The sequence below is a fragment of the Strongylocentrotus purpuratus genome, unplaced genomic scaffold (assembly GCF_000002235.5).
Source record: "Strongylocentrotus purpuratus isolate Spur 01 unplaced genomic scaffold, Spur_5.0 spur5_scaffold_8, whole genome shotgun sequence".
Classification (NCBI taxonomy): domain Eukaryota; kingdom Metazoa; phylum Echinodermata; class Echinoidea; order Camarodonta; family Strongylocentrotidae; genus Strongylocentrotus; species Strongylocentrotus purpuratus.
The window spans coordinates 12,370,605-12,489,914 of NW_022145614.1; the positions used below are offsets into that span (position 1 = coordinate 12,370,605).

At 38.1% G+C, this 119,310-nt stretch overlaps 2 protein-coding genes and 1 non-coding gene across 3 annotated transcripts; all 3 read left to right on the forward strand.

Annotated features, from left to right (window-relative positions):
- Nucleotides 1-11,955: 11,955 nt before the first annotated feature.
- On the forward strand, nt 11,956-24,754 carry LOC577028 (TBC1 domain family member 20). The gene is made up of 9 exons (XM_003726965.3): nt 11,956-12,169; nt 12,987-13,172; nt 14,030-14,107; nt 14,629-14,723; nt 15,271-15,362; nt 16,615-16,716; nt 17,173-17,314; nt 23,191-23,375; nt 24,399-24,754. The coding sequence occupies exons 1-9, from the start codon at nt 12,061-12,063 to the stop codon at nt 24,613-24,615; spliced, it is 1,206 nt and encodes a 401-aa protein (XP_003727013.1). The 5' UTR covers nt 11,956-12,060; the 3' UTR covers nt 24,616-24,754.
- A 7,650-nt stretch (nt 24,755-32,404) lies between these two features.
- Nucleotides 32,405-84,426, forward strand: LOC753746 (kelch-like protein diablo). The gene is made up of 3 exons (XM_030975343.1): nt 32,405-34,465; nt 56,645-56,670; nt 83,172-84,426. Exon 1 carries the CDS (start codon nt 32,456-32,458, stop codon nt 34,427-34,429), a length of 1,974 nt encoding a protein of 657 aa, XP_030831203.1. The 5' UTR covers nt 32,405-32,455; the 3' UTR covers nt 34,430-34,465; nt 56,645-56,670; nt 83,172-84,426.
- A 12,840-nt stretch (nt 84,427-97,266) lies between these two features.
- TRNAQ-CUG lies at nt 97,267-97,338 on the forward strand. The gene has a single exon. It is a non-coding gene; the product is annotated as a tRNA-Gln (tRNA).
- The last annotated feature ends 21,972 nt before the right edge of the window (nt 97,339-119,310 follow it).

Sequence of the window (119,310 nt, forward strand, 5' to 3'; positions counted from 1 at the left end):
TCGAGAGTTGGGATGAATTTAAAGAAAATTGAAATTCTTTTAATGTAGAATACTTGCATTTTTGCAGATTCCAACAAGTCCACACTGAATGTTGAGAACTACACACAGTACATTTCAGTCAGACAATATTTAACGATGTAAAGATAGAAAGAAGAGACATACAAATGAGGACCCATGAATTACCTAGTCCCAAATGTGCAAATCTACGTTGGGACTTTTCATTATCGGTATACAATTTTTCAGTTAGTTTTCATTATTTTTTCTAGTCTCAACAACTAAGTTACTGCTCTATTAATACATGTATTATCAATTTAGGCACTTTTTTCTCTCTCAAAATGCATTATCAGGACGAAAACTGAAGATTATCCTTAAAGATGAAGTCGAGTTCTGGTCATGCGATTGCATTGTGAAAGAAACGGTGTGGAACCGACCAGAAAAGGTTGATCATCTAGCATATAAGAATTTGTGTGTATTGCAAGGTTCTGGAATCATCAAAATGATAAGAAATTTGGCCAAGTCTTGGTAAAGTTACAAACACTTGCACAGAAAGATGTATATGGGACTACACGAACATGTGGCATAAAAAGCCGCCCCCCCCCCCCCACCCTGATTTTTACGATGTTACATGCATATTTAGAATATGAAGGCATTTGAAGAGCCATGCTTTTCAGGGAACATGTCTTAATAACTGATGTTCTTCCACACTTGCATAATAAGAATGAGTATTAATGGCTCACAAATTATTTTTCACCTCTTCCCAGAACTCAACCTTCTCTTTAAGCAGTTGACATCGTTTAATCAGGGTACACCTCCCTGGTTTAGTGGTGAAGTATTGTCTGGTTACTAACTGTGGAGGCTTGTCATGTGAAAAGGGTTCCTAGGGCAACAGTGAAAAATGATATGGGCGCCACTTAGCCATGTGCAAACATACTTTGTCATGACAATATGACACTGTGTCTGTTTGACAAGGGGCCTATAATTGACACCCCGTCTTTTGGGGGGTGGGGGAATGGTTTGACTGCTATAAGAGGTCTTGTCCGAGACTTATCTGAATCACTTCAATTTCTTTCAACCTCTCCAAAGGTGTGTTTCAAGCCTATTTTCACCTTTATAAAGCAATGGGAAATAGTCATTTTCTATTCGTGAACATGTGAGAAAATAATAAAAAGAAAAAGTACAAATTTCAAGTGCATCATAACATGTAGCATTTTATAATAATTAAATGATAACTAAGTTTATATTAACAAAGTACATGTATATATTTATTAATCATTTTATAATAATGAAATGATAACGAAGTAAATAATAACAAAGCCTACTTTACTTGAACAACAAAAAAAGATGATGAGAAGCAATTAAAAATTCAAAGCAAATTTACATTTGATATATGTTATAAACCTAGAGCACCAATTCAATTTTAATTACATTGCAATACATAACAAAAAAGTGTGAAATTTACCCTGCCTTGGGGAGGTTGCTAACAGTCTGAGGGACTTTTGATTAAATTATGATTCTCATTCATCAAAGCGGTAAATGTTTTAATTTGCTCAATTTATTCACATGCCTATACCCTTTTAATTCATGAATTACAATACAGGAACATTGATATAAATCAAAGAATTATAAGTAATATGTATCTTGCTCACAGTAACAAAACAAAAAAATTCCAATAGATTTGTTGGTCTAGGAATAGAGCTCAGTTCACAACTTGCTTTATTATAACTTATAGCCATTTAACATCAAGCCCAGCTTTCTATACGGCTGATATTCTCTGACCTGGCTTTAAGAATCTTGATGAAAGAGGGGGCTATTCAAATAGAGTGGAACCTCGTTATAAAGAACACTGTCTTAACAACAACCCACTCATTACAACAAGGTCATTTGTGGTCCCAGCTCTTGTGTTTCTATTGTTTGTTATTTTTTCTTTCTTGGGGAAGGGGGGGCGGGGTAATTCTGTCCTAATATAACAAGATTTTGAATCTACAATGTAACTTCCTTGGTCCAAGACAGTTTGTTACAGTGAATGTCCACTGTACCATGAATTGCAAACAAAAAAGTATCAGTACATACATGTAATCAAATGTTAATATACAGTGTATAAACATCTATATCTTATGTCACCAAAACATGAAAGTTTATTATGCAATGCTTACAAGGGCATTAATACTGTATTAGGGCTTGAACCCAACGCCTTCACCTCTCCAGTCAATTAAGAGTTTAATTTAGTTGCCTTGATATGATATCTCTGTTCCCTGTACAACTAGAAATACCACATGTCAGTCACTATGACTGTATGACATGTCTCTGGTACAACTAAGGCAACAAGCTAGCTGGTTTTAGGGAACAACACAGATTTACTGCATTTTAAATGCTGCATATATATTTTTTTTAATGTTAACATTCCGGCTGCTTTCTTTGCCCCACTGCACAGCCGCTTGTTTACCACACATGCATTAATACCTTGTGTAACACAAAACGTTTTACAAAATTTCCCATTCTATTATTGATTTGTTCCATGACAACCCATCTAATACAGGTATACATTAATCTTAAACCGGTAACAGTTAACTAATTCTTGAAGCCTTTTGTATAGATCTACCCCCTGATAGATACAATGTGGCACAGGGAGATTATTTGTACAACATATAAAGGGTCAAGTAATATCAAGCTTTTCATATAATTTGAAAAAACAATTGTCAACAGGAATATTATCAAAAATACAAATACAGGCCGCTTTGCTTTGCTTCATACATGTATGTGCTTTATCCTGACTGATATGGTTGAGTATGTTATACATTGTAAATATGCACACTGTGGCAAACAAGTACTATCAACAACAATGTCTTTTAAGCCAACAAGAGCACAACAATACACAAAGCTTTGCATATTTGCAATGTGAAAATTACAAAACAGTACTCGAGCTTAAAATCCTGATGCAACTATCCATTAGGAAATTTGTGGACTTTAACTTTAACTTATTAACTTCTAAATATACAATTCAAAAGAACTACATGTACATGTGTAATAGGATTAATAGCATTATGCACCGTAAGGATTAATGTCAAAGATTAATATTTCTATCTTTGTGAAATACGGTTTTAACTAGTAATTTTACAATGCATTGAACTCATGAAGTAAAATTCCTTGTGAGCAGACTTTTATTAGTTTATTAGACTATTCCATATATTCCAAATAATGGATGTATATAACAACTAACAGGTGGATACTCATTTCAAAGAGGTAGCTCATATGTACTGTTGTGATGAATTACATAATAGCTGTGTAGTAACTGGCAATACATACATGTAGTAACAAATGCATACCGTACAAAGTAATAGCACATTTATCCAACTGAGGATGCTGAAAACCCTCAAACAAGTCAGATAATAACTATATTTCTTAATATATCATCATTTTATTTTGGTTTTCAGTTTACTGCTGACCCTTTTTTGAAATACATGTAGATGTAAACATTGTTGTATCATAACAAAATTCAAATTTACTGTTCTACTCCAGGTTCATCAATCTTTGAATTGCATAACAATGACCACTTTTAAACAAAACACCAAAAGCTTATCAACAAGGATTTTTTTTCCATATTCAACTACATGTATATATTCACAATATATCAAGATTATCAATAGCCTAAGTACAGTGTAGATCTTCCAATTTCAACAATATAAATTCATGTAATATAGATTTGTCATTAATATTTACATTATGATTTGTCCATTTCATTCTTCCATTTCAGTTTTTAATACACGCTCCTTCCTTTCATGGCTGTCTCAATAAAGTCCTCAATCTCCCTTACTGTAATTTATCAATATATTCATTGTAATTCTGCATACTGCACTCCCATCTGGACCCATACGTCATGCAATACATGGCTCATGGCATAAGGAGCAAATGTAAGTCATTTTGTTAGGGCAACAAAAAACAGAGATGGCAAATGTCTGTCTGTCTGTCACCCAATTCATCTTCAAAATATATCCTGTGAATGTTTTGTGAGGCGAATGTCACTGTTTTGCATGTATTCATCTCGCTTAATATGTTATCTGATTTTGTCCTTCAGTTGATATTTCACATGCACCTGTGAGTGTGACCTTTTCTTTGTGTCCTTTTCTGACTTTACGGCAGCATCATCGTTTTTCCCAAGAAGTTCTCGCATCAACTTGAAGCGGGAGAGGAATGCCACCCACACAATGTACCACCCTGTAAAACAAACAGTTATTTAGAGCCTGCCATTATTTGTGTTTATATGTTAAAATGTTCAAATAAATATCTGTTCATGTGATAAAAAATATGATTCACTGAAAACAAACGTGAGCATGGAAAAAGAAAACAATATTAAAACCCCAGAATTCTAAAATATTTTTACAAACATTATTCAAAATAATGGAGATGTAGATACAGAAGCACAATACAATTACAAACCGTCCCGACGGTCAGGTGCGGGCGCGCGTGTTAAATTAGCAGCTGCAATCTTAGTTTACAGTCTCTAACTGAACACACACGCGCCGGCACCCCTCCGCCGCTACGGTATGCAATTGCAGTTTGCCGTGAATCCCGTGAGAAAATGCACATTTATTATAAGTCTTCGTTATAGGAAAAATACTCTGAAAAAAGATAAGAAAAGTGACACAGGTAACAAATAGGCCTGAGTCATTACAGTTTTTGTGCTAAACGTTTAACCGTTAAATGTATACGGGCAGTTTCGTTTAACCGTTTTGAAAATACACATTTTTTTACATGTGTGTAAGTTCTCAAGTATTCAGTCATTTCAATGCAGACATAATGTTTTAGATCTCCGTACGGGCAATGAGGTCTTGCCGATAATTATTGTTTTTAGATCTCAGTAGGGGCAACAAAGTCTTGCCGATAATTATCTAAAAGATCTAAAAACGATAATTATCGGCAAGACTTTGTTGCCCCTACGGAGATCGAAAAACAATAATAATCGGCAAGACTTTGTTGCCGCTACGGAGATCTATAAACAATGATTATTGGCAAGACTTAGTTCCCCGTATCGGCAATGAAGTCTTGTCAATAATTATTGATTTAGGAGTTTCATATCGGCAATGAAGTCTCTCAAAAACAAAACACATGTAACAAACTGCACAAAAATAACGGTTAAACGGGGCCAGAAATGCTAAACGGTTTTGATGAATGCGGTCGTTTAACCGTCTGTTAAACGTTTTGACTCAAGCTTAGTAAAAAACATATCGACTTTTAAATCATGACCTATATTAGGACATTTGATGAATATTTACTTCATTTTTGGTAAGTTTTAGTAGGGCATCTCCACGCCGGAGTTACGGATCAAAGTTTGGATAGACTTCTGAACTAGCGCCATAGAATCCACAAACAATTTTTTCAAGTGGTGGGACTGATGTTTACAGAACGGTCGTCACAATATATCTACATCCAAATCTTTTGTTTTCGCTTACCAAACATTATGAAAAGTATCACAACGGCCATAGCAGCGACAACCGAAACCAAAGCAAGTAGAAAGTCCTTCATATTGCTGTAGATCTAATCCTGTATTCTCGTCTACATCATGAGAAAATAAAGTTTGTAGATTTGTTTTCACAGCCGTCCTCTGAATTTGCCGAACACTAGTTAGTCGAGCAGAATAGAGTGTGTCGCTAAATAGAAAAATCAAAATATTAAAAAGGGAAAATTAAACCCGTGTATATTTTGGCCCAAAACTATAATTATCTGTTCAATGAATTAAAGATTGAAGTCTTTCATTCAAAAGGGTGATTGATACACCAAATTATATAGCCCAACTTGAGATTTACAAATCAAGGGTCGAAGGGTAAACAATCAAATTTGCATATATTTTCCGAAAGGCTACCGTGTACCCGAATTCAAGCAACGAATTTACAAATTAGGCATAGGAATTTTAGGAAACCTGCTAAAGGATTATGACCATTAAACTTTCAGTGATTTCTATCAATTTACCGATTATGCTATGGGTCTGGTTTATATAAGTGAGCGTTTGTTTAGCAAATGAACCAACTAAAATGGCACAAACATTACCTAAGTTACTTTTTAAAACTAAAGCCTTATTTATAACTATGATTGAAAAAAATGCTTAATCAAATAATGAAAAGTAATAAAGAGGGGAAATATGTGTTATTAACTCATATCGTCGTTTTTCAAATGGAAGAGGTTGTACAGCTATGAAAATGCACAGCGTTACAAACACAATTTTGTTTAACCCCACACTCTTTGCCTTTTAAAGATTGATCTCGTGCATGGATAGAAATACTCCCCTTTTAAAAAAAAAATTAATAAATCGTTTTAATGTAGTGTATCTCTTTATCAAATTATTATGAAACCCTCTTATCACTCTTTAAGCCCATTCACATTTATTGATTACAAATACAAACGAATCGAGTCACATATCAAACACAAAACCGTACATCTGTTCAAGGCTAACTTTGTTATTGAAAATCAAAATAAATCTGCACAGTTCAGTGAACATTCTATATAACTATGATCGAATATCTTTGATAGAGAAGTGATACAGCCCCCCCCCCCCCGGGGGGGGGGGGGATACTCAGATTTGGCTTGGACGGACAGGGGTGTGCCGCTCAACCCTCGAAACCCCTATCCATTATTAGGGGGCTTTTTTTCTCGAAAAAAAGACTTGTTTTTTCACAATACGTGAACATTTTGAAAAAACAGACCCATTTTTAATGGTATTTTTTTTTAAAGTGGGACCCCTGTTTAGGGATTTTTTGTGAAAAAGTGAACCATTAGAGCGGCACACCCCTGTATGTCCTAATATGTGAGTACCCCCAGAGGCGGTGCTCCCGGGAGGGGGGGGGGCAGGAGGGCACAGTTGCCCCCCCCCCCCACTTTTTCAAGAACCCAAAAAGTGCCCCTTTTTACATATGAAAAGTACCCTTTAGCTTTGTAAGAAGTGCCCCCTTTTACATACTAAGTGCCCCTTTTACTTTTACAAGTGCCCCTATTAATTTTTAAAAGTGCCCCTTCCCCTTTCCACCTCTGATAAGTGCCCCTTTTATTTTGACACATACCCCTTTTCCTTCGACAAGTTCCCATTTTTCTTTGCAGTAAGTGTCCATTTTCCATTCTCATAAGTGCCCTTTTTAATCTCTAGTAAGTGCCCCTTTTCATGTACGAGAAGCGCCCATTTTCACTTTTGATAAGCGCCCCCTTCACCTCTGATAATTGCCCCTTTTAATAACTACCCCTTTTTAACTCGGATAAGCCACCTTATATTTTCACATGTGCTCCCTTCCTCTCTAATAAGTGCCCCTTTTCCTTATGAAAGGTGCCTCCATTTAAAAAAGAGCCCTTTCCCCTTCTCAAATTTTTTCCCTTTTCATCTATGCAAATAGTCCCTTTTCATTCTCATAAGTGCCGCTTTTCTTCTCTGGTAAATGCCTCTATTCAAAATCTGTAGTTGCCCCTTTTCTTTCAACAAATGCACATTTCCCATTATTATTAATGCTCCTTTTTCATTTTTATAAGTGTCTTTTTCATCCCTGCAGAAGAAGTGCCCCATTTTCACTTTTTTTTTCCGCGCTCGCAAATGAATTTTCAGACCATCACACGCTTACCAATGTCTAAAAAATTGTATATTTTCGCTTTGAGATTTCCCTTTGGAGGTGCCCCTTTTTTTCAGAAAGTGCCCTTTTATGTTGGTGCCCCCCCCCCCCCCACTTTGAAAGTTGCTCCGCCGCCTCTGAGTACCCCCCCCCCCCCTCCCCCGGGGATACAGCGATCAGAGTCTTTTGTTTGATAAATACATTCGGACTGAAAGGCGCTTGTTTCAGGACAGATAAAATTGGTGGTAAAGGTGCTTGACTTTGAAGTTTGAATATTCCAAAGTCAAAGCTAAAAAAACTGAGAAATAATACCATGCACTTTAAGTAATCATTGGTTGAATCTACATTGTATAAGCTATCCCTCTTGAATGAATGTTGCGCCTTTTCAGAAGCCAAGTTGTTTTTCTCGTTAGACACGCTTATACCCGGCTCAAAGTCTCAAAATTTTATGTCAGTTGCGGATCCAGGGGGGGGGGGGGAGCACAGGGAACACGTACCCCCCCCCCGGCCAAAAAAAAGTTTTTAAAAAATGTGCTCTTACCCCCCCCCCCCCCCAGCTTATTCAGCGGTTGGCTGAGTCATTGTGATTTTTTTTGGACCAACATTTTTTTGTTTTAAATGTGCTCTTACCCCCCCCCCCCCCCGTGTGCCCCCCCCCCCGGGAAGAAATTCCTGGGTCCGCCCCTGTATGTAAATTGAAATTTGTGTCTATGACGTGTATGCAGAGCTCTTTCAGTAAAATGACCGTCATAATTCGAATACAAATGGAAAATGTCTATTTCGGGAAATCTGATTACGACGGGGGCAACCACTGTCTTGAGATCAACCTTCTGCTCAAGTAAAGTTGTGCAGCTTTTAAATCTTCAAGTCTTTCCCAAAGTGCCACCAAAATTAAAATATCAGAATTCTTTTCAAAACCATTTTTTAAGGGTATTTTCTTACCAAGTATATTATGGTGCCATCCACTTCAAATATATTTTTCTTCTTTTTTATTCCGTGCTTTTGCGGACACCTCTTACACTTATCGAATAGCGCTTTTGATCGTCTACATTCAGCCTTGATTCGCAGCAGATTTCGTAAGTAACAGAATTGCTTGTTTTCCATAACTTCTAATTTCGAACAACGTTATCAATAGGACACAGATGGTATTGTAATTATTTTCTTAGAATAAACTACAATATGAAATTTAGTACGGATCGTTAACCTAACTTTTGAGAAGTCTGAATGTTGAGGTTTCTATTGCACAGTGCAGTCCCGACTGTTAAATTTAATGTGGTGCGGCAAAACCCGGTGCCCAACTTTCCAACCATGACTCGTGAGCTTTTTCTTCTTCCTGTTCTGTACAGTTCACCTTGGGTGTATAGTCGTACTCTGTAGGCAGTATCTTACTGTTAGTGTTAGATGTATTCAAATTTAGAACCTTAGTGTAACTGATTGTAAACTATTGATCAGGTGGTTGAAAATGATGAGGAATATTTACTTAGGCCTAGGCCTACTTTACTTTAATCCATCGATGCTTGTAGGGCAATGCCTATTCATCGATCATCGGGTTAAAATCATTTCCATATCTCTTCGGGCATAAGTCTTATCAAGTGAACATTTGTCCTTCATACATACATGTTTAAACTGGATAGTGATGTTGTGCATGTAGCAGAATCAGTTCTCAATTTGAATATTTCTCTCCTTCGGGGTCAAAGACGGTAGGTAGATTCTTCCAGTGTTTGTCTAGTCTGTTTTTGAAGGAGTTAACTGAAGGAGCTGAAACTACCTCTTCTGGTAGATCATTCCACGAGTCAACCACTCTGTGAGAGAAGAAGAATTTTCTCACATCCAGGCGTGTGAATGATTTTTCAAGCTTTAGTGAATGACCTCTTGTTCTTTCTCCTCTGTGAAGATGTAGGAATTCTGCACCAGCATTGTATAAGTCATGCAAATACTTATAGACTTCGATCATGTCTCCTCTCCTTCTGCGATGGACAAGGGATGGCAACTTCAGTTTTCTCAGTCGTTGTGGGTAAGACAAGTTCTTCAGGCTTGGTACCATCTTAGTGGCTCTTCTCTGTATGCCTACTGTTTCAAGTCGTCTCTGATCTCCTAGCCGAGATTGACTGTATTCCAGGATTGGTCTAATAAGTCCTTTGAAGAGAAGTTTAAGGGTTTCCTCATCAATAATTACAAAAGATCTGCGAATCAGACACAGTATCTTATTAGCTTTGGAGACAACATTAGAGATCTGGGGGCCGTTTCTCGAAACCGTCATAACTACAAGATCAACGACATCTCGCCACTGTCACGCAACTTGTCAGCTAAGTGTTTCACAAAGCCGTCTTTGCCAAGATGAGCGACAACTTCCGCGACAAGCGAGTTGTCACTGCTCCGAACCTGTCATATTTTTTTAATTGCTGTAAAGCGCCATCACAAGTCAGTTTGTTGCCATTCCATGGGCCGCGAAATTGACGATTAGTTTCACTATCATTTTGAGAAAAATATAGACGAGTTCGGTACGTTATTCTCTGGGATGCGAAATGCAAATGTACAAAAGTGAGAATACAAATTATTAAAGCTGAATATAAACATTAAATCACAAATCATGAAACTATAACATATAAATAAGAGAGGTAAGAATGTTACACACCGTTTTCCATAGTCGATCCATAGTCTTTTCTTAGGATACCGTCATACCTTTGGGGCCTATGTGCATTATTATTCCCTCTCTAATTACTTCTTCCAAATTATATTTTCAATATCAAATCAATTATATAACGAGTATTTATGAGACTCTAGGATAAAAACTGGCTGAGAAAAGACATTTTGCCTAAAATTCCTCGTCACAATAAACAAAAAAAGTATGTATTGATAAACTATCACATTACGGTATCCTTCAACTAACTTTTGATTTTGAATGTCAAAAAAAAAACACTCACCAGTTTTTCTTCAATTTAAGAATCTTTACAGAAATATGCAAATCGTTTGATGATGTAAATATGATAATGACACTATTTATTATTTATTTTAGGAGAATTTATATGTATATATTTCTTTTTGAACAATTTTAGCCCCAAAACTTGTTTTGGGTTATTCTTGATAAATCAAATGGATCGTGACAAAGACTATGTTCTTGAGCTGCTAGTATCGCGATATATCGATATCATGTCTGTCATGGCTTTGTGAAACGGTTTATTCGCTTCATGACATCTCCGTAGGTCGCCGACAAAGATATGACTGTCATGGAGTTGGTTTCGAGAAAAGGCCCCCTGGTCCTTGAAGGAGAGTTTTGCATCCAGTAATACTCCAAGATCCCTTTCTACATCCACTTGTTTGAAGAAGTCCCTTACATTGTTGTTTTCCATGTAGTAGCCGTGGCTTGATGGGAACTTGCCAATCTTAAACACAATGCATTTGTCAGGGTGGAATTTGAGCTGCCATTTCTTTGCCCATTCCTGCAATTTATCTAGGTCATTTTGCAGATTTTGAGCTTCAACCATGGAGTCGCATCTAGCATAGAGTTTAGTGTCATCTGCAAAAAGCTAATTTAAAATTATAAAGAATCTGTGCAGAAATTTTTATTTGTAAATGTGCACTTTTTGCACTCTCTCAATACAAAAAACTTTACGCATTGAGCGCTGTACAGTGAGTTTACGCGCTGTCATTGGCCGATCCGCTTGAGTGGCTTCGGATTTAAGTGAGAGAGGGCCTACTTAACTTCAGCGCAACTTAAGTTAATCAATCAATGGCAAAGTCAATAACGTAATAGTACGTCACACCACAGAGATTTTGACACGTCCTGCTTTAAACAGGTGACGCATTTTACACATAACTAACACACACACAGCATTGCAAACACATAAAATAGAAAAATCAACAAACATCTCAGAATAAATTTTCAGTTTGAACCTTAAATACATATGACGAAAATGAGAACTGTTCAAACTTTAAAAATAGTTTAGTAAAACTTAAACTTAAGTGAAATACTTAAGTGACAAAATCATAACAAAAAGAGGGTTTGACTGAAATATTATAATTTGGGTATAAAAAAAATAGAAAATTGCAAGCTTGCTCCTCGCACAAATATCTTATAGCATTGAGTGAATGGAGAACAGCAATAGCCAATCTGACGGGCCCATGTCGGCTAGGCTAGGCGCCAACTTACGAAAATGAGGCTGAGATCGGATGAACGATTTGCGCATGCGCTAATTGTAAGCTAAAGTTTTATGTGCTCAATGCTCTTGTATGTGTGTGTTAGAATTCTACAACATTATAACATGCCCTTATCTGCTCCCTTTTTCTAGGTGCAAAATCCTTGGAAACATCTTGAGGATACATACATGAAGCCTTGTTACAGTCTCTAGTCTTGGAAAGAGAAATTCTAGTACAAGCTACAATTTAGTACAAAGCTGTTGAGTGTTGTGTTGACGTCCATAGAGGGTCCATTGGAATTCCTGTTTCTTCATGTCTAGTATTCAGAGGATCAGTCTGCATGAGCGCTAAACGTCGCCAGCGAACACCAAACGGCAAGAAGACACCTGTCACCACAGACCTCAATGCCACTTACACTCCCCCACCTACTGCTGCTAAATCACCACAAGGTATTATGTGGGGTTGTGTGTCCAGAGTCCAGGGCAGCGTCTCACGAAACCGTCATATTTACAAGTTCACTGACATCCCACTGAAATACGTGTATTAAGTTTAACACAAGTTTCAATTGGATGTCGTAGAACTTGTACTTATGACGGTTTCATGAAACGCTGCCCAGACGCTTAACAAAACTAAATCTGTCACTTCTGCTGTTCTATTTTTAAAAAAGTGTTCATCAAATAGCACAAAGAATCATAAATATCTTTTCCTTTATACTATTGTCAAATGTATGTCTTAAAAGATTGATGAAATATTGGATGTTTGTTTGAAATTGACTGTATGGATATTAAACCAACCTGTCTGGACACACACCGTGTATGTATACATCTACCATATAAACTTCTACCTCTTCATTGTCTATTATTGTCCCACCCCCCCCCCCCCCCCATCATAATCAACATTGATTTTCAATGCTGATTTTAAAAAAAAATCTAAACTCAGTCCTTTAAATTTTGCAAGTTTGTTTGCAAGCTTTGAAGTAGTAAGTCTGTTTCACAAAGCTTAGAAAATAATACATGAATTCAAACAAATTTTTAGTCCTGTAAACTTCTGTTTATTGAAAGGGGATTTCATAAATTATTTCACAAATATGTTTTGGACAAGAAGGAAAACAAACATATTTCAAAATATATTATATGTATTGTACGTCATTGATACAGTAATAATATAATACTTTTCTATAGTGCTATTCAACCCAAAATCTTTGCTCCACATGCTTTTACTCTACAGTGTTTATGACCCTCCATCTATCATTTTCATTCTGTTTAGGACCCGAATCAGCCAAAAAGGCTAAACTGACAGCTATTTATGCTGCCTTGAACTCTGACCCGGTCGATGTTGCAGCGCTCCGCAAATTGGCCATCTCCCGAGGTGGCCTACTTACAGATGAGATCAGAAGGAAAGCCTGGCCCAAACTTCTCAATGTCAATGTCTTTGATCCACCACCAAAGCTCAGTAAGTCAGTTTGTTTTTTCCTTCTTTTTATTATATTTCCATCTCTCTAGTTGTCTTCTTGGGGCACCACACAATGACCCCTATCTTTTTTTCTAACAGCAGCAGCAGATCAATCTGCATTTATTGGAAGAAAAAACATTCTTAAACAAATTAATCATAACAGCTTAATTGCTCAGGCAACCAGAGGTATTACGTAAGTGAACATTTGGCTCAGCTGCTTTAATCTATTGGTGTGATCCTTCAAAACTTTTTTAGAATTAGAGGGTTGTAATGGGAAAGGGGGGGGGGGGGAGCGTTATTATCGGATGACTACCCCATATTTCTTCTGTACAAATAGGTCGAGAGTCAACAGACGGATCTCAAAGCTATTTACCTTTTCTCCTGCCCTTTTTATTTCTAGTTTGGATGTCCCCCTTTCTCCCAACCCAATGTTAATACACTTGTTATAAATTGATCATGTGACACCTTTTATACTTTCATCATTCACTGTATCTTATATGAGGTGATACTATTTGATCATCTCTTTTTTTACTTTATCTTGATATTGAATCACTGATATATCATATAATCCATTACACAATTTCATAAACCAATTTATTAATACCATCAAAAACAACTAAATATGCTTGAACATTTTAACTAGGCGTTGTGGCGTGCGCCTGTAATCCAGCTAACAACGGAAGTTACAAACTGATTCAGCCGAGGACTCAGGATCAAAACTGAGTCACGTCTTTCGGATGGTGACGTTTAAAGGTCGGTCCCCAGACGTAAATAATCATATCTGATTGATACACGTCTGTAACAACCCAATACACACACACAACACTTTTGATGATTTTATATTTTCTATTTTCCAGAAATGCCAATTGAAGAGCACAGGGACTACAATCAGGTAGTATTAGACGTCAACCGCTCCCTCAAGAGGTTTCCTCCAGGTAAGTTGCAATATCTAATTTGGTTTATAAAGTTTGAACAGAGTTTATGTGGATTGTGGACCACAAACTATAATCTGCAATGTTCCTCTCCTAACTTCAATAAGATCCTATAAATGATTAAGTGATAAAACTTAATATTAAACTGTATTATTTTTTTTGTTATTCAGTGTGAGAAATAGTATATACTGTCCTAGATGACCTGGACATACCTGACTCATTCTTACACCATTGACTTAAAGACTACCAGTATTGGTTTGCTGAAAGATGTATGTATTATGTATAAGTTTTGTAGAATGGGATTTTATAAGCTGAACGTACATAGCAATGTATGTGCCCCTACGAACATGTATTTGTCATTCTGTACTCTGCATAGTTTCATTTGGAAATTTATGTGGAAAAGATCGATAGTTGAAAATTTGATGTCAAGTATCAATTTACAAGTTTCCACCTATTTCTGTGTTTGACAGTGGTATTGTCTTAAAATAATTACATTGTGATCCTGTTTTATGTTGTTTATTTAGGGATGCAGGATGAACAACGCGAGGTACTACAGGACCAGTTAGTAGATGTTATAGTTAGAGTACTCATCAACAATGATCAATTACACTATTATCAGGTAAGTTTTGATTTGTGGCATTATTTATTTCATGGTTACATTCTATTTTGCTTTTTGTGTTCAATATTTTCTTTTGACTCCTCTTTATTTTATTCTTTCTCCATTCTGCTTAGTACCCCCCCCCTTTTCTTTATCTCTCTCTCTCTCTCTCATTATCTCTCTCTCTCTCTCTCTCTCCTTCTCTCTCTCTCTCTCTCTCTGTCTCTCCTCCTTCATCTCTTTAAAAATGTATGATTAAAGAGATCTATAATTTGTTACAACAATAGAAGTAAACATTTCATATGCAAATGAATCATCTTGTAGATTTTCACATTTCAATATATACTTTCTTGGATTCATAATATAATTACAGAATCTTAATCATGCAGTTGTAACAGTCAGTTTTCCTCCAATTTCATATTTGCTTGTCAGGAGGATCAAATTCTTATCATGATTTCATTCCTTTATCCTTCTCTCTCTCTCTCTCTCTCTCTCTCTCTCTCTCTATGTCTCTCTCTCTCTCTCTCTCTCTCTCTCTCTCTCTCTCTCTCTCCCTCTCTCTTTGTAGGGGTATCATGACATAGTGGTGACCTTCCTCCTGGTGGTAGGCAAAGAGAAGTCTTTCTCTCTCGTAGACAAATTATCAACTCATCACCTTAGGTAAGAGTACTTGTGGCATGCTGATCAGCATTTAGGTCAAAAATCGAAGACGCTAGGCCAAAGGCTGCCGACCGATTTTAAACTCGCCGCCCAGTGACCGACTGATCTCCCAGCGGCGACCGGGCGACGACTGCTTGGCAGCCTTTGATGTAGCGACTTCGATTTTTGACCTAAATCGCTCGCTGGCGAACGCTCGATTAGGTTGGTGCCCGGCCGCAGAGCAGACTACTTTTAGGTGTCGTAACCATAGCTTAAGTATGGACTTTTGTCATGATAATTCAATCATCATATTCACAACCATCAGTACTTTAATAATTTGATATTTTTTCCATTTCCTTCCATTATACTTCATTTTCTACCGGGAAAGAGTGACCATTACTCTTTCTCTTCTTAAATTATAATTACAGTGTGTATGATGTGATTGGTTATTGAAATGCTTACTGGACTGATTGCAAATATATGCCAGTGTACTTCTGAACAGGCATTAGATCTCTTTATTGATAGGGGCAGGGCTTGACATGAAAAGTGACCTGAGGACAATGTGACTATATAAACTCAGGAAGACATTCAATTAACGATTGTTCAACTTAGAGACGTAAAAATGAGCCACATGTTGACAATTTGCATTATGGCCCAATCAGTTTAGATAACTAGTCTATGCATATTTGTGTCACTGCTTTAAACCATATAAGATTTTCCACAAGTTTTCAAAATTTGCTCATATTCAACTTGTTCAATCAACAAATGTACTCAAAAACATACAATTTATAGCTTTATGATGACAGTTACTCTTTTTCTTTCTTTTTTTTCTTTTTTTGTATTTATGTTTTTATTGATAACCCAAAACAGAAACATAAAACTCAAAGATAACAAACAAATATAAATTATGACAGTCACTTTTGCTCTACAGTGTCATTACAAGAAATCATTGTGGAACCCTGTTTAATACAGAGAGAGGATCAAAACAAGCATACGGCAAGATTATCTTATTTTCAAGTTCAAGTTCAAAGTTTTATTTCCACATCTGATTTTTAAAAACACAAGTACAATTTATATGCCTATATACAATAATAAACATTAGAATGAAACATCCTCAATTGACATCATAATGTGGTGGGAAAAACAGAGGCTAATGTCCTATCAAGGTTATTCCCAAAGATAATACAATTTACATAAAAAGTTTCTTAAATATACTAAAAACGAGATAAAAATACAACGATTAAAATTTTGGTTTATCTATTTGATTTGACAGGGACTTCATGGATAGGACCATGGACCGTACCAAGCACATGCTCAACTACCTCTTGCCAATCATCAGAAAAGCAAATCCAAAATTGCATGATTTCATGGAAAGGTGAGTTGGAAAGACATCGTTTCTTATCTTATTCAAATTTTTCTTTGAAGTAGGAGAAATTGGTGTTGGTTTTCTATGAATAGAATAGCCTGGCATTTTCGCCATTTTGCAAGAAGGAATTGATGGGAGAAGAAAGAGGGGCGGACCAACTAGGACAGGGAAAGATAACATCAAGCAGAGGACAGGAATGTCATTTGAGCGGCTAATTAGCACAGCTAAAGACAGGAAGTTACAGAGAATCTGTGTCTCAAGGTCCATTTCATTGTCGCCCCAATGGCCTCCCAAGCTATGGGATTTCAAGATAGATAGATAGATTTTCTATAAGAAACTTTTACTCGTTAAGAAATGTTGTCATTAATTTTAGCAACTTGATTCTTTCAATCTTTGTTTACAATTTGTGAAACATCATCCCAGACCAATCCTTTCATCTCACTTCTCTCCAATATCTTTGAGCAGATCCGAAGTGGGTTACGTGTTTGCTCTTGCCTGGCTGATCACATGGTATGGTCATGTGCTCAATGACTTCCATAGTATCCTGAGGCTCTATGACTTCTTCCTAGCGTGCCATCCTCTCATGCCAGTCTATCTTGCTGCTGCTGTAAGTATTGCTGCTCTTACTATTAACATTATGTGTAGTCATTTACAGGTACAGTCAAACCTGCTTTAGTGACCACCTGTCTACAAAGACCACTTGTCTAAACACACCAAATTTTTGTTCCCCTTGAAAATGGTTTCTCATTGAAACGTACTAAAGGAACCTGTCTACAACGACCACTTTTTTTGTCTCCCTTGGTGATCTTTATAGACAGGTTTCACTGTATTGCTTATTAAGTAATTGCATAGTCCTCTGGGCCCGTATTCAATAAACTTCTAAGACATTTTTCTTAAGTCTAAGAAAATGTCTAAGAAAATGTCTAAGAATTTGTCTAGGTTAAGAAAGTTGCCTTAGCCGTATTCTAAACACGTAAAGCAGTTTGTCTTAGTTAAGACGAAAGATAAGACAAATTCTTAGACCCGATGACGTCATGTGGGAAAGTTGATGTGGTCGACTCGAGCGAATTAATTGCAACTCGATTTGCCTATGTAATTTGCGTGTTAAAATAAAAATCGCACCGCACGAAAATTATACACTAACATGTATGGGAGAGCGTAAGGGAGGAACGATGCTCACATAATTATTTCGGGATTGACCAACTGACACTAAAACAGTCTAGTCAAGACCACCTGAGGCTAGATCTAACATCCACTGTAGGCTTTTTATACTTTTCTGTCAGTCCGAGGAGCCCAACCGGGCTTACTTATTATGTCGCAGCCGCAGGGTCTGTGAGTATGAAGGGAGCGCCGTCGCTAGCCGGCCGACCAGCGCTAGCATTGGATTTGGAGCTACCCTTTCATTGTTTTACATCGTCTACTGTTATGATGGCCTAAAATTAATCAAATGGCTAGATGTAACTTTTATCAGACTCATACTATAACAAATTTTGTCTCACCTAATATTATGCCGATTGCACATTATTCCCTGTTTCCATACTTTAGCGCCAAAGACTAATAAAGTAAGAGACAGTTTCTTTATATACGACAGCCATGTCATGATTTAGTGTTATGGATGTATGCTACTACTCGTTTAGTTGTGTACAAACAAACATACAAGTACAAGTACACAGAGCCTATGGCGCTCCTGCGCGCTGCGCCGTCGCTGTATACGCGAAGCTTACGTTGTTATATAGGTCAACTGATAACCTGCGCTCGCGCTGCATGCATTGTTTTTATTCCATTTGATCGAAACCCGAAGCGGTTGCTTGCAGCATCACTGAGCTGCCGGTGCCAAAGCCCCATTTAAGCATCCTCGTAGTTACTTGTAGAGATAATCCCGATGGCAGCTATCATACAGCTAAACTGGGATGTCCGTGCAACGTGCTGGCATAGTGACAGTGCATGAAGTAATTCAAAACAGTGAATGATGTCTATTATTTACAATAAAACGGTGGACGTGCAAGTAAAAACCGAGACGTGGAGTCTACAGTAGCTTGGACCCAACAGGAGGAGGCAACGCTCTGATGATAGGTAGAGCAGCCTCCTGGAAGATGGTCACTGTTGGAGATGTTACTGCAGCAGCTGATAGGTGGTTCCACGTCCAGATGGTGCGAGGATAGAAGGAGTACTTAAAGCTATCAATGGAAGCTGGGGGTACTGCATACTTCAGAGGGTGATCATTTCTGCCCAGATATGTAGCTGGGATAATGTGAGTGGGAAAAGGCATGTTGAGTTGATGATGGTGCATCTTGTAAAACAAAGTGGACTGTGCAAGAAGCCTGCGGTTGTGAAGGGTATCCCATCCCAGTTTGTTGACAAGTGCTGTGACTGATGTTATTCTCCGGTAGTCTTGGTATACAAAACGGGCGGCAGCTCGCTGTACTTTCTCAAGACTTTGTATTGATGTCAGAGTCCGAGGGTTCCAAGCTTCACTGCCATACTCAAGTTGAGGACGAACAAGCATTGTGTAGGCTTTGGATTTGATGTTCTTGGTGCACGGTGATAGAGTTCTGCGTAGGAGGCCAAGGGTTCTATTGCCTTTCTGGGTGGCGAGTTTACATTGGGTGTTCCATTTAAGGTCATGGGTAATCGTGACACCAAGATACTTGTATTGTTTTACTCGAGGAATTGACTCATTTAGTAGGGTGTAGTCCACTGTGACGGGGTGCTTCTTGTTTGTGATTGACAATGTAGCACACTTCTTGATGTTGAATCCCATCAGCCATTTAGTGGACCAGTCTGCAAGAACATGGAGATCTTCTTGCAGTATATGAGTGTCAGAGGGAGAGTCGATACGCCGATAGATGACACTGTCATCTGCAAATAGACGCATTGTGGACTTGATGTTGTGTTTGATGTCGTTGATGTACAGCAGGAAAAGTACGGGGCCGATGACAGAACCCTGCGGTACTCCTGAAGTAACAGGCATCCATGCTGAGCGAGCACCATTGACGACGACAGCTTGATGTCTATTCGCTAGGAGTGACATAGTCCAGCGGAGAAAGTCTCCCCTGATTCCGTAGTAATGTAGTTTGGATCTAAGGTGTGGATGTGGTACGCGATCAAACGCTTTTTGGAAGTCGAGAAAGATGGTATCAGTTTGGCCTCTAGATTGAAGAGAGGATGACCAATCATCGGTAGCTGTGACAAGTTGTGTTGTTGTCGAAAGATTCTGTCTGAAACCATGCTGTTCATCAATGAGTATGTTGTTAGCTGCAAGATGTTTAGAAATGTGGCTAAGCATAATATGTTCCATCACCTTACTGCAGATACACGTCAGCGATATAGGTCTGTAGTTACCTGGGCAACATTTATCTCCTGCCTTATAAATAGGGGCTACAAGTGCACGTTTCCAGTCTAAAGGCACTTCTCCGGTATTGTAACTCTGTTGAAACAGAAATGACAACGCAGGGGCTATTTCGTGTGCTAGCATCTTCAGAATTCTTGGATGTATCTCATCTGGGCCACTGGCTTTGGATGGATTCAGTTGAAGCAGTTGCTTAACTACACCAGACCGGTGGATGTGGAGATGCCCTATGTCATTGTATAGGGAGGGCCGGTTTATGCAAACTTGATCCACGTTGCTCTTGGTGAAGGTAGAATGAAAGTAATTATTCAAACATTCAGCCTTGTCCTTGTTTGTGATATGGAGCTTGTTATCATTTCTCAAGGGTGGTATACCAAAGTTTTCAGATCTACGCTGTTTTACATATGACCAGAAAGCCTTGGGGTTCGCATATAGGCTCTCACCTATTATGTTGCAGACGTAATTGTGATGAGCTTGGCGGACACGTTTGGTCAGTTCGTTTCGAAGCTGCCTGTAGGCCTTCCAATTGGATGCACTAGGCTGACTTCGTGCCTTCTTGAACAAACGATCCCGCTTCCTCATTTGCCTTTTGAGGGAAATGGTGATCCATGGCAAGTTGCATCTGGCTCTTGACATCTTGGATGGGATGAATTAATCCTTGCACTTGTTGATGAGTGATGTGATACAGGTCCAGTTTTCATCAACTGACTTCAGCTCTGGTGAAGATGATAGAAAATCCATTGAGAATTTCGCAACAGCCTTGCGGAGTTTCTGAAGATCAGCTTTGTGGAATTGGTAGATTTTTCTTGGCAGAATGCGGCAAGTTCTTGGATTCCCCGAGATCGAAAAAGCAACGATGTTATGGTCCGATATTCCTGGATGGACACAGACATCGGACACCAGTGTTGGATTTGACGCAAGAAGAAGATCAAGTGTCTTCTCAGATACAGGGCGGGTAACTTCATTAACAAACTGGAGAAGAGAGTTCTCTAGCAGGATATCAAGGAGGAGTTGGTGGATGCTAGTGCGATTGCTGTTTTTAACAATGCATTCCTTCCAATCGATATCTGGTAGGTTAAAGTCCCCGCCGACAATAATATTTGGATGATTGCGTCGGTGTCTAGACATCAATGTGGCAATTGAGTTGCGTAGTTCTTCGAGTCCTTGTTCTCGGCCAGAAGGAGGGCGGTAATAGCTTGCAATGAAGAGAGGCTTGGCATTTGTGAATTGAAGGTGACACCATACTAGCTCGCAGTCTGTGTCAAACTCTGGACAATTTGACACGATGAGGGAGTTGTGAACAGCTACAAAAACTCCTCCGCCATGTTCATTTCTGTCCTTTCGAAAAACATTGTAAGAGCTAGGAAAGACGCTATATGTCGGGCAGGTGCCGTCTAGCTTCGATTCACAACCAAGTATGATATCAGGTCTGTGGTGATCGATCAGAGCCTGAAATTGGGACTGTTTCGTAAAACTCTTGAGGCCATTGCAGTTAATTATGACTGCTTTCAATGCCTTCCTTCTATTTTTCCTTGGTGAAGAGAACTGTAGGGGTGGTGCCTTGTCAGTGGGAGTGGAGGCTTGAGGACCACTTGCAACATCAACATCAACCTCGCTTGCATCGTCATGGAGAGCTGAGTAGCGGTTAGGACTAGTGAAATCAGCATCCAGAAGGGAAGATGATAATTCTGCATTGATGCTGTTACACTTACAGCATATCCACGAAAAACTGCTAAGACGGGTGAGAACACTGTACGAAGAAGCCGAGATGCCTACACATGAGATGTGACACCAGGCATCACAATTGTCACACAATATTGCTTTATCATTGACAGAGACATCCGACTTGCAAATAGCGCATGTAGGAGTGTCTGGACCTGGGTTGGGCTCAACTTGCCCACTGAGAAGTAGTAAGATGGCCAGGTGGCTGGTGGAACGAATGTTGAGGACACATGAAGAGTTACTGCGCTTCTGCTGGAATCTGAGAAAAAGGCAGAGGCTGCGTACACCTGCATGACTAAAATCACGAGAGCTGAAGTTAGGCAATATCAAAAGATGTTCCTGCTGATCTAGAAATCGTGTAGCACTTTCTTCAATGACGTATGTCTTCACAAGCACGTGCATAGAAGACATAAGGACAAGTAAGCTGATGAAGAGGTGATGTTCCTGCATGATGTAGGAAGGAAGCTAGGTTTCAGAGACAAATTGAATTGAGTTGAATTTGTGAGTGTAGCTTTTACAAAGTCCAGCAAAAATAACTGGAAAATAACTGGAAATAAAATAACTGGATTGGTCTTACTTTATCTTGGATGGTTAAGAAATCTAGATGCTTGTAATAAAATATCCACAGATCATGATGAGTGATAAGGAAAAGTTGACTAGAAGACTGACTTGATGTGTGTGTGTAGTTGTTCCTAAGTCCAGCAAGAATCTCAATGCATGGGACCACACTGTAGAACTTGTGCTGGGCCCCCCAGACCAAGCTTGAAAACTGATGAAAATATCACTTGAAGTAGGGTGTTACATGAAGATCAAAATGGTCTGGAAGGATCTAGAAGGCTGTTTGAAGATGATGATAGGGCGCGCATGACAAGTAACTTAAAGATTATAGTAAAAAGTGAGATTTAATTTGGTAATGACAGGAGTACATGCACCACACTATGCCAACACTATGCACTTGATATATGTAGTAGTATGCTTAAATATAGGGTAGATTTCTTACTTATCTTAGATATCTCGATTGTATTAGAATACGACATGCTACTTAAGTCCTTTTTCTTAGATAAAATCTAAGAATCCTTCTTAATCTTAAGGCAAATTTCTTAAGTCCCCATTGCTGTTATAGAATACGATTTTTGGCTAAGATTTTTTCTTAGCCAAAATTTAAGAAAAAGTACTTAGATTTCATGCTTAAAAAGTTTATTGAATACGGGCCCAGGTTCTCAAGCTGTAAGGAGTGTTGAAGTTAAAGATCAGGGCCTATCTTTTGAAGATTTCGATTTAAGCAGAATCGATTACGAGTTATCCAATTGGTGGAGAAATAAAAAAGGTGATTTACTCAGAAGTACCCAAAGTGGATTTAGCTCCTTTTGGAATGAACCTCTTCATTTACCCTTTATCACCCCGCCGCTCAGATTGTGCTAGAGCGTGAAGCTGATGTCCTAGCCGTGGAGTGTGACATGGCGTTCGTCCACAGTCTCCTGTCTCGGATACCTGATAACCTACCCATGGAGGAGCTAGTCATCAAGGCGGGAGATCTCTTTGTGCAATACCCACCCCACGAGATGGCCAAAGAAGCACAGCTACAGTACAATAAGAGGTAGGAAAGAGAGGCAGTTATGTCCATAGAAATTCAATTAAAAAAAAACTGCAGAATACTCCACCACACACACATATATATCAGTCCTGATTATTACCCAATTTAAATCGGTTTCCCGATTTTTTTATTGATTCCCCGATTTGTTTTGATTTTTTTTTCTCCCGATTTTTCCAAATTTTTCCAAATTTTCTTACTCTAAATTGGTGTCATTTTGTTAGATGCCATTTTTTTTTCTTCCTCAAACGCTTTTTTTATTTTATTTTTTTAAATTTTAGTCAAAGGGGGAGAAAGATTTTGTTTTTCTTTTTTAGTGCTCACTATCTCCCCTGATTTATATATATCTGTAAAGCTCTTAGAGACGGCATTTTGTATGAAGCGCTATATAAATCAAGACATATTTGTATTTTTATTGTCTTTAATTATATCCGTGACCCTTATCCTGACGCAAGCTAGGGCCTTACCCTAACTCTACCATAATCTTAACACTAACCAAACCCTAACTATTAGCCATACCCTAACCCTTATATGCATGGTAAGTTATTTAATTAAACTGCTAGACAGAATGTGCATGTGCTCCCACATTGTACAAATAGGAAAGGAAAGGTGAACCTACTGATGGAGTAGTTAGTTGTCAAGGCTGGAGACCGCTTTATGCAATACTTCCTATGAGATGGCCAAAGGAACACTGCATAATCATATTCAACTTTCCTGCAACAGTTCAGCAACTTCAAAGTACTTTACAATAATAATTTGTTCTGTATATTTACATTCATGTTCAAGGACATCAAGTATCTGTGAATAAAATGTTCTAACCAACAGTCTTTTTCAAGACTACACCAACAGTCCTTTTCAGGACTACACACCCTCAAGAAAGATTCAGGACTCCTCAATCCTCCCTCTCTCTCACATGGTGCACCCGCAAGCCTACTGTATAAAATGTTCTAGCTTCGAATTTCTACACATTATTTTACTGATAGTTATTTTGGAGAAAAAAACTAAAATATTCATTGACTTGTTTTCCAGCTCCGCTATCACCAAACACAAAGAGCTAGAAGGAAACCTACGAGGTCAGCGTCCGGACACCGTCCTTCGCCGTCTCCAAGGCCAGGCCGGCGGTCAAGCCCAGGCAGGCTCAAAACAGAGCAACAGAGTGGTCAAGGTAGCCGTGTGGGCCATCTCGGCCGGTATCGGGGCAGCTGCCCTGGCCGTCCTCAACAGTGCAATGGAGTTCTGGGTATGATGGAGAGAGAAAGAGTGGAGGTGAACAGAAATTCCCTTTTTGATAGATCAGGGGGGTGTTTCACAAAGATCCTAAGTTGAAGTTATCTCTAAGTTGGACTTAACAACTATGGAAAGCCATTAGCATCTTTGAAAATATTTTGTAAAAGTTATTTTAAAAGGCATAAAATGTTGACTCAAATCATTCATATTTTCCATTATCATGGGAGATTTCATGTTCTTGATGTGGAATTTATAAAGAGTCTAAAATACTTCAATTTTTGCTTTTGAATATATTTCAAAATAAGGCTACAAAAGGCTCTCCATAATATTTAAGTCCAACTTAGAGTTAAGTTCGACTTCAAATCTTTGTGAAACACCCCCCTAGGGTTTGTATAATCTGTATCATGTTATCTAATTGTGATGTATTTTGGTAGTGGTATATTGTCTTGTAGGAGACCAATCACCTACAAATTAATGTGTGTATACCTGTTAAGATGTATGATTAACCTGTTGAGTACTGAATTTTCTCATTCCCACAGACTTAACACAGGGACCACCAGGTTCCAGTAACCAATGGGTTAATTTTTAAATTGTATAATACACACATTGACGTTCTTGCTGTACACAATTTACTTTTACGTAACCAATTGGTCCCTTGTAAATGTCTGACTGTTTATATGCCTTCATCATGCACGATATGTTAAAGACAGAAGTACCCCTGTTTCTGTAGGAGGAAAATTGTTGGGTTCATGCACCTGCTCCTACAGACACTTCTTTGGGATGTTCAATAAACAGATCGACAGACTCTTTGGGATGTTCTATAAACGGATCTACAGACTCTTTGGGGGATTTATTGCTGAGATCTGCCTACTCAAAATTGTGGGGTAGGCTGTATGCCATTATGATTAATCTCTTAATGATCATAATATTGTTGGCAACTCACAGATCACTTGTTGTTAAAAATGGTTTCTTATGCATTTAGAAAATCTACTATGAATTACCACCAGAGCATCGTTTCACGAAATTGTCAGTAGTACAAGTTCACCGACATCCGAATGAAACACGTGTATTAAATTTTTGTATTTTGGCAACTTGAGCAATTGTGTTGGTAGCCACCTTGCATCCCAAATCCGTAGCGACATCAGAATTTTGCAGATGTACTGTATACATGTGACTATTTGATTTTTGAAGCAAATTGTCGGAAGAACATTGCTGTAACCTACTGAAATGTAACAAAAGCAGCTTGACTGTGACACAAAGAGAGTACTTAATCACTGCCAAAAGACACAAGTAGACTTGCATCATCATGTATTGAATGTATTGAGAAAATGTATGTAAGCCTGAATCAAACGACCGGGGTAATAATATGATTGCAGGGCCCTCAGGGTGAACAGTATGAATACTGATGAGGCTACCCTGGGTAAACAAGACATATTATTATTATTATTATTATACAGAATACAATATCTTTACTTCCTTTCATCAACTCCCTGTATATGAAGTTAGAATTGTATTTTAACACAATAAAACATGTAGATGTAGATTGTAAACATTGTATGCATATTATCGCAACTGTGTATCTCATGCACATCCATAAAAAAGGACTGTGCCTGGGTATGCTTCTTTTGGCATTTCAGAACAAAATGGCATTATGCTTGTAGTATAAATTATTTGTGGTTTATGATGAAAGACAGCTTAAAAGAGATGTAGGTGTGAGAGTTTCTCTGGTGACACAGAAGTTTGTTTCTTTAGAGAGGGTCGCTGATACTTCCAGTTATCATTCCTAGTACTTCAGTCATAAATGATCAACACAAGGCATAAGAATTACCTTTTTTGACACAACAATAAATATTATATGCTTCTACTTTTTAGGATTTGTAGATAGGAAGATGTTTGATGTATTATTTGATTTATTTGCATTAGCTTAGATACGGTTTATTTGTTAGGTTAAATTAGTTGGAAAGGAATGATTTAAATCATACATTTTAGAAATAGTTCTGGAATAAAGCACCTATACCACTATTTTAGATATACATCACAAATATGATTTCACAATTGATTTTTTTTACAATATATTTTTTTTCTTTCAATGTTCATCTTGATAAAATGTTTCTTAATATTGTCTGGCATGAGCCATAAGGGCATAACTCCTAACTTTAAAATCTGAGTGAGTGCCATTTTGACTTTCTGCAGATGATATGTAACTTCACAATTCATAAAGTCATTTCTGATTTTTTTTTATAAAAGACAAGCTTGTATAGTCCAAAAGTAAAATATAGAAATTTGGAAGGTCAAAACTGTTTACAGCGCCAAAAATGATGTCAGAGTCGATAAAGTTCTTTGATGGCTGTTCTTCTGTGTTTACACTGCTTCAGTTAAAAACAAATTAAGAGATTGTATTGAATCTGTTTGATAATGTGACAAAAGTAGACATTCCATATTAGTGTTGATGATCAATTTATGAATATGTAGTTGTATATTTCTTTGTTAAGATGAAGTTAGAATGATGATATCAGAATGATGTTATAATAAGTGTGCTGTAGGTAATGATAGTTCAGGGGGGTGTTTCACAGAGACTAAGATCGACTTTAAGTTGGACTTAACTATGGCAGGCAGTTCATGCCACTGTTTGCTCTCACCATTTACTGGCATTGGTCTCTGAAGGGACGTATAAATCGTTGTCACAAATTTGCAGAATTTACATTTTTTGATAGTTCATTATTGAAGGAAAAATATTATCTAAAGATCATAATTAAGAGACCAATAGTGAGAACAACCAATGGCATGAATGGCCTGTCATAGTTAAGTCCAACTTAAAGTCAATCTTAGTCTTTGTGAAACACCCCATGGTCTATAGCTTCTATGTCCTGTTGAACTGTGAACTTCTACTATATGACATATGAATGTCAGCGATTGTAAAGATTACTTTACTACTCATAGGAAATTTATATCAAGTGATAACTCTTTTTTTATTTTGTTTTGGAGAGCTTTTAATGATTTTTATAGAGCTTACCTGGGCTTATATGCTCTTAAGTTCCTGTGTATTTGTTTGATTAGTACAATCATTGATTTTTTCTAAAAACATAATTATTTTAATTTCTGTTTTTATTCATTTTAAATAATTTTCTCTCTTGATATCTTCACTGATTGATGTAAAAGAGGAATTTCAATGATGTGATTTTTAAAAAATATTTCTTCTCTCTTTTATAATTTAGATTATGTTATTATCATCTGTTCCACTTGATGGAAAGATATACATGTAGTATAATTGGGATAAAATCGAGAGATTTAGTTAGAATAAGTCATATATTTGTTATGTCCTTATCTTTCCTTGCTTTCTTTCACTTACCCATCCTCCCTCCTCTCCCCTCACTCTCTCTTTCAAATTCCCACACTTATTTTTTTTTTTCACTTGATGTTCTTTTTCTGATTTGAAGAAACATATTCAGAGAGAAATAAAAGTGAAACATTTAAAATGTAACCTCTGTAAGTCCTATACTGCCCTCTAAAGACAAACCTTGGTCAATGAATCTTTGGACTCGGATGTCTATTTTCAAGCCTGCCTTCTGGACAATCTATCTTTTAACTATTTCATGTATATCTCGTCTTTTAAAGATACTTTGGTTACATTTTTTTGAAGATATGATGTTGTTCTTTCTGATCCATCTTAATTAATTTTTTTTCTTTTATTCAAAATCTGGTTATTCTTTTCTGGCGAGTACGGTGATTGTGCTAACGTGAATTTTCACCAGATAAATGTAAAGATTGCATATTATTTGGCATAAGTTGGCAACTTGGCAGTGTAATATTCTTAATAGTGGATAACAGTAATTGTACAGAGCCGGAAGGGCTTTATCTTATCAAGTTTAACACTGAATAGAGGTTATGTTTTGTGTACACCTGTACTGTAATTGCTTATTGTATTCGTTATGATTGTTACATGTTGTGTGTTTTACAAATTAATGAGAAGATATGAAGATATGGATGTAAATATTCATATATGTGCAATCATAAATAAAAGATACAAATATAATCTTGCTTTTTCTTATTCATTTTCATTTCATTGGCAAATGAGATATTATGTAAGTTCTTACTTCATTTATCTATTTTTCAAATATCATTTTCTGGGGCTTAAAGTCCAAATCAAAATCTGAATACATGTACCATGTATTTGAATGTCTGAGGTACAGGGATAACCATCAATGCAAATAACTATTTAAAAAATAGAATCAAAGAAGAAGTGTTTAAAAAGCCAAGATCCCAAGTGTTATTTCCATTTAGTAAGGCATCGAAATTCAATTACAGAGGACTCGGGGTCCCTCAGGTAGGACTCGAAGCCGTAAAGGACCCTTGGCTGCAATAAATACAAACATACACTTGCTTTCTTTTCATCCATGTTCAATATCAAGGGGCACTCGGAGTGCATGGAGAGAATATAGGGAGAAGAGGAAGAAAACGTTTTTGGAGATGGATGAAAAAAGAAAAGAAAAAGAGGCATGCATGCGGAAGAAAAAAAAGAGATAGAGAGAGACAGATAAAGAAATAGGATAAAGAGAGAGAGAGAGAGAGAGCGAGAGTGGGGAGGAAAGAGAGAGAGAGAGCGAGAGTGGGGAGGAAAGAGAGAGAGAGCGAGAGTGGGGAGGAAAGAGATAGAGATGAGGAGGGGGAGATAGTGTGAGGCGGAGGGGAGAAAAGGGGATAGAATGAGGAAGGGAGGGAGGGGAAGAGGAGGGGGTGGGGCAGACGGTCAAAACAGATATAAGAAAGTCGAAAATAACTTGACGGAGTACACAAAGAGGAAAATGACTGCTATTGAACAAAATAATATACATTTACAAAGAGTACAAACCTGAGTAGTGGACGTTTCCTCAATCGATTTGAATGAAATATTATTACTTGAGAAATATCTTTCGAAAATATCCAATGAAATATGTTTTTCTTCAAAGCTGCCACAGCATACGTTTCAATTAACCCGTTTACGGACCCGTTTTAGGGCCTCAAACTCTAATATCCACAACGCTAAATTTGGCGCAATTAATGGTGGACTCGCCTTCAGCACAAAGTTGCATCACTTAGCATTTCAGTAGCTTTATGAATTTCATAAAGCCTTCGAACGCCGTGAACAGGCTGCAGGCAAATTGCATGGACATATTAGGTAAAAGTAAAAATAAATCCTATCATTATAAATCAACCCCTTCAAAATTAAGAGCCTCCCTCGGTGCATTGCACAATGTAGCCCGGAGCCACATTTCAAAACAAAACAGATAATTTCATCCCTTGAAGTAATGTAATATAAATGTACTTCGAAACACGGTATCTTTCCATCGTTGCATTTCCAGTCCCCTGGTAGTGGAATCGTATTAGACGGGGGTTTTAGTAGAGCTACGAGAGAAATAATGAGAATGCATATTTTTGTATATAAACAAGGGATCAAATGACATCCTCCTCATTATGCCTGCGTCAAGACGAATGATTTATTCATATCCCGGTATCCCTAGTGGTATGATTATATCGCATTTTGATATGCAAGATTCAACGGCTTACTTATATACATAGGTTGATGAATATTGCTTATCTGGTATATCAATTTCTATATATATATAAGTGATGAATGATTAATTCTAATGATTGTATCGTGGTTATGGAATCGACTCAATCGAGTGTATAGTGTTTGTATGTCTATGCGAGACGCGGTGGTATAAATCAATTAAATGTTTATCTCGCTTCCATGATCATTAAGGATAGCGGCAGTTCTCTAAAACTTATATTTAAAAAGAAAAAAAGGAGAAGAAGGGCCAATAATCCTCTTGATAATTTCATTATTTTTTAGCTAGATAACACTATTTCCTTTATCATAATGGCCTGAGCTGTAAAGCCACAGGACCGTATTATATTGCCTGCCCCTTTTCCTGTGATCTCGTTGGCGAAAATATGTTGTTGTTGGGGGGGGGGGGGTGAATATAATAAAATGGTTTAAACCATCTTGGGATACAGGCTTACATCAAGGGTTTATGAGGTGGATATAATTATTATCCCGCATAAAACATGAAATTTTACCCGATGACCTGTGGGTGCGACACGCAAGATGAATTTTATTAGAGGAACTTGAGCCAATTATACTTTCTTTTTTTCGAGAGGAAATTAAAAACGAATTTACAGCAAAAGCAGATCACCTAAAATGGAAGATTATAGTTAAACTGATTGATTAATACATTAGCAAAATTGTAACATAGCCTTAATTTGTCTCTTTAAATGAATGTCGTTTAGATAATACTGGCTCACTTTCATTTTATTTATTTATTTATTTATTCCGTTTTATTCAAACAGAGTAGCCCCGTCAGTAATCAAAGTACTGTTTTCCAGCGAAAACATCAATACATAGCAATATAATAACAAAAAATAAGTAAATAATAAGAGAGAATAATGAACAAAGCCGTAGTAAGAATGATAATTTTCAATGAGCAATTTCAAATCGGTAAAAATTGCAAATTAGCGTAGACACTGATTATTATGAATTATCTGTTCAGATTATAAAACATTATCATATTTAGAAATTTATGTAAATATTCACGAAAGAAAGAAAGAAAGAAAGGCATATCAATCTTTAACATCACTGCTTAAAATAGAGAGAACAAGATGCATTCTTGGTCTGAGCATTTCGCGCAGAAGAGCACCATTAGCTAGAAGGCATGTTTTCAACTTTCTGTTTTAATTCTTGCAATTTTGTATCCCTTCAGTTGTTTATATATAGTTTATCCAACATACTTCTTGACATGTTGAGAAAGATACTTAGATAGGCCTATTGTAACAGGGAGAAAATGGATGTGCTGTCATTTTTTGCGAAGACTTAAAAATCCTAATCCATATTCACGAAGCAAAATAACTATTTAGGCTTACATCTTTAAAAAGTTCCAATCAATTATTAAGACGGCTTCTCCAAAAATGTGTTTTCTGCCTCAAGAGGTAAAAGCAAAGAAGGTTCATACACTTTAAACGCTAAACAAAAAACCGAAATCTCCCATAAGAGACAAACTTTAAAAGGAGGGGAAGGAGCTATAGAAGAGTATCCTGCACTATGGAAGAAAAGAAGAAAAAAAAAAGAGGGAAAATCACCCAATTATTGTTCAGGTTGGAAAAGGAAGGCCATGACTGACAACCTCCCACCGCCCCACCCCTCGTAAACTGGCTCATGGGGAAGGGGAGTTCCGCCCCATCCTCTCCTGAACATGCCAGACGAGGGCATAATAATTGAATAAAACTAACTTTGTTACACATCCTATCCCGCTTTAGCAAACAACAATAATAGGCCTACAGTAAAAGGGAAACAAACAACATCATTGTTGTCTCCTGAAAATTGAGAATCAAGACAAGGGCGGAACCCCCCCCCCCCTACCTCCACGAGACGACAGGGTGGCGTAATGAAGGGCTTACAGAAATTTCTTTCATAAAATGTCAACACTAGCATTATTGTATGATGTCAAAGATCATTATATTTAAAGGCTGTTCAATGATAGGATGAAAGTTGAAAGGTGATATCACATTTTATCACAATTCACAACTATTTATTTGTTTAAACTCAGCCTAATAGGGCCAATCGAGAACAGTTTGCATCTATTAGACACGAACAAACAAACAAAAGGAATGACTCTTTTCCTTTCGAATTAATCTCGAGTTTTACCAAGGAGCTTTATACAATGCCTTATTGTCCAACCAGGCCAACACACGACTGTTCGCGGAACTCTGAACTTCTCGAAATGGCTCGAAATCCACTTTGATTAAACTCAGGGGTACATTATTACCCCCGTAGGGGTAATGGTTTCATACCGGAAGCGCTGCTCGCTCACTGTTATTCATTCCCCATGCAATATGTACCGTTACATGCAAAATACACCCTACCATTCTCGCCAGCCGCTGCTCCGTGTGACGAACGCTCAACGGACGACGGCATCGCTCGCGTACGAAATCTATTGTTGTCTATGCGGGCACGCTCCCGTCGATCGCATGCAGACAACATCTCGATCGGTATAAATGAGTCAGTCAGCTGTCTGATGAGCAGTGAAGTTGTTTTCCGTACCATGACACGAGCTCGGAAAGGGAAAGGGATGGATTTCCTAGAACCAGATACTGGTTCCCGCATCCTCGAGAAGTTGAGGATGCAGAGAGCAGACGAGAAATACTGTGACATCGTTCTCAATGTGGAAGGAAAGGTGTTCAAAGCACACCGAAATGTTTTGGCTGCGTGTAGCCCGTACTTCGATACTATGTGCAATAGCGGGCTGGAGGAGGACAAAGTGGATACAGCCGTAGCGACGATTGAGTGTACGTCCGCTGAAGCGATGGACGAGATTTTGAACTACATGTATACAGGAAAAATCTCGATTAATGCCACCAACGTGGAGTCAATTTTGAGAGGGGCCGACCCTTTTCTGATGACTGCTTTGAAGGAATATTGCTACCAGTTCATGTGGCAAAATATGGATGCCTCAAATGTCTTGGCAGTGAGGCAGTTGTCAGATTTGTACGGCTTTGCGGATTTGTACGGAAGATCACAGCAGTTCATTCGAAATCAGTTCATGCAGGTTATTCAACATTCCATGGAAGATGTTCTCAGGCTTAGCTATGAAGATATCCTTGAACTCATTACCGATGAAAAAATCAGGGTAGAAAAGGAGGAGTGCATCTATGACATTGTCGTTCAGTGGGTCAAGTTTGACCTAGCTTTCCGCAAACCTCTCTTTCCACGTTTGTTGCCTCACGTGCGCATGCCCCATCTGGGGCGAGAGTTTCTCATGACTATTGTTGAGAAAGAGGAACTTGTTTCCGCTTTTGGTGAGTGCAGGAACATGTTGGCTGAAGCAAAGCATCAGACGGATACCACGAGACGGAGTTACTGCAGTGACAGTCCGGTACTGAAGCCACGCAAAGGACGTTTGACGGATGTTGTCGTCATGATCGGTGGTGTATCGGAGCAGGGTCCTCTGGCTGATTGCTTTGCCTACCTCATCAATGAAAACCGGTGGAGCTCACTCCCACCGCTCCCCAATGAGCTGCGATTCCATGCAACAACCATTATGAACAACTGTATGTATGTGGCCGGTGGAACAAGCAACCAGCTTACAACGAGTAAGGTGCATTGTTACGACCCCATAACCAACTGCTGGAATGAAGTGGCCTATCTACAAACTCCTCGTGAATACCTCTCTCTTGTGCCTTGTGATGGTCATCTCTATGCTCTTGGTGGTCTGCGCTGGGATCGCGTCCAGCAGAGTGTTGAACGTTACGATCCTGATGCTGACAAGTGGTGTTGCGTCTCCCAGATGCCTACGAAGCGCTACAACATGCAAGTGGTGTCTGTTGGCAACAGGTACGTCTACGCCATTGCCGGGAGAGACTCGTCACGCAGATCGACTCCTATCGTTGAACGCTACGACACGAAGACAGACGAGTGGACTTCTGTGGCACCCATCCCTACCAAAGATGGCCTCTGGGAATGTCCCGTCGTGGAAGTCTACCAAGGCCAAATATACGTCACAGACCTCTCGACCAAAGCCTACAGACTAAACGTCGAGCGCAATGCGTGGGTTGAGGCCCAGTGCAAGTTTGCACGGATACCGGAGAGAACTTGTTTCCAGTACTGTGCCATTAATCGCAATGTCTTCATCTTTGGCGGATGGGGTGAGCGATCCAACAATTCACCCATCTCCGATGCCTGTATATTCAACCAGGAGCTGGGCTTATGGAGCAACATAGCTCCGCCTCCTGCCTCGACCTTAGCCTCTGCTTGCTGCTTTCTCCAGGTGCCATATGAATTCCTCTCAGAGAATGGAACATGATAATCACATTCCATGGAAAAGATCCTTACAAAAAAGGTGAGTACAAACTGAGACTGAACAGCATTACACCTGTATATGCTCAAAGGCCATAGGCATACATGTAGATGGCACTAACGTAACATTTTATAAGTTAATGTCATTTATCTCTGACAGTTGAAAGCTTAAAATAATAGTTGCATTCATGAGGCACTTTTACCCTGAGGATATTGACTGCTGAATACTAAATTGCATGAAACATACTGTAACACAATTCATACTGTAATAAAATGATGTAAAAGTTACCAATAAATTTTTCAACAACAAAAGGTTAACAAAATAAAATTCCCAATTTTTGCCAAGTGGAGAACTATTTTGCAAATATAGAAATCACAAAACCAAAATACACTGCTCAGCAATGCATGTCAATCTCTTGACTGAAAGCAGGAATCTCCTATTTTTTAATTGTACAGTTCAGTGGTTTTGTCAATAGATGTATCTAATCTAAATTTCTGATTAATTGTGTACTTTTTGAAGATGCTGATCTTATATGATTTTGTGTACAAAATTGTATTGGTAAATTGTAATACAATACAAACATTGCTCTTTGGTTTGCAGGGCTTTATTTTTGACATTATTTATAATTTTATGGCTACATGTAGGTTGATGTGCTCTGCATTATGCTTTGTAGTCTGTTGGTGGGATGTGTATTTATCATTAAACACATGAATGAAGAACACCCCAAGACAGTGGGGATGAAAACAAACACCCCCTCATATTTTGACTGGTTAAGAAGCTAAATCGTCCATCCACATCATACCCTTTCCTAATGGGAATTAATGGGGCTTAAAACTGGGCATGAGCTTCCACCCATTATAAGATAACCACATAATCCCATAATACAGGGGTTGCTCCTAAGAGAGTAGAGACTAGGTATAATTTAAGGAGGTATAAATTTGTTCGCCAGCCCACTGACCTCTAAAAAGTTTAGAAGTCCAATTTATCCAAAAATATATATTCAAAAAAGTAATTCTAATTTGAAAAGAAACTAATCCTACCTAAAAAGGCGTAAATATTCACTTCTGAATGATAAACGCCTGTAAAACCTAAACAACAACACCAACCACTGCGGTGGGATTTAGAAAAGGCAATTAGAGTTGGCAATATACCCATCATGAATATAAAGTATATATGATTTTTGTAATTTTTATTATAGATTTTGTTTTGAGTGCCCAAATTACAGTGTAGGCCTACAAGCAATTTAGGGAAGAATCTGTGTACGTGTACATGTACATGTATGCACTTCATCTGTTTCCCCCCTCTTTCAAATATCTGCAATTACTAAATGTTCAATTCTGTGCATTGGCTTGATCTACAGTTACTGTATACTGTATACATTATATATTATGATTTTGCCTTCTACATCTTTTTTCATGTAGGCCTACAAAAGTAATTTGTATGCCCAATTAATTATAATAAAAAACAAAAATGAGCATAATGATAAGAAAGCAATATATTGATAAAGACACACAGTAAACATGTTTATAACTTGATATGGTATACCATCTTCTTATTTGACTACAGTGTTAGTAGAAATTTGGAATTCTGCATTTTATGTACATGTAGCACTTGTACAGTGAATATCAATTTGCAGACATACATGTACAGGGGCATGTTCAGCTATCTCCATCCTTTTTTGTATTGGGAGGGGGAATGCTGTTTTATAGGTATCTTATCTTGGTCAATCATAATGATTAATGAAACAAAAATAGAGAGTCCAGAAATGAGGAGTTAAAAAAAAGAATTATTCATTGACTAATGAATGGTTTTTTCCAAAAGCAACCAACATAATATTATATCAAATAAATAGAGGTCTGCCTGTGTCTGGCCACTTGTCTGTTCAGCGACTCCAAGAAGTTATTGGCTACACTAGATAGTACATATTTACAAATACTGTGTGCGCTGTCTGGACAGCCGTGAGTAATTTGTGGTAATACAGAAGTGGAGCGCATCTAAAAGATTTGACTACACATGGACTTGACAAGCATGATTGTACTCAAGCTTGTCTATCTCCCAAATAGTACATCCTCCTCCCTCCCACCTTACTCTGATGTGCTCATTTGGAAGTGCACATCATCAATATCCCCCTTCTCTCTTCCATCTCCTTTCTCTGTCTGTCTGCATATCTGCCTCTGTGCCTCTCTTTCTCTCCATATCCTTCTCTTTCCATCTCATCCTCACGTCTCTTACCACCTCCTTTTCTTCTTTCTTTCTCTCCCTTTCATATTTTTCTTAATTTCTCTCTCTCTCTTTCTCCTCTGTCTCCCTCCTCTCTATCTCTCTCTGTCTCTCTCTCTCTGTCTCTGTCTTTCTCTCTCTCTCTAATTCTGTATCTTTCTCTCTCTCTTCATATCTCCATCTTTTCCTGTCATCTCTATCTCTCCTCTACATTTTCGCTGGACCTCCTTTCTGTCTATTGCCTTCTCCTGTCTCCCTTCCCTTCACTTTTCCTCTCCCCCTCTCTCTCTCTCTCTCTCTCTCTCTCTCTCTCTCTCTCTCTCTCTCTCTTTCTTTCCCCTTGGAGCTCTACTTCTGACACCCTGTCTGTCCATCTTGGAAATTGTATTTCATTTATTTTATGTACCGGGCGAAAGGCAAACAGCCATCGTGCCTGCCGTCTTCTCCGCATCACTTTACCGAAATCAGAGCCAAAAGAAGGATAAGAATCTATCTCGTGTCCTCACGGGTATCCTTCCAACTCCTCTCATTTCTGGAGAAATCCTTTCTTTCTCCTTCACAGTTATCTCGTTGACATGCAGATCAAGTTTCAAGAGCAAATAACTGTCCAGACTTACTCACACGGTGAATCTTCCTTCCAATTCTCGTCGGGGTTTGCTATGCCAGTCTCCATTTGAGGTTCTCCTTTTCATTCTTTAGATTTCGAAAACATCCATCGCAAATTAAAAGTGTTAAGGCCAATCTTCTCCCATGGCCTTGTCATTTTTAACTTGATTCTTGAAAATAAATTGGGTCTGAGAGTCTTTGAACATCGAGAAACTCCCCGAAATAGTTTTTGAATTTCGTCTGAGAACCTGTAATGAGACTACTTCTATAGAGACATCAAGGTCTCCTAAAAGGCCAAAAGAGTGCATCTACTACTTACGAGACCATGCCCTTATGGGGTTATTTCCTGACGACAACCGCGATGACAACTTGGGCCGGAGTGTGAGAGGAAATTAAAGTGGATAATGGGGTTATGAGCTATTTGGAGATAAATGCTTGACTACAATGTTCTTCTTGGCAGCCCAAGGAATGATTGTAATGTATGTGCTGAGGACACATGGTCGGATAGCCCCCTTGATGGAAAATCTCTATTTTCTTTCTCCCCTCCCCCTCCTCCTCCTCATCTGTAAAATAATGTACAATATGTTTTCTATCAATCAAACTAAAAGGTTCATCTAAATGTTGATATTAGTGTTTGTTTTGAATTTGAAATTGAATTCAAATGTAAAGAAGCTCTGCTTTGAAAAAAAAATTTGAAAATGGATATTTTCTTTTTATTGTAATTTACCTATGATAGCTTCTTTCACAGGATTTTGTAAATGAACGTATTTTAAGATTTACACAAAATATTAAAATGAAGACGTTATAGCATTTCAGAATTTCTCGTATTACCAATCATTATGCATGCAGGAAACGAAGCATCCATAATTTTGAATTCATTTGTGAACAAATTCCATTTTCAGGTTCATTAGACAAATGGAAAGGGAATAGAAATAATGCATTAGCAAAGATCATTTTTCAAGATAAACCCAATCAGGCCTTAAGTTGGAACATCGTCTGTACCCTGCATGCTCGATGATGATCGTGTGCTGCCCCAGAAGGCATCCCTCGGAGGGTGATTTAGGTGATGGACATGCGCTCAGCAGAATGGGATTGAGGGGGAGAGGGTTTCAGACAAATGACATGAAGTAATGACACTGAGCTTGAGGCATTTGGGAAGGAGCTGGAATTGAAGGGAGCGCTTGAAGCATGAAATGAAAGAAGCAGTTGCATCTCTGTCTAGATTTGATAAGAAAATGACATTCAGCTCTGGGCTGTGCTCATACATATACACATTGTTGGGTAGATATCATGTGAATCAGGCGTTTCTGATATCCAGAAAAGAGATTGAATTGCTTCCAGTGTGTTTTGAACCCTGGATGAATAATGTTTTTGGTTCGTTTTTTAGATGAAGCAAGTTGATGGGAACATTGTTGGGTTTTGACAAGGTCTCTCTCTCCCAGCAGACAAAGGATTTTTGTTTGTCCCGTAGGGCAAAACATCTTCTATTCTATGGAGGTTGTCGTAGATGACCTGGAAAATGTATTGCGTTTGTCTCGTTCAAGCGTGGTTCAAGTAAATCAAGTCATTATAAATTGTGCCGGAGTGGAAAGATACAATGAACATATTTGCATTTTGTCCTTGATCGTTTTGTATATTCCATTTTTTGTTTCTCCTTGTTCTGTTCCAGGGACTAAAAAAACTCTTTTGTGACAACAGTAATTTCTTGAAGCTGCTTAGAGGGAGAAAGAAAACTCCAAATAGCATGCGACAGATGCTCTTTTCTTGTTGCAAAACATTTCATTTCCAGTCATCAACAATTGTCTCCAATTCAGCGAGGAGAAATGCAATTATTCACGGCAAATCGCTCATTTTTAGTCCTTGCCCCTCACTCCTCCAAGGCAAGTTGATGTGCCGTGGTGCTGCTCTTTCAGTTTCGACATCACAACTTGTTATGCTCGTTCATGCAAACATATTTTCAATTTGTAGCTCCAAAGAAATGAAATACAGTGTGAATGATTAGATTCTAAAATTACATCCTTTTATGATGGGCTTGGACATGTACGTCGAAGTGCATGTTATCCTGCATCCTACCCTCGGAAGAGTTCACACGCTGTCATTACGACCCCTCTGGTTAATCAGTAAAAATGTGTAATGGGGGCCAGGTAATACGCATCAATTCTCTTTATGAATACGACAAGTTACTTTTTGGAGGAATCATTTTCCATCTCGCTTGATGCGTTCTAGCGAACGGCAACATGAAGTGCAGCTCCCCCCAAAAAGAAAGCGAGTCTGACAAAATATGTGTCGCTGTCGCCAGGATCCCAGTGTGGAGTAAATATGGGTGATTGAAACCCAGCAGGATGCAAATGTTTGGTATGTTCAGGTTCTGTCTGGGGAAGGGTTGGAGAGGGTCTACCTCCAAAGTGTGGGTACGGTCTTCTGATCAGTCCTGTTTCCATTGTCCGAAACTTCAGATGCTTTTTACTTTAACTCTGCGATGATGGGAACGCTCCTTTGAAAACAAAATCTAGAGTTACTTTGGGAAATTGAAAGGCAAAACGAGAAGACATTTACGCTTCCTTTCATCTTTCGTGCGAGGGGGCAATTTTCATGGTTGTACTGTACGAGCCTCGGCACCTACCCGAGAGGACACTGCATTGTTGTGATATTGCGTATCACTTCTGCAATTTGATCTTTTGCCTTGGTCTTTTTGCTTTCATCTGTCATCTTTCAAAAGTGTTTTCCTCTTTTCCCTAGTACATTCTTTTGCCTTGTAAACTTGTACAAAAAGTAACTTGTAGTACGGGAATAAATGGAAAGTTGGAGACCTACATGTACAGTACATGTTCAACATACCATGCTACCAACTTTGCTTTCTTAAATTCATGGTAATATTTAATATATATTTACAGTTTATTATTCATCTTCATATTAGTTAGTTTCAACAGATCTTTCTATATTTTTTTCAAGTGCAATTGGTGATCTTTACAAAATTGGATCATGTTTCTACAGTATAGAAGTTTAGAACTTCCATTTACCATTCCGTGTCGTATGGAGTGTATTCAGCCTCACCACATTTTTAAAGGAGTTTTAAAACATGCAGAGTACACAAAATTGTGCAGAGAATTCACTCCCTGAAATAAAATAGGCAACTACATGTACATGTACACTCTGGCCCAAGTCTGGGTGTGTACATGTACTCTGTACATGTATTGTAGAGAGCGTCCCTGCTGTGTGTTTATCAACCCCAGTAAATGATGGTCATTTCATATAAACACTATGAACATGACAGACAAAGAAAGCGGACAAAATATACAGTTCCTCAGGTAGACAAAGGAACATCCCTTCACTGCTATTGTGTAAAAAGGTGAATATGCAAGTGACACCTGTTCTACACATGTTTACATAATAGCAGTGAAGGGATGTTCCTTTATCTACCGTAAGCCCCTTTCACACCGGATCTGCGTAGAGTTGCGTAGTGCTGCGTACCGACTACGCCGAAGTTAAGCTGCGTACTCATGAATAAATTGATGCTTCGGCGTAGTCCCTGCGTAGGCTTGCGTACGATCGGCGTATAGTTACGTACCCTGTGCGTAGGCACCGCGTACCTACGACGTAGGCAATTGGCGTAGGGTTACGTACGATCGCGTAGACCTGGCGTAGGGTTACGTACGCTTGCGTAGGCCTGGCGTAGGGTTGCTTACGGTTGCGTACGGTTGCTTACTGTGTGCGAAAATGCCATGTAAAAATGCAATAGACGCTTTGTAGGAGCCGCGAGTATAGCCATTGGCGCTTTATGAACATATATCATAAAAAATATGTTAAAAAGACAGTTCAATTTATTGTATAAATGAACTGTGCAGTGTACAAAGAATTGTACATGTTATTACATGTGAACATAACTTGATCTTAGTATAATAATAACATTCTGACAAACGGTGACATCCAAGGGGCAGTGGGTCTCTTTTGCATGCGTGAAATAGGGCTGAAACGCCAATTTAAGTAAAATAGTGAGTGAAGAAAATAACATTTATAAACCTGCCATAAGTGTTAATAGTAAAAAGTGGCATTTGGTACACGTTTTTGACCGTTAAATTTTCAGTTTTTTTTAGTAGGCATTAGCAACTGCTGAGGTTATTTTGAAGTAATGTTAATTTGTTCAAGATTTTATTTTCCAAAAAATGCAGACATTTTTGTGGATGTACTACATTATTGTACTATGTATCATTCCAAAGGTTAATAAATGAAGTTCATGTATTACCCTTTTGAATGATACATAGTACAATAATGTAGTACATCAACAAAGTTCAACTTTCTTTTGATGAACATTGCAAGGTCACGTGATGTGATTTGATACCTCAAAACGCCAACAAAAGAGAGCGCTTATTTTGATTTGTGAATAAATGTGGACAGAAGTCTGATATTTGTTGACCATATCCCTTTTCACTCATTTGTAAAATATCATTCCATAACAGTTTCCTGAAAGTTTGAAGACGATATCTGTTGTCCTTGGTCCGTAGCGTATTTGTGTGTGACAATGTAATGATATAAATGTTAGTCATTTATTAGATTTAAAGAAATACTTCTGACATACACACTCACTCAGTCTCACTAACAGAGTGAGACAAAATCATTTCTTTGCTCATTTCAATTAAACAAAATTATATTACAAACATACAAACAGGACCACAAACGTACACACAAGCAAACAAACCGACACAAATACATACAGATTTCCACAAAACATAATAACATTTCGCATGAGGCATCAGTTTATGAATATTATCTCTGTTTATTATATCAACAGCCTGAGATGTCAATTATCACAAATTGAATAAACCATAACAAAACAAAACATGTCAGTCTGAAATACCTTGTAGTAGTACAAACAGAATTACAAGCAAGAATGATCAATGATCAAAACCTGCCAAGTTTACATCCAGGTATATACCAAAAAATATCTATACGTTTTTAATGCTTCGTCGGACTGGCGTAGGGTAGCGTATTGTTGCGTAGGCTTGGCGTACATTTGCGTAGGCTTGGCGTACAGTTGCGTAGGCTTGGCGTACAGTTGCGTAGTAAAGTCTACGCCGAAGGTACGCGAAAAAAATTAAACATGTTTAATTTTTTGCGTTCATCTCGCGTACCCATTCGCGTCCCTCCGCGTACAGTTGCGTAGGGTTGCGTACGATCGGCGTAGGGTTGCGTACGATCGGCGTAGTCGCTACGCAACTCTACGCAACTCTACGCAACTCTACGCAAGGCCCGGTGTGAAAGCCCCTTAAGGAACTGTATATTTTGTCCGCTTTCTTTGTCAGTCATATTCATAGTGAAAGCCCTCCTGTCACACGAGTATGTATTGGCTTGACCGGCTAGCTGCCCATTAGCTTGACCGGCTAGCTGCCCATTAGCTTGACCGGCTAGATATGGCCATTAGCTTGACCAGCTAGATGCCCATTAGCTGTGACAACTGAGAGGTATTGTTCTGCTGACCCAGATAACCAGCATGTTTTTTGTAGTAATATCCCTGAGAAAAGATGCATAGTGAACGGGAACTGCATATGCAATTACATGTAAAGGCTATATTTTTTCAAACATATATACAAGGGCTCTACATGAATATGGTATACACATGTACGGATGTACCTCATTCTGTATTGCTTGAGAATAATACATACAATATTGACAATTTTTTTCTTCCTGTTTATTGTACAACATGTCTACCAGTTAAGGTATATTGAAGGTGCTCAGATATGATACAGTGTGAAACTCGCCAGGATTTAATTCCATCTCCAAAATCAGGAGGGGGGGGGGGGGGGAGTGGTAGTTTATTTGACCTGCCTCAATACCAATAAAACCTAAATAAACAGATGGGACAGCATCAAAAACATTTTACAGTTTTATAATACAGTTATTGATTTGTGTGGTCAAGCGAAGACTTGTTAATGAGAGCTATTATCGTCTGAAAGGTGAACAGAGAACAGCATTGGCTTGTAACGAGGTGACGCCTTGGAAGTAATAAGGTTCATTTGCTGATGGTGTTAAGATATTGATGACCATCGATAGAATGACCAGTTCATTGCTCTGGTCTGGTCATTCTTCCACCGGTCAGTGACCCGTTAATGTGTGAGGGAAAGGAGGGCATTGATTGCCTATTCGTATGTCTTCTCAAATTAGCGTACACTAGGATGAAGTAATATACTGCCTAGTGCCTACAGTACTGCAGATCAATTTGATTGTTGTTTTATAAATGAAATGTACATGTAGGCCTATTATACATTTGGAAACTGACCTGCTACAGTGTACATGTACAGTATGTGAACCTGAATGCTACCCATATTACCCTTACCGGTATATGTAAATCTTTTACCTATTACAGTGTACAGCCTTTATACATGCTAAATAGTTAGAGGCATGCAATAGAATCCAGCTGGAATACTTCTTTTTTATTGCAGTATGAGGAGAAATAATAATGAACTTCATCATTTTTTTTTCTTTTCACATCCTTACAAAATTGAACAAAACCAAATAATCCTGAACATTGAAAAGATTGAGATATTGAGCTGTACGTGTCACTATGTATGGATTTGTGCCATTCATGTATTTTCATAACATGCTCACAGTCTTAATTGCATTTCTGGCGCTAGCAAAATTAAAGTGAGAATTTATTTAGATACTGTACCCCCGGAGGGTATTTCAATTTATGAGGCCTGCACATTTTGATTCATCAAATTTAAATGTGATATTTGTTCATACGTGCGAAGTCTTTCAACATGTAATGTAATGTTGATTGACCGGGGATAGGATATATGGTACTGTATGTACTGTATTATGCCCTTGCAGCCAATAAGGTGGGGAGGGAGGGGGGGGGGGGTGGAATCTGTTGAAGGAATGTTGAAGGAATGACATTTTTTTCTTCTTCGTACAGTATATATATATATGTTTGTGGTGAGAGATATTTTTATCTATGTGTCATGTTAACTTCTCTCTCTCTAAATGTAAGATGGTTTGTGGAAAATTGAATTAGAACACCAATGAATAGCTACCATGAAATACAATTAGGTACTTTAATAAAGTGATAGAGACTGAAGACCCCCTTGAAAAGTGGCCTAGCTGGTTATGTTTTTGATTAGCAGATACAGAGTGGAAAATTACTAGCTTGTAAATTGTCATTAATGCGGAATGCAAAAATATGAAATATAGCAGTAATTTCCATTTTTTAATTGTGTTCATTCAGAAATGTTTCGATGATTTACATCATATTATCCTTCAGTTCCTAAAATATATTTTTAAAAGAGACATATTTTGTAGGGTCTTTAACTATGCATAAAAAGAGAACATTTTCACATACATTTAAGTATACACATGTACCATTATTTTCTGCAGGAGTGTGAGAAGATTCTTTAGTTACATTCGTACATGTATATGGAAAAACATAAAATACATGTACATGTGCATGTAATTTATGTGGTATTCTATTTCTGGGCCTGCATATTGCTCTTGTGGGGGTTACTAGAGACGCCGGTGTCAATTTCATATTTTTCTCTTGCTCCAAGAATGCAGACATTCCATGGAGATTTCTACAATGGATTTTTTTTCTCAAAAACATTCATATTCAAGAATCAAGATGCATAAGAGCAACTCCAGCTGTGCTTGTATGGATTTTATTTCCAGAGAGAATTCATGAATGTGAATTAATCCATTGAATATTTTTTGTATTACAGCAAATTTGTATATCCCATAGCTAGATGTTATAGGCATGTACATACTGTACATGCATCTTAGGCAATGATTCATGCTATTGTAAATAGCTTATGGCATTTTACTATTTTTTGTCATTACATGAGTATATGACTTCGGAATGTATGCAATATTTTATTTCACAGCCTTCGGTATGTTCAGTTTACTTTATTTGATGGATATTTTGAGGGGGTGGGGCAAGGTGGGCTGTTGTTGTTGGGGGGGGGGGAAGAGGGCTGTTGTTGTTGTTGGTGGGGGGGGGGGGGGATAGAAAGTGGGTTCTTACAGCGTAATGAGATTTGAACATTTTTTCATCAAGCTTTCAAGTGCTTTCAGAGGCACTGTTAAAGGTTACACTTGTTATGATCAACTCAAACAGTTCATAAAGTCTAGATCGAGGACCAAAAGTTGCATGAGTGCAACAATTTTATATTTATTGGAAAGCAGTATTAAAATAAAGATATGATTACTTGCAAGTTGCAATCTCACTGTAATAGAAGTTCATTTGTGACAAGAAAGAAAATAATCACTTCTGTACTTGAAATTCAGTCGACGTCCTTGCAAGCCGACCGCCCACTGAATTTAAAATGCAATGAATTTTTAACAAGTTATTGACATTGAAATTCAGTCGATGTCCTTGCAGGTCCACTGAAGAAGAGGAGAAAAAGAAAAAAGGGGAAAGAAATGAAAAAGAAAAATCTATTTAAAAATGCAATGAAGTTTTAACAAACCATTGACATTGAAAGCGAGGTGGAACACTGCGGCTGTTCTTTGATGAAGGTGTGTGTCGAACGAACGAACGAACGAACGGTAGAGTCAGAGAGAGGCCTTGTTGTTGGTGTAATTCGGTATCATTGTGTACATGTAGACAAACAACACTGGGCTTGTTCTGCAATGGAAGAGTATGGAACAACGATGATGATTCATGGTGGCATTCATACACGAAACAAAACATGTACATGTATAGTTAATCACAAGCTATTGCACACGTACAGTATTTGCTTGTTTGGACGTCATTGTTTATTGTTTTGCACATGTGTGATAATGCATAGAAATATTTCATGAATAATTTGTTAATATTGAGTCATATGTACGATTACAGCTTTTATACATTATTTTGTGTAGTACAACTACATGTACATGTATACCTCAGAACATCAATAATCCAATATTCAGTCAGCTGCGCCTATATCGTCGCTGTTTTCACGAAGTGACGGTAGTGAAAAAAATTGCATTCACTTTGCGTTACGATTTTCCTCACTACCGTCACTTCGTGAAAATAGGGACGATATACATGTAATGAAATACATGGAGTCAAGTACATATATGTACAACACTGTACTTGATGAGACACTCAAATACTGTACCATGCCATATATAAGTATTATCACAGTCAGATGATTAATTACCGATATATTTTTGTCACTTTTAGATCTTTAATGTTATCAAAATAATTTTTGAGTCTACTACATCTTCATTTTATTTGTATTTGTGTAACCAACATAATCCATGCAATCAAACTGAATTGCTGTTTTATATATTAAGGCGATAGAGAAACTCTAATCAACAGATGTAGTGCCAAACGATTTTCTTGTAAATTTGATTTGATTTGATTTGTACTCAACAGCAATACATTTCATACAAGAAGAGAAACTATTGGTTGGTTAAAAGGGCCAGATGCTAGTTGACCCTAAATTATTAAAAACTGGAGCACTGCATGTCAATGCTGAAGCTGCCTTTTTGAAACACCACTAGACTGAACTGAACCACTCAATATAGTCAATGTCACATCTATTAAAATTAGTAAATGTCACATCTAAATTAGTCATGCAATCAAACCGTACGCAGTACACCGTCATCTCATCAATATACAGCATTGTACATGCACACATCTTTAAAATTTAGTCATTTTTTCTTCTCCAAAGTCAATTGATATTTCATGGCCACTTTGCTCATCGATTAACCTAATGGATTTTAAATATTCATCCACAAATTGACCTTGATGTTGTCGTACAGTTGATGGAGGATGCTTGTTCTTTTATCGATTTGAGCGAGGATGAGCATGTTCATAACCGGTACGCCTCATTCGCCTCTGGCTCAGCATATCCACCTGCAATAAACCACAGCGAAAGGTATAGATGGGACTAGGAAAGGGGGATTTACTGAAAGCTTTAGATAGCTAAAAAAAGCTTGGGAAATCTCCAAAAGAGCAGCCTGAAAATAAATTAGAGGGAAAATCGATACAATGGAGTTCTAGAGAAAATGGAAGGGAAGGGTAATTTACAGGTACATACATTATGTAGAATGAGCATTGACTAATGAGAAAGCTTTGAAAGGGCTTTTGAAGGCTTCATAAATGCAGCATAATGTACAGGTGTACATGTATGTAAATGTATGAATGAAAAAATCAATGTACTAACTGCCCAAGAATTACTAGAAAACCCTGTATCAGCTGCAGAGAGCTCTAAAAGAGCCTGTAGGCTGTAGGAAATCTAAAAAAAGAACAGCAAATATAACATAAATATGGCTTTGGAGGGAAGGACAACTAATTCATCCTTAGTCTTAGCTGGAGAGATGTCCAAAATGCTCAGAAAATCTCACAATGTTCAATGAAAAAAGAAAAATAGAAAAGTCTACCAAGTTGGAAGTTTTATTCTTGATAATGTAGCTCTTGTTCTTTTGATCACCATGAACTTGGGAGGAAAAAGGCAAAATCAAGTCTGTTTTGTACCGGATAATTAATGACTTCTGCAGGCAAATATATTTGGAACATAATAAACCAATTAAGGTAAAGCAGGGCTTTTGACAACACAAAAGAACAGACAAAATTGCTTTACTATAGATTTGACAGAAGTTTTTGACTGATATCAAAGTTATGAGGTACGGTTATTGCCCCCAATCGGCGCCTCGCTAAGCTGTTTGCATGGATGCTATACTTAGTTGCATTCAGTCAATCCACCAACGCATATTGACAATAGATGTATAAGCCCGAAGCTGTCGGAAATATGCTTCATAAATGCCATTTTTGGAATGTCATGGAAGACGAGACTCTATGAAAGATTTGTTATAGCCTTTAGAAGCGTTTACCACCTTGTGCCAATGACCTGTAAAATGCAGAGGGGAATCAGGACAATTTTGAATGGTTTAGAAAAATGAACACCACCGAATTTGCACCTAATCCAATATGACATTTGTATCTCTCAATGTCTAAAAACAATTTAACTGATAACCTGTATATTTGTAAGTGATAAATTTGTGTACATTAATTAAAAACAAGTTACCCCCTACATCGTATCAAATTAGAAGTAAATGCACCATCTATTCATCACTGTGATATCTGTGAAAGACTATCTTGTTTTTGCACCTCGGACATGTTTAATGTCAATACTATTTAATCAGCTAGGTCTAATCCAATAATTGGTAAACGTGTTAATCTCTCAGAGTGGCAGTAATGTGCTATCGGTATTGATTACTTTACCCATGGTTTGCCATAATATTCGAGGGCATGTCGCCATTATACTCGCCTCCTTCCAGACTTACGTTGAAATGTGATTATTTGAGCTGTTAAAGTAGATCAATACTGGTATGTTCATGCTTGGGTGTATCTGCATCGGGGCATTTCATGAGCATATTTTGTTGTTGTTGCCCGAACCCCTGCCTAAAATTTTCAATTATGTGCATACCAGTATACATGTATTGATGTGTAAAATAGAAATAACATTGTTTGACCCATGTGCTATCCATTATTTTGTCTGTATCAAAATCAAAAGGGCATAACTACACCTGTATGTGTTAAAGTATGTACACTCTTTTGCCTGTTTTGGCTCTAAACAGGTGATATCGAGATGTACCCTTTTTGCTTTTATGATGGCAATAATCATGGTATGGAATGTTGTATTGTTAACTCCATGGAAAATAGATGGATAAGAGTTGGGAATAAAAATTCATTAGCTTTCACAATTCCAAGAAATCAAATTGATTTTCTCCCGGGGGGGGGGGGGGGGGGCCTTGATTGGATTACATGAGAGTAATGCATGTCATAACCATTTCTCATTCTAATTTGAAACTTCCAAAATTAATCTTGGCAATCTGTCCACCCCTGTAGGCATGCTTCTAGAAGCTGAAGTGAAGGAAAAACAATAATAAGATGGTGGAGGGGGGAGGGGTGGGGGTGGTGGAGTCACTCTGAAAACATGAATGAGTCAAGAGCCAAGGCAAGGCCACCACCAGTAGCACAGGGGCGAGACGATTAACCCCTTGAGGGTAGTGGTCCCAAACCATGCATGGCGCAACTCACAGCATGATCGCTGGAGAGGTCATTGACTTGGTTACATGCTCTCTAGCTGCTGATTCCATGTGGAGGGAGGGTGCATTTCCATGGCCAGAGTATATATCAGCATTGCTAAATGTATTACTGTTCCTGACTGGTAGGGGACGTTCCCATTGTTGGATAAGGGTTATCATCATGTTTCTCACACCATTGCAAGTTAGCATTGGCATCTTCTGCTGCTTTCAATGTGTTAAAACTTGGAAACATTCTCACAGCCAGAATACATATATGTACATGTAGTTGAGTCATAGTGTCAGTATGATGATAGAACATTTCTCTGAATTGATTGCGGATGATTAAAAGAATGAGTCGATCGATCAAATCTGATGTTATGCTCGTGTAATGTTACGTTGCCAACCTCAGTGATTTATGATGGACATTTATGATGAAAGAATACTGAATAGACAATGTGGCATCTCTTCTAAGTGGTACATTTTACATGTATTCATGTGTAGGGAATGTTTCCATGGCCAGATTGTGTGGTCCTAGTTTTATTATCATGGAATGGACTTTTCATTGGCATTGCTTTGTGGTGCACACACAAACAAAGTAGTATGCAGTTTCTTTGACATTTCTATGGCCAAGCTCTCCATGAAGGCAACTACAGTACATGTAGGCCTATTGCAACATATGGCAACATTTTGTGAATTCTTTTGAAAAATCCAGATGTGCCACATTTTCTTACGTTTCGCTCAACTTTTCATACATGTATGCAGATGTCTTAATGAACAAATTTCTAGAAAACAGATGTTCTCCAATACATGCATCTATAGAGAGTATAGGCCGACCTTGCGGTGCATTACATGAGTAAATTTACAGAAGCACCATGGCATTGACGGCGACCTATATATGCGTATCACTCTCTCTCAGTAGGCCTGTCTTCATCAGCTCGAGATTGCCAAATATCCCGCTATTTGGACTATCCTGATCGCAAATTATCCAGTTAATTTGCGTCTTCATCAGTCCAAAGTTGCAATTAGCGGGATATTTGGTCGAGATAATAATCTCAAGATATCTTGGGCTAGTTTGCAAAATATCCCGCTATTTGTCCGGTGCGTCTTCACCAGCCAGAAGACTCGCACTATGCGCGAACGCTGAGCAAAAGATCTCGGCTAATTTCTCGAGCTCGAGTTGATGAAGACGCGATTTGTAACTTCAGGAATATTTCCCAAATCAGAAATAGCAGGCTATTTGGGAATCTCGAGATGATGAAGACCGGCCTTCTGAGTAACAGCAGTTCTTCCAAAGTCAGAATTCAAGGAAACCCCCAATGAATATGGCAGCCCGAAATGAATCAATACCAAGCCGACAGAGGCCTGACATCGTCGACTTCGATATCAATGCCAGGGAAATCTACATGTAAACGTATATTGGAGTATGTGTTGCGGTGGTTGGCAGTTCACAAACAAGCCTTTCCATTAAGCGTGGAAAGTATTGCGCTGCTTGCTTTGACGACTTTCTGCCTTGGCTTGGCGACTCTCTTTTTCATTTTTCCTTGACAACTGCATGCACATTTCGTCTCGTTTAGGTCACAAATCAAAGAGACTTCGCTCTGTCACGAAATGGTACATTTAATGGTACTCTAAGCAAATATGTATGGTAATGACTATTGATTGAAAGCTAGAGAAAAGAAAAAGCAATATCTAGACAGTAGCCAAATATATCTGCACAGATATAAATTGTTTGTACAGGTTAAAAGGTTGGTGTGTCAATTTCAGGCAGGCCGTTCAAGTCCTTTTTGGACATTGAATAATAAGAATTAAAGTCAACATTAACTCAAGGAACTAAGCCAACATGTCAATGTCACAAGCTCATGTGTCTTAAAGTTTTGAACTTTTCAAAAGACTTTACTTTCATCCTACCAAGGTCTGCTTACAGCTATCTTCCATGTACATAATCATATGTATGATTGTGTACCAAGAATGTAGAAAGAAAATCATTCAATATTTTGACTTTGAATATAGATTAATTCCTCTTCAAAGATCATGTGACGAAGTATCGTCTCTTCCAAAGTTTTATTTCAGATCAAATCTTCTGGTTGGAGCAAAAAGGGCACAAACTCCTATAACTGTGCACAGGCCTAATGCCCTTCTGTCTCCAAACAGACAATTCAATACCTCAATGCTATACTGTCGGATCCAAGAATGCCCTTCTCGGCATCTTCGGTCCTCCCTCACAAAAATCAATCTTGTCATATATGTCACTATCTACGTAATCTCATCAAATCTGCTCGATATATGCCTCTCAGAGTCCGGGCTCGTCACGTACAGTAGGTCAATCAATACATTGGGCATTTCAACTGTACTCGATACACGTACGTAGAAGCGTGATGGTTGCTGTATTTGTGGTCTGTGGCGGAAGATTTGACCAATTCATTTTGTTCTATTTTCTTTACTTTAGGAACTGTACCACAATATTACATATTGTATTCCAAATCAATATAAGCCAAGGCATAAGCAAACAAGAAATAGCCATCTCCATTGGTTGGATATGTACTCGAATCAATATTCAGCATGCAATATATCAAAAAGTTTGTCTGTTAGGCCGCAAGATCTGCACAGGCGATATTTGGATATGGTCAAAACAAAAGGCCAGTCTGCAGCCTGTTTATACACCAGAGCTATAAATACATGTAGAAGTTTGTTTTGTATTTTGTATGGGTCCGAGGAGGTTTCTTTTGTTTATTCATATTACAGGATGATGCTTATCAAATGATTTCCTGAATTATTTAAATCATCAGAATTTAATCTTTCCTTATTTAATTTGATGATCGAAGACTGTTGATTCCAGAAGGAAATGGAGGTTTTATTTTTTGCAAATTCTTTACAATCAACCTCTTAATTACTTAATGTAGGCTTTTTTGAATGAGTTCAAAGTTAGAAGATGATCTGACCTCTTTTCTTTCTTTCTTTTCTATAAACTAAAATATAAGTCTTTGTTTGCCTTGCTCCATCTTTGTACTTCTGGAAGAAAAAAGTAAACCCCGATTGTTTGCGAGTGCATGACTTGTCAAATGCCGAAGAAAGTTGATTGAATGCTCCAGTATCAAATTATGAATTTCCAAAAACACACATAACTACTCAATTAAACTTGCCTTTCATGGATCACCAAATTCATCATGATCAAAAGGTGGAGAGAAAGGTAGAGAGAGGGAGAGAGGAGAAAGAAAGAGAGAGAGAGAGAGAGAGTGAGTAACAGTGACTGGAAAATCAAAGCATTCCAAACTTTGGAGGGAATTTTGCATCGCACCCTTACAGTAGATGACTGGACTTTTCTTTGTACCTGTCAGGATACCATAGGCCATTGGCCCTGAATCGGCATACCTTGGGCATGAATCATTTTACAGTGAGCAATTTTCGATAAACGGGCGATAGGTGGTGAACAAGAGTATCGGGTAAACAAGCAATCCAGAGACTTGTAAACAAGCCAAATAACACCGGTACTGAATAGAATGAGGAATGTCACACCACCCACATACATAAACCAGTGGGTTGCCCCTCATGCAGCTGAGTACCGGTATAAGGCTTTAATCCCACAAGCGCCATTCAGAAGCGGAAGTTTTCTCTTGATTCGATGATGCGCTTAGGATCTTCTGCTAGCCACCGGGATTTGAAATGGTCCCAAAGAATGACGGGCATTCAAGTGTAGTCTTCCTGGCTCTAGACGCCATCTGTGGTCACTGGTCAACATACGCTGTACATTAGTATGAGCATGGACCAACATGTAAACAAATGTATGTGTACATGAATAGGTTCTTGGTTCACATGAAGCGGAAACTAGATTGCTGTGGGCCTTCCACGTGTTAGGCATAAGCCTACACTTAAAAGTGTAAATGACTAATCTGACTCCAAAGATATGAATGAACATGTCATATCTTGACATCAAATTCCAAATGTATATTAAAATATATAAGCCTATAAGATACATGCCTAAGCATCATGTTGCTCTGTATGTTATCATTTAAAGGGATGCTGGAATTGCTGGTGTTATCAATCACACACACACAAGTATTCACTGTGCAAGAAGTCTTTTCTTATGCAGCCAGTAAGTTAAATAACTAATACACCCAATTATTGATAGACTTTGAACACTTGTAAAGGCAAAATGTTAAGAATTTTTAGAGAAGCATGTTTCCACTCATTTTTGTTCTCACTCTGTATTTGTAAAAAGTCTGTAATACTGTTTTCACACTGGCAATATTTTGCTTAACCCCGTACTATAGGTGAGGTTAAGGGGGGGTCTTAGCCCCACCTATAGTACGGGGTTAAGCCTATTCCATTTTCTGTTCAGACTGGTTTTTACCAAAGTGGGCTAAAGTTGGCTAACCCCACCTATAGTACGGGGTTAACTAACCCTGCAAAATAGCAGGGCTAACTCCGCAATTGTGGTGCTAACTCCTGCTAACCCCGCAATTGCGGTGCTAAGCAAATGAATGAGAACAGAAACGAAAAATAGTCCGGTACTACGCAATGGAGCGTATCGCAGCTGGCCAGATGCGAAGTATGTCCAATCATAACATACACGATATCCAGGGTTAACGAAATGCAGTGAGAACAGCGGGAATTTTCTTATTCCGGAATAGGCGCTAGTACGGGACTAAAATAGGCGAGTGTGAAAAGCCAAAAAAAATAGTCCGGGGTTAAGGATAGTACGGGGCTAAGCAAAGTACGGGGTTAAGCAAAACCAGTGTGAAAAGAGTTAAGTGTAACCTCTTGTTGTTTCCCAGGTCATTGGCCACAGGAGGGGGGGGGGGGTGCGCAGAATATAAGCCCCCTCCCCCCAGCTCCCACTCCCAACAAAAAGAGGGACAAAATAATAGTCATGTACAATGTAATAGTAGGGTCTCTCACACAAACACCTTGTATGCTGGCACCTGTAATCTCTGTATTTGTCCATTATCGACTATAAAGCAGATTGAGAAAAACTGGTTGGTATTTTATGGTGATCCTCAACAACTGGCTCGGGACAAACAGCCCCAATTATCTGCCAAAATAGCTCATAAGGAGACGCAGTTAGAATGGCAAAGAATGGAAGAAAGCAACGAAGGCAAATCTTTCCTTTCCTGATTAAAGATCTTTAGACTTCTAATTGTTATAAGATTCCGAACATTGAAGGATGTTATTGCGCAGAGGGAATTAGGCTGTAAGGTATTTTCGAGCAGTGAAAGAAGATGTTTGTAATGAGAAAGGTTTTCCTTTGGATATGGAACAAAAGTTGCCCAGAGTTCCTTACCAGACAAAAGTTTGCATTAAAAAAAATTCTACATTTAGATTTAAAAGACCATAATTACCCTGTAACACTTTGTGTTCTTCTTAAGAATGCTAATTCAAAGGACCCCCTTGTGGCATTATTCTCTCAAAATTGGCTATTTTGACTGCTCATGTGCTCATGAAAATACATCTGAAAGTCTCCATCTTTAAAGAAATTCTAGTCAAGATATTGAGTCATAATCATTCATATATTATCAAGTGATCTGTGATTAATTTTGATATTGGTCACAAAGATTTTCAAGTTAAACAAAAATGGATGTTTGTGATATAATTATAATGAGCAGTTTCTAACTATAAAATCCTAATAATTCAGAAAGTATTTTATAATTATAATTATGATAAGAAAGGTTTCATCATTGTGATTTTATCTGCATGTATGTAAAACTGATTTTGTTTCAAAATGTAAAGAGAGATGCTAGCAAATATATATTAGCTCTTCCAATGCCACATTATTTCTTATTTTCATTGGTACATGATCAACTGTAAATGAGCGGTCATCCACTTCCTGTATCGACTGAAACAGTAGTCAAAGCACTAGAAGTACTTGAAAGGGAGCCCCCTCATGAATATTCAAATATGCACACCTTCTCAGCCCCAGACGATGAGTTGTTAGAATCAACAGCGTATTTCCCCAGCAACCTGCCACGGTTACGGTTGCCCCATCCCATCCAAGGCACTTGTATAATTCTTGGACGTTAATTTGAAGAGCTGACAAGTGTTTTTTATATCTTTGAGGAAGTGTTGGAAGGACAGAGAGGGAGAGGCCGGTGAGGATAAGGTGAAGTTAAAGGTGATGGACGATGAGGTGAGGAAGCCAGAGAGAGGAGAAATGTTGAGGGAGAGAGAGAGAGGGGGAGGGGGGTAGAGAGGGGCAAAAAGAAAAAGGAAAACAGCAAAGTATAATGGGAGAAAGAAAACATGAGAGAAAGAAACAGAAAGAAAGATAAGAGGGAAACATTTTGCAATATGTAATTTAAGATGTTATTTGTATGCTTGTCTGTATGTATTGAAGGCATACGTTCCTCTGCTGAGAGTTAGAAGGGGGTGAAGTCATTTCAGCATACAAACTAAAGATCCATCTTGCTCTCAGCAGCATGCTTCCATGCTTGTCATGTTCCCTTGTTTCCTTTATGAAGTTTGATGGCTGTCAAACACACTTCATCCAACCTGCTTGTAGCCTTGGGGCTATTTATTATCCAACTTTTCAAACACGAGGAGAAGAGTGGGAGTTGTTGAAATTCAGGTTTCAAATGTTCAGAGACACGTTTAAATGTCAGTAGTTCATCAGAGATACATCGCTTCTCTCTCGAGGTCATCAGCGTGTCTTTCGGAGGGCAAACCCCCCAAAATGATGACTCTGGAAAATGTTCACCACCCCTTTCCTTGTCTTGTAGTAGTGCTGCAATCGTTGCAAGATGATGCACAGTCGCACATGTGCAGGTGCACCCAACTCTTTTGGCAGGTTAATCTTGTAAAGTAAAGGTTAATGCTATTAGTTGATTCTGTAAATTTCCCAGAGGGACGGCATGTCCAAAACAACAGACATATTCTGTTTCCTCTGGGGCGGTGAAACATCAGATGTGTTTTAAAGTAACAAACATTAATAGCGACCGGCAGCTTTTAAAGACCCTGTAAATTGCAGAGCAACGGCAACGGCAACAGTATAACTTCTTCAAGAAAAGTGAACAACATTCATCAACAGCAGTTTCAAACAATCCTTCTGGGATGTCAGTTTGGAAGTTATTGAGATGACTGTGGCTAATGAGGTGCCTGTCTTCTTGCCCGGGAGAATATTAAACCATCAAGTGAAACAAGCAACAGACATGTCCAAAATAAAGTACTAAAACACGTACATCGATGTTAGGATTGAAGTTGAAAGTACAGTTTACTTGTAGATCAAGTAACTGAAAGGAACAAACACGTGAGGGGAAAATAATTTTTACATCGGATAACAGATATTTAGTATTCATCATCTTTGTTCACTATTGTTACTTTGTATCATCTTCATCTACTTTATAAGCCAATTTCTCAACTTTCTTGTTATTAATTTTTCTTTTATTTGTACCCTCACAGGCTTGCTTGCAGCTACCAAAATTTGGGTAAGTCTTTGGTCTTTCATATATTTTTTTCATTCTCTCCTCTCTCCACCCCTCCCCCCCCCCCTTCTTCTCTCCCTCTTCTCTCCCTATTACTTCACACAGTAAACATACCTTTTTTCTCCTTGTTTGCCAGGTGTCAAAGTTGTATTGCATTCTCTGGACATAATTTTGACAACTGACATTCAATTCCAATGTAGACTGCTTATATTAGGACAGATCTTCGCTGGGTCCAGTCCGTTTTTTTCTTCTGTGAAAGCAAATATGCCAATATTTTTTCTTTGCACAACAACTTGTTCAGTAATAATCCCCAAGAGAAACTCCTTGTCCATTCCAATTCTCTAAATGGAACTGAAAACACAGAACTGGTTTGACACAAATATAAACAACTGTAAAAATATTTCATTTATGCTCGGTCCTATCCCAACACTGTCATATATATCCATTTTTTTTTACAATTTATGGTTGAATATTGTGCAAGCGGTTGTATCTTTTTCAACGGGGTTCAAGTAGTCAGTTTTGGACAAATGTTTGTGCTGCTGATTGTGTCATTCTTCGTATCGTATCGTCGGTTGAGTACCAGAAGAGCGTTAACACCTATCCTTTAACAGAGATTTAATTAAGGCCCTTCTGGCTCTCAACAGACAATTTACTCATTAATCCCTGCACCTCTGCACATCTATTTTCAACTTTGTTTTCCCACAATCTTGAATTCTTGATCCTTTGTTTGAGTGGGTACATGATTATTTGTAGGCCTACATGTATGTGGGTGCCAGCAATGTTTACCACAATGATGAAAAGAGTTTCAGTCAATTTCGTTTGAATATTCTATTTTATGAGAATTTGACAGGAAATGTAATACACGTGAACAAAAGCTTATAAGTTCCTGTTTTATACAATAGTAAAGTTCTGTCCTTTTTCACCTACTGCTGATAGATATTGGGTTACTCTGAGTAATGAACATCATATGATTATGATTGGCATATGTCAAAAGTCAAGGCATACGACAAACACTTGCAGGACAGATGTGGTTTGGACGTGGAAGGGAGGGGGTGAGGATGGTGGTTGTGGTACGAGTGACGGTGGTGGTGGTGTAGCCATAATCATCCAGAATATGCCAGCCATAAACTTGACCTAATGCTACTTTAATACTGCTCTACACATTGAGCATAATACATTACTATTTTGTAGACAAATTTCAAGTTAATTTAACATTTGAAATTACATAACACAAGATCAGTGTAAAGTGTATGTTACTTAGGAATCAAAGAAGATAATGTAGAACTAAATATTTTGTGAACAGCTTGAAGTTTGTAGATAATATTTAGGTACTTTTTTACTTTTATTTTGGTATGTTCCTTTAGGACATGCAGATTAGAAACTATCAAGGAAATTCTCTCTTATCTTATTGGTCAACATAGGTCCAATCATTTTGATACTGTCCAGGTTGTATTCCCTGCAACATTGAAATGATGTTAAATGCGTGATTCATCCACTATCAAGGAATTTAAGAATGTTTAAAGTGGTGAAATGTTAATGAAACGGAAACGGAAACAGCTTGTTAATGGGTTTAGTGAGAAGTCAAGTGCTTGACACCGAAGTATTTGGCACCTTACCTGAGAATGCTGGCTGTACAAACAAACTGGTAACCACTGTATTTGAAACCAATCAGCATAGGGCAAGTGGCATGGGGGCAAGTGCCCCCCTCCCCCCCCCCCCAACACACACACCTTCTTGGTCAACATGTTTGAAAGATGGATGGGCAAGCCATTCGGTGAATTTTGGAATGATTTGAAATGGCAATGGGTATTACTGTAAAATCAGAAAGTTGCTTGCCATGGTTCTATCACCAAAAAGCTTTGATGTTGCAAATTTTTTGATTTTACAATGAAGAATACACTCAATCAAGTATTTGACTCCAACTATTTGACACCAAACCCAAGAATATTTGCTGTACAAACAAGACCGGTAACCACTTCCTAGACCAGACTGACTGGACAAGGGGAGGGCAGGTGGATTTGTTTTGGTTCCCCCCCCCCCTTATTAAAAATATGGAGATTGGAAGGCACAAACTTGGACATCTAGATGATATGGGTTTTCAGTGGGTCAATATAACGAGCACTTAATCAAGTGTTTGACACCCAAGTATTTGACACCAAACCCAAGAAGGATGGCTGGACAAACAAAGCAGGTAACCACTGCCTCGACTTGGACTTGAATGCATACCGGTATGTACTGACTGACTGGAGTGGCTGGACAAGATTTATGACGTGTGGGGGAATATTGTGTGGGTGAACATTTCCATATTGATGGTGACGGAGATGGACAGGCTGGGCATATGGAATTCTGGATGATTTGTGTTTGTTGAACAACTGCTGGACATGTGTCAGGCTGTGCATGTCAAGGTGGGGTCTGATGCAGGAGTTTGATGGATGGGAATTTATTTGGTAAGACCCGGAAGAAGGGCAGGGGCGAAAATGTGCCCTCTTTGCTCACTTGCCATGGGCAATCAGGTATTCTTTGAAATGTTCATTTGAGCAAACAGTGCATTACAGTTCATACAGGTAGGAATTTGTGTAATACAGGTGTAAACAAAAAAGATAATAGAGGCTACATCCCTAATTGCCCCCCCCCCCTCTCTCTTTGGACAAGCAAATGATCCAATGTTTAAAAGCAACAGCTCAAAATACTTGTGTGTATAAAAAAAGCCTGGGTAATGATAATGTTGCAGGGCCCTCGGGGACAACAGAAATAATAATAATGAGGCTACCCTGGGTAAACAAACAAGACATATTGTTGTTATTATTATCATTATATGTACTTGAACAATTTTTGTTCTTATTTATTTCCTCTTGACTGCAATATTTTCATCTTCATCAGTTAATCTTTAATAGATTTCACCCCGAGATAAAGATTCAATTATTCAATGTATTTAACTATTAAATATTGAACTATTGAAGAAACTAATCAATATCCAAAATACCGGAATGGAGGTCTACATGCACATGTAAAATATGGCCATGACAAAGTACTTGTGCAGTCTGCATTTCTTTGTTTCTTCCCGGTAACACCACCCTTTCCGGATTCAGATTACACATGTTCTACTTTGAGACAAAGTAAATCATTACTGCTAACAATGCATTCCGAATTCCGATCTGTCTGTTCTAGATTCATTTATTAAGAATACTTGAACCCATTGTTCATATCTCGATGCACAAACATGACTCATCTAAAATATGATCCTTTTTTTTTTCTTTCTTCTTCCACAAAACATATATTTGACTTTTCCATCAGGGTGGTGGTGGTAATAGACACTGCTGTCTGGCTGCATGTGCACTCACACTCACAATTGTATGTATGATACAGAGAGTGAGAGAGAAAGAGAGAGGGAGAGAGAGAGAAAGAGAGAGGGAGAGAAAGAGAGAGGGAGAGAGAGAGAGAGAGAGAGAGAGAGAGGGACAGTGAGAGAAAAGGGGGAAGAGAGAGAGAGAGAGAGAGAGATAGGGATAGGGATGGGAAGGAGAGAAGAGAGGAGACTCGGGAGAAAGACAGAGATCCAGAGAGGAAGATAGAGAGAGATAAGAGAGGGATAGGGAGAGAGATAGAGGTAGAGAGATGAAGGAGAGAAGAGAGGAGAGGCACAGAGAGACAGAGAGAGAGAGAGGAGAGGGGGAGGGGGAGAGGGGAAGGAAATAAATCAATAATTTAATGTAAACCTGTAATAATAAGGTGACAATGTGAGAAAGTGTCAGCCCTCTGTCTGAAGACTTATTGATTTAATTCCCGGTGGGGTCACTCAATGTGACTTCCGGACCGCATGACCGTTACCAAAATCGCGGAAAAAGGGGTCAATTTCAAGCAATGTCCGCGGACAAAATATTCCTCGAAATAAAGAAAATAAGGGGGCACAGGTGTCCCCGAAATTGATAAATAGGGGTCAGGAAAAGGGAAAAGAGAAAACCGGGAAGAAAAATTCTCGGAGCCGAGTCTTGTCCTTGAAATATGGTAAAATAGGGGTAAATTTGCGAAAGTGTCCTTACAATCTTATAAATAGGGGTATTCCAAAGTACGATTTTGTCCTTGTTTTGACGTAAAAAAGGGGGTTAAATTTCACAAAATGTCCTTGAAATTGACCGCAAAAGGGGGTTATATGCATTGGTGGTAACGGTCATACGTGTCACTCTTTGCAGGGGAGTGACCCCACCGGGATTTAATTCTTCTAGATTTCATGTTCATTATTGTCCAGTTCTAGCCAGAAGGGTGCTAACTTTGTGTCATAGAACAACATGTAGAAATATGAATTAACGCCCTTCCAGCTCCAAACAGAAGTTCTGTTCCATGCATATGTTCATGTATATGTATGTGAGAAGTCATCTTATATTTTCAAATCATGTTCTCAAATCAAATCCTTTCTTTAACAAAGAGATCACGAATGAACTATGGAGAACGGCTAATGACATTCATGTCACACTTCACTTATAAATAAACTATATTTGTCAACATCTATTGTAAAAATCAGCGAGCATAAAAAACATTCTTTGTTTGGAAACTTTATTCAGGGGGAATGTAATTTTGTTTTTCAAGTTTCCCAGGTATTTGTCTCAAGCAGCAGCAGTCGCACAATTGTTTACGCTTTGCCAGTTTAGTGATCGGTCTGTTATTCATGCTTTATGAATGCATTATGTTTCGAGGAGCACGGTAGCGTAGGAGGACGAAAACACTGTACTTCACACGTCCGCTCCTTGGCGTGACATTTTTCTTTAATCCCCGGGAAAAACAGTTGCTACCTCCCGTTGTCGTTTTGAAGCTGAATAAGCAAGGGTTGTTTAAATGTTTGATTTTGGGTGATTTTTCTTTTTATTATGCCACCTGCATTGCGCCATTGTGGTTTTGGATGCAATAATATTTTGAAACAGATTAAAAGTGTTTACTACAGTTGGCATTAGCCAGTTCAGATCACACCTAAAACATGAAAAAGGGTTCTCGTTGATTTATGTTAACACTTCATTGGCTTTGGTTAATGAATGGTACAAACGTTGGGAGTGCCATGGTAAACTTTTATCACACATACAGGATGCTATGTATCACAAATCATTATAATACTCCCCAAAATATGACAGCCCATGGTTTTGAACTATGGCAAATAAAGTGTAAATCTGGGAGGCAACTCGTGTGTGAAAAATGCTGATGGAAACAACATATTTTTGCTTGTAAAAAATTTGTTGTCTTTTTGTAGGTATAATTATATGAGTGTTATCTGACTTACAAACACAATTTATAATGCATATTTGACTATCATTAGCTAATGTTTTTGCAAGTGTTTTGCTTCAGGAGCATCGTCATCCTACACGGAATGCCATCATTACCAACTGTGTAGCAAATTACACAATATAGAATGTTTAAAACCTCTAAAAGTGGGACAAAATGAACCATACATCCCTGATTGTTTTTCGATGATGTACCGGTATCTCTCATATATAGAACCACAGTGTACACTGTAACTGACTTTTAATTCATAGTACCTACAGTAGTTGTAAGAGCAAACATTTTTCAGTTTTCCAAAGTTGTGATGAAAGATGTAACGGATGTATTTATATCCATTTTATTGCTAATTTGATACCTTTGTCCCACATGGTTTCAAGTGTTGATTGTGTTGCTCACAATCCAGGAAAAATGAAATACAGAAACGTGAAGCATTTCTGACTGAGTATAGTCAGAAACTCAGCCTGATTAATATCATCTGTAGCCTTTCTGGACAACATCTGTACTTTCTCCTTCAATTCATATTTCTTTAAGAAAGCACTTGCCTTCAATCGAAGGACATTGTAGCAGGACTAAAAGGAGACTCCTTGTCCTACGAGATGTAAGTGAAGTGACATTTATGAAGATTGTGTCAAAAAAAGAAACAAATATTTCAGCGTTTTGGAGCTCAAAATGAATTGCACTCTGTCATAAAGATGAAGAAAGGGCCTCTGTGGCTGTAGACTTTCTGTCTGCTTCTGAAGTTCAGACAGTGGATTGCTCTGTTTCCTTGTGACGGAATATGATGGAAAGGTAGAAAATATGATTCTCTCTTTCTCTCTTTCTCTCCCTTCCCTCTGTTTCTCTATCTCTATCTCTCTCTCTCTCTCTCTCTGTCTCTGTCTCACTCTCACCCCGTCTCTTTTGGTCCATATATCTCTGTCTCTCTATCTTTTTCTTCTCTCTCTCTCTTTATGTCTCTTTCTGTCTGTCTCTCTCTTTGTCTGTTTTTCTTCATGCTAGATTCCTCTCTCTCTCTCTCTCTCTCACACACACTCCCTCTTTATTTCTCTCCTCATCTCTCTCTCTTTCTCTCTCTCTCACTCTCTCTTTCCTTCCCTCTCTCTATTTTTTTTCTCCCAGTCCTTTTAATATTTGTACAGAGGAAAAAGGGTTCTTGTTGAATAGATTTTGAATAAAAGAAAAAGATAATAGTAAGATCTAGTTTACTAGTCCAAAATATGTGTTAGATTTTAATATTCATGTATTTCTTGTAAAAGATTTTATATAGATATAAATATAGAATAGAATAGAATATAGATTTAAATGATCACGTAAGACCAATTTGTTTGTAATCTCTTGGCTGGATTCAGTCATTTTGGTGCATACAGCATTGGATTACTTCCTTGAAATGTTCCAGCTTTCTGTTTTTCATGTTCATCTCCTAAAAGGGAATGTAACTGGATATACAAAAAATAGCCACATAAATCTTACCAATTATTTACCATTAGGGGTATCATTGTTGTTCCTAAATGCACTCCATCCCCCTAGAGGCCTCTAACAGAGGAGGAAGCAACGTGGAAGGAGTAGTTGAACTTGGCCTTTGAACTTTGAACTTGACAGCGTGAGATGGTTACTTTGGTGGTAGACTCTTTCACACTTGAAAATAAAATATAATAACAGTATAAAACTGTGCTTATAAAGCGCTTTTCATCAATGTCTCTTAGCACTATATAATGTAGCACTACAGGAAATTATGTTATCAAAGGTAAAGACCAGTTATGGTCAAGCTATTGCATTGTGAAAGAAACGTTGTGGAATCGATCAGAAAAGGTTGATCATCTAGCATCTAGCATCTGCAAGGTTCTGGAATCATCAAAATGATAAGAAATTTGGCCCATTCTTCGTAAAGTTACAAGCACTATACACAGAAAGATGTATATGGGACTACCCTATATCTCTCACAAACCATGAGAGAAACAAATTTACCAAATATATGAATTAGTAGGCGATTTCCCGGCAAATTTTTTATCATCATGTATTAGTCAAAACATATTCTTTCACATGATCGGTAATGAGAGCTTTGAATTTCATTTTTTGAAATTGGGGCGTTTCCAATACTGGTCTTTACCTTTAAATAGTTTTGATAACTAATGGAACTAGATGTTCTATATAGGTCATTAAAATAGGCCCATAAACATATCATGAAGGCCTTTAATTTATTCACAATTATCAACATTTATCAGGGAAAATACAGGTTAACAGAGAGCATTATAATTCTGGAAAGCGTATTACATCCCTCCCCCAAAGAAAGATATTACCCCCCCCCCACCACCCTTGGAAATCAAGCTTGTTTTTTAGAAGTAAAGAAAGAGAAAGGTACATTGTAATGAAATTCCACCGTCTTCTTAATCATGGTAAACATGGCATTGGCATAGCAATTAAACGAATGAGGATGAAACATGAAAAAGCTGTAGCATTGTGAAATTTTTAAAGCCTTTACTGAATTTAAAATGTGAACACAGTGCAGGTTGACTTTCTAAAAGATATGATAAAAATACAAAATCCCAAATCCATGTGTGTGGTCCGTGTCCCAGCGGATGCCATCTTCTTTATCTCTGGGTGGAATCAGTCATAAAAAGAACAATATTTAGATTGGTTTTTAGTTCTAGTTTCAATCATTGTTATTGCGTGGTAACTGACACATTAGGCGCGTCTTCATCATCTCGAGATTGCCAAATAGCCCGCTATTTCTGATTTGGGAAATAATCCTGAAGTTACAAATCGCGTCTTCATTAGCTCGAGATTCGACCTCAAAACTTGAAACTCGACCTTGAGAAATTAGCTTTAGATATTTTGCTCAGCGTTAGCGCATAATGCGATTCTTCGGTCTAGTGAAGACGCACAGGACAAATAGCTGGATATTTTGCCAAATAGTGGGATATTTTGCAAACTATCCCAAGATATATGGGGATTATAACCCCGACCAAATATCCTTCTAATTGCTACTTCGGTCTGATGAAGACGCAAATTAGCTGGATAGTTTGCGATCGGGATAGTTCAAATAGCTGGATATTAGGCAATCTCGAGATAGTGAAGACACGCCTATTGCCTTCTCGGAACCAGAAGGGCATTAGGTTATATCACCAAATACAGAGCTAACGCCCCTCTGGCCCTCAGCAGACAATATATATATGACCAATAAAGATGGTTTTGATGAGTGATTGGGTAATTGGTGTTTTTGTGAAACCAATTGTGAATGCTTGTCTCCTTTGGTGGTTGCCTGAAAGGAATTTATGAGAAGTATTTGTCACTGTAGGAGCATTCAATCAAAAAAAAAAAAAAAAAAGCTATTCTCTTAAAGACACCAAATGCTGTGGAGGTTTTGATTTGATCTCCCTTTAATAAACTATAAATCTATGGAACTGAATTGAACACCTTAAGCTGTAACTTTTAGTTTTGAAAATGTCGGGCCACATGAAAAGAATTGTAAATGGAATTGGAAGTAGAAAACAAGAGAGACAGAGACAGACAGAAAGAGAAAGAGAGGAGAAAATCACATTATCTTCAGAGAGGGGGGGGGGGGGGATAATGGAATTCAACTAAGTGTTTCATCTGCAGGGACATTATAAAAAGAAATGATCTGGAGTGTATAATGACTTGTGGAAACATTTTGTGGTAGGGCAAGTTGTTCTTTTTCATCAGAGAGATTGGAATTGGCAGTTAGATTTTCCATCCCCCGAAGTGACACTCTTTGAGTGGAGTGGAGCCGAGCTTGATGATCATCGAGCCAATGACATCAGATGGATTAAAGGCATAGTGTGGTGTATCTCTCTAAAACATGTTTTGAATGATACACATCGTTTGTGACAGAAATCACTCTTTTACTAATCACTTTATTGCGGTACTGTTAAGTGTAAAATACTATTCTTTTGTGATACAATACTTTTTAAAGTCCTTTAGTTATGACTACCATTTTCACGTAAATGAAATAAGTTTCAAAGAATCCATAATTTCTTGATTAAAAAAAAAATTATTAGACCATTCCATTGTTTCTCCTCTTTGAAATAGGTTCCCTGCCCCCATTTATTTGAATACAATAATTACCCCTCAAAAAGCAAATCAGTTCATCTTGCTGTCATGGTATTACCTCTTTAATGTGAGAAGGGGAAGTAAAAGCCATAGGACTATCTCCTCTTAACAAGATGACACCAGTTGTCCAGACGTAGATCTTTTAATTTCCTTCAGGCAGTTGACAACTAGAAAGCTGTGATTTTGATTAGAGGTAATTTTTTTTTTAAATCATGGGAATGATAAAAATAACTTCATATTCAATCTGTCAAGTTTATCTGGTTGAGCTTTCATGTTAGGACAGCCCGTAGCACTTGCTGGGGTGTTGCGTCAATTACTTGTAAATTGATTTCAATTTGTTCTGGAAGAATGGTGATAAAATAAAAATAAAAATTGTATTTGGGCTTCTGTTTTCAATGTGATTCCAGAACAACACCTGAACTATCACTCTCCTGCAAACTAAGCCTTCCCCCACAAAAAAAAGCACGTCCCCAAAAACCCATAATAACTATCGGACAGCTACCCCAAAGTTGTTACTTTTTGGTAGTTGTTAGAGGTAATTGAGTTTGGTCATCAGGAGGTAATTGGTTTTTCTAGAGTAGTTGTCCCGATGAATCTTCAAGTACAAACTACAAAGTAGTCATCTAAATGATAAGTTGTCCCAAGAGTGATTCAAAATTGCACAAAATTGTTGGAAGACACTTCAAGTAGTGTTTAGGAATATTATTTACTGGTACTTATTATTTCCTGATTATTGCACAATGTGCATGAAGTTTAAAAGGCAAATCATGAATCAGTTGGAATAGTCTGTGGCTTTGGTTAGAATGAAAGATGAATTCTAGTGTGCCTCAAGATAACCATGCATTCCTCCATTATTCCACTCATCGATCATGTCATTCCTCCGCACATCATCTTAAATGTTTGCGGTTAGCTTGTAAATGTCAAATTCTGCATGTACATTACAACTGGAGAGGCTCGCCGCAGTCTGGCCATTGCCTTGCATTTTTTTCCATTTCACAAGGAGTTGCCTGCCCCGAGGACATCATCTCATGATAGGGATGACACTATTTGAGTAGACTATGATAAGCACTCCTCCAGGCCGTTATGGTACATGTAGAACTAGGGTAGAGATTGTGGTTTGGGCTACCTGTACAGTAGGGAGGTGGTTGTATTCCGCTGAATAAATATGACGAGTGCAGTGTTTGGTGAATTTGGGTCACTCCAGGGTGGATGGTGTAGCTTGTTTACATGGATGATGATGATAGGGAGTGCATCAGGTTTTCTTTAGGATGGTGATGGAGAGAGAGAGAGAGAGAGAGAGAGAGAGAGAGAGAAAAAAAAAGAGGGGAGACACAGAGAGAGAGAAAGTGCAGGAGAGAGAGAGAGAGAGAAGAAGAAGGGGGGGGGGGTGGTGAAAAATAAGTTATTTCCGGAAGTATTTAGTTGTTGATATATGAAGACAGTCAGATTATGAAAGTCCCTATAACTTTGTTCAGGGCTGATGCATGGTATTCATTTGCGCATGAGCACTGAATATGACGATGATGATGATGATGATAATCACTATGATGGTCACAACGACAATGATGATCATGATGATACAGTTCAAAAGATGAATTTAGAAAATATACGTTCTTTCACTTTCTTTTAGTGAAGTCCTGTATTTAATCATCTGAGTACATTGGTTTCACACGTATTGTGAACATTAATTTCCTTTTACTTTGTAAATTTCTGTTCTATGCCTATAAAGAAGTGACATGATGTACATGTATTTCTTTATTTTTCATAACCATATAACAGTCTTGTATTACAACATTGTATTTCCCATCGATATCTCACATAATCCAATTTAATTTCAGCCCCACCATCAATTCTATTTGGAGAGTAGTAAGTTTTGCTTGTTCAACAGCCCTTTCGTTCATGTGTTTTCACTGCAGTCTTTCCTGTAATTGCCAATGTAGGGCACAAACACACAGACGTACCGGGTTTCATTTCTAAAGTACTATTGATCTTATTCTGGATGAGTAGCTCTGATTAATCATCTCACATGCCCGATTTGCCCTTTCACAGACACCATACCTTTAACTCACCTGTATGACTCACACGGTCTCCGAGCATCCGATTCCATCGATGGATGGCATCTTTTCAAGGGATCTCCCTACTTCCCTCTCTCTCTCTCTCTCTCTCTCTGTTTATCGAGCGCAACCTGTTCCGACAGCCTTAATTTAGCTAGCCGCGCATGTAGGCGGCTGTAGCGGCGGCAATAGCGGCGGCGGGCAATAATAGCCAAAAGTTTATTGACATTCAAACGGTGCTAACCATGACGCATACGTGGCCGACATTTGTCAGGTATTCATACCTGCTCGCTTGGAATTCTGGGGCGCGCCGCATCATCCAGAAATTGGTTCAAATGTCGACCGATGATATCTATTGAGCTCCCCTTGTCTGGGGTTTGTGGAGACATAAAAGCGACGTGGCGTGAATCATTGATCGAACTTTTCGGTCTATTATCGCCCCGTGCCGCGAACGATGAAATTGTGGCGGGCTAGTTTGGGTAGTCTCCGAGCGGAGACTGCCCTATGAATCATTTGTCAAATCATATGAGAGTCACCTAGAGAAAGAAGTACAGTACCCATGGACCAAAACCAAGGGTAATTTTTTTCCAATATCTTGACAAAATAATCATCTTTAATGTTTGAAATGGTGAAATCCTATATTTTGCCTTTAAAAAATCAAATACTTGTACATGTACAATCATAGGCACGTTCATCGTATTGAATGGCATAGGAAATATTCTAACTACTTTTTCTTCAAAGCTTACCACTGTTTATTGGTTTTGAAGGAAACTAATTTCCGGAATATGTTTATTTAAAAAAAAAGGACTTTTGATTTTAGGTTTAGGTTTTATTTTATGTAACTAGAGCTCAGAAAAAATAACTAGAAATAACCCAAATTTCATCATCATTTGAAAGATGAATAAATGTTATATTAATATTGTATGCAAGGTAATTGCTGATAAAATTATTTCTTTGTCTGTTACGATTTGATTATTTTGAAGTTCAATAATGCTTTAAAGGCATTGTTAAACAATGTTTCCAGTTTTACAAATCTGAGATTCATGGCCCTAAGTATTATCAGTGTCTGTGATATGGTGTAATATTGAAGCTCAATAAAAATTGTGCTTCAAAATGATCATGAAGTGCCTCAAAAAGTAAAAACCTTTGAGTGACCGGTTTTATCATACCCATTATCCACAATTAACTGTAGTGTTATAATAACCGAAATTTTGATTTCCAATCATAGATATCTTGATAATCAGACAGAAGATCGGCTCTTACAAGTCATGTGATTCCTGACTGACGTTCAGGTTTATAATTATGATTGCAAGCATGAGCTAAAATGCTAAATCCAGGATTTTGTTTAGAATCTGAGGCAAAGATACCCAATCCCTTTTAAAGATAAAGACCAGTTATGGTCATGCGATTGCATTGTGAAAAGAATCGATCAGAAAAGGTTGATCATCTAGCATATAAGTATTGGTGTGTACTGCAAGGTTCTGGAATCATCAAAACGATAAGAAATTTGGCCCAGTATTGGTAAAGTTACAAGCACTGTTCACAGAAAGATGTATATGGGACAACGCGACACGTGCGCAATATCTATCAGGTCCAAATAGATATAATAATTTACCAGATATATCAATTAGTAGGCGGTTTCTTGGCGAAATTGTATGATCACGTATTTATAGTCAAAACATATTCTTTCACATGATTGGTAATAGGAGCTTCCATTTCATTTTTGAGAGGGGGCGTTTCCAAAACTGGTCTTTACCTTTAAGCTCATGTTTGATCAAAGGCAAACTTGGGTTGTGAATCAAAGCTGTACAAACCAAAACCACACATACTACATTAATGATGATGTTTCTTTGTGTTTCTCTGATTGATGTTTAAAATTTGCATCCATATTGGAAAATACACATTATCAATGAGTTAATAATCAATTATTTACTTCCAAGCCACTAAGCTCTGCATAAATCCACCACAGACCTAGTCATCCCTGGACAATAGACGTAATGACATTGATGAAGCAGGGCTTCAGTTTTTAATTGAAAGATATGGTCAACAGATAGTCGATATGGCATCTTAATTGATGTGGAATGATAGATGACGATTCATCTGTATGCTCAGCCATCTGCCCTTGTCTCTCTCCTCATCACCTCGCTTTGTCTTGGGCCATAGACGAAATGCAGGAGAGATTTCAGGGATGGGATGAGTACGAGTTGAGGGGCAGTGAAGGGTGGGGTCATTATGAAGTAAGGGGAGTAGAGGGGGGAGATGGGGAGGAGGATGGGGAAACATGGGCAGGAGAAGTTTGATCTAATTGTAGGTCTAGGTGAATAGGGAAAGAAAGAAAGAGAGAGAGAGAGAGAGAAAGAAACAGAGAGAAAGAGATTGAGTGGGGAGTGTAGAGAGGGAGAGAGGTGTAGAGATAGAGGGGAAGTAAAGCGAGGGGAGAGGTAGGATACACAGGGGCAGAGGATAGAGAAAGACAGAAAAGAAAATATGAACAAAAGTATCAAATGTACGAGATTTCAAAGGGAAGACAGACAGACAGACAGATGGAGGGAAACAAAGGAAAGAGTGAAATATTCATGAGCAAGAAAATATATGACAGACGGACAAACAGACAGAGAGAAAAAGGAGATTGATGAATGAATTACAGAATTAGACTACCTGTTTGGCGTCAGGTAATGTGAAACTGCTTCTGTATGGCCAATACTTTGCATTACTCTAAAAAGTATAGTCACGGTAGAAATGTGTTAACGAATCAATCTTCATCCACGTTTTGGCATTTCAAATTCATATTCTTTTTTCCTGAAAGGAAATCTTACCTACTGCAACATTTCCACTCTGGAATCATGGAATCCTTGCGCAAGAAACTCTGCAGTCTGCATTGCCTGAAGCCAGTGGAGGCTTGTTTGAATTAGGAATGATACCACTACCTGCGCACTTGCTCGCTAGCCGACACTAAATTGGCCTCATTACACCAATTTACATCTTCTCTCGCCTAACTAAAACATCCCTCTCGGCACACCATCCATCAAGCCAAATTTGTTAAAAGAAAAGTGGTACAGCATTCAGCCGTCTTGCATCATATTATTGTGCATGCATGTACTCTCCTTTGGATGCAGGCCTAGCTGTTCCATCTGAATATTTGTTCTAGAGTGAGACATGGTCATGAAGTGCCCTCTGTTTTTTTTTAGAGATGAATTTGAATATAGGTGGTAAACTGTAGCTTTCATTTATAGGATAGGATAGGATACCTAAAGGGAATGATTTTTTTATAACTAAAGAGAACAGAATATATTTCATGATAAGTGCAAATGGCCCTTTAATTTATCTTACCTATCTACATGTAGCATTAGTTTTTAAGCCCTGAGTGATTATCATTACATTGAGTCATATATATACACACACAAAATAATAATAATGAAAAAACATTTTTTTGAAAGGTCTTCTACACCAAAGGTTTTTGTATCACATTTTGAAAACTGAGAACCTATGAGTTATTCACTATTATTTTGGCAAAGTTGTTTTGACCAAACAGTGCTAGATTCTAATGTAGTTGCGCCAACAGAAACCAAACACCAATATCCTAGACAGCCTCTTACAATCATTCAATCGATTGATTGACCTGAAAACAAAGTCAAGTAGACAACTTAGCCTCGATAGAACAAGTACACGACCTGAAACCTGCGAGACGTCAAATCCTTCAGGAAGAGGAGATCAAAGAAATCCAACAAAACATTTCTAGAGATCAATGTTCAAGCAACTTGGTATTTTGAAGGCATTAGCAAATCATCGGCTCAGGCGCCAAGTGCAATTGATGGCTTCTTTTAAACTAGAGGAGCCAGCTAGCCATGGGTCACAAGTACATTAACTCACAAGGGAGGGGAGCTGCTTTGATGAATTCTATCCATGTTTCAAAGCAAAGAGATAGTAGAAGAGAGCAATTGAAGAGGAAATGGCATATATGATTATGTATGAAGCAGCAAGAGTTCTGTATATTTTTCAGCATACTTCAGTTGTTGTCCTTCAACTTTCTTGGTCTTAATGGATGATTTCCCCTCCCCCTCATTAGGCTTCATCAGCTTGAGATTGCCAAATATCGCGCTATTTTAACTATCCGGATCGCAAATTATCCAGTTAATTTGCATCTTTATCAGCCCGAATTTGCAATTAGCGGGATATTTGGATGAGATAATCATTCCAAGATATCTTGGGCTAGTTTGCAAAATATTTGTCTGGTGCGTCTTCACCAGCCTGAAGACTCACACTATGCGCGAATGCTGAGCAAAATATCTTGAGCTCAAGTTTCAAGTCTTGAGCTAATGAAGACGCGATTTCTAACTTCGGGATTATTTCCCAAATCAGAAATACCGGGCTATTTGGCAATCTCGAAGCTGATGAAGACAGGCCTATTCAGTCTTTAATCATTGTTCATTAAAGGGAAATTCCACCCCCAAAATAAGTTTGTTTCGATAGAGGCAGAATAATAAGAAAATCAGGTGAGTGAAAGTTTGAGCAAATTCTGAATGAAAATAAGAAAGTTATGAATTATTGAAGTTGTGATCAATCAAATACAAATTGGCAACTCTGTGACTTATTATACGAGCTCTCCTTCATTTGCTTTGTGCATAATATTCCATAAAATCATGTTTTCTTTGTTATTGATGACGGAATATATATTTGTTCCTTGCAGGGGGAGTATAGAAACATATTTGCAATTATTATATTTAGGGTGCATGTATGGTTGAAATTTTTCTTGAGGGAAAATGAAAATTTTAGATTTTTTTAGTACTGAGCAAGTGGAAGTTGAGCTAGCATGATACGTCATAGAGTTGCCAATTTGTGTTTGATTGATCACAACTTAAAAAATCCTAACTTCCTTATTTTTAATCGGAATTTGCTCAAACTTTCACTGACTTGTTTCTCTCATTTTTCTACTCCTATTAAAACTAACTTAATTTCAGGGTGGACTTCCCCTTTAACTATTCTTGGTCATGGTAGATTTTCTCTTTTATTCATTCTTTAGGTGTTGTATTTCATCTGTGCCTATTTTCCCTTCTCATTCTTTCTGCAGATGTTGCATCTAAACTATTCTTGTAGTCACAATGGAATTTCCCCCCTTTCATTCATTCATGTGTTTCAACTGTTCTCAGTCATGATGGGTTCTTTACCCATCATTGAGCTGAAGATAGCCGCAGTACATCGTCAGAGGCTCATATCTGGGGAATTGGTCGGTTGCTGTCCCCGCGCAAGGTGCCAACTAAATAAATGTTTCACTTGTGGGGGAAACCGCGAAAGTGATTGCAGAGATGATTTTTAAAAGTTGGTGGCAAGAGAAGTGCCTCGAGGACCTGCGAGAATGCGCTGCATGCATTAATCTCGCTAGAACTCTGCTGATGTCTCTCTCTCTCTCCCTCCCTCTTCCTCTTTCTCTCCTTGAACCCTCGTCAGAGCAAACAACTTGCTTTCCCTGTCATATTGGTATTCAGGCTTCATCGGAGCTGATACACTTTACGTTTCAGAACCAACCATTTTTGAATCCGCGGAAAAGTGGGTCGAAGTCCGCGCAGAACGGCGCAAGATCAATTCTGGGAATTAGCAGGCCATTTGCCGGGGCGCCGGGAAGCACAATTAAAGGCTTATATCTGCGAAAGCGAAAGAAAGGGTTTGTTTTTTATATCCGGGATGGGTTTATTGCTTGTGGCAAGTGGAGGGCGTCACATCTATCAATACAATTGCTCACTCGACCTTTAGCAATCATCTCAACCCACACTTGAGATTTGACAAAGAGAAAAAGAAGCTAAACATTTGTAGCTTTTGTGTCTCTCCTCACCCCCTCTTTCTATTTCTCTCTCTATTTCTTTCTCACTCTCTCTCTCTCTCTCCCTCTCTCTATTTCTCTCTCTCCCTCCCTCTCTCTCTCTCCCTCCCTCTCTTTATTTCTCTCTTTATATATATCTCTCTTTTGCTGTCCCTCCCTTCTGATTCTTTTTGTCAACACTATATCTTTGCTGGATACTAGAGATGGAAATAATATCTGTCCAAACCATTTTAGGATTTTACTGGATGAATTCCTCTTTATCTTTAGAGTAACGTGAACTTGATTTTGAACATCGTCCTTGTCCTTGGGGGTAACCATTTCAGTTGACAGGTTCTGCATTTTGGGCAAGATCCTTCCCGGAAAAGAGGAATTTTGTTGTAACTTGAAGAAGAATACAAGAATACATCCCTGACCTCTGCATTTAAACTAGCCCATGAAGCAAACAACCTGGAATTGACATGGAGTTCACAGCTTCTTTGATCTCCGAGCACTTGTGTTTTCAAAACTATGTTGATTTGATCTTTGTACCTTAAATAGCTAGCTTGAAAAAGAGTAAATGAATAATTTATTGACCTCTACAACGAACTAGTCCATGAAATAAATAACCCTCAATATCTTTCAAAACTGATATCTTTTTTTATTAAACTTGGTTGTTTTGATATCATACTTCAAAACAAGTACATGTATTTAGAATTTTTCTAATCTCAACTTACACAGAAAAGTTGGCTTTCGTTCATTTGGTTGCCGCTTATTTATGTCTTGTGCAAATTTGTGACATTACACTTCCTCCTAAAGCTCTTGGAGGATGACTGCTTGAGCCATATCTTTGGTGTTTTGTATATCTTCTTCAAGTTCTTCTTTAAGTTCTTCTTTGATTCCTTAACCTTCAGGATAATATATCAGCGGGCTAACTCAATCAACCAGACATTTATACATGACCAGTATCGTACAATGCCTTCAAGCAAGTCGGATTATGCGTTTCATGAATTATGACATTTGCACATGTCATCCCGCAGCGGGCTTATGGGAGTTCGTGTAGTTCAATACTCGCTCAAGAATTGCCGCAAACATTCAGCTATTTGTGGAGATTAAGAATGTCATGCATGGATCCACAAACGAGGAGTTTATAGATCCATGTTGGAATGCAATTTTTGAAAAGCATCATTTCAGCACTGTTTGTGTATTGAGTTTTATTGTCAGAAGTTCCTGATGATGTAGTCTCATTTTCTGTGTTTAAAGTGTTGATATGATATCAAACTTTGCATTTAAAAGTCCTATAAAGATGTTAAAGTTATCATGCTTAAACCTCTTCAGAAATTGTTTACTGAAGAAATTAGTACAAACATTTTAAAATGTTCTGGTGAATGGTAAATCAGGCTTGTTTTGATAAAATGAAGAAGAAACAAATCCTATCAAATCAAGTAAAATAAAAGTGTTTAAGAATAAATTTCAGTTTGCATCAAATATATTCCAACTAAATGTCATTCACTTACATGAAGCCTTTAGTAACTCAGTTAAGATTTGGAATGGATAATGTTCTTGTCAAGATAACGTGGCAAACACAAACTTCACAAAGATTTACATCGAGAAGAACTATGCCAGTTCTATCTAAATACTTCAGAGGGCAATGGGAGGAAAACTTCAGGAAGATTAATAGACATTGAGAAGATAAACATCGCGAAGATTCATGCAAGTATAATTGAATGCCCTCAAAGGGCATGATGAGAGAAAACTTATCACGGGCGCATGGGAATGCTCATTTGCGTCAGAGAGATGGAAATCCATCTCAATTTTGAGCTGACCTTGAGGCACAGATGATGGTGTCGCCACTGTAACCCCTCAACATGATGAGGGGGAATTGAATGCGCTCGTGTCAATGATCCAAAGTTTAACATTTCCTCCGTTTGCCTGCGAGATGTTCACTTAACCTACAGGTGCTGTTGTTTTTCCAGAAAGGTCATCATAATCATAGTTGGCACTAATTAGAAACATGGTCCCTGCATGTTCAGGTTTAATTTTCGTCTCATATTAAAAAAACATGCTCTTCGTGAAGTGGAAAATAGATGAAGTTAGATGACCCTAGTAGGATTTTCTAGGCAATTTTTACATGTATCCAGGACATTTTATTCATTACAAAGTTGGACGACAGACGACACGCATTTTCTTTGATTCTTCTTTTGAGAGCCATGGCCCAAAAAGGCATTAATTCCTATCCTTTCACAGAGTATACAGGGCGTATCATAATAAAGGATATTGAAGTTTAATGACGATTTATATGAAAACTACTGATTTCATAATCAAGCATTTTATGTCTGTTGTAAAGGACAGAATGTCCTCTTTTTAATGACACCCCGATCATACTACTACTGTCACAGTTGACTGATTAACAAAGCATTGCTGTCCACCATGTGAAAGGTGTACTGTGACAAGTTAGCATTCACAGATAAATTCTAAAGATTAGTGCTTGTGTCAGCCCAGACATATTGAAATGCTGAACAATGAGTGGATTATGTGTCTAAGAAAGAAATGTTATCAAACTTGGCACAGTGCACCTTTCACATGGTGGACAGCAACGCTTTGTTATTCAATGAACTGTGACAGTAGTAGTATGATCGGGGTGTCATTAACAAGAGGACATTCTGTCCTTTACAACAGACATAAAATGCTTGATTATGAAATCAGTAGTTTTCATATAAATCGTCATTAAACTTCAATATCCTTTATTATGATACGCCCTGTATACACCTTTTTAACTCCCATCAGATGGATCCAGCTATTGCCTTATCTGATTCAGCTCTAACCTTATCCATGTATATATACAAGTAAAATCCTACATTACCTTTTGATATCCATCGAAAGGTTATGTTTCTTTTCCACAATCGTCAAAAGTTGAAGAAAGAAAACGAAATCCCCCACAAATTTCCAACAACATTTAAAAATAGTCGAAAGATTATCCGCATTGCCTTCCGGGTGCATTGTCCCATTTTCTAGACCGTGGTTTAATAACACATACTTGCCTAAGATTATTATTACCTTGATATGTTGAGGGTTCTTAGGGAATCGGTGTCTATCCCAAGACTGAAATTCATCTGGGCCTTGAAGTAAACTTGAGGCATAGCTTTCATTCTCTTTCATCCCTTACACCCCCAATCTATTTTTGCTCGCTCGTTTGTTCTCATGGGGTGCTGCATTCATTAATGTCAGAGGATGCCCGCTCTGTCAACTCTGGAAAATCGTCTATTTGTCAGGGAAAAAAATACTTTAAAAAATTTGGGGGCTACGTTTCAAGCTTGCTTGCATGAAAATAACACTCTTTATTTTGTTTTGCATTGAACTCTATGCAATATTTTGGGGCTCTTTTATGACTTTCAGGGGCTCTTTTTGGCATTTCGGGGGCTAATTTGCCCTGAGCCCCTGTGTATTTTTTCCCTGCTATTTTTAGCCAGAAGGGCATTAACTCATATACATGTACATACAGAGATAATGCCCTTCTGGCTCTGAACAGATGAAATGTTCTCTCTATCATTTCCCTCATCGACCATAGCCAAGGCCATTTAAAATATCTTAGCTTTATCAGTTCACAGTTTTTATGTGTCTCTGAATGCTTGTATGCGTAGATGTTTAATGGATGTATCATTATTTTTCAACGATTTGTCTGTTTGGAGCCAGAAGGGCATTAATTAACTCATATTCACAGAATTAACACCTTCTGGTTCTAACAGATTAATTGATTGTCACTGGGATTTATTACTGATTAATTAAATTCTGCAGAGTAAAAGTGCCAAGTTTATAGAGAGCAGAGTTTTTAAAGACCAAGTATATTCAGTTTCCAAATCAAAATGTCTATAATAAATTACAGAAACTCCGGTGGAGGAAATGCCATAAAGCCTATGACATTATGTCACTGTCACATAAATGTTTTATTTGAAAGATCTTAGTAATTTGTACTGAAGGCCACTGTATCAATCCATCAGAAAAGCACTATACTTTGTTGAATTTTTAATTCATTTTCTCCTTGTACAAAAAATTAATAAAAAGAAAAAACGCTCTTGCTTTTGTATAATCATCTAAAGTGTCCTTCAGTTCTATATTTGCCAGAAGCAATTGGCTGATACAGAAGACATTATCATCGCTAATTGAGTTGCTACGTTGCATTTTATTCCTTGAAAAAAATTCAAATTAATTGTGATAAGTGGTAAAATCCCTCAAGGTAAACAGTTGTTTCATTGATTTATGATGGGAATCGACTCGAACTGTAAAAAGGAGCAAACAGTGTAATAGAAATAGCGCTTCCGGGCATTGAGAATGTAGATTGGAAAGGCCCAAGGGGAGAAGAAAAATAGAAGATGTGAGAGATAAACAAAAACATTTAGGGTAAAAGCACTTCTTCAATTACTATGTAGGTCTGTATATAATTAATTTTAAGAAATGTAGAAGGGAATGGCCAAACTATTCTGTATCCTTCGGTGTATGGAGTATTGAATGCATTATTGCATGTGTTGAAATCTCTCTGACATACAAGAATACTTGTATGTCATCATTTTTATTTTTTTAATATAAATATATAAAAGGAGACCCCTTCCTCTTTCTTCCTTGGTTTTCAGTACAATCTTCCACACCACTTGAATGATAAATTCAGGAAAATCAGAATGTTGCTGATTCAAGATATTGATCATTATGAGCTTTAAATTGTTAGTTTCTTCAAATGTATATATAGGAATGTTTGAGAGCGATAGAATGCCTGTTGCTGGTCTAATCTTCTAGCCAATCTGAGCTAATTTTTGCCTCAAATTGAATCTGAACAACTGTATAAACATAATAGTGGGGGACAAAATCTTATTCAGGCTGAGGGAAATTACACAGCCTGTGGTTGTTGTCTGCTGTACATGTTAGCTAGGAGAAAGGTGCCGAGGAAAATAGGCAAATGTTGCTCTAGTGCCATAGAGGAGGTTTTAACACGTCTGTAAGTAGGCAGTGCTGTCTACTGGGAATTAAAGACAAGTGGCAGACCCCATTCAGACCTGATGAAGTAAAATGATATACAGTGTGAAAGACCACTGCAGCGCAACGTTACAAGTGAATCGATGGCAAGTGGCAACGTGAATGTCGAGTGGTTGTTAAAATTTGCAACTACATGCAATAATAATGGCGGTGGTGCGTCCTCGCTGCCCTCTGTTGGGGGAAGTCCAGGGTATTTGGACTGTCTGTCCTGTGCATTTTTAAGGTTAAATCTGTCTGAAAAGAAATAACATAGCAAATTCAACATTCCTTTATACTTGGTTTGATTAAAGCTAGTAGGTCCATGATTACAGCATTCAAACTCTAGTAGCTAGGGCTTTCAGCTTGACAGAATCATCAGTTATGTTAGAAAATTGATGAAATTGGTAGCATATAATAACTAATAGAAATAATACTAATAATAGCTTTATTCACATTGTGCATGTAACTATCCCAGGGAATGTTCAAGGCGTCTACAAAGTGTTATCATTACACTGGCTTTAGCCAAGCAGCCCTACATCTGGGTGGAGAGTGGCATATGCCGATTAATACCTTGCCAAAGGACATTTGTCCTGCCGAACCACAAACTATGTGATCCAAAGTGGAATGGCGTATCCACTAGACCATTATACCTCTATATATGGGACAACATACTATTGACCGCTTACATTCAGGAATCAAATCGAATCACACCATGCTTTACTCATTTAAATTTTGCTGAGCACTTTATTTCTTTTTAAAAGCAGTATACCGTTACTGATTTGCGTGTGAATGAACCCTTTGGAGGCTTGTAGCCTGTCCCACACGTTCGTTAATGAGACGATCAAAACAAGGAAAGGGGGATGATGGGTGATATGTTATTCATGGGCTGAAGTAGAACAAGCGAGGCAAAAAGAGGGCACTGCGAAGGATTTCAAAGACATCGTGCCTCGAGAAAGAGGGTAGAAGACTACATTAATGTTCAGAGAAACAGGATTAAGAACACCATGTGTTAAACAAGTTGAAAAAGGGTGACAAGTAATGAATTTTTAGGTGTATATTACATGGAATAATATGTAAGCCTCAATGTGGGATGATTTTAGCAAACACAGGGCAATGCACAATCTAGTTTAATTTTTTAGGTGCAAGTATAGAATGATTTTGCCTCGAGGTTGGATTAACCCATTGCATACTGAAACCAAGTGGTCACTGTGTTAAGCTTATGGGAATTGTAGAACTCAGTGGTCAAGGGCTTAAATGGCAAATACATTGAAATACCTCTAATTCATTGCTGCTTTTAAGATTAATGGCAAATTTACCATCAGTGGTACGTTTTATGCAATGGGGCCCGATCAACTTCTTTAAAGGTTAAGACCAGTAGTGGTATAATTGCGGTTCTAGGGTGCAATATATCCATTCAATATTGTTTAAATATTGCCTTCAGAGGTTGAGATGGCAATACTTCAACCTAAATTCGCAAAAAAGCAAAAATATATGCCCAAATGTTCAATGTTGGAGTGCATTCGCGATATATATCCAGGCTTGATCGATATGATAATTTACCAAATAGTAGGCGGTTTCCCTGCAAAGTTTTTATCATTGCGTATTAGTCGAAACATATTCTTTCACAAATTGGTAAATGGTAATAAGAGCTTCCATTTCATTTTTTGAGAGGGGGAGTTTCCACAACTTGCGTATACATTTAAGCCCAAAAAAAGGTTTTCAAGCAAACATGAATGCGTCAATTCATAACAGAGTTGCTGTTGGTCAAACGAGGCACCCTTGCATCACGGTCTGTATGATTAGCCTGAGAGGGTTAATCTGATAGGCCAAGACAGATGACGATTATGGCAAGGATGATGCTTCGGAGATGACAATTTCCTCAAAATGGAAATGCATCAATCTGAATCGGGGGTTTGGGGTAAACCTGACGCCCTTGCATCACGATCCTCATAGTAAGGCTGAAAGGGTTACCCCCTCCCTATAACAGGACAGATAATGTCTGGCCATCGATGACACAACAGAGTTAGACTGGGTGAAACCAGGTTCCCTTGCATCATCATGATCCTCGTAGTAAGGCTGAAAGGGTTAACCCCTATAATAGGACAGATAATGTCTGGCAGGGATGACACCAAGGAGATGAGTCTCTGGTCGGGCCTCAGGAATCTCACCTCACCTCGGTGATGAAAGGTATCTCTGTGAAGTGGACTGGACAAGGATGCCAGTGTAACTTGATAGATTGTGGCTGAATTTTGAATGAACCGGTGGCAAGATAGTAGGACTGCCTTCATCAGCTCGAGTTCAAATAACTTGCTATTTTAACGATCCCGATCGCAAATTATCCAGCTAACTCGCGTCCTCATCAGCCCGCAGTTGCAATTAGCGGGATATTTGTTCGAGAAAATATCCTGAGAAATCTTGATCTTGTTTCCTAAATATCCCGCTATTTGGGAAATAGTGGGTTAATTTACACCTGTCAGAGCTACTTTGTGATGAGCGTATCTTCTGGTTAAGACACAATTTTGAGCGTCAGGATAATAACTTGAGCTGATGAGGACAGGCCTAGTGACTCCTGTCAAGATGAATTTTGCAGTGAGACTCTGTGAAAGGTGGTAAATTCTTACATATTACAAAAAACTCACCTATACATTTATTTAAAAAAAAAAAAGAACCAGAGAGAGGGGAGAGAGAAGAGATTAAAGGGAAATGGAAAGCCACCCATGCATCCTATTGTCTTTAGTGATTTTATCTTTAATATTACTACCATTATTTCACACAAGAGTTTGCAATTTATTACCGGTACTTTTTCAAGTGAAAATTATTTTTCGTCATTGGCCTTATCATGCAAAGGAATTGGCTGTACAGTACTGACCGGGTCTGTCTGTTGACCAGAGCAGTCGCCACCATGCTAATCAGGTCATCCAATATTAATACCGAGATGAAATGGAGAGAGATAACCAATCTTTCTTATGAATGAGTAATGAGCAGGAAGGGAGAACCAGCCCATCATCGTCCGAGGATGATGCACTACGGATTGTTTTAAAGAGAGGCTTGATGATAGATGAAAATTGCAATTGTGAAAGAAACAGTGTAGCAGCTATTGAAAAAGGCTGATTTTCTATTTAGAATTGTATGCAGTCATGTTTTAGAACCATCAAAAAAAAATTAAATAAATTGATGGAAGTAAATAAATTTTGCTGAAAATCACATGCACAGTACCAGAAAAATGAGCCCACAGGCATATGCATGGGACATAACTGTTTTGTCCAAACACTTCAGCTATTTCTCTTCATATTCAAATATGAGGGAATATGAGGGAATTCAAAGAGCAACCCTTCCCAGGGGACATTTCTCCTGTGATATTCTTCCATACTAACACAAAAGAATTTAAAATTTGCAACAAAATTTTTTGAGATTTCCCAGAAATCAACCTTCTCTTTAAAGAGATGCTTGATTAAAGTGATCAATCTAATTTTGTGTGGTCATATCTGTCGTGCTGACCGTGATGAGTGACTCCCTTGTGTAATAATATTCACTTGAATCTAGGTCAATGAAATTCAGCTTTCAATTCCCAAGATAGCACAGGAGATAAAGACAAATCCAATGAGCAACAATGGAATTGCATAATCAAGTATTACTTGGTATCTGTGTTTATGATTTTCTCCCGCGTAATTCATTGTTATATACTATTATTACCAAGAGGCTGAATAATATTCCATTCCATTTTCAATATCATGCTTCCTTTTAGGCTTACATCTAAATTGCACAACAAGTTTGATATAATATTTGTAAACTGCTAACACAGTTTTGCCTCCTCCCACCGCCCCGCCCCCCCCCTCATTTTTGTTCTTCATAAACATCTATTGATCTCTTGTTTACTCTCATGACTATATTTACATTTTCTTTTCTCCTGAATAATAAAGTATTGATATATTGTACATGTAAATAAATGCATTGCAGTCATATTTTTCTTATTATTTGTATTTTGTAAGTTGATTTAGGTATTTGTTACATTGATTGTTACAGTATGAAGAATTTAGTGGTGGTGAATTGTGATGCACTTTTATTATCAGAGAATTTTTGAGGAAATAGAAGCCATACAATTCTTTCACCCACAAGCAAACATCCATCTTTGATGCTCCAACCTATAAGCATACAATATGAAAATCAGAGAGGATTAAATCACAAAAACATCTGTGGAGGATAATTTTGTTCACGTGTCGCGTATGTTGAAACCATCTTCCCTGCAATCTATTTTTATTGCACAAATACTCATCAGACCTTTCTTTTCTTCCCCTCTCTCTCTCTCCTATTTCCCTCTGCAGATGCGTATCCATCGGCAACGCATCTTTGTTCACCCGCATCCCATCCTCCACACACAAGTCAACACTCCACGATCAACCCTGTCCTCTCGCTGCTCACACACGCCCGGAGTAGAAGAGAAGAATTAGCAGAATCACTCGCAGACGTCCACATCTGGGGAAGATGAGCATCACCAGATGTCATCCTGGACCCCGTTTCATCAAACTTGTTATCAATAACAAGTTACAAGCTACTGTTATAAGCTACTGAATCATGGCATCTGATTGGCTGAGAGCAGATTTGTCATTGAAATTTAGCAGTTGTTATAGATAAAAAGTTTTATGAAACGGGGCCCCTCGCCTGGCTTGGTGATGAGAAAACATCTCGCTGTCCCATCCATACACAACAAACTCCAACCAAATCCAACATTGTTTGCATCACGACTCCAGCATCATATAGTCTTAGAGTCTGGTGCTTCCAGACATCATTCCAGCCATATGGGACTACTCATCAGTCATCGGTCCCTGTCCAGAGTTTGTTTTAGGCGCAAGCGATACTCTGTAAAGCAGAAGCTTCCGGAGACACGCATCAAGAAGATCTCCAAAGTCAACGGCAGCATGACCCTCCCTCCCTCTGTGCCGATGTTTTTCTTCTTCTCCTCGCTGTCTGCGCGGAGAAGGGGAAAAACAACAGAGTACACAGGGGAAAAGAATTGTTTGTAAGATTTGAGAGTACTTGACCAAACACTGGAGTTCTACGTAGTCATGCATCTTTTGTTGTCACTCTGTTATGCTGTGTCGAGGGTGTATTCTATTTTGTGAAATCAGTTGTAATCCATGTATGAGTGATGTGTGAAGACAGTATTCTTGAAGCAAATGTATTCACATTCAAAACAACTAGGTTCATCCATTATGTATTCATGCCAGCATTTAATCTAAGACATTTAATTCATCAATCATTACGACAAATATGAGAAATGAGCAGAATAATCTCAGTATAAATAAACCCTTTTGTTCTGGAAGCAAATGTATTCACATTCAAAACAACTAGGTTCATTATGTATTCATGCCAGCATTTAATCTAAGACATTTAAATCATCAATCAACAAAGCAAATATGGGAAATGAGCAGAATGATCTCAGTATAAATGAACCCTTCGGTGGCCATTCTCTTCTCTATTTGTGTGCATACTACTGGGCTATGAACAAAAGAATTCCCAAGCTCGGCAATCAATGAGTTAAGGAAATAGTCGTGAGCAATCTTATCTTGACTTGATTGATCTGCAAATCAATTACACTAAGCAGTGTTGGAATATACATACGCCATTAGCGGTACATTATACAAGTTTGGAGGAGAACACGTTGGGCCATTCAGAATCAACTAAGATATTTGTCATAGACAAGAAATTTAGAATATAAAAGATCACATTATAATGTAGTTTATCACATGAGCCCAAGGCAAATTATTTATAACTTAGTGAACATGATGTGGCCAATTTGAGGCTGTCGTTAAATGCATGCTAGATGTGTGTCTCTGTGGAAACTACATGTAAAACTATCATTCCAAATATTTTGAAGGATATTTTCAGAAAAAAAGATTCCATTCATGAACAAGAGTGCTAAGTTTTTTCATTCTGTTTTTTTCACAGGTTATTTGTTTGTACTTTTCCAGATTTAGTTTCTTTTTGAAGGAAAATTTTGAATGAATCTTTGTCACTGAATGTTGTGTCGACGAATGAATTGTTTTCTAGTTGATTGTGTTTTATGAGTGACTTTGTTGACTCACTTTTAAAAGCATGGATGCCTTAAAACTGTACTTTGTTTGATTAAATGCAATCTTCTTTATAAATTGTCAAAGAGTACGTTTACATGCCAAAAGTAGAGACAACTTTTCCCGCACCATAGTTTTACAACTCCATTGGTCATTTGAATGTGTTTTAACCTGTACTATTTGAAATACAATGTTCATCTATTTACTCAGAATGACATCTGGTCGGAGCCAGAAGGGCATAAGCAATTAACACAGAGTTAACACCCTTCTGACTTGAAAGAGATGTCATCTTTTTTTTGAAAAACAACAAGTTTTCAAAGTGATGTAATGGAGTAATAAGTACACTTTACATTTTGTCCACAGTTTTGACTTTCGATAGATTAGAACTTTTCAACTCTAGTAGAAACCATTTTCATAGGCACAATCATTATAGAAGAGCCATATTAGTGTGTGTGTGTGTGTGGATACAATTTTTGTTTGTATTGGTGTGTACATGTAATCCAGATCAAGATACATGTACGTGAGGTAAATTTACAAAATATTGGGGCGTAACATCTGTTTTGAGCCAGAAAGGGGTAACTCTGTGTTACAAGATATGAGTTAGCGCCCTCTTGGCTCCGAATGGATGATTTTATTAATCAGAGAAGGGGATAAGTGTGCTAGGGGTAGAGAGGGATAAGAAACATAGAGAAAGGAGGGGGGAGAGGAGATGGTGATCTAGAGGAAACTAGAGGGGGTGAGGGATTCATGGATGGCAATCGGTAATGACATTTTGAATTGGTTGGGATGTCTTTGACTTAAAGTTATTTTGAGATTCGAAAAGATAAAAATAATACAACAAAATGCATAACACATGTACTAATATGATATTGTGTGTTCTGAGGTTATCTCATGTGCCATTCATTCCTTGGAGTTGTGGGGGTAATAAACCAGTTTAAATTTATGGATGTGTCTTTCCTGGGGACCTAGTGACAAGTTATTCCATTTACATGTTACTAATGAGGGAACTACAATACTCAAAATCCATTCTGAATATATATTGTGTTGTTGCTATGTTGGGCAAGCTTTCAGCCTTTTCAGGTCATGAAGAACAACCGTTGTTTAAAAAGTATGTGTAAAAGTAGAATATGCTAGTAAACCGGTCTATTGGTAAGAATTTCTAATGACGTACTATTCTGTACCGATATTTAAAAGAATATGTGATGTTGTATGTATGGATGAAGATATATGACGGAAAGAGCAAAAGATAAATATACCTAAAGATTTCAAATGTGCCATAAAATGTATATTCAGCTACAAAATTGTATTTTGAATCTCGTCTGTATCGATAGAGAGAGTGAATTTCTCTTTCTCTCTTTCATTCTTGTAATTCATGCAGTTTTAGTAATTTAATTATTTTTTCATAAATAAAAATCACATCAAAAAAACAATATCATAGGCTTTGGCTTCTTCAAGATGTCAAAAAGACAACTTTCACAGATGTTTGTACGTTTTAATCGTCTATGTGTTTTATCATTTTGTCTGGGTTGAAGAGTAGGCCAATTCGCAACAAGCCGAGGTTATTCATTCCACAAATTTAGAATTTTTAATCTTTGTATTGGTAAAGTATATTAAGTTATTAATGTTAGGATTCATGCAAGCTCTCAGTCTCAATGTGTACTGCACAATCATATATTCATTACAAATGGCCAAAAATTATAGCAATTAGCATATACATTGCTTTGGGAAGTCGAAGGTGTATATAGTGGTCTAGTGGTTATGGTACTGACTGAGCACTGCAGGATCATGGTTCAAATCCCAGTAGGTAAATGTATTGCTGTTTATCCAATAACATAGTAGCATCAAAAAGTTTATATTATTCATCATTCTATTACATTTCGTTCCTGTTTTCACGAAGTGACGGTAGTGAGGAAAATCTGCATTCACATTGTATGCGATTTTCACTCACTACCGTCACTTCGTGAAAATAGGGACGATTTATGGTATCAGGGGGGATTTAGAATAAATTATTGATACATCAGTTATCAAGATTTTCCTAGGTCATTCACCATGTAGGTATGTGTGCTATATATGAAAACTGGATTCAAAGGAAGAAAGGAAATTATAACATTAAATATTTTATAGATTATACTGGATATAATCAATTTTTTAACATCTTTTAACATCTGCATCACAAGCAGATGATGAGTTTTTCAAAGATCAATGTGAAGAAAAAAACTATGATCAACAGGAATAGAATAATCTTCTATACTCTCTAACTGATATTTTATAAAGTTAGAAGGCTAGTTTCTTGCCTTTTCTCAATTTATTCCACTTCTGAACAAACAAAACTCTAAATAAAAGTTCTTTCTCTTTTGTAATGAAACATTGAAGAGTAGGCTAGCTGCTAAGTCAAATATCTATATCTGCAGCTTAAAGAGAGAGTCTGTAACTTGATAAAACAATGGTTACAATTTGATTTGTAATGAGTAGTCTGCCAAATGATTAACCTTTTATGTCTATTTACTTTTTAGCAGTTACCTAGATAATTTGTTTACAAATGTAAGAAGTATAGATTCATTATCTGATTTCTTTTCCTCTTTATAAAGATTGAAATTTATTTGATTGTTAAAGATCAAATTCAGCCCTTTGTATTCCTTTGCATTTTTCATATTTATATAAATTGTGTTTCATTGATTATTGTAATATTGTATAAACAAGTCTTTTATTAGAGTTATTAAAATGATAATGTACAATTAATTAAATACATTCCTACGTGTTCATGTTTGCTTTATCAAATCTAGTCAATTAAGAAGACACAATTACATCCCAAAAGTTGTAATTGAAGCATTATTATATGAATAAGCAGAATAAAAGAGAGCGAGAGGGAAGAATGAAAGAATAAGAGATTGAAAGATGAACGGAGGATGCTGTTTTAGAAAAAAAAGAATATGACAGGGTGGAGGGAGAGAGATGTTTGAAAGAGTTTGATAAAGAACTGGTGCTGGAAAATGAGATTAGGTGTGAGATTAGGTTCATGTATTATATCTTATTTCATGTATTACATGTACTTTGTGTGTTTCATGCATCTCCTGTTATTTTTGCACTGCAGAGCGAACTTGTGAAGCAGTAGTCTTAGTGAACGTACACAGCCTGTATTTCAAACAAATCGTTCATAAATAAAATTGCACCCTTAATTCGCTGCATTGTTCCCAATTCAAGAGCATGACACGTTGGTTCACGCTCCACGAAAGAAATGCCCGACACATTCTTTTTCAAAAGATTTGTTCTTTAGTGATGGGACACTTGGGGGGTGTAAGACCTACAGCGTACTTTTAGACAGGTTTTTATAAACATTATAAACGTACGTCAAAGAACTTTGTGTGCCAGTGAATAAATGACCTTCACCAATATTATTAGAAGGGATTTATGATCCATTTTGTGGACTTGCGTCATTTGCCGGCTGAGTAAGGTAACCCCCCACCCCCCCCCCCCCCACCCCGCTACAGCGTACTTTTAAACAGGTTTTTACAAACATAAACGTACGTCAAAGAACTTTGTGTGCCAGTGAACATTATAAACGTACGTCAAAGAACTTTGTGTGCCAGTGAATAATGACCTTCACCAATGTCATTAGAAGGGATTTATGATCCATTTTGTAGATTTGCGTCATTTGCAGGCTGAGTAAGGTAACCCCCCACCCCCTGCTTTTTACAATGCTTTCAGCACCAACGAAAACGCGGCATTGTTTCAACTTTCATTCAGGTATAGTAATTACAGTAGAATTGCACCAATCATTTCAGAAGAAACGTCGCACTTCTCATTCGTTATAAGGGGCTTCCTACTCTAAGCTTTCTATATCACATGAGAACCAAAACCCTAACATTTGTTCAGGTTTAGCACACTAGAATCAGTTAAGCTGAACCGATGACTCCGAATAAATTTCGTGCTATCCATTAACTAAAAGCACACCCCCCCCCCCCTCCTTTCTGAATATATAGATGGATTCGCATACAGATACATAGATGTTAACTTGACTTCAGGTTTTCTACATCACGACATGACCTTCTCTACATTCGTTCAGGTTTAGTAGTACATTTCGTACTATCCGTCCGACTAAACATTCATGGTAGCCTACGGAGTGCCAAAGCATTAAAATAATGCGTGTGTTTGCACTTGTCACCTACCACCGCAGTACAGGTAAAAATGTTTCTACCGCATTACATGACCACGTGTGTTAAGGCATACATTTGTTAGGGAGTGTGGGGGGGGGGGGGCGTCTCGACCCATCATATTGGTATAAAAAAAAATTATGAGTGTGTATTAATAAGGCAGTCCGACATTTCGGAAAGCCAGTGAGGGAGGTAAGGGAGGGGCTGTTGTTGAATGCAGAGGCGGATCCAGGCTTCTGTTAAAGGAAGGGGGCACACATCGAAAAATCAGTGACTTATCTATAACCCTCCGCCCCCCCCCCCCCCTCAAATAAAAATTAAAAAATTAAAAAAATCATACTTCTTTTGTACATAACAAAAATGCCAGTTTGGGTTTAAAAGTGTTGGGAGGGGGAGCACGGACTGGTTTCCCCCTCAAATCCGTTAGAGTTTAAACGAATGGTATAAAAGGTGAACGCATTATTGATTCCATACAACATAGTCATATTCTGGAAATATTGAGAGCTTCACATCTACATGAGATAATTTTTACATAAAGAGGAATATCTTAAATATCAACAAAGACTCTAAAGGTCTAGCAATCAAGGATTAATAAATGAAATAAGGGAAATAGTCATAATGACCCATCTTAAGATTTTGAGAGCAGTTTCATAATCGAACTACCCATAGGATACACAGTTAACTTCAATATTGATACTGCCTCTCAAAAAATTGGCGCCCCCAAAATGAAAAAATCTCCACGGTAAAATGTCAAGAAAAAAGTTCACAGAAGATGCGACCCGTTAACAACATGCGTACTAAAGCTGTCACTCGAAATTCAGATTTTATTTTGTCCTTTTCTATGCGATTAGACATTCATCGGTGCTGGAAGTTTACACATCCAAAATGCACATCTAGACGCTTGAGCAAGTATTTCTGGACATCACCCTGTACTTGTTAAAGATTATTAGAGGTTGGAGAAAAGGTCAGAAGAGAAATATTATTTAGGCAAGTTGAATAGGATCTTTTCTTCTTTTCGTTTTTTTTTTGTCGGAGTGTTGTCTAAGGGTCAAATAACATTGTCGATTTCGATACATTGATGGTGTAAAATACACATAAGCATTAATAATTGCTCTCAGATGAGGTCGGAACAAATACTTGATTAGACTTTGATTTCGTTTCATTTGATGTACACTACTGCACATTAATTACATTCTAAAGTGAAATTTGACAAAATGTGTGTATATCACGATGCATGTAAGAACGATATCAAATATGTTAATAAAATGGTGAGATCATTTAATTGACTGACGTTCACACACAAATGATGATGAATTATTAAAGGGATAATTGAGTTTTGGTATAGAGGATGCAACACAAATAATTGTTGGTGACATAATGAAAAACTGAGTGTCAAATTTGAAAGAGCATACAATTTAAATGACAAAATCATCTTTGTTTGATCAAAATCGATTAAGAGACGGCTGAAATATCCATACATATAATAATTTCTAATATTTGTGTAGCCCCACAAATATTAGATAATTTTGAACCAGCCGTTGAATAAACGAGAAAGCGCCTAATATGTTTTATTCCAGCCAATGCCGATCTTGTCTTTTTGGTGCGCTTTTTCGTTTTGGTCAGTTCACATCTACATTAGATAAGCTTGTCACAGTGAAGTTCTGCCATCAGTACTACTACTATTACAACAACAACTACTACTACTAGTAGTAGTACTACTACTACTTCTACTACTACTACTACTAGTGTTCTACTACTGCTACTACTACTACTACTACTAGCTACTACTATTACTACTACTACTACTACTACTACTACTAGCTACTACTACTACTACTACTACTACTACTACCATTTCTACTACTTCTACCTTACTACTTCTAATAATAATTGGGTCCTATTTACCCAAAGTAGCAACATCAGTTATAACAATGCACTTTCTACTGGCCCTGCATTGATTAATACCCCCATTAATTGCCAGGTATACATTTACACCTGGCTGGAAGGTGGACAATGTCGATTAATGTCTTACCCAAGGACGTATTGCCGGGTTGGGATTCGAACCCTCAACCCTTGGAGTGAGAGTCAAGTGAATGAACCCCTATACTATGGACTTAGTGCTTTACCAAAGCCATGCTTGAATTCTAATTTTAATGTCTCAATCTCCAAAGCTATATCCAAGATCTTCTGAAGAAGCAGGGGTGACGACATTTTGTCGAGCCTGCGAAAGCCAACATCTAGGTATACATCGCCATTTTAGTTTTCTTTTCTAGTAGGGGGCCCCACGGTAGACTCTTGCTCTATTCAAACTTCCTTATTCTAGTTATATATATATATATATATATAATAATATTGGATTCTTATATAGCGCACGTATCGACCTTGCAAGGTCCTCAAGGCGCTCCAACATTACCCGGCTATGCTAGGCTGCCGATTTCGACGCTCACAGCATTTTAAGGAATTCCTTCCTACCGGTACCCATTTTAACACCTGGGTGGAGTGTGGCAAATGTAAATCAATGTCTTGCCAAAGGACATTAGTGCGACATTATATATCGTGATCGTGTAGGTTAACCCAGGTCTTTTTAATGGCATCGCTTCACATTTTTTCTCTTGAAATACATTTAGAAGTCGGTCAACTCTTAAAGTAAGTGGCAAGACCGCCTTCGGTCAGATATTATAAGGAATAACGTTACATTTGAAAGTGACCATAGTGCCAACCACTTGCAGACACCATATCATAATCTGAATATAAAACCCTCTTTTTAAACGGACAAGCAAACAACTGAATTATTCAAACTCCTCGTACTTTTTTTTCCTTTTTTTTTCTTCGTAACTCTAGAATGGAAGGTGGACTTGTTGAATGTTGGGCCTTTGTTGCATACTTTTAGATGTAAGCTTAGATATGTCACATTCTAAAGGGCATAAATCGGGACCAACTAATTTTTCACAGTTGTACTTTAAAAGTAAATAACTTGGTAAGGGTATGAAGAATTTAGTCGTTAACTGTATAACCGTTCTTTGCTCAACGTTTTAAAAAATATACTTAAAACGTCTGCGGATTACATACTGGTATTTTACACATCTTTAAATAATTCAGACAATGTTAATTGGAACGTCTCCTTGAATAATACCTCAGACAATTTACCTGCCCCCAAACAAACCCTGGTTAGTCCATAACATTTTGTGTAAAACTAATTTGTGTAAAGATGTGTTTTTTACTCTTTACCCGTGTGTGAACATTTCTTCCTTCTGTTGTCCTTTCATGTATATGAATCGGTGTGTATTCTCCTGAGGTAATTTAAATTGAAGTGCTATAATATATATTCTGCAACTTTTTTCATATTTGTGAATGCTGTCATATTTATTTTCTTATTTTATGAATATGAATTAATTTTGTATTGAAGAAGAAAAAAATGTTGAAAAAACAAAAAACTTACGTCTATTTCTATTTTCATCAACATACTTTTACATTTTACAAGCTTCATCAGAATCATCAACAAGTACAATGTATCTATGATGATATTGTTTACAAACAGTCATTTCAAATAGTCTGCAGAACATAAAGAAAGTATCGCCATTCGAAGAAAAGAAATGGGGTTTATCCAGGGTTTTTCGCTCTAAAATATCGACACTTGAAAGTGTGTCTGGGGAAAAGTTTGCATTGGGATATCTTGTTCTGTATATTTGGAGGGTTTGAGCATTATTTCGTCGGTCCCTTCAGGGTGTCTGCGAATAATTAACTCGAAACTTAAAGATGGTGTCTTCGAACAAAATTGAGAAAAAGAAAATGAATTAAAATCGTGAAAATATATAGCGCTTTTGTTTCTAAACGCTGTACTATTACTAACTCCTTATGATTATATCTATCGGAGAATAGTCTACCTCATACAATCTTATATCAGGATATTCATAATCAACTGCTAATTTCGACAGTAACTGCCTGAAATATGAAGTACATGTATGTGCAAACTGTTGGTTATAAAATCGTCATTTTATCGTCACTGATGTGAAAGAAAGTTAGAAGCTATGTAGTAGAATCTGAGGTTTTAGTGTCGGTTTTTTTTTTTTTTTCGTTTCTCTTTCAAACTTCCATGAAATACGAAAGTAATCAAATTGAACCGGCCGAAAAATCATTTACACTATCTCAACATCGCCGGGATCCACCATAAAATTATGGCCACTTCTTTCGATGTTTCCTTTAAAGCACGATTAGCACACCAGACTCCATATCTTAGCTAGACGGAGGTAAAAGATATACCATTCAACACCCGCGGGCAGCCGACGAATAGTGTTTACTCGTAAGGGCTCTCAACAAATCTAACGATACGCGTTATGTTTCGCTGCTTTTCCCTTGCGGCTCTTAAGGAATCACCCTTTTAAAGAATTCAGCTGGGAGATGCATGGCGGAGGGATTGTTATCCTGCTCTTATCTGCAATAAAAGACGGCGGAGATGGATGTAACTTGGTCGCGTAGCAAGATGATGACGGTGATTATTTGGAAGAACAAGTTATGATTATTATTGTAGCGTTAGATCAGTGATAGGGTGTTTTGGATAACGTTGAAAGAAGGCTTTTTATCCAACTCCGTCGTGTTTTTAAAAAAATGCCTAGAGACTGCCATTCTTTTGTTCTTCGTTTCTTTGTTACTTTTTAAAAATATTTAATAAGTAGATCGTAATATAGAGTGATAGTAGAAGTAGTATTATTAGTAGTAATAGTAGTAGTATAGTAGAGTAGTATATAGTAGCAGTAGTAATAGTAGTATAGAGAAGTGAGTAGTCGTTGTTGAAGCTTGCAGTTTTCACATTCCTATTTTTTCTATCCAACAAGTCATATACAAATCTCTTCTTTTTTTTTTTTTTTATATATTACTGCATGAATTAAGCTTTCTCCCCACCCTTCCCCCATCCCCACCCTTCTCCCACTCTTTTCCCCACTCCCCCACTCCCCCTCTCTCTCTCTCTTCTCTTCTCTTCTCTTCTCTTTCTTCCTCTTTTGCTCTCATTTCCCGTCTTTCATGCTTTCGTTTTTGTTTTGCCGCCATTACTCTATATGTACCTTGTGCTTTTATTCTCTTCAACGTGCCTTTCCTCCATTACATGATGAATCACAACCTTGTTTTTAGTTCGGAGGGCAAACTACTTGAAATAGCAACTGGCTGTTTATCTTTACACCAGTATACTCTCAAATGTAAACATTGACCTTTAAAATTCAAAGCAAGTAACCTCAAGAACACATTAATGTTTCGAAAACACACTTTCAAATTTACCATGCATGAAGAGTCTTGGAAATACAAGGGAAGAAGGGAAGGGAACTTCCCTATGAATTCCTATGAGAAAACAAAACAAGACCTCGATACCCAGAATTACCCAACATTGTTTTCGTAGTTCAGGTACTAGGACCCCTTTCACACTTCGCGAAGATCATGAAGATGGATGCCGAGTAGGACCCCGACCTAGCTCGGCAGAACTCGTGGTGAAATCCGGATGGCTCGGCATAACCCATAATAACAGTCACTTGATGACTATATGCCTCGTAGAATCGGAGCTAGCTCGGCAGTTCTTAAAGAAAATAACTCGAGATACGTTGCCTTAAATCGAAACAACAAAACATTTATATCTTTATCAAGCAGTAAAATACAATATTATTATTTTACATTCCCCGGTCACACGTTGCCACGTAGAGCGTCGAGTCGGACCTTCAGCTAGCTCGCCACAAATCGTAGTAAGATCGGACTAGCTCGGCAAAACTCGTAAAGGAAATGCATCTTCGATTTCGAAAACATTAAGAGCAACCTTTTATACTTCCCAGTCACGTGGTGTCAAGTAGATTGCCAAGTTGGTACTCGAGTTAGCTTGGTAAAACTCGTAGTAGACTCTCGATAGCTCGGCATAAGTCGTAGAAGTTCGTAATGTCTCACGAGCATTATGAACGATACTCCAATATACTTGTGGTGTCTTAGAGCTCAAGAGACTATCGGCACCCAAATCTGGCAACATTGTGAACTGGGCAAAACCGTCAGCCAATTCACATGGGTATATTTACGGCAACTCTTGCAGTGCCACGGTAATAAAGTTCACGGCTACTCATGTAGCAGTAATGGAATATATTTGCGACCCCGTCAGTCGTAAAATTTAGGTTACAGAATCTAGTTTACGAAGTGAGGCGTGGCAAACAAGAGTAGTTAGCCAAGCTTTTACCCTCCTGACTATTTGACCTTTGCGCCATTATCTCGTATGGCTGAGCTAATGACTTTGTTTGTGAAGAAAAGAAGACAGAAAGAGAGAATCGGGAGAAAGGGAGGGATCGAGAAAGAGAGAGAGGGACAGAGAGAGATAAACAGAGGGAGAGAGAGAGAGGGAGAGGGGGGAGAAAGGGAGAGGGAGGGAAGGAGAAAGAGAGAGAGAGAGGGAGAGGGGGAGAAAGGGAGAGGGAGGGAAGGAGAAAGAGAGAGAGAGAGAGTGGGTGGAGAGAGTCTGACATAAAGAGAGAGAGGGAGAGATATAAGAAGACAGTCGCGAAGAGAGAAAAGAAAATAGAGGGGAGAAAGAGAGATAGAGAGAGGGGGTGCGTGTAGGAGAGAGAGAGAGAGAGAGAGAGAGAGAGAGAGTGTTATAGTACGTGGATGGATCACGAAATTGGTAAAGTGTATGTAGATCCGTGTCGAATTCTTTCGTTCTCTTACATCGTAAACGTGTTAGGAATAAACACGTTCCATCATTAAAGTGTCGAGGTTATTTGTTTTACTGTCAGATGGGAACGAACACTCATAGCTTTTTTTCTCGTATTTCCCCGAGACACATCAATCAACCTGTCACTGCTAAGGTTGTAAAAAGTAAAATTTCCTAACAAAAAATCTCTCTCTCTCTCAAAATATTAGAATTATAATTCATATCATCTCCTTACTGAATTGAATAAAATAATATAATTATATTCGTTATAAGAGCGGTATAAGAGAAAAGAGAATAGAAGGAGACTGAGACAGAAGAGAGGAGAGAAGGGAAGAGAAGAAAGAAGAAGGGAAATGTGTGTGAGAGAGAGAGAGAGAGAGAGAGAGAGGGAGAGAAAGAGAGGGGCGAGAGAGAGCTGCAGTAGCAGCTACGGTTGGCAATGCACAGTGAAATAGGCCACTTAAATTTTAATATTTAAAAAAAAATGGAGAAAAAAATGAATAAGTAAAACAAAAGAAAATGAGGTCCCACCGGGATTTGAATTCGGATCGCGACATTCAGAGTCTCGAGCGCTAACCATTACACCATGGGACCGGTTTTTATACATTTACTTAATGTTATGAGTTAAATCAAGCAATATATTATATTTGTCTTATTCTCAAACTTAAATGTACTCTGTAAAATTATTTCATTACGTACATACGTACATCAGTATTTCGTAACTTGTATAATTAATTTGTTTTATTATATATTGTAATAGTTAATGGTTTACACTTGTCATTTTAATTTTTGGATATTTGAGTGGAAAAATAAATAATATCAAACCAAAACAATTCAAAATCAAATATAATTCATTATTTGTTTTATATAATACAGACTATCCCATACTTGTTGTGCTCCATATCAAAAGACCGTTCTCCATTTACTAAATATATATATGGGCCATTTTCGTAAAGTATCCGAATTTAATGCATAGATCTTTGTGAAGTGCCTCGATACCAGGGGCGGCGATTTCTGTTAATGACCGGGGGGGACGAAATGTGATTTTTTTTTTTTTTACAAGGATGTTATGCGAGGGAGCGTAGCGACCGAGCGAGATTTTTCTTGTTGCAATTTTATTAGTCTAAACGCTGCACTCTTAGGCCTTCCGGAGCCTAAAAGTGTGTTTCAGTCATTATTCAGTATATGCTATACAATTTGTTTTGCACTTTTTCAAATTTCCAGGGGGGACGACCCCCCCCCCTAAAAAAATTGAGGTGGGGACGTGTCCCCCCCCCCCGTCCCCCCCCCCGGGATCGCCGCCCCTGCTCGATACAAATTATGTCATACACCTATCACGAATGATATTATTTCAATAGTCGGAGTGCGAAAAGCACACATTAGTTGTTGCAGAATGACATAATTCGTATCCAGGCACTTTACAAAGACGTATATGAATTAAATTATGATACGGTACGAAAATGGCCCATATATATTTAGTAAATGGAGAACAGTTATTTGATCTGGTGCATAATAGATTATAAGCGGTCCCATGGTGTAATGGTTAGCACTCGAGACTCTGAATCTCGCGATCCGAGTTCAAATCCCGGTGGGACCTCATTTCTTTTGTTTTCTTCTTGACTTTGATTTCGATTTTATTTATTTATTTCTACCTGATGTTTTTTTTCTTCAAAATTACAAACTAATTACAACACAAATCATAATAATGATTAATACAACGTTAAAGATAAAGTTGAGTTCTGGTCATGCGATTGCACTGTGAAAGAAAGGTGTTGTCAGAATGGATCAAAAAAAGCTGAGCATGGAGCATGTAAGTATTGGTATGTACTGCAAGGTTCTGGAGTCATCAAAATGATAATAAATTTGACCCAGTCTTGGTAAAGTAACAAGCACTGTACACAGAAAGATGCATATGGGACTACACAAATGGTGTCGGGGCTACTTACCTTAATTTCCTTATCTTTCTATACTCATTACTCAGCCAGTATACATTTTCTCCCAAAATTATTTGGCAAATGACATTTTATTTGTAATCTTGAACATTCAGTGTAAGTTTCGTTTGATTCTGTGAGAAATATATATATTTTTAAACCAGAACTCAAGGTTATCTTTAAATATTTATATTGTAATACGAACATAACATAATCATAAAGAAGGATTGCCACATAAGACTAAAAGTGAGATGGAGTGATATAGAAATAAATAAAAAGGTAGAGGGAGAAAGAAAGAGAGAAAGAGAGAAAGAGAGACAGATAGAGAAAAAGCCATCTACAGTAGATATGAATCTAGTCTTATATTAGATGAGAACCTAACGGTAGCTTGATGTTTTTTATGTTCGAGAATAAATCGACATGGCTTTAATAAAGTCCAAGCGACCAACATCCCACGAGACCGATAACGGTCCAGACTGATAATGGATTACTGGAAAGTGAACTGAGATTTCACGAGACCGACATTGTCGATCTATAGTAAGCTCTCGTTCCGATGGGTTTTCGTTCTCGTTGGACTGTCTGTCTCGTGTGTAGTCGGTCTCGTGGGCTGTCGGTCTTCTGGGTTGTTGGTCTCACAGGCTGTCAGTGTCGAGGGCTGTCGGCTGCATGGGTTGTCGGTCTCGTGTGGTGTCGGTCTCATAGACTGTCAGTGTCGAGGGCTGTCGTCTGCATGGGCTGTGAGTCTCGTGGGTTGTCGGTCTCGTGGTTTGTTGGTCTCATATGCTGTCGGTGTCGAGGGATGTCGGCCTCGTGGTTTTATCGGTCTTGTGGGCTGTCGGTCTCTTGGCTTGTTGGTTTCAAAGGCTGTCAATGTCGAGGGCTGTCGGCTGCATGGGTTGTCGGTCTCGTGTGGTGTCGGTCTCATAGACTGTCGGTGTCGAGGGCTGTCGGCCTCAAGGGCTGTCGGCTGCATGGGTTGTCGGTCTCGTGTGGTGTCGGCCTCATAGGCTGTCAGTCTCGTGGGTTGTCGGTCCCGTGGTTTGTTAGTCTCATAGGCTGTCGGTGTCGAGGGCTGTCGGCCTCGGTGGCTGTCGGCTGCATGGGTTGTCGGTCTCATGTGGTGTCAGCCTCATAGACTGTCGGTGTCGAGGGCTGTCAGCTGCATTGGTTGTCTGTCTCGTGTGGTTTCGGTCTCATAAGCTGAATTGAATAGTGTGTTGACATGGTTAACGTTATTCACTGTGTTGGATGAAGACGGCCTACAAAAGAAGTAAAAAGCTTTGGCAGCTGCACTCAACCATTTTTGTTAAAATTCCCATCAGCGTACGCCTTCAAACAAAAATGGAGGGTTGGAAAATCGCCGTCAATATTGTCATTACTCACGCAAACTAAGCTTTTGCACTTTCAATCATACTCAAGAGACCTAGGAAGCCGAGGAAAAAATGATTACTCGTGGAGAAAACATCTTCCACAAGTAAATTTCTTTCATATCAATTTCCTGCCGCCCGAAGATACATGCAGTCCCGAGCGGTTGCGATTGAATGCTAAAAGTTGCTTTACACCGAGCAAGGGAAATACAAATGCTACCATGAGACCGACTTGACCCGGGGATGTAAGTGTTGTTTTTCAAGAAATAAAACTATTAGGGCGGATAATTTTTTGTAAGAATATATTTAGATAGGGATCGGAGAACAGTTCAAAACAGGGTTGATTTTCATCTTTGGTTTTGTGGGTGATTGCATCTTCACGTTACAGTTAGCCTGTGGAGTTTTGTTTAATGGATTTTGAGAGAGTCACGTTTCGTCGGTTATTTCAAATAAATATATTCCCAAATTCCCACAGCAACAGGTCGGAAAGTACTGCTGTCGATTCTTTGAGAACAAAGGGCCAGGGGCGGGAAGGGAAGTAGGGTGGGGGCAGAGAGAGACAGAGAGACACACAGAGAGACACAGAGAGACACAGAGAGACACAAAGACAGAGAGATAGAGCAGGAGCTGTAAAGACTGCACACAAAAATACATTCTTCCCTACCGGGTACCCATTTATTACACCTGGGTGGAGAGTGGCAAATGTAGATTAATATCTTCCCACAGGACATTAGTGCCGCAGCGGGACTCGAACCACGAACCATGTGATTCACTGTCCAACGACGTATCCTCTACACCACGACACCTCTGAGAATGGAGAAACAGTAAAATAAGGGGTTGGGATACATAGAAAGCCAGATGGCAGATACAGAGACATGAGAGAAATTAAGAAAAGCTGATAGAAAGGAAGAATGAAATAACAAATTTGGAGAGAGATGGAAAGACAGATGAAGAAGAAAAAAAGAGAAGGGGAGCATCGGGGTGGGTATGTCTGTGTACAAACCTGTACGACGAGGAAAGTCATACAAACAGATAGAAGTACTTAATACAGAATAAATGCATATCTGCAATCGATAAAAAGGTAAATGAATATGAGTCCGCCAATTTTTACAGAAAACAATATAGATAGAATAACTAGGCATGCTATAAAATGGAAGACAAGAGACAAACGGCTGCAGTTGAACGTGTCTGAATGTATTTTAATCATGAAGGAAAAAACGGAGAAAATCTATATTGGGCGTTTAAGAGCCGATAAAAGGGTTCGACTTTCTTGAAGATGACACGAAGTTGACATTACGCGAACTAATCACGACTTAAAACGCGGGTGAAGCAGTTAAGTGCAATCTCAGACCCATTTCTAAAGTAAACCACAAGTGCTAGCTTTTAGTGACGTCACAATAGAGGTGAACAGGGTAACTTTGGGAGGATGAAAACGTGTTGTGGGGTCATGTAAGGTAGGGCAGGGGAGAATAAAACCGGGAGAAAAGGGAGAGTACAGTTTCGGTGGGGGGAAATAACGACCATTAAAAACAACACGAAGGAAGAAAAAGAAAGCTAACAATGTACTTGTCTGACGTTAAAAGGGTAGTTTAAGTAGTCTACAAGTTGTAAAATAATACTTTCAGTGATGTTACTGAAAGATATGAGGGTAGGGGAGAAGTGAAAAAATATAAACACATAACATGTGGATAACCTGATGAGAGGGAGAGTGAGGGGGAGTTACAGAGAAGAGGAAAAAGAGGAAGAGATGGAGAGAAAGAGAGAGAGAGAGAGAGAGAGAGAGAAAGAGAGAGAGAACGTTCAGTTTAAACAGTCTGATAGGCAAGAATCCGCATCACCGGTTCCATTTTTTTAAACCAACTTAATAGGTTTATTGTTTAACAATTAGCAATCGACTGGTGACAAATAAAACCTGGCACCTCACTTTTAAAAAAGGCTACAGTTACATTTTTTTGCTGTAAACACCCACATGCCATTGTCTCTACTCCTCTTACGCAAGAGTTCTTGCGCAACGCCCCCATAGGGGGTCTATCACGAGGTTAGATCGACATGTTAAAAGCTTCTCATCGTATCTACTTTCCATTATCATCCCATCAAAAGTTCACGCCATTTCGGAGCGCCCTGCGATGCCAGATATTCATCGATCCTGTCCCAAAAATTTCGTGCAGTCGTTATCATGATGTTAAGTCATTTGGCAAGTGTTTTATTACGTCAAGTGTTTTATATATATATATATATATATCTCTCTCTCTCTCTCTCTCTCTCTTCATCTCTCTATTTCTCGCTCTTTCTCCCTGTCTCTAACTCTTTTTCTCCTCTCTTTCATTCTCTCTCTCTCTCTCTCTCTCTCCCTCTCTCAATCTGTCTAATGTTATGTCATTCGGCAAGTGTTTTAGTCATGTCTTGTATTATTCTCTGTCTGTCCCCCTCTTCACTCTGATGTTATATTACTTGGCATGTTTTGTATTATTTTCTGTCCCTCTCTGTCCCTCTTTTTCTATCCGAAGTTATGTCACTTGGTAGGTGTTTTAGTAATACTTTCCATCTCGACCGCCCTGATCTAAAGGGTAGATTCGCTACCATTTAAGTGAAGTTAGCTTGTTTCTTATCATCGCCGTGTTTTCTGGGGTTACAATAAATCTTTGTATATGGTAACCCGCTTTAGAGAAAAACATATTATCGGTGTTTGCCTAACGCACACCCATGTTAAGCTGTTTTTCAAAATGACGTTTTGAACATTTTTTAATAGGTATAGCACACCAAAAATAATTACACATGTTATTTGATGGTTGCAAATGATCAAGCTTTATGAAAGCTTTAAAAAACAAAAAACAGAATTGAAATCGGTCAATGCGTTGTGATTTTATACCATTTGTTTGATATCGCAAAATTACCGAAAAACCTGCCAGAAATGGTCAAATTGGCAAAAATGGCATAATTCGACAAAGTTGACAACTTAATCCATCACTTTCTTGGACACAAATAAAAAATTAAATTATCAGACACTAAAATATCATCTTTGTGGTAAAAAATACAACAAAAAAAATTCATAAATCTATTACCGTTTTGAAAACAGAAGCCAACAAAATAAGTCATTTTTGCCATTTTTTCGAATCTGCAGATATAAAAAAGTTGTGAAAATAACTAAGTCCGCCTAATTAATATGCGCATATGTAATCAAATAAAAACCGAACATGATACATCAGTGAAACCTATGTATATCAGACAGGTATGGAAATATATTTCATTCGGAATTTAAAAAAATCATGAATATTCATCAATATGCAAATTAGATCATTTCAGCTAATTATATATTCGCGCACTCATTATACAAATTAGGAAAGTCAAACTGTTCATTTTGGGGGCATTTTTAAAATCATGTATTCATAGATCATATTTACACCAAATATTAACCTTAAATTCCAAATATTTTTGCAATGCCAATAAAATATGGCGATGGAAATTACTTGAAACACCGTCACAGCTATTTCCTTATGTGTTTCACAAATAATTCAGAAAAACCGATCATAATTATGATAAGAATTTGCAGATTTCAGCTACATCACAGTATATTTGCTTATTAAAAAGATGTCAGATTTGAGGATTTATGACGATTTTCCGAGAAACCATTCAACAGGCCATAACATTCCACAGGGACTGAATTTCAGAGTAGCAAAAACTTTGGTTACCCCAGTACAGTTGTGGCTACCTTGAGTGTAAATAATAACAAATTGATTCAATGAGTGAAACACATGAGGATCTGGCATTTTTGTAGGGGAGTTTTATACATTGAGGTGCATTTTCACCACGCAGAATAGCAGCGCGAGTCAATGGGCGATCAGCGGGTCATGTCACACATGGCTGAAAAGACAATATTCTAATTAAATAATAAACATATTTCCCACATGCCTATAACAATGAAACTACACAGAATTGTAGTTAAAGGTATGCTTGAAATATATGTGAAATAAAAATTTAAAAATATTGTTTAGTTTTTTAAAAATACATTTGCAAAAATTGCAATTTCTACCAACTGACTGCTGTTGTGTGTGTGTGTGTGTTCGCTGGGCAGACTGTTTACACAGGCAGTGTGATCACCCTATTTTTAACTTAACTCAATTATTATTATTTTCTCAATCATTTGGTATCGTTGATGATGCCTTTTAATGCATTAATTTTGTGTGAAAGATAATTTGGACAATGTGTCGAATTGTCAAAATTTTGTCTTACAACTTACTTCATTTCAACTTTCACGAATTTTGTGTCGCCGTAGTTCATTAATTTTTGTTAGATTGTCATTAGAAATTGTTTTCAGAAGTAGATGCCTTTCCCTTAATTTTTTTGTGTAATCAGATTGTGAATTGAAATACGATTTGAATTGAATTGAATTGTTGTTTGAATGCTCAACTCTATACTCTGAACACGGTATATTATGCTTTCATACGGACGATCGAAGATAAATGGCTATTCGTTTAGCGTATGAAGCATATAAATGAACATATTGATATTATAGACAGTGATTGATTTCAGTCATAACAAAATCGATGGATGACAATGCAGACGGCAGAGATGCGTGGGAAGAATAATGATGCAATTTAAAACAGATCTGTGCTGAAAGAGAGTTGCCTTGTTGAAACAAATCGTCAATTTCCTATGCATAATGGATTGAGCTCAAACAATTGCCGGATAATTTTGTATAGCCATCCGCTCGCATTTTGCCTTTGTATTCCTCAAAAGGGATATATTTTATTTCCAGCCAAACGGATATTACCATTCGATCGTTCCTTCTGTCTCTGCCTATCTCTCTCTCTCTCTCTCTCTCCCTCTCTCTCTCTCTCTCTCTCTCTCTCTCTATCTCTCTCTTTCACTCTGTCCGTCTGCCTGTCTCTTTGTTATCCATATCTTACTCTCATTATTTCTCTGTCTCTTAATATTGGTATCTTTCATTCTTGTTTCCCCTTTCTCTCTCATTTTTTAATATCTCTCTCTCTCTCTCTCTCTCTCTCTTTTTCTCTCTCTCACCACTACCTTGCTTCCCTCTCTCTCCCTAATTCTATCTTTCTCTCGCCTTCTCTTTTTCCCCTCTCTCTCTCTCTCTCTCTCTCTCTCTCTCTCTCTCTATCTTTTCTATACACACACAACACACGTCCACACGCACACACACATCACCTCTCTTCTCTCTTTTCCTCTCCCTCCCTCCCTCTCTCCCTGTACTCTTTATCTTTTTCTTCTGCTTTGCATCCCATTTCAAATTATATCGCTTGCCAAAAACCATATACTAGATTCATTTTAAAAGTTCTGCCCACAAGGACATTCACATCTAATAGAGATGATGCCCTCAACTGTCACAACCCTATAACCCAGTCGATCTGCCCAACAATAAATGACTGTAAGTGGGCTCCCAGTTAATCCTCTGTCATATTCAATAGGAATGACTTTCATCTTCATGAAGGTCACATAGATCCAGGCCTGCCACTCTCCATCCATCCATTTCAGAGTGGTCCCTACAATAGGCAAGGCATCTAATGTTCCTCAAGGTTTTCATCTGCGTGAAATAAATATATAATACAGACCTGTTGCAAATGTCTTGCTATATACGCAGTATGTAGTTTGGGAACGTATAATTGATTTTCTTTTTCAAAGATTAGAGGACTATAATTTGTATTTTTAAGAGCAAAGCTGTCCATTGAATGAGCAGGGGGTAGTTTTATAATAGTATAGTATCGAAGTACCAAACTTTGCCATTCCTTTGTTGGTCCGATCAACACATAATCAATGAAGGAGAGAGTTGTATCATTATTTTTCCCCCATTACTTGTAACATCTCTCTCTCTCTCTCTCTCTCTCTCTCTCTCTCTCTCTCTCTTTTCTTTCTCTCTCCCTTTAATCTTTCCCTTCCTCTCTCTAATACTCACAATCAGGAGGAAAAGTTGGTAAGAAGAGACAAGATAAAAAATAAACAGGTATGTTGCTATCTACTTTAGATAGCATTGAATACTAAGTAAAAAAGAAATGAGAGAAAATCAGTAACCTATGATTAGATAATACGCCCCCTCTCTCTCTCTCTCTCTCTCTCTCTCTCTCTCTCCCTCTTTCTACCCCTTTACCTCCCTCCCTTTCTATCTATCTATTTATCTATCTATTTTTATATTTATATCTCTCTCTCCGCCCAGTCTCATTTTCTTTTGCCTTTCCCCTCTCTCTAATTTTTCCTCTTCCCGAACAAAAATTTGCTGCTGGCACATACAGGTCATTAATAAAGTTAAAAAAATCTTCAACCGTATGCGTGTTTCATGTCACAACACCTCTTGCAGGGCCTAAAAAGAAATCTCAGAAACGTGTCTCTTGAGTACTCTAGCAAAACAGGAGAATAAATCATCGGATGGATGACAATTTTCGAATCGTTTCCTCAAGATGAATGACTTCATGACTGGCATTAATGACAGCCTGGGCATCAGTAATTTCTTCCAACGGCCTTGCTAACGGTTAATAAAGCCAGAGTGAGCGACAGTAGACAGTTGTCACGATTTGAAACTTTCCTCGAAATCCCCCCGTGTGGGTGACAAATACAGCGCCAATTAGAAGGGCACCTTGACATTTAAAGTGGAGAAGTAACTTTGAATGCAACAATATATTTTTTCAAAAGGCTGGATACAATTATTTGTATATTTACGAGGCAAATACATATAGCTTTTCGGTTTGGATAAACACATCAGGTGAAAATCTGTTACCTTTTCCCCAAGTTATTCTTCAAGATTTTAGACACATCTACTCAACTTTTATTATTAGACAAAGTTTGCGTATTAAATGATTAACATGATTTTTGTTATGTTGACAAAGCTGTTGTAGACTATACGTTTCCTTCTTTCTTTTGTCTCCCCTCCATATTTTTTCGGATTCCCCACCTTTCATATATTTTTACATAATTAATATTTTTTCCGCTATGAAATGTCAATACAGCTACAATTTATATTCTTGTGAAAATCTGTAAATCGCCAGACCATACTCGGATTTAAAAAAAAAGATATTCAGATGAAGATTTGGACTATATAAAAAGTAAAATACGCTCATTCAAAGAAGCTTTCCCTGAAACTGCAAATTGTCATTGGATCTCTTGAGGGAGGTGTATGGCATTTACGGCTTTATGGTCAGGTAGCAAAGGGGTAAAGGTCAACTCGCCAATTAGAAGAATTATCCGAACTCAGACGCAAATCATTATCATCATGCGTGAGAATGACGCAAAAAAATGACTCGTATACGTCAAGGGATGTAAAGAGTTTGGGGCGTCACTATCTAACTGATTGGGGGCGGGGGGGGGGGTATTTCATCTACCATTGTGAAGGTTTATAACGTCAAATGTGGAACAAAATGAAATCTTGGGTGTTGTTTGTTAAACAGAAACAACAATAACAACAAATACTACTTCTACTACTACTACTACTACTACTACTACTACTACTACTACTACTACTACTGCTTCTGCTTCTGCTTCTGCTACTGTGACTGCTACTGCTGCTATTATTTTGTGATGATGTAACTACTACTACATCTTTGTCTTCTTGTTCTTCTTGTTTTTCTTCATCTTTCTACTACTGCTAATTTCTTCTGTACAAATCGCTCTTTTAAGATCTATTTTGTTGTAATCTTCTTCCTTTATATGCCATGGGGGTTTGTCCTGTATCCTAATTTGTGGAGCTACGCCTCTGATATTTGAGAAGGATCCGTGTCTCATTACAGTCGCTTGTTTAACTTGAGCAGCTCTAAGTTGTTTGGCATTTTAAAGGTTAATGAGGAAGGCACTGTTTATCCGCCTTTCGTCACCACCTCCCTAATGTAAGGAGGGGTTACTAGCAAGCGTATACGGTTTCTCGTGTTAATGATGGGATGCGTTTGAAGGAAACAGGCCATAAAAAAAGGACTTAATGGGGATGAAAGATGGACAGATCATCTTGCAAGATATGAATTATAGATTTCCAAATGTGCATGACTTTGTCTAAAAAAAAAAAGAAGACAGCCTGATGTATGCATTGAGAATTGAGTTCGCAACAACAACAACCAAAACACAAAAACAAAAGGGAAGACATTTTATGGGAAAGGAAGACACAAGGTGAAAGAGTGATGAATCAAAAATATGGAGTGACAGAATAGCTGAAAGAAATAGCGTGTGAGAGAGAACGAGATCTTGAATAAAAAAAGAGAGAGAGAGAGAGAGAGAGGGGGGAGAAGGAGAGGGGGAAAGAGAAAGAGAGAGAGAGAGAACAGAGAGAAAGAGGATGGGTGGATAAGATTTATATAAATCGTATAATATAGCTGTTAAAAAATAATCACTATCTTCAGATTGGATCTGAATGTTTCAAACCTATTGACCCCTCCCCCCCCCCCCTCTTACCCCTCCAAAAAAAAAGGGGGAGAACAGCAACTGGAAAGGGAGATATATTATAAGAGAGAAAAATGTGTATAGCAAAAGCAAAGCAAAAATGCAAGGACAAGTAGAGAGGAAACAGTACGGAGCGGAAACGAATAGGAATGACGCATATAAGCAGGAACGGGAGAGTTTGACGGATAATTTATGAACCGAAAAGAGAGAAAGTAATATTTTAAAATGCAAACGCAAAGAAAGGAAATCGAGTGCAATTAGAGATATAGGCTGAATAGGTTATAACCGACATTTACTGCGCGGTACAGGAATGTTTCCTATTTCTTATGGAGGAGGAGGAGGGAAGTCTCTTTTTATTTACCTCCTTCCTCGGCGTCTAAATCCCTCACCAATTTACCAAATTGCAAATTCCAATCCACCACGTCCGCATCTACTCCTAAAAGTATCAATCCTGACTCTTCCAAGAAGCTGACACTAGATGAATGCTGGTCTCCTTCCCTCTACTCCCCATCCCCCCCTCTCTCTCTATCTCTCTCTCTTTCTCCCTCTCTCTCTCTCTCTTATTATTTCTATCTCTCTGCATCCCACTCTCTCTGTGTTACTCTACTCCTTCTTATTCTCTCACTCTCACTCTCCTCTATATCTTCTTTCTCTCCCTCCCTTTCCTTCTCTGGATCTCCTTTCACTTCCCTCTCCATATTTCCCTCTATACCACTCCTTTCCCATCCCCTCTACTCCTCCCCACAATACCAATATTCTTTTTCTCTTTCTCTATCCATCTCTCTCTATCTCTCCCTCTCTCTCGCTCTCTCTCTCTCTCTCTCGCTCTTTCTCGCACTCTCTCTCTCTCTCTCTCTCTCTCTTTCTCTGTCTTCTCTACCTGTCACAGACTCTGTCTCATTCCTTTTCTTTTCTTTAATCTCCCCATTTCTCTGTTCCCTTCCTTTCACTTTCACACTTTTCCTTCCTCTCCCTTTTACCCCACCCCTCTCTCTTTCCCCATCCCTCTACCCTTCTCTCTCTCTCTCTCTCTCTCTCTCTCTCTCTTTCTATCTCTCTCTCTCTCTTTCTCTCTATCTCTCCCCTCTCTCTATCTCTCTCCCCCTCTCTCTCTTTCTTCATCTCTCTCTCTCTCTCTATTCCTCCCTCTCTCTATTCTACCTCACACACACTCTGTCTCTTCCCCTTTCTGTTATTTTATCTCCCCATTTCACTTCCTTTCACTGTAACATTTTCCCTTCCTTTCCCTTTTCCCCACCCGTCTCTCTTTCCCCATCTCTCCACCCTTCTCTCTCTCTCTCTCTCTCTCTCTTTCTCTCTCTCTCTCTCTCTCTCTCCCTCCCCCCCCTCTCTCTCTCTCTCTCTCTCCCTCCCTCTCCCTCTCTAGTTGCATGTTTAGTCAGCATGCAGTATGTCTGTATGTACATAAGGCAATATCTTTAAGATCCTGGAAATTGCAATCCTACATGTTCACATCTACCACTGATAAGAATCTTCCAGGATTAAAAAAAAAAAAGTAAACATTTCCATTTTTCACTTAATCTCCCCCTTTCCGCTACCCCCTTCCCAATCCTAATGATACCTTCCTCCCCCTCCTCCTTTCTATCACCTAACTCATCCCCCCAAAAGACATGGAAGCACAAGTAAATTTTTTCATCACAAATTCTTCCCAAACGTTGGCTAAAACATTGGAAATATTGTGTTGCAAGTGCTATGCATTAAAAGAAAAAGGTAACAAAGCAAGAGTCCACTGCCTATTCGCTAAACATTTCTAATTTATTTTAATATTCTGAATAACAATGTATACTCTTTCCTGCAGTTTCTTTCTTTCTAATCCGATGCATCTCTTTGTTAGTATTCATCAAGTTTCCACCAATAGTAGTTCAACTTTATTTGTTTTCTTTGCAAACAAATTAAAAAGAGAGATATAATGGGAAAGATAGAAAGTAAAAAGAAGATAGAGCAACAACAACCAAAAACGGGGAATTCCTATGCAAGCTTTTTCTCCCCTCAACACGCCTACTCATAATCATCGTAGCCTTCACCTCCATAAATAGTGAGAAAAACAACACCTGAACAGCTTTCACAATCCAGCCCGCTTTTAATCCCATAAGAAATCTTCTAAAACATAACAACTACAGCACTCCGGGTAACAAAATAGCTCAGTGGTTGAAAGCTCTGTGGGGAATTGTTTTGACAATAGTCAGGTGCGATGCTCAAAACATATCCTTGCCTCGTGCGTTTTGGGGTTGTTTTTTGTCGTCAGAGTGAGCGAGCTGGTTTATCTGAATTTCAAATCTCCATTCCTTTGGAGAGAGAGAAAAGACAATACTCATCAATAATCTGAGGGTGTTCAACAAGGGAGCTAGAAGCGACAGTTAAGTACTTCATCGTTATCACATCAGATCATACTCCTTTCGTCAGTAGGCGTAAAGTTTTGCATAACTTGCTTGTCTGAGGGGCGTGTTCACATGAGATTTTTCTTCGGGTTCGATTAGATAAAGTCACTAATATCAGGAAAACTTAGAATATGTGAAAGTTATGGTTTGGACAAAGCGATTCGGATTTTTTTTTTGTGTAAAGACTTTAAACTTCTAGCTAAACGAATTTTGTCGCCAAACGGATTTGTTTCCCCCTTCTGACCGATTAACGAACTTGAGCTCACTTTTCGGTGTAGGCCTATATGCAGAAGTTTTGTTTGCAATTTTTGATTGTTTTTGCCTTTTTTTTTTGTCTGTGCATGTATTTATTTTCAATTTGTTGACTACCACTTGATCCCCACAGTTTATGTATTATTTTATGTATCTGTTATTTCTTAGGGTTCGTTCAATTGATTTGGGGAGGCTAAACCCCTGTTAAACCGGACAGGCACCCCTGAGGGGATGGCACCCAGACTTACACCATAAAGGGCTGTGAAGGGGGCAACTCCTGTTTCAGCTCCAGGAGTACGTGACTTCGGCTCCTGGTAATACTTTGCTTTGGTCAACTGCCCGAGTCATTCTTGCTCACACACATTTCAAATTGAAAATTTCTTGAGCGTCTGCTTTGGAAAACTATTTTGGTCGGACCGGTTGAAAAAAAAAAATCTTGTTGAGAACCAGTATAAAATTTTAAGAAAATCAATTATGCTGGCGATACATAATTATCAGTGAAGGTTCTTTGAAAACGGAGATGAAAATTCCATATACGGAGAAACTTTTCTTCCTCGCTGAATCGGACCTAGAAATTTCTGTTGTCCATGCGAAATGTTCGAACTTTTTCTGATTATTCGACTAGGAAAAACACCATGTTTCCTATAATTGAATCATGAAAACCCTCGAATAGACCCACTTGATATAAAACGCTGGTAATCGATAATTCTGTAGTGTTTTTTGGTTGATTCCACAGGTATCAAAAACCACAAAAGGAAAGACGAGTGTTTTCTCCGTACTCTCATTTTACGTTCTGGCTATTTTACATGACTGTTTTGCTTCGGTCTTGAAAACAAGATGAATTATTCATTTGGAAAACCGCTAGGAGCTACAAAGGCATTTAGCCCTTGGTAACATTCACTAGCTGGCCGTGGAGTGTTTGTTGAGCATACGAAAAAACATATGAATAAACAAACTAACAAACAAACAAATGAATAATTTAAGCCAAACAAGATAAATAAGTGAGAAATTTCGTTTTTTATTCATTCTAGCTTATTATTAATGAATATCAGGTTTTTATCAGTGGTTATCATACTTTATTTCTGTATTTAAAACAGAGTGCCACATTTGACAATGTTGTCTTTTTTTTCTTCAAAGTAATATTTGTCTGCATTCGTTAGAACTTAAACTATTAAATTAAAAATATGAAAATAAAATACGAAATCAAAGAGAGAAAAATAGGAGAAGAAAATCAGGGTATGAGGTCGGAACAATAATGATTAATGACTAAAAAAATGATGCATATTTCTCCCCCAAAAACAGAGACAAAGAAGAAGAATACCAAAAGAAAAAGAAAAAGAAAAATGAATTAACTCACTGTAAAGGGTATCTTTGACATACCACTGATGATGCTAATGGCGGTCGTGATCGTGTCATATCACTGAGAATATACAAATAAAGAGTCAAATCCCAGAGAGACACACATAAAGAAAATCATAATGGCAATTACTTTAAATTGGGAAATATCTGGGAGGTGATGGAAGCCGCGCCGATTCGTGATAACTCCCTTTCTTGACAGGCCACAAATAACTTTAACCACAAATAACTTTAACCGATAAAACTTTGTCTCGTTACAGCCGCAGTACCTCATTAAGGGCTTGACAGCGCCAGGTGAGATCACAATACACCTGGGGGGTGTTTCACAAAGATCTTAAGTAGAACTTAACACTAAGTTGGACTTAAAAATTATGGACAGCCATTGGAGCCTTAAAATGAAATATATTCAAAAGCAGAAATTCAAGTATTTTAGACTTTTTATAAATTCCACATCCAAAATATTAAATCTCCTTGATGATAGAAGATATGAACGATTTGAATCAACATTTTATGCCTTTCAAAATAACTTTTACAAAATATTTTCAAAGATGCTAACGGCTTTCCATAATTTTTAAGTCCAACTTAGAGATAAGTTCAACTTAAGATCTTTGTGAAACACCCCCCAGTACCTGTAAATCCAAGGTTCGTTAGTGTTTTTGGACTGGTTTTAGTGAGAGGTGAATCGGTGAGATTTATGGGGGTTAGGAAATCTTCCTTTCTCGGGTTTGGAAATCTCTCTTTCTCAGGTTTGGAAATCTCTCTTTCTCAGGTTCGCTCGATTGCAATACGTCATTTCCTTGGAATGAATGCCTAAAACAGAGGGAAGGTTTGGAAAGATTGGCAGTGTAAAGCGTTAGGTATTGTTTTTCATCTACCCCACTCTTCTCTCTATCTCTCTCTCCCTCTCACCCTCTCTCTGTCTCTCTCTGTCTCTCTCTGTCTCTCTCTGTCTCTCTCTGTCTCTGTCTCTTTCTCTTATTTTCTCTTTTGATTTTTAGGTTCTATCCGTCTATCTGCCTATCTTTCTGTCTATTTACATGTATATCTATTCATCTAGGATTATGATGATGATTAAAGGTCCATTTTATCATATAGCGCAGCTACTATTCTCTACTACGCTTAATACAGCGTTTCATAATAACGTGGTTGTAGCTGAGAAGCCATAATAAGGGGTTAAAGCATTCCAGGAATGTCTTCCTATTGGGTACTCATTTACTTCACCTGGAGGGAGAGTGGCAAATTTAGATTAATGTATTGTCAAAGGACGTTAGTGCCGCGGCAGGACTTGAACAGCGAACCATGTGATTCACAGTCCGGTGACGTATCCACTCGACCACGACACTTCTATCTATCTATCTATCTATCTACTTATCTGTCTATCGATCTATCCATCTTCTTTCCAGTCTTTTCTCCCTTTATTTCTTCGATTCCCTTTCCCTTCCCTTGTTAAGCATGTTACGTCTTAAATTTTGTCTTAAGTGTTTATCCGCAATCCTGCCCACGAAAATCGATGATGGAAAAACACACACTCGAAACTTTGAATTGACAAAAAGTCTCTTGTTTTTAAGGTTGGCACTTCAATCGATTTCAAAAGCCGCATGCATGATCAAGTCTCGCTAAAAACTACATGTTCCCTCTTTATTCCATCCTCCCTATTCGTATTTCGCTGAATCCGTTTCAGAATGTACATCTATCATTTATTTCCGTGTCTTATACTATTCCTCTCACGACATTCCGGTTAAATAATTGATTTGTTTCAACAGCTCCATTTCTTCCTCACCCCCTCCGAAGCCATGAAGCACGAAGTTATCAGTTGTTCACTTTTCCCGTACGACATCCCTCTTTCTTTTTCACCTTTTCTCCCTCTCACACCCTTTCTGTATCCGTATGTCCTTTTATCTCACCATTTCTCTCCCATTCTCTATCTACCTGTCTCTCACCTTTTTTCACTCACCCCCTCTTTTCAGCCATGCTATTTTGCTATCTGATGTACTATCTTTCCATCTGATGTACTATCTTTCCATCTGATGTACTATCTTTCCATCTGATGTACTATCTCTCTATCTGATGTACTATCTTTCCATTCGATGTACTATCTTTCTATCTGATGTACTATCTTACCATCTGATGTACTATCTTTCCATCTGATGTACTATCTTTCCATCTGATGTACTATCTTTCTATCGGATGTACTATCTTACCATCTGATGTACTATCTTTCCATCTGATGTACTATCTTTCCATCTGATGTACTATCTTCCCATCTGATGTACTATCTTTCTATCTGATGTACTATCTTTCTATCTGATGTACTGTCTTTCTATCTGATGTACTATCTTTCCATCTGATGTACTATCTTTCTTTCTGATGTACTGTCTTTCCATCTGATGTACTATCTTTCTATCTGATCTACTATCTTACCATCTGATGTACTATCTTCCCATCTGATGGACTATCTTTCTATCTGATCTACTATCTTACCATCTGATGTACCATCTTCCCATCTGATGGACTATCTTTCCATCTGATGTACTATCTTACCATCTGATGTACTATCTTTCCATCTGATATACTATCTTTCTATCTGATGTACTGTCTTTCCATCTGATGTACTATCTTTCTATCTGATCTACTATCTTACCATCTGATGTACTATCTTCCCATCTGATGGACTATCTTTCTATCTGATCTACTATCTTACCATCTGATGTACCATCTTCCCATCTGATGTACTATATTTCTATCTTATGTACTATCTTTCCATCTGATGTACTATCTTTCCATCTGATGTACTATCTTTCCTGTCTGTTGCCCATGTCTTTACATCCATGTACAAGAGGATTACAGGGTGACGTAGACTGGCCGATACCTCACAAAATAGGATCTGAGCCATTCATAAAAATCAATCAAGAGGAAGAAATTTTAATCAACGCGCTCTGACATGAGTCACGCACATGGGAAACTCCGAACGACAGGGTTACCCCTCCCCTCCTTAAAGGCAATACATAGTTTGTTGCTCAAGGTCATATAATTGCTGAGATTGTATTTGTTTTTGGTGATAATTGGTCTATAGAACGAAATCAATTATCGTCATTTAGCTATGACTAAAGAGGACTGCTTAGATTAAGATTAACTGTCCGCCAGGACAAATCTTTCCCCCTTTAAGTTCTTTTAAGTTTTCATTATCTATTTTTTTACAGGATAATCAATAAGTCATGCACAGTCAACTATTCATGCGTTGCATTTTACCCTTATACGCCTACATTCAAATTTTAAATATTCAAGAAACGTATTTAGGAAGCCTTTTAATTTTACGAAAACTCTATCATACCTTTAAGTCTATAGTCGAAGGTAAGATTCTTTGAGGTTTACTTGACATCTACTGCAGATAGGAAAAGGATCATCAATGATTCATTTGTGAATGTGATTCATTAGAAATGCACTCCTCAATTAATAAGTTTCTCCTCCACCTCTTTTTAGAATTAGAGCTCTTTCTGCCGTCTTGTTCATATATTTGTTTACCCTTCATCCTCTGTCTGTGTCATGTATGTCTGTCTGCCTGTCTGTCTGTATATGTCCCTCTATTTTCTCGCTATCTCTTACTCTATCACTATTACTCTCTGTCTGCCATTCTGTTCGTCTATCTGTATCTATCCCTCCCTTTCTTTCTCTCTCTCTCGTCCCTTGCCACCACCATCTCTCTCTCTCTCTCTCTCTCTCCCTCTCTCTCTCTCTCTCTATCTCTCTCTCTCTCTCTCTCTCTCTATCTCTCTCCCCCCTCTCTCTCTCTCTCTCTCTACCCCTCTCTCTCTCTCTCTCCCTCTCTCTCTCTCTCTCTATCTCTCTCTCTCTCTCTCTCTATCTCTCTCCCCCCTCTCTCTCTCTCTCTCTCTATCCCTCTCTCTCTCTCTCCCTCTCTCTCTCTCTCTCTCCCTCTCTCTCTCTCTCTCTCTTTCTCCCTCTCTCTCTCCCCCTTTCCTCTCTTCCTCGTCCCTCTCTTAAAAACTACCGGAATTTCTATCATCTTAATTGCATTTACGTTGGGGTAAGTAAAGGATTAATACAAATGCAAATTACTTATCAAATAATTTTACGGAAACAGAAATAAAACAATACATAAAGATCAAGAGGTTTGTGTTTCCTTTCTTTTAAACAAAAGATCTACGTCAAAAAGAGAATCTCTATCAAGAGCTACGAGACCTTTTATTCGCCATGACTACGTCAAATAAGAATAATGATACATAAAGACCCAATTAAGGCTATATTAAGAAATATTCATTGAGATCACCCACGTCTTAATTAATCATCTTTGATACAGGATTCGAGTAACATTGATGAGAAGAAAAACAATGGCATGGATGGCGAATCCCGCATCTCCGAAATTAAAAATGAAAGAAAGGGAGATTAAAGATGGCTTCTTGCCTTATGACTCACTCCGTCAATTAAGGGATTTAACCTTGTCACAGTCCGAGTAATAACTTGAACTTTTCTCCTGAATTTTTCTTTAGAACTCATCGTGATGATGGGGGATGAATAATCTTGAGGTAAGTCTGTCTGCAAATTGGCACTGATTAGTCCGATATGTATAGACGCTATCTTCAGCTAGAGTGAGATAATGGCCATGAAGTGCAGGCTAAGAGCCGATGTTCAAGACGGTGATGTTTTTAGTTGATTCCCGAGGCGTCGTCATCTATACTCGATCGGCTTTGCTTGCTCACTTCGTGCAGGGGCGTCGCTAGCTAGCCACTTTGGAGGGAGGGAGAGGGAGAGGGCGTCGAACCAACCGCACAACTCACAAGTCCGCAGAGAATTTCGAAACGAGCAATGGATAGGTCTTAAGGTTTCTTAATATAATAATAATAATAATACTCAGCTTTTATATAGCGCGAATTACAAGTCTCTAAGCGCTTCCAAACTTGGAGATTATTACTACAGGGCTCTAGCTGTGCTGCCTTTACGGCGCGCTAGCATTACAAGGAATTAATTCCTGCCTAGTACCCATTTACATCACCTAGGTTGAGTGTTGCAAATTTAGATCGATGTCTTGGCTAAGGACATTAGTGCCGCGGCGGGACTCGAACCGCGGACCTTGTGATCGACAGTCCCACGACGTAACCACTCCAAGACGACACTTCTATGCCGAAAAGTATCCAAAAAAATACAATTTTCCGACAACAATGACCGTTTTCAGACAATGATCTTGATAGTAGGTGGGGGAATGGAGTTATACCCCCCTCTCATCCCTTCTATAAACAAGCTTTTTATTTATTTTATTCAACAAAAAAATATTTTTATTTCGTTTATTTCCATTTCCAACAAAATAATGTAAAGTACGTGGGATTGCTTTCTACATATTAAACGAATGAAACTTAACAATATATTTGTAATTGGTCCACAGTGTCCAACATGCATATAAACAGGTTGGTCATGAAGGGGACTGCTGAAAAACTGGGCTTGTAGATCCACCGTCGAAATTAATGAGGTTGATTGGAATCAGGTGATACTTCGTCGGCTGGCTGTCTCGTTGCAATTCTCGTCTACCTTCTCACCGGTCAGACTAGTACTAGTAATTACCTTGAACGTGATCAAATTCTGTGTTTCAGTCTTCGTCTGTCTGCAAATGTTTTATGTAAGCTCAGAGAGTTTTCTATATTAAAAAGTTCAAGGTCATGTATTCAGTAAAGTCAAAGTCAGTGATGTAGCCACGAGAAGGGGGGGGGGGTGATACATTGCCCTATGAAATGATAAAAACAAATCAACAACAACAACAATAACATGAGAGAAAAGAGTAGGACAGGCATTATACAAATAAAAGATGATATGTTCCCCGCCTAATATTCAGTGTATTGTGGCGTCGCATTTCACCCATCTCCTCCAATACACCAGTGCTCACCTCATGCTATACGCCAAAATGACAAAGAAATATGACCGTGTTCTTATTTTAAGGATAAATAAGCGACCATACACGCTGTGCGTTCTATTAAAATATGCCAATATTTGACAGTGTTATGTAATGACATTTTCATATAAAGATGTTCGAAGAGCAGCTGAATGATGTGAACATTCTTACGCGTCTTATCTTGCCTTTCCTCCCGTAGAGTAACACAACACCTACAGTCATGTAAACTAGCGGGTATCAAAGAATACCGATTAATATTTCACTCAGGTATGCGCATCGTTTGTCTTCTTTTTTCTCTCATAGCAATTTCACATTTCTAAATATAGGAAGTAGTTTTAGAGAGGAATAATATCCCCCGGCGGTAATGCGTGTGCAATGATTAGCTGACTGCAATCAACATTGAGCTTTGGAACGTGTGAGAGAGAGAGAGAGAGAGAGAGAGAGAGAGAGAGAGAGAGAGAGAGAGAGAGAGAGAGAGAGAGAAGAGAAAGAGAGAGAGAGAGAGAGAGAGAGAGAAGAGAAAGAGAGAGAGAGAGAGAGAGAGAGAGGGGAAGAGAGAGAAAAAAGAGAAAAAGAGAGAGAGAGAGTCAGACAGACATACAGACAGAGAGATGGGGGGGGGGGGGGTGGGAGAGAAAGATTTAAATCCCGAGTGAAAGCAAGCGAGAAGAGGACTAAAGAGAGAAAAATGGAAGATTACGAGCATGATACATTTTAAGTGAATTCTGGTCGTAGAATGCATTATTGAGAGCATTGAGAAGATGTGGGAGAAAGTGGGATCATAGAAAATATAGTATTTGATTAATATCAAGAACAAGATCAAGAGTATCAAGAGGAGAGAAAGTGAGAGAGAGAGAGAGAGGGAGAGAGAGAGAGGGGGGTCGAAAGACAAAGACAGAGAGAGAGACGGAGAGAGAGAGAGAGAGAGAGAGAGAGAGAGAAACCGACGGACAGACAGAGAGACACACAGAGACAGAGATAGACAGGTACAGACAGACATAGAGAGAGAGAGAAAATTACAAGTGAAAATCACAATCCAATATGTCAACTTTTGTATGATTCATGAGAGTCAGAAGTCATCATTTCTCAACCAAATTTTCCAACCCGATTCGAAAGATTTATATTTTCTCTCTCACGATTTCTTTTGCATCCAAGCAGAATTTGCCTGACAAGATGCGACAATCATAATCAGTCCGAACTTAGCCATCAATTTATCCGTCTACGTCCGGCTATCTCAAGTGAAATCAGACATAAAGGAGACAATTTGATCAATACCGTTTCCCCTATTTTTTCTTTCTTTTTCCCCCTTTCTTTTAGATATCCGGCAAACCCGATCAACCTAGATTTAGGTGATTTAATGACATGTATAACCAGTTCTGACCAGTTGAAGAATATAATGGTTGTGTGTTTTTATGTGGATTTATGAATATGAGCAGTGATATATTGCTCTTCATTTTGCATCTGTGTTTTTTTATGAGAATCGTGCGTTTCCCCCCTCTACTTAAGTTCGACCGATGCAACTATCTATCTGCCAGCAAGTGTGTCGACCTACTTACTTATCTATCCATCAGTAAATTTATCTAGCCATCTATATTTGAATATGCATTTAAATATATTATTTTGTTTATCTATAACCTATCTCTTCATGTTCCCAACTACCCATAATTTAATACATCTATTCCTTCATTTGCATGAATGTATGATCTAAACAATCATCATTTCTCGGTCTACCTATTTGTCCATTTCTTTCTCTTTATCTTCCTATCATTATATTATTTTGTGTTTGTTCAGAACTATCCGCCCTTATTCAATTATTATCAATTATTAATATACCAGATCTTTAACTTATCAACCATGGATACTGAATGAATCTATCTACATTTATTTAAACATCTTCTCCATTTTTCTATGAAATTGTATTTTCAGTCTTACACCATGCAAAGACCACAGTCATCTTTAGATGGAGAGGGGTTACATTCATGTTGTTAA

What these genes read in the sequence shown, in the direction of transcription:
- LOC577028 (XM_003726965.3), top strand. Translation starts at nt 12,061, where the DNA reads ATGAGCGCTAAACGTCGCCAGCGAACACCAAACGGCAAGAAGACACCT. An exon ending in TTATCAACTCATCACCTTAG is followed by an intron (nt 15,363 to 16,614) that starts GTAAGAGTACTT and finishes TTGATTTGACAG; the next exon opens with GGACTTCATGGATAGGACCA. An exon ending in CAGCTACAGTACAATAAGAG is followed by an intron (nt 23,376 to 24,398) that starts GTAGGAAAGAGA and finishes CTTGTTTTCCAG; the next exon opens with CTCCGCTATCACCAAACACA.
- LOC753746 (XM_030975343.1), top strand. Translation starts at nt 32,456, where the DNA reads ATGCAATATGTACCGTTACATGCAAAATACACCCTACCATTCTCGCCA.